Raw genomic sequence first — 144,179 nt, forward strand, 5'->3', positions numbered from 1 at the left:
CGGGTTTTTGATGAATATCCTATCTGGTATTTCAGGTGGTTCCTCTCTATTTTTGTTACATTTTTCTGTTCGTTTTTCTTTTTCCTCGATTATTTTCTTGTAAACGGCATCATTCAACGCTTGTATTTCTTTGAAGTATTGATTAGCAAGTTCTTCCGTGATTACTGCGGGATTATCCTGATCTTGATTTTTTGGTAAATAATTCTGAATTCCGAAAGTTAGTTCATTTGGGCTTAAGTTGAATTGATCTTTTATCGAATTGTTATAGGTTCGCAAAGCTAATCGAAGTTTTTGTTCAACACTATATTTTGGGAATTTAATTTCGAGTCCTTGTAGAATTTCAATAATTGTGGAGTGTGTTCTTTCTATTAGTCCTTGAGATTGGGGATGATAAGGTGTGGTGACGTAAGTTGAGTTGGGTTGAGTTGGAAGGAATGTGAGTGTCTGTTAATTTTGAGATAAGCTCATTACTGTTTTTTGAAGTGTGTCAAATCTTCTGGCGGCTGGGCACTTCTATTGGGAGAAAACATGTTAAATTCAGTTTTATTTGTTTGTTGAGTGTTCAAATGTGTTTGTTAAACACGACTTGAGCACTATTGAAAGACCTTGATTTGCAAAATGTTTCTTTCCAAGTTGAACCTGTGAAGATTAAAGCAGTATCACCAGAAAATGTAAGGCAATACCGTTTGGAATTTTCATAATGGGAAATGAATTCTGTCAATAATCCAGCAAATCAGAAGAAGTAGAGGTGACAGAATCGTTCCTTGTGATAGTCCAAATTGTTTGATACTTTGCATATCTGTTTTATTGTTTAATTTTAGAATGTGAATTCGACCTGTTTAATAACTTGCAAAATGTTGTTGATTCTTTTTTTTCACTCAATTCCAGCTTTTTCAATAGGATAGAGAGAGGGATAGTATCAAAAGCTTTTGATCTCTGCACTAGAAACTGTAGATTTGGAACGTTTGAATAAGCTGAACGGTTGGATATCATTGAATATACCCTTTCCATAAAAGGGAAAAAGACATGGACCGAAAAAGGGTCGAAACTGAAAGACAAAATTCAGAACGCTACCTATTGTCAGGTTTGTATTGTCTAATCTTTATGTGTATAATTTCTATTATTTCTCAATTTCAACTTATATTTTATCATCATGTTAACCCTGCACCTGTGAATTTAGTTTCATCATTATACTTGTGCGTGTTCAATATGACCCCATTTGATATAATTATGTTCTAGCATTTCTGAAATAATTTTCTTTGCATAATACTACACTGTTATTATTGGAATAAAATGATTCCAGTTAAGAAAAAATATGTATCACAATTACATTGTGCATTATTATCGAAATTATATCTATTGTAACGTGACCTTATATAAATAAAACGAATAAAATATCATTCATATGATCTTTCATATTTTCTAATTGTTCAGAAATGTAAAGTTCAAATATTATTTCAATTCCAATATCTATTGAAGAACAGTAAATGACTACAGCCAAAAAATTATTTATCACAAAAAACCGTTACAGGCAGTAAAGATTTCAAAGTGCATGTTTGTCAAATAGAAACTGAAACAGGAAGCTAGAGGGTAGCATAAAATGTAGATGCAGTACACAAAAAAAAATTCTGTGGGGTCATATTTACCCCGCGTGAGTAATGAAGCGTTAAATAGTGAGATTATTGTGATATTATTGCTTGTCTTTGTGACTTTGAATCTGTTTGAATAAATAACATTTAATTTTTTAATTTAGAATGATATGATTATTAATACGGTATTCTCATTACTGTTGATATTTCTAAGGACAGCTTTTAAGTGTCATATCTAGATGATGTTATTTCACTCATTCAAATCCAATTCGATTTATTTATATTTGAAGAGATGTTGCGTTGGCCTAGGGGGTGGTTTCATGTGGAAACAAAGTTGTTGCCTTGACCGACTTGCCTCAACTTTTTCATTTGGAGACAATGTTATTTTCACTTGGCATGCATTCCTGCTCTATCCGAGAAAAGCACATTGGGTGACGGATAAGGGCAAATCGATAGGGAAAGAAAATTCGTGAATAGAAGTTTAGCAGGGCCAGTGAGCCAATCAAACAGCCGTGTCAGGAAGAAAGAGCACTGCAGTGCCGTTAGCCGTGGCGTGTCCGCTAACCAGAACCTATTTGCGTGTCTCAAAGGAGACATTGACAATAAATAAATCTAGGTTGTGAGAGGTTGTGAGACTCCCGAGCAGGGTCGACCTATCGACTTCTTTGCCCACAACCTGAGTAACACCAGTCTGTCGGCACCGATCCCCGAAGCAGGTTAGTAACCACCACTATCCAACCTCACAAGTTTTATCTATCTCCAATAAACAACTGAGTACTAACTACATAAGCTAATTCCATCAACAGATTACAGTTCTGATAAAACTAATCCTTCATTATAACATATACCTTGAGATAAGATGGGTTGAAAGTTGACTGTAATACTCTTATTTCTATTCATCCCATAATGATTGAGATATTGTGGGTTTAATTTATAATGCGTTTTCGTTTTATTTTTATGCACATCGAGTTTTAAGATTTTCTATTGAATTTTTTTTTTAATTTGTACAAGTGGAATAAAATACACCACTTTATAGTTTAGATATTAATCACTGGCATGCAGTACACATAATATGAATTCAATATTATTATAATAACTCTTGCAGTATTAGGAAAATTGGAAATGATATCTTATAATGATGAATCATTTGATCCGTTATGGGAGAAAGCAGCCACCTAATATATACACAATGTTGGGCAATATAAAATAGTCGTTCGTAGATTATTATTAGGAATATTTTTTAATGCCAGATTATAGCTAGATACTGCAATCAGTAATAATTGCTGGCAAGCAGTGAAAATTATAAAAATATGTCACATGTACAGTATGAACAAAAATTATAAAAAATCAAATAACTGAACTTTTATATAGAAAAAATACTTCCATTAAGTTATTATGATTTTCTATTCCAAGAAAGTGCGTGCTTATGAGCGTGTAAATATGTGCATAATAAAATGACAGTGACTGACTTGAATATAGATATATGTAGTGATGTGTTCCCACACAGTTACTTCTAAAGGAACCATTCGTTTAAAAATGAATCTATTTATTAAAAAAGTCTATTCAATTAAAAATAAATCGATTTATTAATTATTCAGCACTGTGTAGAAGGACTTATTGTTACATGGGTTTTCAAATTACATATACAATAACTGACAATGATTCTGTGTGCATTGAAACTAATGTTTTGTTTCTGAATAAACTATATGCAAGCAGACCGAGAGAGCATATCGTGTTATTCTTCATTATATTGATTCAAGTCGGATTCCCAAGAATGAATAATTTGCAAGCCTAGCCTACCCAAGCCTAATACGAATATTTTTGTAACTGCTCTAAGGACTATAAAAATGAACTGCTGAAATTCAGGACTAACTTTTAACTCACATATTTGTTGTAAGAACATCAGAATTCAACTTTATTCAAATTCAAATTATTTATTAAAAAAAACAAGTATTACAATCACTTCAATAATCGCCCATATGGACCTCTAGGGTCTGTATTTGGGTCGATGTTACAGTAGGTAGCCAATCATAAAGTAATAGATGTTATTGTATATGTTATTGATGTTATTGGTAGCCAATAGTTATTGTAATAGATGTTATGTTTTATTAAATTTTGAAAATTCATCCATGAAAGCTCGACTGTGGTGACACTGTAGGGTGAAGCGTTATCAAATTATTGTTAATAACTGGTCAACTGGTTTCAGTCCGCCACTATACGCGCATGTACTTGTTTGATCTACATAAATAGCATTACCAAAGTGAAGGCTTATGATGTGGGCATTATCTAACAATAAAAAATATTTGTTAATCACATTTATTTGGAATAGTTCTTAATCGGTTGAATAAGATACACGCTTCTCCTAATATTTGTGATGGATATTTGAAGAAATATGAAATTAATGTCCAAATAAGATCAGGTTCTGAAGAGCACAATTCACTCTTGGAATATTGATCATATTACCGTATAATTGCAATTCACTATTAGTTACCTAATTGAAACAGATCAAAGTATACAGTAAACAGTATCGGATGAGCTCATTAAATTGATACGATAACAGTCGTGAGGCCCATTGACGGCTTGAATTATATATTCTGGCGAGGTGGGAGGGACTCCCCACCAACAAAAGTAAGACTATTATTATTTTTTGATTCACTTGAAAATGGCTTCAAATTCGAAACATGTTGTGAAAAATGAAAATATATATTTCGAAGTTGACATACAGTAACATTGATTTATACACACTTTTTTATGTATTTGAACATGCCATGCAGTCAATTATTAAGTAAATGATAAAAAAACTGTTACTTACTGACTGAAGTACTTTCAATCGTCTAGCGATCATTTTCAACTGTTCAATCACTAGACAATTTGAAAGTACTTCAGTGAGTAAGTAAAAGTTTTTTATCATTTACTTAATAATTGACTGCATGTCATGTTCAAATACATAAAAAAGTGTGTTAAAACAAAGCAGCTCGGAATGGATCAAGAAACCATCATCATTAATTTATATTTTGGCACTTGGAGAATAATAATTTTCTATTAATAAGTTTTATGTTTTGGACCAGGTTGCCATAGAATAATTGAAATTTCCATACAAAGGAAAAGAAAGAACTCAATCTTGGAATATATTGAATGTTATTTGAAGCTACTGTAGGTTAACCGAAAATCTAAATATATCTCAGAGTCAGTTATTATTGCTAATCAATAAAAGTTTGAATGTATTTCTTAGACTCTTAGAAAAATGAGGTCTGTAAAATCCTATCATATTAAGCGAGCAATTTCTGTATTTTTTATATTTGGTTATTTATGTCTAACGGATCTTGAGAACGGCTCTAACGATTTTCACAAAATTTGGAACATAGTAGGCTTATGATATAAAAATTCGATTGCACTAGGTCTCACTGGGAAAACTCGCTGAACGACATTAAAAGGATAATTCATCCTTGGAAAAACAGCTGAGACTTTCGTCATCCTGTGGATAATAAAAAAGTGCGTCTGTGGAAAATCAAAATATCGCATCCCCGAAATTCATAAGCTGACGTATAGCCAGCTGTAAAATATGAACACGATCATTTTAGAGGATTGTGTTTTGTTTATCAATAAATAAAAATAACGAGCGAAGCTCGGTGCCCCGATACTAGGGTATAAAGGCTTATAAATAAATAACTCAGTATTATAAATCTCCAAAACAATGTGTGAACACACAAAATAATTTTATTTGTGATCATCAAATATTCGAATTTATCAAATTCATAACATTCCTCAGAAACATTACCCAAGTTCATTACTACATGCCCTCTTGGCTCCTCTTCAGACTCACTAATAACTAGATACCTATGAAATTATAAATTTGTGTTCTTATATTGTAAGCTAGAGGAGAGGAGCCTCCACCAAATATGTAACGATGGGAGAGAAAGACTATACCGTATGTAATAATTTTGGAGGTTGTAATGATAAATCAAAGGTGAACAGTATTTCTATATTATTTAACGAAACGTTATCGTCATATTTATACATTTAAGATTTTCAATATAATACAAACAATCAAGTTACTGGTTCAAGGGAATAATTATTTGAGATGATATGAATCTATTATATAATGAACAAGATTTCTGATTAGAATAAACAATAATAAGGGCCACTCGCTTTGCTGCAATGTTTTCAATTTTTGTGGTAATGAAATTAAAAAGAATCTTAACAAAAGAAAACACTTAGCTTTTCGAGATGAATTCCAGCTTTGTATTCACTGAATATTTCGCAACGTTACAATTGATATTTAAAAATCAAGTTAACTGAACTAATAAATCGGGTTGAGAACCTGTCTCATTGACCAATACAATTCTGTTTAGACTGCTCAAACTGTGACAGACTGTATTATAAAACAAAACAAGTCTACCCTCTTCACCAGATCAGCCGGACTTACTGACAGTCCTATATCAAACGAGCTCTCCCCCAAAAGATGATTTTGAGGTATAAATAAACTATCAGTTAATACCAAACATGAAAGTCACCTTGAGTACATAATAATATTTTTCTATCTATCGCACGAGCGCACGTTTGCTATTAAAATAGAGAAAAGCTACAGTCAATATCACGTAACAAACAAATAAACAATCTTTCTGTCAATGATAGATGACTGTTCAATGAATTTAAATTTAAAACTCTAAAATCCTGATCATATGAGATAAATAAATAAATAAATAAATATATATATATATATATTATATATATATATATATATATATATATATAATATATATATATATATATATATGCAAATCCCTTTGTAGAACAATTGTCTATAACATTTTAACGCTTCCTATTACACTTCTCAACAATCGATTAACGAGTACTAAATGATCATCTTTCAATTAAACATTTACATTGAAGATGTAAATAATTTCCAAACATTCAATCCAAATTCAAAATGAAATACTATGCTGTAGCCTACAATAACATTTCAGTAAATATAAAAATCAACTTCCAATATTATGCGCATTAATATACATCGCAACCTAGTGTGAATATTTAATGTCATCTTGAAAATAAGTAGATAAATTCAACTTATGGAAAGAAATTCTCAATTAACAATTATACATTATATATGTGTAAATCAACGTTGAACGACTTCAAAAGCTGACAATAAAAAATGAAAAATTATAAGTACATAAATGACTTTATAGTCAAGAAAGAAAAAAAAATTTAATCCATCAAGAAGCAATCAGATAAATTAACTATTAATTATGTGTATCTTTTAGGTTGTGCTACCGTTACAGCAGATAATTTTACACATACAATTTGATGCCTAGATATGCACAGAATAAAGTTAAAACCCCTAACCAGCCAAATAATATATAACTAGAAACTAGACGAATTCATAACATCACCCCAAGAATTGGGTAGATCAACTTTCTGAAATATATCTGACGATAGCACATTTTGAACCGACAATTCCGGAATCTTTATATCGATATCATCTTTTAAAATCTCACTAAAATTAACAAACTTTGGATTCAAATGCGGCTTCAAAACATAAATTTTTAACGAATTAAACTTAACCCAATGCAAAGGTGAGTAATGAAGTACCTGAGGCTGTTTATCAACATTTGTGTCACACGGAAAAGTCTTTCTCACCAATATCCTCCCACCGACCGAAAGCTCGCAATGACAAGGCAAAACCACATATATTGCTCCCGGAATAGGTTAAAGTTGATGAAAAGAACCTCCATATGACTGTCATGTTGTCCTGTATATTCGCGACAATATACTCCGAAGGTGAAAATTCGACGATCTTCAACTCCTGATTAGCTGGACTACAGCTCAAACTGCAATATTGGTGGATGTCCTTCAGTTCTGTCGCCGAAAAGAAGTAATGAATACATCTCGATTACATTTATGCCTTCCGCGGGCATAGCACAAGAATATGCGTGGACATATTACACCTGCCGCGTAAGATAGCACAATAAATCGTTACGTGGCTGACAAGAAGAGAGATGATCTCCCGAGATGACCGAAATCTCAGCGTCCTCCTGTCTCTGCGCCCTGCGCCAAGACGAAATCCTGCTGCTGAAGCTGACAAATCTGGCCGTCGAAATACATAGGTCTTCTCACATACTTGTGTAATTGGAACGGTACTTTTAAACTAAGCACCATGGAGTTCTCCTTCACCACACAAGTCGTAAGTGGAAGAAATATCGCTGCAAATCCGATAGAGGTATATAGCTAACTGGTGTCATTTCGACTTATACCCCTTCTCCAATCTGAAGAGATATGAACTTGATAAATTGGTATGTACCAGCGAAAAGAGTAGAAGCTTTTTATCCGGTATTCATAATATTAATACGTAGATGAGGACAATTCCAATCAGCTTATAAATACTTTTAACATATATTATACAAATAATAATAATAAGAGACCTATAGGACTGGTTCAACTCAAATTACAAGAGATAATTATAACATTTTATGATAAGCTTATTCACTTCTGGAGTGAATGGTGCAAGCCAAAAGTAAGGAGGGTGAATTATCAAATTTTTTGTCATCTAGAAAAATATTTTTTTGTTAATAATTATCAAAATGTTTAATATGGTCAGATCGCATTGTAAGCAAGAATATGAATAATTGTGACGTGTACTCCATCAAATAAATTACAAAAACCAGAGTGGTATAATTTTATAAAAAAAGAACAAAAATTTTTTTGTTGAGAAGTAGGTGAAGTAGCCAGGCCTAGAAACCCTTACAACTAGTAAGGGGTCTCTCCATGTGCACCCATATACTATTCTGTGCACGAATAGGCTACATTGGTGATGACTGACATCCAATTACCCCAATAATTGCTTCATGCAACAATTGCAACTTCCACAAGAAGTTTCTAAACGTGGGCTTATCAGAGGAAATGGTGTGAACTGTGAAGGCTTACATCACGGAAAATGTTCGTTTTGCCGTACAGTAACGATATCTGGTAGTGAAGTCGTTGTATATTGCATTGTTGTATATTACATTTAGGGTGAAGCTTGAAAACTAATTTTCATGCTGTCCACTACTCTGTTATGAAATGGACTTGGGGTTCATTTTCTATGAAAATAATATATGGGTTCTATGCTCACATAATCAAAACTCTCACAAATATAAATTTATAGGTACATGGTGTTCACAGGCCAATCATAATAAATATGCTCGACGTGTAGATGCACACTATATAATATTGACTATTTTACTCTCCTTGTAAAAAAAATCCATTAGAAAAACAAAATGTTGATAATATCAACACTAGAAATTCCTATTCAATATTGTAAACCTAGTTTGCAATATACGGTTGAAGTTCTATTGAGTTTAGATGAAAATAAAATTGTAAAGTACTCGTATATCCAGCAGAAAGGAATCCCTCTATCTATTATAGTAGGCCATAACTAGGATTTATAGTGGAATACTGTGTAGCCTTTATGGAAAGTGACTGATAAAATTTTTCACATTCAGTTTTGTTATTACATGCAAGCTGCAAGCCTACGTTCGATATAAGTTGCTGTAGGATTGACCTTTTACACTGCACAACAAAGATCAATTATTTATTTTCAGTTCTCCGAATCATAGAATGAACAAAAGGTAAAACCTAATAATTAGATATTGAAATCCTAATTAGCTGCGTGAAATTATAGTCGGTTCCAAATATGCTTATTAAATGTCAATTCGCTCACTCCTGGTGAAACCCACTCAGTAATAGGCCTAGTAGAGTATTTCAGTCACGCTACTTCAATTCTAATTGGTCTCTCATTTATAATTCATTGCCACTATACCATATGATTGAGTTGTTGCTCTATGAGATCTGTTGACTATAAAACCAACCGAAAGAAGGAGGCTGTGAAATTGATGAAATGTGTGACTTTTAGCACAGTTTTTTTTAAACGCTTTTGAAGATGGAGTCAAGGTCATACAAATCAATGATTATTTCCCTATGCTGGCTACCGCTCATGCAGGCAGTATATTATACAGGCGTGATAATACGTTTTGTATTACTTTGAATGAATAAAATACTGTATCCAAGTCGAAAACATGATCTATTGCATCATCTTCAACCACAAATGAATTAAGTACAAGCACAGTTTTCACGAAACCGAAAATTCAATGTTCAATATTTGTAATATTGATACTATGGGGAATTCTTGAATAATCAACCACAAAAGTCAAGTGCATGGCATTTCTTCTGTTATTCTGGACAGAATGCAATGTTAAACATATATAGAATCATTTCTGATATGGAATGAATTTTGTACAAGCACAGTTTTCACGAAAAAAAAACCCCAAAGTTTAATACCAGTTATAGGTATCCTCTTGGGAATTCTTGAATAATAAACCACAAAAGTCAAGTGCATGGCATTTCTTCTGTTATTATAGACTGAATGCGATGATAAACATATACAGAATCATTCCTGATCACGAATGAATTTCGTACAAGCACAGTTTTAACGAAAAAAATATCAAAAATCAATATTTGTAATAATGATACTACAGTAGAACCCCTCATATCCGGTCGCTATGGGACTGGACCCCTGGCCGGATAACGATTTGGCCGGATAAACCAACTGCTGTGCTACCAATTTCTCCTAAATAGGTTGGATAGCATTTCACACCTATTAACCTACAGGAAGTTATCGGCTTCAAAGTGGTAGATTCTTGATAAACTATGAATGGATCTATCGCCTATGAATGAGATTTCCAGTTTTCAGAGCAAACCAACTTATAATCTTCTGAAGAATTTTGGCAATATACAACACAAATCCACAATACAATACCTTACACACTTAAACATCCTAGCATCATTACAAGCTAAAATACTTATCCAGTTTATATAGTTGAAAACAATGACTATAGGCTTGTATACACACGAAACAATTTTATATAAAATTAGAACACCATAAAACTGTTCAAAACTCAATTTAAAACATTAAAATTTCAATTAAACAGAAAAATATTCAGAGAGCACAAAACACTTTCCATAGCCAGCCACCATTTTTCTAGAGAAGAACAAGCACAAAGTACAGAGCAAAGACCACACCTCAAAATCAGTGTCAACGTTATGGACACGTCATTGATATTAAATTCCAAAAAAATATAAATTACAAGTTTAGAATTTACATTTTATATTTGTTCTCAATAAAACTTTATTTCGAAACTGTTATTTTAAATTTATATATCATCTGTATTTAAATAATCTATTAATTCTGTTTCTCTGTTTCGGTGATACCATGGAATGCAACACAATTATTTACGATAAATTTTCAGTTAAAAAGTTGTCCGCATATCGATTACTCTGATATTTACTATCAAGTTTTATAGATCTCGAATTGAAGATTCGATTCCAATCGAGAAAAAATGTAATATTACAAATACCCCCCTCTTGACATAAAAAATTTTACTGTTTGAGAATTTAAAGAAAAAAATTACATTGAAACAAATGGAAATTGTTGAAATTAAATTTGAGAACAGTAACAATTTTTTCTATAAAAACATTACATGTCAACTATAATTGAAAATTATTATAAAAATTCATCAATAGCATTTGTTATACGTTTCCAAACAATATTTCAAAGTATAGAATATCAAAATTACTTTTGATTTAGCTTCATAGTTTAAGGAAAATATCTCAATGGAAAGTTTAATATATATAAAGAATAGTTTTTGAAAGTGCACATAAATTTAATAGATAGAAAAATTCAATTTTTATTGCATGAAAATTTAGTATGTTGAACAAAAAAAAATTTTTTTTTAATGAATTGATGAATTGTTACATTAAATTTTCACATAAAATTTCAATAAATCAAAAAATGTTCATTTCTTTCACTATTGACGCGGTTGATTTTATCAATGCAAATTTTGGAAAACAGTCCGTTAAGGCACTCAGTATGAATTTCAGTTAAGTGTGACTCCAGTGTGATGACATCAGTGTTGGGCTGATCCAAATACTTGTAGTGTTGGGCTGATCTGGATGCACGTAGTGTTGGGCTGATACTTGTAGTCGACTGATGCATACCAAACTTGATACAGGTGAAATCTCAGTTAGCATCGCCTCATGCTTGTAGTGGACGGCTGCATACCAAACTCGATACAGGTGACATCTCAGTTAGCATTGCATCATGCTTTTAGTAGACGGCTGCATACCAAACTCGATACAGAGTCACGTAAATTTTGTATCATATAATTATACAATGTACATTTCAGGCTTGAAATGACAATGTAATTCATTTTTTGGAAAAGAGATAGACGCTGCATACAGGATTAACTTAGGTGAGAATTAATTTAGGTAAGGTTTGGTTTTTTGATATTTTCAGCTTTCAAGGCTTAGAGTTCTGCATACAGGAATAATTTAGGAGAGGATTTTTTGAATCAATTTCTTTCATGATACTGTTCTGAATTCAAAGTTGTGAATGTGAACATGGATGGCAATTACCTCCAGGTAATGTGGTAGTGTTGAAGTTTGAGTTACATGGTCAGCAATAGGCATTGGCATTGTCATTGGCGTATGCTTTGGTGTCGGCATTGGCGTTGGCATTGTCGTAGGCATTGGCATCAACATTGGCGCAGGCATTGGCATCGGCGCAGGCATCGGCATAGACATCAACATAGATATTGGCATTGGCATCGGCACAGGCATCGGCGTAGACATTGGCGTAGATATCAGCGTTGGCATTGGCGTAAGCATCAGCGTAGATATTGGCGTAGTTATTGGTGTAGATATTGGTGTAGATATTGGCGTAGATATCGGCGTAGTTATTGGTGTAGATATTGGCGTTGGCATTGGCATAGACATTGGCATCAACATTGGCGCAGGCATTGGCAGAGACATCGGTGTAGTTATTGGCATTGACATTGGCATCGACATTGGCGCTGATAGTCAATTAATGAGTCACACTAGTTCGAAAATCACCCAAATGTTCTTAACACTCTTCATAGCGTTCACTTGTTGCTGATTTCGAGATTCACGTGATAATTATTCCGATGTTAATGTCCACGCTGTACCTGTTATCTTAAAATGTTATAAACTAAAAAGAAAATTTTTATTAGGCTACCAATACAATCTAATACACATGAAAATTATTTCTAAGTATATAATCAATATAAAAATGAAATTTGTTAACATCTTATTATACAGTCAGCAATACATAAATTGTGAAATTTGGAGACATCAATTACAAAATTTTAATAAAAAAAATTTCATTTCCATTTATTCACTGTTCAAATAACAAAATTTAATCCATTCTTCAAAATTTAGAACATAAACAAATACATGTTACATAAATTTCATTACACCCTGTATCATTATCAAAATTGTAAAAAACATCAGATCATCACAACAAAAATAATTTCAATACATATTTCAATAATATTTCAGACAATTGGTCTTCTATTCACAATCATTCCATAATACAATATATCTGCATTTCATTATCATTTAGTATAACATTTCATTTATAGCATTTATAGCAAATTCATTTCACATTTATGATTTATCATTCAGGGATTCAAAATTATTTATGTGGACACATTTATAAGTTTTCATTTTGATTTTTTGTTCAAATATTGTATAAAAAGCAAATTATTTAATATTATTAATCATCGTTTGTTGGATACTATAGTTTATTTCGACTTTTCAATGTTCTAAACACAAACTACATTTCATGACAAAACTTTACTATCAATCATTAAACAAGAAATCACTCAAAACATCAATAATATTTTGCTTCAAAGGCAATCAATATTCATAAGTAATCATCTGCATCTATGGCAATCAACATTATTAATCATTATTTTGCATCTATGGCAATCAACATAAGTAATCAACACAAAAAGTATTATCTCATTACTGCCTCTCTAAGTCATAACCTCTGTTATTCCTTCTTTAGGCAATAATGGGTTTCCATCTCAAAAAACAATCACATACCAGCAAAATTCTAATCAACAAACCCCACTAAAAATTCTACATACACTCCACCATCCATTTCAAACGATAATCAATCATATCAAAATTTATAGAACAGACAGTTTTTAAAATTTAGAAAAAGACATCAATTACAAAAACTTTAGAGAAATTTTAACCTTTAACTTGATAAATATACTCCTAATATCTATCAAAATAACTTTTCTGGTAGCAAAATTAATAGAGGACCAGGTAGGCTGAGTCCTGAATACAACTTGTCCTACCAAAACAATAGGTAATGTGAATAATTGCAAAATCAAATAGTGAATAATTGTTATTTTTATTGTTGAATTAATTGTGATGTAAGTTTCAAAATACATAAGTTGAATGTGATGCTTGCTAATTGTAAAGACTTTTAAAAATGTGAAAAAAAACAAATTCAAAAAATAAAATGATTTGGTATTCAAAATTTTGAATATTATTCAATGTCCTGAAATGACAAACTCTTTGATTGCCTTTGTAGGCACAGCTATAAGTAAGATAAATCTATATAAGTAAATGAACAATAGCAGTATGAATGAATAAGAATGGATGATATTACAAATTTATGATGAATGTACAATTACTCAACCTGAATGTCTTGAGGATGTCGAAAGCTGTCGAAGATTGTAGGCATTTGTAAGAAATGCTCCGGAAATGGAAATCATCATCACCATACCGGCCAGAGAGTGGGAGGGTATACGTAACCCCAAAGTGGAATGCTAAATTGCACAGTCGACCAAGTGAGTGGGAGGGTATATGGAACCCCAAAGTGGATGCAATTTCGACTGTCAATAGAGACTGCAGACCTTTATCGGTAGATTCGATCGTAGGTAGAATTGTAGAACAGATTCGGTAGCAGATTGATTCGAGAGATGTAGAGAGAGATTGATTGAGTTTCTCAAAATCCAAACTGTGGACAGAGGAAAAGAAAATACCCTACGGTAAGAAAATATGTTGACTGTAGCAACAGCGCTCTGAACTACACAGAGTTCAGAGTACAAAGAGTTTGAAAACAAGAATATGAAATAAAGATTTGTAGAAACATCAAGCAATCTTGATGATCTTGGAATTTTGCAGAAATGCAATAGAATCAAAATTCTAAATTGACATCTTTTAAAAAAGATTGAAATAGATGAACAATGTAAAATTGGAAAGAGCTTCAAACTAAATTCTAAAAATTGAGTTCAGAAAGGCGTATCAAATTGAAAATGAGGTTACACCTACCAGAAATTTGAGATTCAAACACAATCCGTGAAGACATACAAGTTGTTTGATTGAATTAGGCCAATATTTATCGCAAATATGCCAATGAAAACTGAAAGTACTGAATATTCAGCTGGAATTAAATCAAATTCGACAATTGAAACAAAAGCTGGCCAAATTCCACATTCCGGAATCGAGTTGAAAACAAAGAAACAGCACACAAAGTGCCACGGCAAACCAAGTGGAGCAAAACCTACCTACAATGGTTTACGCAAGTGAGAAATGCAAGAATAAAGATACAAAACACAAATATTATTCAAAAGCAAGTGAAAAAGGACAAATTTGAAATTAATCAACTAATACTAGACAACAAATTGAAATTATTACAAAGATACAAATATTGAAAACAATGCAGACTAAATCTGCCAAACGTTGGCTATACTGGCAACGCGCTAAGTTCAAAGAACAGGCAATGCACTAAGTTCAAAGATCAAAGATGATGCAAATTGAGTTTTAACAAACTCATTTCAATTAATAATATGACAAGACGTTTTTATTTAATGAAATCATTATTATTCAAGTTAACTTTCATTTATATTCAACATCTCATATATATGGTGACACAATTCATTAATACTTTCAAATTTTGAAGTATTATTATTATAACAAAAGAATTTATACATAAGATTAAATTTCAGCATGTTCTAAATTGTACCATTTATTTTTTAAATAATTTCAGAATTTGAAGACTGTATAATAAGTAAAAACATTTCAAGATTACAATACAAAGACGATCAAGATGGATAATGGGTAAATAAATTCCCTAAAAAATACAAATAAGAGAAAAAGAAAAATTGAGTAAATAAATTTCCTAAATAATACAAGGAAGAGAAAGATTAATTAGAGCCTATCCTACATGTCAGTTCTAAACTTTCATAGGGAAGTATATTTAATAAAATATACTACTATGGAATTTTGTAGATTCCAAGTATGACTCTAATTTGTTATAACTGTGAGCTATCACTCCCACAAAAACAACTGGTGAAGGAAAAAATAATTTTGACTATTGTGACTGGGTGGAGAGTTCCTAGATGTCTGTAAGGCAATGTGATAGCAGACTCTAGTATCAGACCACAAAAACAAAAGTATGCAAAAGTTTTTACAAACATTTGATGTTGCAGTCTTAAGTTTTTATATCGCAAACAAGTAGGTCAGATAATCGAGTCCAGCCATATGTGGTTCACGCCCACACCTCTAAAAAAATCACACCTACTTGTCTACCAAAAATGCAAAGTATTGGACACCAAAAAAAATATAAAATGCAAAATGGGTTAAAAGCCCAGAAGAAAACTATAACCTAATTACATATGGCTTATGGCACGATATGCAATGAAAGATGAGAAAATGGGACATAATTTGCTCTGAAAAACCTAGTTACCTAATATAATACCTGACAAAAAATAGACATAATTAAATGTCTATTTTGTATATGTAATACATGATGAAAAAATATACCGCAAGCAAACAATTATTTACACTACAATGGATAGATTTTAGAAAAGTTAAGTTTTATCAACAATTTGAAGATTAGGAAAATAAGCTACTATTTTAACTTCCAAAATTATTTAAAAAAAAAATATACAAATTTAAATGACTATGGACAAGATTGGTTAAGATATGCATCATAGAAGAATTTTACTGAACATTACACAAAGACAGGAAAGAATCGAAATTTGAAAAGATTAAGGGCCAAGAAAAATAGGCTACAGGAAAGAAAAAAGACACAATAATGGACTCTTACCATACACTGCATAGCGATTATGCTATTCTGAATCCCGGCATAACACAGGATTCCTAATCATTGTGTGCTGGGGAATACCCTTTCATCATGTGATTCACAGTCATCATCTTGTAAGTAAGCAACTTGGAACAACCTTTGAATACTAACACATCAATGGTGACTTTGTGCTTTGTTTTCTTCAAGAACATGATTTTATTCATGGGTTCATTTGTTTCAACAAAGCCATTTTGCTTACAAAAGTCAGTCATGTTCACTAGATAATGCTTTGCATACACTTTTTCAATTTTCAATTGAAAGTTGAATTCATCAACTTGATTCAAAGCAAGATTCATTTTGTTTACATTGTTCCTAACCTCTACAGAAACCTGTCTCATGTAAACATTCACTTTATTTACTGTTTTCCTAACTTTCAATTTGGCAATACTACTTTCTTTACTGTTGACTTTCAATAAAGACAACTCCCTACCTACTACATTACTCAATTCTACTATCTCACTAGGATTTACATTTTTCAATAACATTAACTAGGCCTACATTATCTGAAACTTGAAATAATTGATCTTGTATCTCAACACTACTATCATCCTGCTTCAATTTGCCTTCATCTTCATGACTATCAATCAATGTCTCATGTGCATCTTTCAATAGAAGGTCTATACTAACCTGCTCTAGTCTAATGCTAGCAAATTCTTGCTTCATATCATCAAACCTAGCATTTTGATCTTGTTTCAAATGATCAATCTTAGCATTTTGCTCATCAAACCTTTGTGTTAAGAACGCTATAAGATTCAGATCATTTTTAATGTTTGCCATTTTGTAATATGCACTGATATCTATTCATTAAAACTTGACCACTCCAGAACTGACCTCCCATTCAGCAGTATACCATTCATAACCTATCAAGATATCTATCCTACCAGTAATTTTTTATAACCAGGGATATATTTTGTAGTTTGAGTCCCACACCAGGGCGTACCATTTGGGACAATTTGGAGATTCAGTCCCACACCAGGGGTAACATTTGCCGTGCTACCAATTTCTCCTAAATAGGTTGGATAGCATTTCACACCTATTAACCTACAGGAAGTTATCGGCTCCAAAGTGGTAGATTCTTGATAAACTATGAATGGATCTATCGCCTATGAATGAGAAATCCAGTTTTCAGAGCAAACCAACTTATAATCTTCAGAAGAATTTTGGCAATATACAACACAAATCCACAATACAATACCTTACACACTTAAACATCCTAGCATCATTACAAGCTAAAATACTTATCCAGTTTATATAGTTGAAAACAATGGCTATAGGCTTGTATACACACAAAACAATTTTATACAAAATTAGAACACCATAAAACTGTTCAAAACTCAATTTAAAACATTATAAATTTCAATTAAACAGAAAAATATTCAGAGAGCACAAAACACTTTCCATAGCCAGCCACCATTTTTTTAGAGAAGACCGAGCAAGTCCGAGCAAAAACCACACCTCAAAATCAGTGTCAACGTTATGGACACGTCATTGATATTAAATTCCAAAAAATTATAAATCACAAGTTTAGAATTTACATTTTATATTTGTTCTCAATGAAACTTTATTTCGAAACTGTTATTTTAAATTTATATATCATCTGTATTTAAATAATCTATTAATTATGTTTCTCTGTTTCGGTGATACCATGGAATGCAACACAATTATTTACGATAAATTCTCAGTTAAAAAGTTGTCCGCATATCGATTACTCTGATATTTACTATCAAGTTTTATAGATCTGGAATTGAAGATTCGATTTTAATCGAGAAAAAATGTAATATTACACAACCTAATATAAAAAACGAAAATTTAAACATAATACTACAGTAATAATCAGTACAGTACTGTGAATAAAATTTAAAAATTGTTTAGGTCTCTTTTGTGGTGTTTTAAATTAAGAATACAAGTTTTAAATCAATAAGAGAATTTATTTGAAAAATTACAACCACAGATATTTACAAATGTAACACCATGTATTTTTTCCATCAATCAAGCCAGCCATTGCTGGCTACAAATTCAGTGTTTCCTTCCATTTTTTTTTATGTAAAATCATGGCTTTTTCTTTCAAAACTGGACCTGATATTGGAGTGCCCCTCCTTCTTTCCTGCAAAAACCAAAGCCACAAGGCGTCATCAACCATCTCATTGGAAGGTTTTCTCAAGTACCGCCGTTCAGATAAAACCTTTTCACTCTCAATTTGTGTACAAAAGTCCATCAAAGTCCTTCGATTGCAACGCCAGTCATTAACCGTGCTTTTTTCTACTTTTAGTTTTGCACATATTTTTGCTACAGACTCGCCTTTGTCAATGCGTTCGATCGCATTCAGTTTTTGTTCCACTGTCACCATGTTACATTTTCGTTTTGATGCACTCATTTTTTTCATTTCACAAAACTAAACTTTAGATAAAAATACCAAATAAATTTTAAACACAACTCACAAAAATAAGTGTCGTAATAAAACAATTACAATACTGTATACTGTAATGAAAATCCGCACAGTAAAGATCGACCACCTGCTAAGAGATTACATACTCAACTGAGTTATTGGCAACAGTTAGGCCTAAATGTAAACAAACAGACCGGATGACCGCTTCCGTCGTGTCGTCGTCTGCCGCTGATACTTATCGTGTTGCTAAGCGTCTGCAAGCCGTGGGAAATACAATGTTATATTGATTCCGAGAAGCGACCGGATAAACCAAGGACCGGTAAATCAGAGGCCGGTTATGAGGGGTTCTACTGTATGGGGAATTCTTGAGGAATCAACCACAAAAGTCAAGTGCATGGGATTTCTTCTGATATTCTAGACTGAATGCAATGTTTAACATTGCATTTTTTCAATCTTCTACCTTCTCTGATAAAAAACTTATACAATAACTGCAATAGAATACAGCTAATTAAAGGAAACCTGAAAAAATCTCTCCTCTCCTTCAGCCCTGAGAGATTGGAAGATCTTTACAACGTCACTGTTTAAGTAAATACTTAATTGGAGCAAATACTTAAAATTGGATCCAGTACACATTTAATTCTTTTTACAAAAACAATTGAAGTATATTACCTTATAGAAGAATTGGTTATAAATTATCATCATAGATATAAGCATTGTTAATTATTAAATTTGTTAAATGATCAATGAAAATCATTAAGACCTATGAGTATACCTTATAAAATCATCTATATATCTCTAAAAGCAAATATACACTAAGATAATCATTCATTCATTGAAGATCCTCAATTTGATTAATTTAATCAAATGGCTAAATGATGTAAGCCTAATTCATTTGCCTTTGCTTTAATCTGTTTATATTATTGTTATATTTAAACTATTGGTTAACTTGGCCTGACTACCTCAATTTTTATCAGTACTTTTGTTCTTTGAATTATATTCAGGATAGATTTTTTTTGTATTTTTTAGTTCTTATTATATTTTATTGTATTTATTTTCTCAACTTTAATATATTTTATCTATTGTCATTATTATTTATTAATTTAAGTTTTGCTTGTTTTGAACTGTCCTTTAGTTCTGTTCAGTGATGCTCCTGCAATGCGAACGTGACCTTGTTATCAAGGTCTTTGCATGCAGTATTTAATTTCGTGCATTAATTATGGTGTATTTTTGTAAAACAGTGTAGCTGTGCTAGATTACATTCCATCATCCTATAATGAGAATTAATACAATTAGTATTATCAGCAAGTTTCATATTTATTCGGTTGAAAAAGTTCTCTTAAGTATTGTTTTTTTATTATTCTTATTTGCTATCTTTTTTTTAGTTTTGTGCGCTGTACTGTTGTTGTAAATTGGTTGCGAAATAAAGAATCTTATCTTATCTTATCTTATATATAAAATCATTCTTGAACACGAATGAATATCGTACAAGCACAGTTTTCAGGAAAAAAATTGGAAATGATCATTATTAGTAATGGAGAAACTATATGTAATTCTTGAATAATCAACCACAAAAGACAAGTGCATCGCATTTCTTTTGATATTATGGACTGAATGCAATGTTGGACATTTATAGAAAAATGTCTGATCTTGAATGAATTTTGTACAATCACAGTTTTCACTAAGAAAAATTCCAAAGTTTAATACCAGTTATAGGTATTCTCTTGGGAATTCTTGAATAATCAACCACAAAAGTCAGGTGCATGGCATTTCTTTTGTTATTCTGGACTGAATGTAATGTTGAACATAAATAGAATCATTCCTGATCACAAATGAATATTGTACAAACACTGTTTTCATGAAAAAAATTCAAAGTTCAATATAAGTAATAATGCTCCATATATCAATATATGGAGTGCATTTAATGGATGATTCTCATAGAACATAATCTCACGAACTTATGTCATTGTGCGAAATATCAATGTTAGGATAATGTAGTTGGTGATGATGGTTGAAATTTCCTACGTTTAATACCAGTTATAGTGATACTATGGAGAATTCTTGAAAAAAACCACAAAAGTCAAGTTCATGGCATTTCTCATGTTATTCCGGACTAAATGTAATGTTTAACATTAATAGAATCATTCCTTATCAAAAATGAATTTTGTACAAGCACAGTTTTCTTGAAAAAAATCCAAAGTTTAATACCAGTTATAGGTATCCTCTTGGGAATTCTTGAATAATCAACCACAAAAGTCAAGTGCATGGCATTTCTTCTGTTATTATGAACTGAATGCCATGATTAACATATACAGAATCATTCCTGATCACGAATGAATTTTGTACAAGCACGGTTTTCACGAAAAAAAATATCAAAGTTCAATACCAGTTATAGGTATCCTCTTGGGAATTCTTGAATAATCAACCACAAAAGTCAAGTGCATGGCATTTCTTCTGTTATTATGGATTGAATGCAATGGTAAACATAAACATCAAAATCATTCCTGATCACAAATGAATTTTGTACAAGCACAGTTTTCACGAAAAAAAATTCAAAGTTCAATATAAGTAATAATGCTCCATATATCAATCAATATATGGAGTGCATCTAATGGATGATTCTCATAGAACATAATCTCATGAACTTATGTCATTGTGCGAAATATCAATGTTAGGATAATGTAGTTGGTGATGATGGTTGAAGCTGAAAATTAGGTGTTTTTCACAATACAAGGAGCATTGTTGTAGGGTGTACCTGGAAATCTATATGAGATAGAGCGCTCTACCTGACCTCAGATTGTAGAACACAAAAATATGCCTGGAGGGATTTTGAATCATACATCTAAATGGTAACAACCGGGAGATATTGTTGATGAAAATCTAAAATTCTACAAAATTGATTTCTCCTTCAAATTTCACTCATTTTTGAAAAATCATAACTCAGTGATCATTTGAGATAGAGAGTTTCGAATGATCTCATTCTATTAAGAATTTTATAATCTGAAAAAAGGCAGAACCAATTTTTCTGTCCGATTACGAGATTTGGCAGAAATAGCTGAAAATTGGAAAATGAGCCGAAAATACGAGGTTTTTGGGTCATCCTGTATGTAGCACAAGGGAATTTTGCATGAAGAAATTGGTTCTGGACTTCTCTTATGTACCCAAATAATATATTAAAAAATAATATAAATTGAAAAAAAAATAAATAATAAAACAATATAAATTGCATGCACCAATGTATATAGTGACTGGACTAATAAACTTTGCAAGAATTCCATGTTGCACCAAGAGCTACAGAATAGCCTATGGACTGTCTAATAGTTGGAAATTATAACTTTGTTGGAGCTGTACAGACCATGGAAATTGAAATCCCCGAGTAAAACTCCAAGTGTGAAATGACGTTACGAAACATAACAGGATGGTTGCACAAGGGTTGGAAATATGCTAAATACACCTGCCAAAAGGTCTCGCAGTTTTATTTTTCTCCCTTGACCGTACCATGCCCCCATTTGGATAGGTTTTACCCGAAAATGTTCTTCGTGAAAACTGTGCTTGAACAAAATTCATTCGTGATGAGGAATGATTCTATATAAGTTTAGCATTGTATTCAGTCCATAATAACAAAAGAAATGCCATGCACTTGACTTTTGTGGTTGATTCAGTTGATGCTATCAGAAAGCCGAGGCGAAAGGTTGTTCTTGTCGAGAGTCTAGAGTGATTGCCGGTGCGCGATAACGGTCGTCTGTGAGATACTGTGAAATACTGTCAATTGCTGTAGTATTGTATTTGGAATGCAAAAATGCGAGTGTTCATGTGATAAATTCTATGATCTCAAGAATTTGCTCAAGTCTTTGTTTTGTGAGCTAGTCTACCACTTTGCACTTTGCGTGCGTTAAATTGAAGGAGGTGAACTTCAAGAAACTGTACAAGGAGTCTTTGAAACGTTGGAAGTGTCTAAATTGTGAATTTACTGAATCAAGAATGCCCGACAATGAATTTTCTCAAATTTTGAACGACTTCAAAAAAGAATTATTGAATGAAGTGCGGCAAACTATCAGCCAGGAACTTTCGATAATAACTTCGGAGCTCAAGAAAACCAATGAAAGTGTATCGAAGCTACGTAAGTCCATAGAATTCTTCTCAGCCAAGATTGACGATTTTTCTAAGACGGTAGAGGAAATGAAGAGGGATAAAAGTGCACTTGAAAAGGAAAATACGATTTTTAAATCAAATATCAGTGACTTGGAGATTCAGCTGAATGAACTGCAACAATATTCAAGAGCTAATAATATCGAAATACAGGGTATACAATCTACTGCTAATGAGGATGTGTACGAAATAATAAAACAGACTTCAAATCTTTTGAATATAGATAATTACAATATATCTGAAATAAATGTCACTCACCGTTTGCCGCCATCAAAACAGAAAATACCATCAATTAAAGTTTCCTTCAACTCAACGAATCAATAAGAATCTACCGGACGGACCTGTTTATATTGTGGATAATCTTTCTCCAACAAACCGAAAACTTTTGTTTGAGGCCAAACAGTTTTGTAAAAATCATGATTACAAGTTCGTGTGGGTATCAAACAATAAAATTCTTATTAGGAAGAACGAGCAGGTTAGAGCAATCAAGATTAACAGCATTTCTCAGCTTCAAAGTCTTGCCAGGCAGTCCAAATAGGATCAATGATATATTTTATCACTTGTTATTTGGTAATATGGACAATAATGTACTGGTTTTTGACGGATTTTCTCCTATGGCGCATGCAATTACTTTTTCCTACAGTTACGTTGAAAAGTGGCCATTGCTGCACTGATTACAGAACGCAAAGAATCACTTTTCCACTCTAGTGCGGGAAAAATCTTTTCTGCACTCCAGATTTGCAACATGGCAACGCAAAATACTTAGTAGGTTATATGGAGCAACAGTGCAGTAAAATCAAAATGAAGTTGGTAACAGTGACTGCTGTGGCTGCTATAGTGAGCAGAGGTGCAACGAAGCACAACGCGCTAATTATTACTATTATATATTATAACGAGGACAGCAACAGCACAGTGCCACCACAGCACACACCACACAGCCGCCTCACCATTCAAACACTACTAAGTTATTTGATGGATTTCAGGCAATTTTACCCATAATTACCCACTTTTCATATTCAATGGTAACTGTAGGAAAAACTTAATGTGAAATACGTGCGCAAAGTTCCTCTGCTGCACTCAAGAAACCATTCCGCCCTCGCCTATGGCTCGGGCGTAAACGTTTCTTTCGGTGCAGCAAACTGTCACTTTGCGCACTAGTTGCACAAATAACTATTTTCACTGATATTCCTCTACTTTCTGCGGACGCTGTCTGTAGTGGACTGTTCGTAAATATGATTATGATAGATAGGTGTAATCACTTGGAAGATAAGAAGAGCACCGCTGGTCGATGCTTTTTCAGAAATTCATTCTCTCTTTCAGCTACTTCGAACAATTTCACTATCTGCTCCTTGATTATTAGAACGTTTGATAATAACATTTTGGGTTTCGATAAACACCGAATTAATCATTGAGGTGGCTATTTTAAAAATTATAATAGTAATAACAATTGTTTCAAGGCCCATATAAGGCTGAATATCATTCTTAAAGAGATCTCTGATCTTGGAGATAATGCATTGTATCAGTTTCATACTAATTATGGAAATAGAGGAACTTTTTGAATTGTAGATACTGTACCGATAACCATTCAACTGAAGAAATATATGACTATCTTAACTATGTACCCTCTTGCAATATTGCAGATGTAACTTTCTATAATATATTTGTTATGAACATACTTAGTGTAAATAAAAATTTTGATGAATTGCTATATGCTGCCTTCAAGACAGCAAAACTATGTATGACATAATCGTACTTACAGAAACATGGATTAGTGAGGATGCACTCTTTTGTTTCAATATTCCAGGATACAAATCGATAAATAAATGCTCTAAAGTGAATAAATGCAATAGCCTATGTATATATGTTAAGGAAAATAGTAATTTTAATGTGGTAAATTGTGATATCAATGAATGTAATTCTGTTTGTCTCGATGTTAAAACTATAAGTGGGAAGTTTCTAAGATTGTTGGGAGTTTATCGTTCACCAAATAGTCAGGTTTCTGAATTCTTGGCAAGCTTGGATGAATACATGAGTAGCATTCCAAATAATACTGATGTCTGTCTGGCAGGTGACATCAACTTGAACTTATCACTTTGACAAATTTATTGCTGAGTATATCTATATTTTAAGTAAAAATGGTTTGAAGTCCCTTTTCAATAGTAATACGAGGATCACGGAGTTCACAGCATCTTGTATAGATCACATTTTTCTAAGAACTAATGACAGATTGGTGGTGGATATGAAGGCCAATGTTTTGGAAACTAATATCACAGATCGTCACTTTTCGATTTTCTTCACATTGGCTATCAGATTAACATTGTCAGAGAAGAGATAGTGGCGAGAAAAATTAGAAAAATCGATTATATCAAGCTGAGAGAGAGCCTCAGCACAGAAACTTGGTCCCAGATTTTAAATAATAACTTTATATGAATAAATAAAATATAGATAATGTGGTTGGAAATTTCGTTAATACTCTTAACAACCACATTCAATTGTCAAGTTATGAGATTTCTATATCCCACAAAAAAGACCTTTGAATCCATGGATTATACCGGGACTTATAGAATAAATAAATGCAAAAGATAAAATGTATAAGAAACTAAAAAGAGAATCTTTTAACTCAAAACTCAAGCAGGATCTGAAAGATTATAGGAAGATATTGGACGAATCAATCAAGAAGGCGAAAGAAATATATTATAGAAACCAAATAAATAATTGCAAAAAGGAAACCCAAAAAAATTTGGAAAAGCATAAGTATTTTTTTTCTTGTCATCAACTCGATTTTGTATTGTAAATTGTAATTTGTTTTTTAGTTTTTATTTTAAATCAGACTTTTTGTAACTCCCACAAGCGGTCAAAAACTTTTCTTTTTGCTGGTGGTGCCTGAGAAAATTTTTAGTTCTCGGAGGTTAATTTTATTCTATTTTCTTATAATAAGTGTTGATTTATTAACCTTGATTTGTTGCATTGTTAAATTCTGGCAATAAAGAATTGAATTGATTATTCAAGAATTCCCAAGAGGACACCTATAAAAATGGTATTGAACTTTGAAATCTTTTTTCGTGAAAACTGTGCTTGTAAAAAATTAATTTGTTATCAGGAATGATTCTATATTTGTTTAGCATTGCAATCAGTCCCGAATAACAGAAGAAATGCCATGCACTTGACTTTTGTGGTTGATTATTCAAGAATTCCCAAGAGGATACCCATAACTTTGATATTTTTTTCGTGAAAACTGTGCTTGTACAAAATTCATTCGTGATCAGGAATGATCCTCTATATGTTCAACATTGCATTTTGTCCATAATAACACAAGAAATGCAATGCACTTGACGTTTGTGGATGATTATTCAAGAATTCCCCATACTATCACTATTACAAATATTGAACTTTGATATTTTTTTCGTGAAAACTGTGCTTGTACAAAATTCATTTGTGATCAGGAATGAACCTATATATGTTCAACATTGCATTCAATCTATAATTATACAAGAAATGCCATGCACTTGACATTTGTTGTTGATTATTCAAGAATTCCCAAGAGGATAACTATAACTGCTATTCAACTTTGGAATTTTTTCATGAAAATTATGCTTGTACAGAATTCATTCGTGTTTATGAATGATTCTATATACGTTTAAAATTGCATTCAGTCTAGAATATCAGAAGAAATGCCATGCACTGTACTTATGTGGTTGAATTTTCAAGAATTCCCTATAAACTGGTATTGGACTTCAATATTTCTTTTTGTGAAAACTGTGCATGTACAAAATTCATTTGTGATCAGGAATGATTCTGTATATGTTTATCATCGCATTCTGTTTATAATAACAGAAGAAATGCCATGCACTTGACTTTTGTGGTTGATTATTCAAGAATTCCCAAGAGGGAATTACTGGTATTTAATATTGAAATTTTTTTCGTGAAAATTGTGCTTGTAGAAAATTCATTCGTGATCAGCAATGATTCTATATATGTTTAACATTGCATTCAGTCCAGAATAACAGAAGAAAAGCCATGCACTTGACTTTTGATGTTGATTATTCAAGAATTCCCAAGAGGATAACTATAACTGGTATTAAACTTTGGATTTTTTTCGTGAAAACTGTGCTTGTACAAAATTTATTTGTGATCAGGAATGATTCTATATATGTTCAACATTGCATTTAGTCCAGAATAACAAAAGAAATGCCATGCACTTGACTTTTGTGGTTTATTTGCCAGAAATTCTCGATAGTATCACAATAACTGGTATTAAACTTTGGAATTTTCTTTCGTGAAAACTGTGCTTGTACAAAATTCATTCGTGATCAGGAATGATTAAGTATATGTTCATCATTGCATTAAGTCCATAATAAAAAAGAAATGCCATGCAATTTACTTTTGTGATATCTGATTGATTTTTCAAGAATTCCCCATTCCCCATCACTATTACAAATATTGAACTTTGATTTTTTTTTTTGTGAAAACTGTTCATGTAAAAAATTCATTCGTGATCAAGAATGATTCTATATATGTTTATCATTGCATGCAGTACAGAATGAAAGTAGAAATGCCATGTTCTTGACTTTTGCGGTTGATTATCCAAGAATTCCCAAGATAGGATACTTATAACTAGTATTAAACTTTGGATTTTTTTCGTGAAAACTGTGCTTGTACAATATTCATTCTTTTTCAAGAATGATACTATATATGTTAAACATTGCATTCAGTCTAGAATATTACGAGAAATGTCATGCACTGTACTTTTGTGGTTGATTTCTCAAGAATTCCCAAGAGGGTACCTATAAACTGGTATTGAACTTTGATATTTTTTTCGTGAAAATTGTGCTTGTACAAAATTCATTCGTGATCAGAAATGATTCTATATATGTTTCACATTGCATTTAGTCAAGAATAACAAAGAAATGCCATTCACTTGACTTTTGTGGTTGATTATTCAAGAATTCCCAAGAGGTTACTTATAACTGGTAATAAACTTTGGAATTTTTTTCGTGAAAACTGTGTTTGTACAAAATTCATTCGTGTTCAAGAATGATTCTATATATGTTAAACATTGCATTCAGTCTAGAATATCGGAAGAAATCCCATGCACTTGACTTTTGTGGTTGATTTCTCAAGAATTCCCCATTGTATCATTATTAAAAGTATTGATTTTTATTTTTTTTCCACGAAAACTGTGCTTGTACAAAATTCATTCGTGATCAGGAATGATTCTGTATATGTTTATCATCGCATTCAGTCCATAATAGCAGAAGAAATGCCATGCACTTGACTTTTGTGGTTGATTATTCAAGAATTCCCAAGAGTATATAAACCTATAGGCTAACTGGTATTAAACTTTGGATTTCTTTTTCGTGAAAACTGTGCTTATTCAAAATTAATTCGTGATTAGGAATGATTAAGTATATGTTTATCATTGCATTAAGTCCATAATAAAAAAAGAAATGCCATGCACTTGACTTTTGTGATTGATTATTCAAAAATTCCCCATAGTATCACTATTACAAATATCGAACTTCGAATTTTCTCTTTCGTGAAAACTGTGCTTGTACTTAATTCATTTGTGGTTGAAGATGATTCAATAGATCATGTTTTCGACTTGGATACAGTATTTTATTCATTCAAAGTAATACAAAACGTATTATCTCGCCTGCATAATATACTGCCTGCATGAGCGGTAGCGTAGCTGGCTGGTAGCCAGCATAGGGAAATAATCATTGATATGTATGACCTTGACTCCATCTTCAAAAGCGTCTAAAAAAACGGTGCTTGTACAAAATTCGATTTTTGCATATTCAGACGATACAAAATTCGTAGTTTATTGTCAATTTTTTCGGATTTTTCTGACATGTGCACTACAAGTTCACACTTCCAGCATAGGGAAATTAGCATTGGAAAATTACCTTGACCGCGACTTCAAATGCGTGTAAAAAAACCGGTGCTTGTACAAAATTTAATTTTTGGTTATTCTGCCGACACAAAATTCGTAGCTTATTGTCAATTATTTTCAATTTTTTTCGGGCTTGTGCACTACAAGTTCACGGAGCCCTGTTTAGAGTAGTAAGGAGGTAAACATATTATCTAAAGTGTCCACCCCTATGGAAGAAGAATGTTCTCCTACTTTGTGGAGTGATTTGTGTTTGTGTTTGTGTGTCGATATAGGCCTACTCGATACGAGATGAGTGTTAACTTATTAAATATTCAAATAAAATAGAGGTTATGTTTGTTGTCGTATTGTCGAGTGTTATGTGGTATGTGATGGTTGATGTCGTATGCCGTTAAGCCGTTTACAAAAACAGAGTTATATTCCGCAGATGATTTCTATTTTCTAGTTTTTTTTTAAATGATTCATCAGATAAATAACATGATGCAATCCGCAAATGTTAAAGACTCTCCTAACAGCGATTTTTCATCAAAAGAAAATCAGGAAGCTTTCCTTCGTAAAATATTTCTTCGCGTGGTGTCTTCAGTTAAAGGAAAGCCGTGTCAGCTTCGTATGGTAGAGAACACAGTTTTGAGTGGCGAATTCCAGGGATGTGACAAAGACGTTGAAAAATTTTCGATAACATAAATCTTAAAACCCCAGTTTATCAGCTTCCACATGCTCTTTGTCAGAGCTATAAGGACATAACGACTATCACTTTCCCTAGCGCTTTGAAGCTCGCAACTCCTGATTTTTGAATAATCTTTATAATGAATTAAACGTTCATAATTGAGCATCTTTTTGTGAATTATTGTAATATGTTAGTATCCTTTTCTTATTAATGGTGTATCTTGCTTCTGATTAATGGGTTGCAGTCCTTGTCTGTCAATAGACAAAGCAGATAACTCCACCCTTTTCTGCACCATTGCCAAATTTCGTAGAACTTTTGTAGTTTATCTAGAAATATTATTGACTTCCAGAATGTTTATGTTAATGATAACTGGGTTGGGGACTTCTGATAATTATGTTTACCTCCTAACTACCCTTAACAGAACTGCGGGGTCAAAAATTGTCTTCCAAACATTTCCCTCTATAACCTTTCTTTGACTGGACTAAAGCCAGTACGGTACGTGTTCCAGTTCTTTCCTTTATTGTATTATGGATTAGTCACTCTTATGTCGTATCGAAAGATGGTGAGTCAAATTCAAAGTTCAAATAAACCTTAATTTTTATAATGAACATATTGGTCTACAACATTGCAGTAGAAATTATACATTATAGTACTGCAATATTGCGAAAGATTACTGGTATACCAATCATTTGAATAAGGAAGCAGATTATTGTGGAACGGGACATTTTTTTAGGATTTGCCAGTTTAACGATTTTGTATAGCAAAATCGCGTGAGTAATCCAAACAAAACTGAATAGTAAGATAATGTCCTGTCATGAAAAATTCCTTCAAATCGATCACCAGAAAAATTTACTCTCACACACTACAATAGTCATCATCATCATCATCATCATCATCACTTATTCGCTACTGATATGGAACATGTATATTGTCTAATTACTAAACTTATCCAATTTATTTTATAAAATCTGATCATTAGGACAGTTCAGATTAGTATTGCTATGTTTGACCTTTTTTAGATAATATGACTTAATTTTTTTTTCAAGGCACAGGAAAGATTATAACAAAATATCTATTGAGAATTATTATTGAATGCAAATATACTCTTGTATATTCAAACCTAGATAACAACACTTTCAATCCAGAAAATGGCATTCACCATACCAGATGATGTTCTATGAATAAATAATTACGGAATTGATATTTAATTGATAAACTTTTAAATCTTTTTATATCGATGTTTTTGTTGAAAGTGGCGGTTTTTGTCTCAAATTAACAGATTATTGCATTCAACGAAATTTAATAGAATTGGATATTTGATTTGTATTCAACCTCATTAAAACAAATCATCGAATTTCGTTTTGAATGAAAATAGCCTACTACCGGATGATATAATATAAATATGACTGCCCCTAGCTAGTATTCAAATTAGAAATACAATTATTATTAAATAATGCATTTTTCAGCTGCCACTGAGCTACATGGGTGATTGATGGCATTTCGTGATTGCATATTCAAGCTTTGAGGGTTTGAACGCTTCCTCTACCAGCACAGGTACCTAAACATCAACATTTAAACTTCTAGAAAATAAAATTATAACTTAATCAAATACTAATTTAACTATAATATAATACTTAGGCTATGATAATAAGAAATATATATAGGGTATTTTTGTTGATTTTTGCAAAATAATAAACCCTAAACCCTTGAAGTAGCTATTAGAGAGGAACAGGAATTTATCTTCACCCATTGCAGAATCGAAAGGAGATTATACATTATAGGAAGCGAGAAACCTAATTTTACAAACCGTTGGAAAAGCCCGATTTGGAACCAACTGAGGATACCACAGAACGTGATAGATATACATGAATAACAATAATGTGGTATCTAGAGAGACATTAGGCTCCACTAAAAATGATAATATCAGATGAGTGGAAACGACACCAGGCCTACAAAGAGGAGTTTTGACTCTCCAATAATTCCATGTCTGGAAATTTTTATGGAAGCTCTAGTCAACCTACACCCGCTCCCAACCACCTTTTTTTTCTCCTTCTGAGATCAATTATTTATTTATTTTTTATTTCATTTACATCAATAGAAAAATTACAACATTACAAACACTAATTGAAGATTGAGCAATTATTCAACTGAATCAGATTTTCAAAAATGAACCTTGTATTTATAATCACCTAGAATTCAATTTGTCTCGTGTAGAGGTAAATATATTCAAGCAATAGTTAAAAAATGTTATTTCTAATTTTCTCAATCATGTGAATATCAATTTATCAGACAAAGCGTTGATTCTACGCCTGTGCGGTCGACGTCGACACCGTCGGTCATAGAGTCTGGACTCTGGTACCACTATGAACGATTTCGGTAGATCATTAAACTGTAGATCGGTAGATCGAGAACTGTCAGTTGCTTCTCAAGCAAAATGAAGTCATTTCAAAACTAACTTCAAGAAACTATTTCCGCTTTAGAAACTGAAAATAAGGGTTTAAAGAATTAAATAAGTGAACTCCAGATTAGGTTAGAGGACAATGAACAATATTTTCGTGCTAATACACTCGAGATATACACTCTGGTACACAATTGGTGTACCAGAAACCCCGAACGAGAACACTCTAGACAAGGTGATAGAAGTTGGTAAGGCATTAGATATTGAAGTTCGTGCTGAGATGATTGATGTGTGCCATCGATTAAAGAAACAGTACAATCGGGCAACTCCTGGTATAATAGTGCGGTTTGTACGAAGAACTGATAAGGAGTTAATGTTACAGAGAAGACGTGTGAAACGCACACTGTCAACACGTCATATCTGGGACTTCCATCTGATGAACCCATCTACTTAAATCAATTTTTGTCCCGAGCAAGAAGGATTCTGTTCGCGAAAGCATGGCAAATAAAAATCGATAAAAAGTACAAGTTTCTGTGGGTCGATAAAGGAGGCAATATAACGAGAGGAAGGCAGCAAAGCAATTCTTATCTCTAGTGATGTCGATTTACAGAGACTTTAGATTTCAACAACTTCTAGTTTGCTATCAAAATGTTGGTGGAATGAGAACTAAACTTCATGAGTTATAATTGATGAGTTATGATTGTATAATTCCTAGAGATTCAAATCATCCTTGGCAACAAAAAAAATTATTAGCATTTGATAAGGTTGACCACAAAATCCTTCTGCAGAAAATGTTTGCCTTCGGTTTCACATCCGAAATGGTTGCCTTCTTCCACTCTCACCTTAGTCAGTGTTTATTCTTTGTGTATTTCAATAATATTAGATCAAAATGTTTTACTAGTGGCTGGTGTGCCCCAGGGAAGTAATCTTTGGCCTCTTTTGTTCGTTCCTTTTACTTATAAATGACATTCCAGAGTGTATTAAAAACAGTAATTGTCTTATTTATGCAGATGATGTTAAAATTTATCGGACTATACAGGTTGATCAGGACTATCAGATGTTACAGGAGGATTTGGGCAGGTTGAATGATTGGAGTGGAAGAAACAATCTGGCACTAAATGTGAAGAAATGTAAATTTATTGTCTTCACTAGACAGCAGCAGATTTACTACAAATTATTAGATGAACATCTTGAGAGAGTTTATGTGATTAAGGACTTGGGTGTCTACATAGACTCCACTCTCACCTTTAGAGATCACATCAATTACATCCTTAATAATTCAAATAAGATGCTAGGCTTTATTATCATGAGAGATGTTAGACACTTCACAGACATTGATTCAATCAAGATGCTGTATCTGGCTTTGGTGAGAAGTAGACTCGAGTATTGTACAGTTATTTGGAGTCCTTATCAAGAGATATATATTAATAGTATCGAACGCATTCAAAATAAATTCCTCAGATTCATGTATATTACAAGCAGTATGGACATTCATGCCCGTATGCTATGAGGTGTCTGAGAGTCAGTTTTCAAATTATGTCATTGAAGAACAGGCGAGATTTCTTATAATTGATTGTTCTATTTAAAATATTGAATAATTATTTAGACATTCCGAACATTATCGAACTCTTTAGTATCTTTGTTCCGTTGAATAGACCTAGATTAAATATGTTTTTTGCTTTGGATAGAATATACTCCGTACATCATGCAAATTGCTTATTACAAAAAACTATAAGATTGTACAATTCTTTGAATACGATTCTACATATATTCTCTGATAGTTTGCGCAATTTTAGTGAAAAATGTTATCAAGCTCTTAAATTATATATGCTTAATCAATTATGCAGACCATAAATATTTAAATTTTAAATTCTTCTTAAAATAGGCTTGCTACCTAATCTATTTTTTTCAGTTAGTCTATTTTGTTTTTCTTTCTTTTTTCTTCAGTCTATTTTCTATTGTGTCTTGTGTTGTTTTCTATTTATAATGTTTGTTCCCAACTATTTTATTGCTATTTCTCATTCATTTTTCCTTCTTATTAATTTAGTTTCTGTTTGTGTAAACAATTGATTTTCAATGAGGCTTGTTTTGGCATAAAGCCTCTATATGTTTAAAAACAAATGCTGTAAATAGCAGATAGATAATTGACTGATCTGTTCAATCTAAACTAATCTGATTAAATGCAGTTGAATTTATAATTGGAGAAAGTTAAAGATGAATGAGATACAACAACCAAGCTTCTATAGGATCAAATTTTCCAATTTTTATCATCTCTTCATCTTGTATTAATTAATCTTTATTTAGAGTCAGTTGATTATGATGAATTATTATGGAAAATAAAAAAATGATGTTTCAATTGGGTGTATCTTATAACCTTTTAGTCGTGACCCTACATTTATCTGATTTTAACCATGTAATAGTTTAGAGGGAATCTGAGAGGATACATTTTTCAGAATAGGAAATTCGAAATTGTTGGGTAGAGAACTCTCTACTTTGATCAGCACCAATGGACGAATCCAGGGAAGACCTCGCCAATCAGACTCACACCCAATCCCAGAACTTAAAATGAAAAGAAAACTTTGAAGTGCCTAAAATAAATATTTTTTTAGAAACTGAAAGAACTGAAACTGAAACATTACTTTTATGCCATGCTATAAAAATTGAAAATATCTATCTGCAATTTCATTGTTTTTTTAAGAAATCTTACATGAAAATTGATCGGTGGATCATGCATCCTACCTCTACGGATTTAACAAACTTATATTAAATCATCATCAGTTCAACATTTACTATGTTTCTGGGACAGTTAAAACAGAAAAATTCATGTTGTGGCATCAGATTTAGTCTTTTTCATCCATAGTGCTCAATTCATCCTCATGATCATGTGAGAAAGGTACCCAATAAAGTCTTGATTATTACATCTGTATTATGTGTGAATGTCTGTTTTTATGTGTTGAAGATATTGGACAAGATGTTGATTTTATATATATTTTGACAATAAAATAAATTGAAACAAATGAATTAATAGAATCTTACAATTTTTTTATCTACCTTTTTGCTTTTGATTTTTACTCAACAAAATTGTATGTACTCCTTATTCATCACATTTCAATTCCTATGATTCCAACTTCTCCACTGTAATGAATTGTTTGGTATTTGAAGAAGGAAGAGAGAGTCTAGAATTTGAAAATAACAAGCATTTCTAAACCGATCCATGTATATTCAAAGTTTTTTTCATATTAAGTCCAAGAAGACAAACATAACAAAATTAAGTACGCCTTTTCAACCATCTGATTTAAGTCACACATTAGTCAAAGACACAACTAAAGAATATGTTTGTTATTGTTCTAATGCATAGTAACAATGTTGCAGAAAGGAATGCGCAGACAGTTGGAAGAAGATCCAGCAATGTGCCTACGAGATAAAGACTGTGCCCGCTACGTTTTCTGTGGCGAGAAAGGACGTTTGTGTAGATGCCAGGTATGGGGCGAATGTGAGGTGAAAAGGGACTATGGATCTTTCTGTCATGCTAGCATACAATGCGATAAGGGACTAGTGTGCATACAACGAACGTGCAGATGCGAATGGCATGAGAGATACGATTATGCAATGGCCGTCTGCAAGCCACAGTATGAGATGGATGACCTTCCAAGATTCGCAGATCTACCAGACCCTGACAGGGAGGCTCCTGAGGATATCCCAGCTACTTACAGCGGTCCTCTTCTTGTGGCAGCTATCAGTCTGTCACTGGTCATCCTGTGCCTAGCTCTGGCTGCTTGGTGTCGTTTGACCACGCCCCCTCCGCCAAGACCTCAAGCGCACCACTGCCCTGGTCATCACATCCTCTCACACTGCCCGGCTGTCAACACCTATGCAACTTTCACAAACCTTCAGTCCTGCTCTAAACAACCGTCATCTCTCTATTCCATAGAATTGACTTCCAAATCAAGCGCTCAAATTAAATAAGTTGAATTACAATACGTCTCTAATAATGTTTAATGAGTATTAAAAGGTTGCCATTTATGGTTGATTAACACACTGTTCTTTGATATGAGGAATTCATTCAGGTATTTTACAGAATGTAGGATTTGTGACTAGGATAGTGTGAGATTGCTGTTTCTCAGACATCTAACAAAAACCTGCAACCGCAACCTCAACCTGCCATTCCTCAGTATAAATCCGTTCTGAATTATGATACTTCACACTGGGCAGCACTTATTGACATTAATGCTTACATCTCTTACATTAATGCATTGACATCTCTTACATTTTCTCTCAACCTCAATTTGACCATGTTACAAGCTAATATATTTTTGGTGATGCAAACCAGCGCGAGACAGAATATTGACCCAGTAATGAAACAAAGGATAAATATAGAAAAATATTTCAATGCTTTGTTAATTCTACTAAAAATTAATTAAACGTTCGAAATTTTTCAATGAGACACATTGTAATCAATTTTACCGGCTTTGACTATCAGCCGCTGATGAGATATCACTCTCTGAATCGTGATATTAACCATTCCTGCAGATGCTAATGCCCAAATGAATCCTAGGTGTGTGTCAGAGTAAAACAATACTTCGTGAAGTTCATACCAGCAAACCTGGCCTCAAGAGTAAACATCTAACTGGATCTAACGAGAGAACTGAGTAGCCGGCACTTCAAATCTGAAGTTTGAAGCCATTCTGCGTAAGAGGACATCCACTCTACAATCGATATTAATGCCCTGATGAAGAACAATACAATTTTTGAAATCTTTCATCTCTTGAATGCCTTCTGCAGCCTGATATTTTTTTGTCACCAGAGTGAAATTTCGTTGTATCTTTAACATTGTGGGCTTGCTCATTTTCCATGAGTGGAATAATGTAAGGCGGCTGGTAGTACATGCGAATATCTACCACAATTGTGTGTTTTATAGAATTTATTCATTATTTATTTATTTGCTGCAAATTATTGTACCACAAACATTTTAGCGAGTACTTTGGGAAGTACAAAATCTATTGAGTTATGACATAATTTACCAGTAATTATAATTGATCTGCAATATTATCCACCTGCCAAGATACATTTTAATTATAATATTAAAGATTTTTCTTCCCCTTCATTCGTATTAAAATAGAATATTTGAGTAGAATTGGCAAAATTTTTAATACTCATCCAAGAACATTACGAAAACTTTACAAAAATGGTGATGTACAATAAAATAGAAATGAGAATGAAGCTCACTCATTAATAAAATGACCTTGAATTCATCCATTGTACAAATAAACTAGATTGGAATATTCATAACTATTCATTATAGGTATCGTTATTATTAGAATATGTATAACACCAAAACTTTGATTATAAAAACCCTAAAATTCAATTGTATTCGTGAAAATGTACTGGATAAATAGCGAGTAGTAATATTAGATACATAATAAATTTTGAAAGATCTTATCCAAGTATTAAACATACTGTAAGTTGAACTTGATAATAAATATTCTATTAATGGATACATTATGGCTTGTTATAGGCCATGCTTCTTTAGAATCCTTCTCCATTCAATTTTATTTCAACTGATTATTCCAAATAATTTCGCTCACTCAAAATAAATTAATTAACTGTAACGTTGGTTTACAGAAGGCTCGTCAATGCGGTCCAGAATGCATCATAAGTCAAATTCGGTCGAAAAATGAAAAATTTATTGTTGAGTGTACTTAAGCCCATATTCCAATACACAAAAAAATGGCCGATTTCTTTATTCATAACTATGTATAAAAGCTAACCCCTCATTATAAAAATCAATACTTGATCTTGAAATGTGGAATAGCATTTTTTCTTTCATCTTCTGTAAACGATTCATGAAAAATATGTTTGTAAAGTGAGATTTGATTGTTGAAAAAGAGCCGGAATTTGTAGATATTTTTCTCATATCAACAGTTTTGGCAGTTCTATAATATGCCACAGTGGTCCAAGATGGATTTTAGGCAGCTAAGCTCGTAGAGGACGAATTTATCTACAATTTGGAAACAATCGTGAGTTTCTATGATGTATCAGACTCGTTTTAGAAACTTTTGATGAACAGTAAAATCACGAAAAAAATGTAAAAACTGAAATCGCCATTTTTAAAATCTTCTGTAACTTTCGAATTATATTGGAATCGAAAGTATTATTTATTGTAGTGGGTAGAGGGGGACAATTTTTACATCCTCATTCGATTTGGAAATTTTATCAGAAGTATTTCACAAGACATGCAGCTTTGAATATAGAAATTGGCCATTTTTTGTGTATTGGAATATGGGCTTAAGTACACTCAACAATAATTTTTTCGACCGAATTGACTTGAATTTCGCCTTGAAGAGCCGAGAAGAATGAAGTGTAGTACGATGGAATCTGAGCATTGTGTCAGTTGGAATGTGAGCAAGTTATAAGTGTTTGAAATTTTGATCCTTGAGGTGTCCTTAAGCGCGCCTCTTCACTAGGAAATACTGAAATGAAGTGCATCTAGCAGGTGATTCTCATAGAACATGATCTCATGAACTTATGTCATTGTGCGATATATCAATGTGAGGACAATGTAGTTGGTGATGATGGTTGAAGCTGAAAATTAGGTGTTTTTCACAATACAAGGAGCATTGTTGTCAGGTGTACCAGAAAATCTATTCGAGATAGAGCGCTCTCCCTGATCTCAGATTGTAGAGCACAAAAATACGCCCAGAGGGATTTTGAATTAAACATCTAAATGTTCACAATCGGAAGATATTGTTGATCAAAAACTAAAAATCAGCTAAATTTATTTTTCCTTAAAATTTCACTCATTTTTGAAAAATCATAACTCAGTACTCATTGTAGATAGAAAGTTCCAAATGATCTTATTTTATTCTTAATTTTATGATCTAAAAAAAGGCATGAGCAATTTTTTTTTGTCTGATTACGAGATTTGGCAGAAATAGCTGAAAACTGAAAAATGAGCCGAAAATACGAGGTTTTTGGGCCATTCTGTATCTAGCACAAGGAAATTTTGCATGAAGAAATTGGTTCTGAACTTCTTTTATGTACCCAAATAATGTATTAAAAAATCAGAACTACAATATAAATTACAAGCACACCCCCTTTTTTATGTCTATATTGACTGGAATGGAATGCGAATTAGGAAGGAAATAAGAAACACTCAAATTCACCAATAATGAAATATTTATTTCACACAAAAAGCTTTTATCATTAAATCGTACATTCAAAACTAACATCACAATTAAAGAGATTATGTGATGATAATTTGTTCCAACAATTCTTCAGTGCACAATGAATTATCATTCATTAAAAGATGTATCAATAAAATAAACTAATTTTAAATCATTATAATTTAAAATAATGATTGAAGAGTCAATATTTAGTTGTCACAAAAATTATTTAATACAAAGTTTGAAAACAACGCAGTGGGATTTTGAATTAATTATTATAAGATTAATTATTATTAATCCTGAGTAATCAGAATAAAACAATGTTTCCAAATAAAACAAATAATTGTGCACTGCAGTATGCAGTAAATAATTGAACCTTCTTAAATGACAATAAACCTGGCATCAAAATAATATCTATCAGTATCATACAGTTCAAAAGTCATTTGCTACGGTAAATATAGTGAAAGAACTCAAAAAATAAAAACGTGAATATATACTTTATAATGCGCAATGTTGATGCGTGAATATAAATGGTTATAAACTATTATTAATAATGTCACTAAAATAAAAATAGCTAATTATTGGTTTGAATGATTAGGCAGCCTTAGAATCAAGCCAGATAAAAACAAGGTTTTGGTACCGATTTACCATAAAGTAACTGAAAAAAAAATAAATATAAGCACAAGACAAAACATACCTCCGTGCGGTAAAAACTAATAATTAGGTAGAGCCCCCGTCCTTTAGCTTTGCCTGCCGGCGGAGGACCGCTTGAGTTCAATACTACCCTTTCCAAATCATTTTTCAACCCTTTACAATATTACAAACTCAATTCCATAAAACTAATGATTACGCATTTTTTGTCCTTTGAACTTTTAACATGAATCTGAACATTTAGAAGATGAATAGAATTTAATAAGAATCAGACTATATTTTAAATAGTTCCCTTTTCGTTTCAAACACAGTTTTTTCAAACTAACATCATAAATCGATAAAACTTATATCATGCGAATTGTGGGAGGAATGCAATTGAGTCGGAAATTGGCCAATGATCTCTCTTAAACGAGGTACTTGAGTCGAGAAATTTTCAACTTGAAATCTTCATTACTTGAAAAAGTTAGTAATGTGGAAAATTGTTGTTTTTAATACTTCGTATATATAAAAATTTTGTATGAAATGTAGAGAAATGAGTTTTTTTTTCAAGAAAAAACATTATAATAGGTCCTGCTGAAATTCTGCAAAGAGATGAACATACGCGTGCATCTACCATGCTAAGCAGATGCATATTATGATCTTGATAGGCCAGTAGGAGGGAGTCAAGAATGAAGGAAGCTCTGCAGGGAGCTTCCTTCATCTATAGGGACTATCGAGTCTAAGGTATGGATGTCACCCCGCGAACCATATGCATCTTCAAGGGCAGGTAGGCAAAGCTAGAGAACGAGTACTGTACAACGCCACTTCTATGTATGACAGCCACAACACTCTAAGGATAAACTGTTGGTGGATTCAAATAATATGAAAAGATTCAGAAAAAGAAAAAAATATTAATCGGTGATATTGATGTAGGCTTTTCTAAATAGTAGGCTACATACAAACAGAAGAATGCACTTCAAATCAATTTCCATATTAAAGATCTGGTTAAAACGGACTATGATTAACAAAACAAAGACTACGATATTCATGTATTTGACATATGTGAATAGATTTCATGTTGTCTACAATTCAAAGAAAAATAATGAACATAAGTTAACACATTTATATATATATTTTTTATATCTATATAAATTATCTTCATTAATATTACTCGACAATAGTGACAGATTACATAGAGTCGAGAAACAAACTATGTAAGTGAAGGCTGGTAATGTGTTAATACATCAAAAGGATTATATTAATAATAAAGTGGTAATTTTCGATCACTGGAAAATACAGGGTATTGTGATACACAAACGAATGTCCCTATTTTTTATACTATATTAGCATAGCTCAGAAACAGGTTTTATATTGAAGCAGTGCATTTTGAAATCGCATGGATAATTGAAGGTTCTTAAAAATTTTTTCAAAGTAATCATCACCTAAAATTTATACGGGTGATATTTTCTCATATGAATCAGTGGAGATTTGTTTAAGAACTCAACAGACTAACATGTTTCAACAGATTAAGGTTTGCATGTCGTTGAGACGTAGGAGTTGGTAGGATACAAACAACATTTGCACAACGCCAATTCGGACAAGAAAGTGAACCCCCCTATGTATTTAAAATGTTATGGCCTCCATCTCGAATTAAATGAGAGATAGGAATCTGCTCGTTAAAAGACCCCACACATTTAATAGAATCATTTATTTATGCTACTGAGAAATTAATGGAGAGTAATAACCGGTACTGATTTACTGATAATATCGTTTTTGGTAAATTATGGGGAAATTAGAAAATATCTGTTACATAATTAAGTTGATTTGCGGTAACATAAGAATGTAATACAATTATTGATAATATCAGGTGTGAAACAATAGAAAAATATAATAATGAACAAATAATATTAGAATGTAATATAATGAATAATAATATAAGAATGTGTGAAACAATTAAGAAAATATAAGAATGGACAAAATAATCATTGTTATAAAAGAATGTAGAATAATTGAACCTTTTTGAAAAATAATTTTAAAATGAGTGGAATAATATTTGAATAATAAATTGACGGCCAGGATAGAATTAGCCGAGATGACCAAGGTATTGCACCCTTCTTTCTGATAGCGCTACCTGGTCGTGGGTAGAATGCCGTCGGTAGGCAAGGACGTCTGATCATCTCATCATTTCTCCCCATTGCCCTCTCACAAGCTAGAAGCTCATGAGCTGAGGCATTTAAACGAGTGAGGCATTACTGAGGCGAGGTGCTACTTCCGCCAAGGAGTCGTAAAAAGCCATACTAATATTATTATAACAATAACGTTGTTGTGATAGGATTCACACTCAACATGAATGATACGTATTATCATTTATCATACGTATGATTAAGTTTTTGTAAGTATTCGTAATCATGAATAAATACAATTGAAATAAAATGACAAGTTATTTCATCACCAAACATAATAATATCAATTTCTTAATACTAAGTAATGAACTTGAGCTGAGGACATAAACAACTTTGGAGGTTCAATATATAGACCACAGAAAACGCATTCATATTGGAGCAATACTTACTGAATCGAATTGAAGAAACTGTCACTCAACAAAACGTCAACTTCAAGATTTTAAACTCAAAGAAATAAAAACTAAAAGTACTTAATGTATCATTCCTTCAAATTCAATTCCATCAAGGTAAAGCATCCAATCTCAATTTTCCATCATTCTCTGTGAGGTATAATAAATCTGCCATAGTCTGCTCGCAAATAGCTTCCTCTGCTTTTTCCCACATCTGAAAAATAATTCTCATTTTTAGCAGTCCGCTACTGTAGAATCAAATCACAAATATTACACAGCATATGAACTTCTAGTAACTGAGCATACTTATTGGTATTTTTTACACTATACTAAAGATTATTAAAAGTTGATGAAATAAATCTTGTGAAATGCTATGCAATGATAAATCATTGGTAACCCTGTTGAAAATGGCTGAAGACTGCTATTGCATGACGTCTGCGTCTCGAGGAAATGATAACATCCGGTTTTGCCTAGTTTCCTACCCTCTCCTATTCTCAGTTAAGACAAATAAATGACAAGCAGATCCCGCATTGACGGCTAAGTCAGCGACCAACCTCTTGTTGATGGCTGTTTTGGCTGCCAGTCAGCTCTAGGGAGCGCGGAAGCTACCAACTCTCCTATTGGTCAAATTATAGTGAAGCGGCAAAGGTGAAGTGTAGCAAAGAAGATAGAGTGTAGCAAAGAAGGTAGAGTGTAGCAAAGAAGGTAGAATGTAGCAAAGAAGGTAGAGTGTAGCAAAGAAGGTGGCTGTGAGTGTTGAAAATAATGCATGTTTCTAAATGTGTCGGAACATAGTGGAGCGACTAAGGTAGGTGAGACATTTGGATCCATGCGCATTATTTGAACACTTTCAGCTATCTTCTCTGAAACACTCCACCTTCGCCGCTCCTCTGTGTTTTGACTCTGAACCTAGCGCCGCAGTGCAAGCTGGTTTCGCACAGCTTGGCTGAGATGTCATTTGAGATGCCTGTCTGAACGGGAAGGGTTTCGGCCGCATTGCAGAATGACTGTTAACGGTTGCCGGATGATCAGCAGCTGGGGTTATCGTTATTTTTCAAAATAGAGAAATTCTGATTGCAGATTCGTTTTCAGATACACCAAGTTCAGAATAAGGTTCAGAACATAAGAACATAAGGTTCAGAATGTCAAAAAACAATTGAAAAATCAATTTTAAAAATCATCATGCAAAAAGTCAATTTAAGGTCTTGCGGATGTGTTTTTGGAAACGTTTTACTGGTGACGTACTTGAAAGTTTATAGATTTGGATACTGTTGATATATTTAGAAGTGGTGGCAGAAAAATTGATGAAATTTCGAGGATACATTTTCACGAATTCGATTTTTCAATTTCAGAAAATATTATTCTAGTTAAAAAAAAAACTTTAATTATGTTATTGGATCAAAATCAGGTATATTTTATTAGTGAATAGCTTACATTAGACAATTTTTTTTATTTCGGGCAGGGCCGCCCCGAGGTTAATAGGCGCCCGGGGCGAGATTTCGCTATGCGCCCCCCCCCCCAATTATAGCGCGGTGAGGTAGTATTTAAAAGTAAAGCTACATTGCTCTTCCAGGAGGAGAACTTTTATTATATGCTGCATCCTCTCCTTGATAATCATGCTATAGATTTTGTAAGCAGTGTTTAGCAAGCTGATTTCTCTATAGTTGTCACAGGAACTTCTTAGTCCAGTCAATATAGACATAAAAAAGGAGGTGTGCTTGCAATTTATATTGTAGTTCTGATTTTTAAATATATTTTTTGGATACATGAGAGAAGACCGGAACAAATAGTCCAGAACTTCGTATTTTCAGTTCATTTTCCAGTTTTCAGATTTTTCTGCCAAATCCAATAATCTTACGGAAAAATTTGCTCCAGCCTTTGTTTTAGATTATAAAATTCTGAATAAAATGAGATCATTCGCAACTATCTATCTCCAATAAGTACTGAGTTATGATTTAAAAAAAAATGAGTGAAATTGAAAGAAAAAAATCAATTATGATGAATTTTAGTTTTTGACCAACAATATCTTCCGATTGTTACCATTTAGTTAGATGTATAATTGAAAGTCCCTCTAGGTGTATTTTTGTGCTCTACAAAAGTACCATCATCACCAACTACATTGTCCTCACATTGATATATTGCACAATGACATAAGTTCATGAGATATTCTCTATGAGAATCACCCGTTAGATGCACTTCATTTCAGTATTTCCTAGTGGAGAGGCGCGCATAAGGACACTTCAAGGATCAAAATTTCAAACACTATTATTACTCTTGACACAATGCTCGTATCTCATCGTACTACACTTCATTCTTCTCGGCTCGTCAAGGCGGTCAAAAATCATGCATTATGAGTCGAAAAGTTGAAAATTTATTGTTGAGTGTAATCAAGCCCATATTCCAATACACAAAAAATGGCCAATTTCTAGTAGTGGTGATAATGTTTGAAGCCGAAAATTATATGTTTTTCACAATACAAGGAGCATTATTGTCAGTTGTATCTGGAAATCTATATGAGATAGAGCGCTCTTCCTGATCATAGATTGTAGAGCACAAAAATACGCCCAGAGGGACTTTGAATTATACATTTAACTAATTGGTAAAAATCGGAAGATATTGTCGATAAAAATTAAAACTCATCAGAATTAATTTTGTCTTTAAATTTTACTCATTTTTGAAAAATCATAACTCAGTACTTATTGGAGATGGAGATAGATAGCTGCGAATGATTTCATTTTATTCAGAATTTTATAACCTAAAACAAAGGCTGGAGCAAATTTTTCCATCCGATTACTGGATTTGGCAGAAATAGCTGAAAACTGGAAAATGGACTGAAAATACGAGGTTTTTGGGCCACTCTGTATTTAGCAAAAGAAAATTGGTTCTGGATTTTTCTCATGTATCCAAATAATATATTAAAAAATCAGAACTACAATATAAATTGCAAGCACCACTGTATATAGTGACTGGACTATATCTCCCTTCTTGGAAAGAGATTTTACTGTAGCCACTTTCCAAACTTCCGGGATTCTCAATTATTGTCTCCAGCACATATTTATCAAATGGAGGAAGCGAAGTTTTAAGAAGAGTTCCCTATGCTTGAACAGCTCCATATTTTTTAAAAAATATACCCCTATGCTATGCGTAGAGTGACTTTACCAAAGTTTTTATTGTTTATGCCACAATTAACACCACACATATAAGTAATGAGTTATACATAGAAATGGATTGATAAGAAAATGGTTCAAGACTTTTAACGTGAAGGTGAAATAAAGCTACTTGAACCGATAATGTCGGGGCGCTAATCATTATACGACCGCGGCGCCCTGGGCGACCGCCCCGGTCGCCCTGTCCTTTGGGCGGTCCTGATTTCGGGTATTGAATCAAGTATTAAACCTGATAGACTTAGCAAACTTGAAAAAGTAATAATTCAATAGCAGAATACTATTTATAGACTGAAGGCTGCAAGTATTAGAATGAAAACTGCTTGCACATCAAGCATGGCTTCATATTACACTCACCTTTTGATTATTAACAATTGGATTTGTAGCTTATAAAGAATTACATTCTATACTAACTGAGCTTATTGAATTTCATTATCATATTCTTTGATGTCTTATATAAAGGAGGGGATACTTAAGATTCATTGCCCACTCTCCTCGAATATAAGAGACGTTTTATTTTTGTTTCATTTCAAAGGTAAAACATGTAGGCTAGCTCTCCAAAAAAAATTACTTTTGAGTGAGTGCAGACCATATGTACGTAATGAATTCATGTCTAATGCTAGGTCTATATGTGAGTACATGAGTATTACAGAGATAGAGAGTGTGATGGTGAATACTTTACTGTCTGTAAAAAAATAAGGAGTTATCCTGATCAATTTTTCAACTATGCAAGGATGAGCATAGAATCATTCCATATTTTACTTCAAAAAATCAAACCTGTACTGGAAAGAACCTCAACTAACTTCAGGGAAGCTATTTCTGCTAATTGATAATTTTTCCCATTGAAAATTATTATATTTGTTTATAATTGAAAATGCAGGAACAATGAGTTTATCATACTTGTTCTTGGAAAACTGAGTTTATAGAACCATGCCGACAAAAGCCGATACTAATACTTTAAATTCCAATTAATTCCCAGCTTACAACTTCAATTGAATAGAACAGTTCCATTAACATTGAAATTTGAAGAAGGAATAGTTGAGACTAAGCTTAGTTTTTATCTTTCGGATGATATAATCTATTATTATAGATCATTGTAATAATTTTATATTCATAAATAAAAGTTTGATTGATTGTCCACCCAAACTTGTTTTCTAGTTAGAGCTCAACTCCATTAACTAGAAGTATGCGTGAGACAAGCAGATTATAATCCAACTTTTGTATTGAAAACTCTGAAAATTTATGCTGTTCCAATATAAAGGAATATATATGGGAAAAAAGGTACTAATTATAATAATTGAAATACATAATATTACATTGAAACACGAGTAAATGAAACATACACCAAATATAGTACATAATAAAACTGGTATGAAACTGAAACTGATGAATACGAATGAAGCTAAATTGCCGCTCCGCTCGGCAAAGACATGTCTGAGGAATAAAATTAGCCGACTGGTTAGTTCTTGAATCTGTCCGCTAGGCGGAACTGCGCCGATCATTGCTGGGTGGAAGAACTTACTGCGGCCGCTCGCATTCCCACCAACGCTGCTATTACTTGCTGTCTCAGCGCCTAGTCCGAGTCAGCCAAGCAACCAGCCTGCACTGCGGAGCTAGGTTAAGGCCGGTTACAGAGCTCGACTGACCTTCAGTGCGTATGTAACATCCTGACCGTATGCATCCATGAATCAGATATACACATTCAGAGCTCTCCTGACGAACGAACCGATGCGTGCGGTCAGTCCTACTCTGTACGGATACATGGAACATCTATGGAAAAGACAAGCGCGACTGATGTACGCACTGCCGGTCGGTCGAGCTCTGTAACCGGCCTAAGCCAATACCACTAGCTATGGTCAGGTAAAGTTCCATCCATTGCAGCCAGAGGATGTGATCCTGGCCCTTCCTTTTCACCTAAAACTACCTGCAGAACCAATCCAGGCTGAAGCAGCACTCAGCCCCAGAACTCAACTAACATTGTAAATTGGTTAATTCAAAAGTTACACGGTTTGTCAAAAGTATTTTGATATATAAACATAAAAAAATAAATGAATAATTTATGCCATAAGTTTAGCTTCAATAAATGCAGTAAGTAATCCCTGTCCGAACCCGAAATTCAGTACAAGGCTCAAGCAGTGCTATTGACAAGAAATGCCAATAAATTCAACAAAAAGTTCAAACTTTATTTTAGTCGATGAAGGTTGAACGTCATGTCTGGCAGGGCAAGAATAGCCCTGTAAATATATATTATATATTTACTATTTACTAGTATTGGGAAGGAGTAGTTCTGCTTCTAAGAGCTACGAATTTTATTATTTGAGCTAACTGTTAGGCCTACAAGAGAAAAAGCACATACGCTTCCTTAGACTAGATTGCAATACGCCAACAATGAAGAGAAAAATTATCCTCTATCTTCAATTAATCGTTTTATTGTTAACAATGACTACACAAAAAAATATTAAAATATATAAAAAGGAAATCACAAGAATAACAAATAGGCTACCTAGTCAACAAAACCAACGCATACTAGTAAAATAAACTTTGCAGTTCTGAATCAATGGTAAGATCTGTTTGATTGGAATAAATACTATGACTTACGCCTCTGTAGTTGTATTCCGAAGTAGATGGAAGATTCTTGAAGTTTGGTCCGAAATTCACTGAAACTGTTGCACTCTTATGGATTGAAATGGTTGGATAGTAAGCTCCAGCATAGATGTCGACAAATGCTTCCCCTTGATACTCTCCATTTATGAAGAAGATTATTTTACTTCCAGGCAACGGTTTCAAATTCTTCAAGCACTCTGTTACTCGGTCTTTTTCTTCGTAGTAGAGATGGCTCTTGAACTTCACAAGCGGCTGGAATATAGACGAGGCCAGAAATTAGTTCTCTCAAATAAAAATTGATTAGTATAAACATTATTGTAAAGCTACCAATAAATTGATGGAATAGAACATTCACGAGTTTAAAAAAAATATCCTTATCCCCTCAATACAAAATACGAGTATGTAACATTCATATTCAATTCTTACAGAAATTCTTTATTGTAAATAAAATAAACCAGACTCCTAATTAAAATGTTGTTGTTATTCCAAAATAATCATTTAGCTGGTAAATTAATAAAACCAACTGCTTACGCTACCAACAAATGCTGCGCAACAACAAATTTAAAGTGTTTCCGTCTGGGAACTGGTGGATCACCCCTTTTTTTTCAAAAGTTTTCAATGTAGTAATCGAAACGTAATTGATTTCTCTATGTTAGCTCAATCAGTTGTATCATTCGAGTGGTAAGTAGAGATGTTGCAACTAACTGCTAGTACGCATGAGTCATTACTTGTTTCAAATCCTTCCTTATACATTTTTGAACATGCTTTTAAATAATCACAATTTGCAAAAACAGGTCGTCAAACAATAATATAACAAATGGTGGATGCACCTAAATCATAATGTTACACTATTGATGACTCTTTCACAGATCATTCATCATCATTATGTGGCACTACAACCCGATAGTCGAGTTTTGGCCTGCTCTACAATCAGTCTCCACCTCTCTCTATCCAGTGCAGTCGTCTTCCATCGACGTATTCCCAGCTCTCTAAAGTCCTTCTCCAGTTCATCCAGCCATCTGAGTTTTGGGCGTCCCACTTTCCTTTTTCCTTGTACTGTGCAGTACAGTACTTTTTTGGTGCCCATTTCTGGACATGTCCTGCCCATCTTATTCTATTTCCTTTAATTACACCAATAATGTCAGGTTCCCTGAAAATGGCATAGAGTTCGTGATTGTATCTCCTTCTATAACCATCTTCTTCTCTAACTGGTCCCAGTATCCTACGTAGGATACTCTTTCACAGATATTCACATTAAATTAGTTGCACGTTAACTTCCAATTGAATACAAAAACTTTCTAATCTTTAAAATATTACTTCTTGGCAAAACTTTACTAATATTTGCGATAAGTGGACGATTCCACACTTAGAAGGCCCGAAGCCACCTTCAGATTTTTAAAGATCTATAAAATAGAGAAATTCTATTTCATAAATTAGTTTCGCGGTTTGAAGGGAACTGCTACTCCCAAGCAAATTATGTTCCCTCTCTAACAGCAAGATGTGTCATTAACAACATCTTCACACTACACTTTTTTTAATAAACCTAATCAATAAATTAAAAGATAACAAAGAAAACACAACTCAATAAAAAATACTTCGTCTCAATATTACCATTCCATATAAATTCTGGTGAGTCTTGATCAAAATGTTGGTTTACAACTGATGATTGATAATGATGATTGGTGTGACGACTGAAACTGGGCTTTTCTTTAATATTACCCACAATATTCGATAACTACGACACAAAATTCAGTACTTGAGAAGAAAATTTGAAAATGTTGTACCTAGAATTGATGTGTAATAATTAGATGTACTAATCTGTACAACTTATTTCAATTTTTTTGTTATGAAATACCACTCTTTCATTTCCGTTATTTGAACTACTTGCTCGTCATAAGTAGCTTGGTTGTTGACAGAAGCAAGAACTCCCCATCATAGATTTATGAATGTATAAGTTAATTTATTATAAAAATATGAGAGTAGAATCTTATGAACCGTGAGGTTTCCATTTAATGCCTTGTCAGACCCACTTCTCTACGACGAGGGAGCGAAGTTTTAAAAATCTGGTCATCGGGTATATCCAGGTCAAACAGGCTCGCTTAGAAAGCGGAAGTACCGCATAGTACCGACCACTACCGCTTGCTGGGAGATTCCTGTTAGCGCTCGGAGCGGATGCCAAGCGAGCTGGTCTGTCTTGGTCATATCTGAATTTACGGAAAGAGACTTTCATAATTCATAGCAAGCGCATACGTACGACTGCGTTTGCCGAGTCATCGCTAGTCGCTACGTACAGCCAGTCAGACAGTGGATGTTGTTGTTGTCAATTACTTGTCAATACATTCGCCATCAATTATTATTCTAATTAGTTTACTTCATTAATCTCAATTCATTTCTTTCTAATTAACTAATAACTTCGTGAGGCATATCAATAATTTTGTGTGTGTGTCTGTGAACACGATAACTCCATTCCTAATTAACCGATTGACTTGAAATCTTAAACTTAAGGTCCTTATACCATGAGGATCCGACAATAAGAAATTCAATTTAAGATGGCGGAAAAAACCATGTTTTTCACGGTTTTCTCGAAACGGCTCTAACGATTTTCTTCAAATTTATACCCTGGATAAATAGCTATTTATAAGCCCTATCAACTGACATGAGTCTCATTTCTGGGAAAATTGCAGGAGCTCCATAATATTCTTTAGAAAAAAGGATCTTGTTGAATTTCTATCACGATTTTCTCAAAAATGACTTGACAGATTTTTTTCTAATTCATACTCTGTATAGGCCTAGTTATTCATCAGCTCTATCAACTGGTATGAATATCCTTCCTGGGAAACTAACAGGGGGTCCACCCCATCCTTGAGAAATTGACTTTGTTGCCTCCTTCTCGTGCATGAGATAGGTAGGTAGCAGTTTATTCAGAAGACATGATCGAGATATTTATCTATAGAACAGCTGTTTTGACGACTTTTAAAAAATCATCGAATTCACAATAATTTACTCAATATTATATACAATAGTATGATCGTAGTTTTAAATATGTATAGCCGCCAATCGTCATTATGTTATACCCCTAAATTATTCTCGTTTAAGAATTGGAGTTGGAGATTAGCCGTGGTGCCGGATGGTCGTGTTTGATTGAGCTCCGTTCAGATAAGATTAACTGCTTGTTTTCGCTTCGGAAATCGAGTTGATTCCTTAACCTAACCTATTTTATAATTCTAATCCTAACTTGAATATCAATCAAATTACACATTAGCTACTAATAATTAACAGATTAATCATTCATAGTACTAATTATTCATACTCTCTTAAAGTTTGTTTGTTTTATATAATAAATATTACAACTAATAAGGCGTCTTTTGATGACTGTTATATTGTAGACTTCTGTAACAGCTAATAATTCAATAGTGTAGCTTATTACTAATTCAGTTTAAAACCAAACCTCTCGTTATTAAAAATAATTCTCATCGATCTTATTTGAACACAAACTAATTTTCATAAACATTTAAATAGTTATTATCTCATTTAGACTGCACATATTAGGTAATTCATGGTTAATTAATACTATAATTGTTACATAGATAATTCATAAACACTCTCAATTTAATAATCGTAATATTATTCAATATAATGTGTTTCTAAAATATATATTAATTTGTAAACAGAATCCCACTTGAAATCAAATACTGAATACTAAATTAATTATATAATATACTCCCTAGTTTCTTAAACCTAGCCAATTTAGTTTCTGAATATCATATTCCTATATCCTTCTAAAAATTCTGAGAGGAAATCTAATCCGGGATTATAGATGATAATAGTTGTTGACACAGGTTGAAATAGATCTGCAAGATCAGCAGGCTGCTCTGTAGAGTTTGTAAACATTGCATTGCTCTTGGCCCGGATCCAGACGGGGTACGAGCGATTTGAGGACAGACTATTTCTTTGTATCAAATTTTCATCTGTTTCCTTTCAAATTCATCTCTGACTTGAGTTACTTTTTAATTAATTACTCGTATCAGGACTGACTTAAATATAAAACCGCTTGTAACTATCACAAAATTTATATTAAAAAAATAATTCGTAGTCAAGTTTTAGATTTCACATATAATATTTGAAGGTGTCTGATATAATTTCATTTCCAAGGATATTCCACTATAAATATTTCGATAAGTTAGGGAACGGTTATCATGGAATCATAACAAGCTAGTTGTACTGTCTACGTGATTTCTCAACTGTTCTAGGTAGTTCATAGATGCATGTGAAATAACAATAGATTTTAATTATTGAACGAAATATTTTTCATTCGTAGTATAACTATAACTGATCAGTAGAGTAATATTCTAGTATTATAATTCAATTGACGAGGATCTGTTAGTCTCCTTATTTTATCAAACATGAGTGAAATAAAAAATCATAACCCAACAAAAAAGACCTGGCATTCTGTTCAACGGTTTCAAATATAGAAGGGACGGCATACGCAGTGACAACCGAGTGGATTGGCGATGTTTGACGAGTGCCTGTTCGGCATCTATTGGGACTGACTCCGAGGAGGCCAAGGTGTTGACTGTTGAGGGTGAACATAATCACTCTTCTGTTATGAGTCCATCCCCATCCCCTTCAAAGTCATCCGGCTTATTCGACAGCTCTTTACTCCCAAATAGAACTCCGTTGAAAACACCGTATAAAGCTAAAAAGATCGAGTCAGTGGGCCCAGTTGATGTGACACCTAGTGAATTATCCTCTCCCTCAATACAGAATGCGAGTGAGTCGAAAAAATTGCCATTGTCGATTCAAAACACCCCCATTGCCTCTAGAATTGAAACGAAGAATGCATCTGTGAATACACCTTCCCACCCGAATATTCTTTCAGACTCAGGTGATTCACTCCTTAAAGAAATAGATCTACTGCGCCAAAGAGATGATTTAATATCCCACATAATGGACCTGCAAACTGACTTAGATTCCTCTAGGAAAGCAAGCGAATCCAATATAAATCAACTACAGCAGCGTATCAATGAACTCGAGAATGACACAAGAGATAGGATCGAATTGGAGAGTGAGAATAGGGCTCTTTCCTTGAATATAGCTGAATTAAGAATCACAATTGAAGTATTGGAAGCTGATTTGCTAAGAAATAAATATGAAACACTAGAATTGGAAAGGGAGGAGCTTCGAAATTTTTATTCTCCTGGCGAATCAATGACACACAAATCCTTATACCCCTTTCACAGGAGGTCACAGGATGAAATAAACTAAAATAAACTAAAATGAGGCTTACAGTTCAATGAGCAAGGAAAGTTGTGTGTGTGTGTACCACATCTGATTTTTTTACTAATCACTAATAGAGAGTAAGGCAACGGGCACTAGCTCAGTGTGACATGGCTTGCTAAGAAACATCCGGTAGCTCGCTACCGCCAGCGATGTTGGCGGTAGTCGGCCTGACAAGGCATTTAGTGCCAATTTCAAGTGGTTAATTCTTATTTAACCAACTGTATTTGTGTGATTAAGACATTTCAGCATTCTTTTTCAAATACAGAGACCAGTACTTACTCAAATACCCCCGCTGTAGCACCCCATTCAGTCACCAAATTACTTCTTCATTCAATGCATTTAGCATTTTATTTGTAGTGAATGCAAAATTAGGATCGTGATAATCATATAATGATTACTCTATAATAAGAGGTGAAAAATGTCAATTCTCTTCGATATTTCTTAAGATTATTCAATAAAAGAATATTCAATACTAGCAGGTAACACGTGCTTCGCAAGGGTCTATTTTAAAACTTAACGTAATGAAATGTAGAAGAATTTAAAATAGGCCTATAAGAGTCCTCGGTTGATTAAGAATTTATATGCAACATTTCAAGTAAATCAGTCCAGTAGTTCAGATGTGATGATGCGTCAAACATGATTTTCCTATCCTTTACACGTGTATAAGTGTTTAAGCCAGTTCTATACTATAATAAAGGAAATGAATGAGAATAAATTTTGAAAGGTTTGAGATATCGATGTGCTGTTTTCACCATACCTTTTCTCTGGAAATCCTGTATCGGAATTATGTATCATATGCCCACCTTTCAATTAAAAAAAAGAAGTTGGATTCAAAATTGGGGTTCCAAATAGCGGAAAAAATTTGGGTGCGACGGAAAACCTGTTTTTATCATTCGAAGAGGATCCCCAATCATACCTATCTTCTAATTTCCCTTTTAAGATAAATGTTCAGCTGCTTCCATACAACAACTGGAAGCATGACAAATAATTGAAAACTTGACAAACTGAAAACTTGATGTAATCAAATCTTGAAGAATTGAAAATAGGTCCATAACCATCCTCGGTTAACCAAGAATCTATATGCAAAATTTCAAGTTAATCAGTCCAGTAGTTAAAGCCCAGGCCACACCAGACTCGCTCCCGCGGCGGTAGCAAAGTTAAAAAACTCCTTAATGTGTCAAACATAATCTTATCATAATCATATATACTTTACACGTGTATACGTGCATAATCCAGTTCTTTCCTTTATTACAGTTTAGAAGAGGATAGATGGATGGATGATCATTGTTATTTTACTAAAAGATAAAATAAGTTTAATAGTTTCCCTTTTAGAGGGAGTTTTGACAACCCACAAAACTCATTTTCCATTTGAAGATATAACGAAAAGGTGCATAGGACCTTTTTTTGCTCAGCTTGCCAAAATACCCTCATTCCAATATTAAAATTTTCGACTGACTGTACAGTGAGTCAGTCATTCTATCAGGGCTCGAATAATTTTGAAATTTGAATTAAATAATCATGGAATGGAATAATTTCTTTATGTAAATATCAAATCCTTTATTCAAAGACATATTAACTGCATGCGTCTTCATATTCAAATTCAAATTTATTTCTCAAAAAACATACACAATTATAATAATCTAATATTATAACATATAAAAATAATACAAGAAAAATACTATTAAATATATAAAATGATCCCAAAACTGCAGTATATTTGTTTTATGTCCATCTATGTTTAAGGAGTAGCCTACAAGGTAAAACCTGTGCGTAGACCTAAGTTGCAGTAATATATTTATTCAATATAAACTAAGAAATTAAACCAAAATAAGAACAAAGATTAGTGGAACTTACACACAAATATAAATTTGTAGATTAAACTAGATAAAAGTTAGTAAAACACAATAATTATTATTCTATGATAAAAAAAACAAGAAACGGTGCTTAGAAGATTTTTTCTTCAGTTTTATTTGATCTTATCCATTCCTAAATCTCGCAATTTTGTTTTTTGCTCCGGCTTGTATTGGCAACAAAATGAGTAGGAACAAGATTTATTATCCTCTGTGATAAGTAAGTGAATTGTCTTCTACATACATTCAAATCCATCCTCTCTTGATGGAATGTTTCTCTAATAGGACGTAAATTTAAATTCAAGTTTCTTTCACGAGGAAGAAATTTATTTTTATTCCTCTTAATATCAATTTTTTTATGTACAGCTGTAGATCGCTTGTAGGATAAAGTCTGAGTTTGCCTAGAATTGTTTTAATAATATATTTTTGAATTATGAAAAGTTTTTCAAAATGTGTGTTCAAGGCTCCACCCCAAGCTCTTATTCCATATTGTAAGACAGCTTGTGCATAAGAGAAGTAGATTAATCGAGCTATTTTCAAGTTATTTAGTTCTCTAATTTGATGAAATTTATATATTAGAAATTTTATTTTTAAACACATGCTGTTTAGCCTATATGAATATTCCATCTCAGATATGGATCCAACAGTATTCCCAGGTATTTTACTCGGTCCTTTTTTCGAATTTCAGGACAAAAGCAGTGATTTGTTGATTGTTGACAATTGCAGTTTACTTGGTGTATTTTAATACTTTCTATTTCATGAGGTTGTGTTTGGGCATTGTGTGAGAAAGTCATGAATACGCTTTTAGAAGCATTTAAAGTAAGCAGATGTTCATCGAGCCATGATTGTGCTACTCTGAGACCATTTTCTGCGCTAAAGCGCACGTCCTCCCAGGAATTGCCAGTGAAAGTGAGAGCGGTATCATCAGCAAAGGATACGATTGAGCAGTTCCCAATGTCAACTTTAAGAAAATCATTAATATAAATTTGGAAAAGTATTGGTGATAAAACAGTGCCTTGAGGCAGACCATATTCAGTAAGTTTCTTATTACTTGATAAAGTATTCAGCGTAAGTAGTTGATACCGTTCAGTTAGATAACTATTGAATAGTTTGAGAGGTGAGCCTCTGATTCCAAGGTGTTCCATCTTCTCTAATAATCTTGACTGGGATACAGTGTCAAAAGCCTTTGCCAAGTCTAAGAAAGTTGTTAAAGTTTTCTTTTTACTGTTGAGGTTTTCAATTATTCTTTCCAAAAAGTCGGATATTGCATCTTCTGTTGATATGCCACTCTTAAATCCATACTGATTTCTATTGATAATTCTATGTTTATTCAAATAACTTACTAGTCTCTTCTTTATAATTTTCTCCATTATTTTAGCTAAATTATTTATTAAACTTATTGGGCGATAATTTGAGGGGTTTGATTTATCACCTGATTTATAAAGAGGAACAACTTTAGCAACTTTAAATAGTTTAGGAAAATAACCTACCAAAAAACATTTATTTATTATCATTTTAAGAGGCTCTACAATATAGGAAGCTATTTTTTTCAGACAGGCAGAACTCAAATTGTCTACTCCAGGAGAAGAGTTACTTCTGAGAGAACTGATTGTGTCTATTATTTCATCATTGTTTGTATCAGCCAAATAAAATGAATTGAATGAGGGGATTGACGAATCGGCATGAGTACGTTGACTAGGGCTGTTATTTATTATTTTATTAGCATATAATTGACCTACATGCGTGAAATGGTGGTTTAGAACTTCGGGATCTATATTGGGTATTTTTTTATCTCGTTTTATATTCAATAGATCATTGATACACTCCTATGTCTTTTTCGAATTGCCTCTGCTTTGGAGTAGTATATTATTATAGTAGTCATACTTAGATTTTTTATCATGTTGTTTAATGTGTTTCTGTAGTTTTTATATAGTGATTTGAGAAAGTTGTTTTGAGGCTGTTTTTTTAATTTCTGATGCATTTTATCTCGTTTTCTTATTGACGTTATTAATCCTGCAGTTATCCAAGGCTTGAGAGGCTTTAGTTTGTGTGGTACGATTTTTATTTGGGTTGCATTTCCAATCTCAGTGGATAATGCATCAACGAATAATTCAACAGCATTTTCAATATTTAAATCAAGTTGTGATGCAACCTCGGACCAATTGTACTTCTTAAGATTATTTATCAAATCATGGTAGTTTATAGATTTTCTAGTGTTAACACTTGGTTCAGTTCTACCAGTATTTTCTCCAAGACCAATGTTTATACAAGTCAGATAGTGGTCAGTAATACTTGTTTTCATTATTGATCCAATAATAGACTCACAAACATCGTTTGTTTTTCTGTAAAATATGTGATCAATACATGATTGGCATCCGTTTATTTCTCGAGTAGGTTTATTAATGTAAGATTTAAAACCATTTGATGACAAAAGATTGAAATATTCATTAACAAAGTTTGTGTTACTGTTTATATCTATGTTTGTATCACCGATGATTATTATGTTTTGACTATTTTCATGTTTCAAGTAATCAATGCAATCATTCAGACTATTGAGAAAAATTTGCAAATTAGAAGAAGGTGAACGGTAAATAGTAACTATTGTTAATTTAATATTTTCATCAGGTATACTGACACTCAGTATTAGAGAATTACATTCGAGTATAAGAAAATTTATGTTTTCAACATTGAATGTGTTCCTAGTAAAAATACAAACTCCATCGCATTTATTCAGTCTACCTGGTACACTATGAATTGAATAATCATTCAAACTGTAATTAATTGTGCTATCGTTAATCCAAGTTTCACTAAGTGCTATAAAATCAAATTTAGTATCACAATTCCCTAGAATATATGCTAAGTTATCAAAGTTTCTATTCATACTTCTTATATTCATGTGACAAATATTCACAAATCTACATGGCTCAGTGGTATAATTTTGCGGTTTGAAATTGAAAATATCATCTACTTGAATTGTATTGTATGACTCAACTGAGATTTCATTTTCAAAATTATTTATTAAATCATTCGTCATATTCATAGAGTAAAAATAAATTTATCACAATAAGGTAAAAGGCTCCAAAAACTAATCTGTTAAACAGTAGTGAAAAATGAGAGTCAATTGTTTTTGATATGTGATGAGCCAGCAAAATGTTAAGGTTTTCGTATTTCTGTTTGAATGACACAATTTCGAGTTGGCTCTTAATAAGTGTAGTGATATAAAAGGTTTTCGACCTCTGCTCTAAATACAATATTTTATTGGCCATAGTCTGTTTTTGAATTGCTCTAATATAGCAGGGACAAGTTGTATCATTTACTAGATGTTTATCATACTTTTTAATGTTCTTGCAATTGGCACATATAGGCGCCTGTGATTTGTTAGGGCAAGTTTTGTATTCGTGATTTTCTTGAGCACAGAAACCACAGATTGTGGTTTCTGCTTTACAAAATTTTGAGGTGTGGCCAAATTTCAAGCATTTGAAGCAACGAGTTACTGATGTGTAATCTTTGACTCGACAAGAGGTCCAATCTACATAGATTCGTCCCTTATTAATTATTTCTCGTCGAATATCAGGAGAACATTCGATTACCCAATGGGTGTACTCTCTCTCTCTTTCTTACCTACTTTAAATAATGGATTGAATTCTTTATCAAATTTTTCTTTATTTATTGTGTTTGAGAAATTCCTGTTGAATATTTCTATACTTAAATCACTCTGGCTCAATTCTTTAGATACATTATATATAATTACTCTAGGTTTTTTCAACGAAGGAGTACAATTTCTAAATCTTTATCATTAATTAGTTTGTTTCCTAGAACTTTTACCTTGTCCTCGGATGGGTCCATCACCAATAACACTCCACCTCCACGTACATTTACCGCTTTTTTTATTTTCAGTGATATTTCTTTCGGAATTGTTTTTTTAAAGTTTCTCTGACTTTTGCACTGCTTTCACTATCACTTCCTGTTACCACTGCAGGCTTCACTATCACGATGTTCTTCTTCTCGGTTATCTTGCGCACTAATTTTTTTCCAGTCAATTGTTGCTGCTGTTGCTGCTGCTGTTTATTTATTTCAATTGGAACTTGCACTACTTCTGCAAATGATCTTGTAGCAGTAGTAGTGGGTGGCTGTCCTCTCTTGAAGTCCGATGGGAGCTGGTTTATGCTTTTTTCCAATGTGTCCAGTCTGCAGAGAACATTGTTCTTTTCTTTCTCCTGGGTTTTTTCCTCGTTTCAACTCTGGTTATGATCAATGCCAGCTTTTTGCACAGAGCACTGTATTGACCAAAATCCGCTCGAGATAGCTTTTTTTCAAATGTCTCACTGCCCCATTTAATGAGATCGGAGTAAAGATCGTGAAGAGTTCCCACGTCTTCCAGTAAACTCTGGCCCATGATTCTGCTCGCATTTTGATCCTCCAAGTTGATGAAGCTGCATCTCTCCGAATATTCATCTTCCTCCTCAAACTCTGGAGCTAGAAGAGGCGGCAATTTCACCGGTGTACGGAATTGAGATCCCGAACTACACTTCATAACACTACGAATACTTTTCAACTGTTATAGTTTAAAGACAATAATTTTATTATTGCTGACGGCTAGAATACTGTTTGCTAATTCTACAGTAAGACTACGCTGGCACTACGATGTCTACTCTACCGCGTTCGGCTAACGACTCAATATTGCCGATACAGCATTGATGAAACTGTAGACGTTTATTTAGCACTTTGTCTCAAAACTGTTATAGCTAAAAAATTAATAATCCATGCCACGTGTAGGCCTATACATTGCATAAGGAAAAAAGTTTCAAAACCATCCCCCAGTTGCACGTACGTCGGTTAACGTTTAATCACGATAAAATGCTATACTTTAACAAAACAGAAATTTCAAGCGATAACGCTGATTAAACTAACCGGTGTAAAAAAATTTAATTTCTGATTAGTTGTCACCATTTTAACGGCGATTAGCTGGAATGAAGAAAATTTGGTTGCACAAAGGTAAAAATAAAAAAATAACGCCGGTTAAATTAATCGACGTAAAAAATTTTAACAGGTCATTCACGAGGAATTAAATCCAACTAACGCCGATTAGGTACCTACTAATAGTTGTCTTCCAATTAGTTTTTGGTAAAAAAACTACAGAATTCAAAGAATAAGCTAAATATATGAATGAATTTCATCCGTTAATAAAATAGAGAAGTGTATTTAGCTAATATTAGCATTCGAAATTAGATTCTGATTTTTGAGGTTAGTTTTTGATCTGGTTCGTCTGCAGATATAATAGCTCTACACAGGCGACAGACAGAACATTTTTATGGCGCATGCGTAATGAATAGTCACCGCTTCAATAACATAACCTCACTTTTGTGTCATTTGTTCAGAACTTGCACCAGTTATAGAATAATAATATAAAATATAGAATAAGTTATAGAATAATAATATAAAATATAGAATACTAATTCTATAACTGGTCTAAGGTTCAGAATAATAACATCTGTCGGTTAAACTACAGAGTTGCTGGATTGTGAAACCGTTAAAATATTGGTTAGTTAACGAGAAAACTTAATCGGGATTAAAAACTAACCTATCTTTACCTTTATACCTTCTTCTTCATCCATTACCCACAATTGTAGGATCGATGGCGACATCTTTGTAGAACAGAAATGAATCCGTGAATAGAAAAAACGAAACGCTTCATTTTAAAATGAAACGAATAGAAAAAACTAACGCTGATTTGTTAATCGGCGTTAATGTCCATATTTAACAGACCTACGTACAACTGGCCATATGTTTTTTTCTAAACAGATGTTTTTGAAATAAATTCTTTGATGCAGCTGCTTCACATTCACCATATTATTATTCAGAGTTTGTGAAAATGTAAATATTTATTAATTATCAAAACAATACTATTATTATATTTATAATAAAAATATTATCATAATTATTAAAAATATTTATCAATTATCAAAAAAATATTATTGAGGTAGAGTGGTATCAGGTAGAAAGCAATAATATAATAGAAAATATGTTCCTTTTTTAATTTCGATCATATGATTTGGTTATTTTTTATGGAATCGTATGTACAATTAATGAAATTTGACCATTAATTCTGAAAAATCTAGAGGGAAAATTGAAATTTGGGCTTCGAGGTGCACGAGATTGATATTTTTAGAATCTATGTGCAAAATTTGGAGATCTAAATAATTCCCGTCTTTCCGGTATGCAATCCTCAAGTTGACATGTTTTGATGCGAACAAACGAACACACGAGCAAACGAACAAACACAACCCTACTCTCTCTTATTATATAGACGACATCTGTAACAACTCACCCTGTCTTTGTAAGTCTGTGGAATGTGAGAGCGACTGTTATCCGTAGGAAGCACTATCAGACATCCCAGAGTATCTCCTTCGCCAAAGCCTCGGCTGAAGTGCTTTCCTCTGCATTCATGAAAACGAGTTCCTTTCCTATTTTTCAGCAAAAAACCAGCTCATATATTTGAAGTATAATTCAACTTTGAAATTTCATACATTACGTCAGTATGTTCAACAAAACTAGATGTGATTATGAATTTAAAAGCATATTAAATTCTAATTAATTCTATTCTTCCATATAAAATTCTATACGTTGTCAAATAAAATTTCATTTTTTGCAGTATTAATCACATTTAGTCGTGTTGAACATACAGATGTCATACATGGATAAATTTGAAAAAAAAATTAAATATGATAGAAAATCTATTCAAAATAAATAATTTTGGTCGTGTCATAGAAGAAAATGGGGTACTGATCATATGATTTAATTTATTTTCAAATTTATCCATCTATGACATCTGTATGTTCACCAAGACTAAATGTGATTAAAACTGCAAAAAATGAAACTTTATTTGACAACGTAAAGAATTAAGGAATTTTATATGAAAGAATAGAATTAATTCATCTATGAAGTCGGTATATTCAAGACTTTTTGTGACTACAAAAAAGTAGAGCAATAGACAGAGAATAAATTGCATTTTTGGGAGTGAAAAATATAACTTTAAAAGTCATGGATGATTGATATCCAAATCTGTTCGATGAATAAGGAAGTACAAGGTGCGCCAGAGAAAATTACTTATTTTAAAGGTCAATAAAAACAAAAGTACTTTGGATATTGTTTCCATCTTTTTTATATGAGAATAAAAAATCCCAATTATTTTCCATGTAGTCTTGAAAATGACATCAGACCAATGGCGACCCCCTTGCGCATATACTGATAGTCGATTTTTGAAATTCTGTTGCAGTATATCAGGCATGTTGGCAACGGCGTCGCGAATGTTGTTCTTAAAGTATGCTATGGTCTGTGGTCAATCGACATAAACCAGGGATTTCACAATACCTCATAAAAAATCGCATTGAGGAAACGACTCTTGTCAAATGACCGCGACTTCAGGCTGGTTGTCAATCAGCATATCACATGCATTTTGACGGGCAACAAAATCGCGTTCAGTCAATTCTTGAACAACAGCCAATTTATAGGGATGAAGTTGAAGGTCTTCATGGAAAATTCGTCGAACAGTGGAGTCAGAAATTGCCATAGCAGCTGCGTGTTTGCGAGCCAAACGCCGGGGAAAACGCACAACTGACTGCTTCACTCTTTAGATATTTTCTGGAGTTCTGATGGTTCGTTGAAGTCCATTTCTGGGTTCAGCGACACTTCCACACTCCTGAAATGAGTTAACCCAAGACAGAATCAAATTATGGCCAGGAACGAGTCTGTGGGGAGGAATTTCAAATCGAGCGCGGAAGGTGATCGACCATTAGAAAAGAAGCTCTCAACTGCGAAGGTCCACTGCTCTCTAGACCGGAGCATGATGGCTATTTACTTGAGGGAGGATAAATTTGAGAAATTCCTCCTCCAGATGCGACCCCTCCTGCCCCTCTACACGACCAATTCCCCGCGTGGGATTTTTTTCAAATAAGTAAGTTTCTTAAAAGATGCCAAATGATTGACAGGAGGCAATAGTTGTCCCCATACACAAAAAAGGATAGAAAGAGGAATGAAGCTTTAGAAGAATTTCTCTCCTCAGCATTCCCAACAAAGTCTTATCTAAAATAGTCCTCAATCGAATTGAGAAATACTCAAGTGAAATAATCCGAGAACATCAATTCATGAAAGGCAGGTCTACAACAAATCAAATATTTATTCTTGTCGAAGATTTATTCTTCTTCAAATATTTAAGAAGTTGTCGAAGGAATGGGAATTCAACAAAGAGTTTCTTGCTTTATTTATCGACTTTCTAAAAGCGTATGATAGTATAAACAGATAGAAACTGTGGAATCAACACACTAGCGTTTGCTGATGACGTGGTAATTTTTTCAGAAAAAATAGATGACCTAAGTCAATTAGCAAAAGTGTTCATGGAGGAATTAGGGAAAATTGGACTGATAGTAAATAATACAAAAAAGAAATCTGTACACTTCACAAGAAATTGAGATAACATAGACCAAGGTTCTCTCCAAGTGAACGGTCAGTACTTTGAAAAAGTAGACATTCTCAAATATTTAGGCGTTGTCATTTCTGAAGAAAACACAGAAGTAACAGAATAGGCTAAACCTTGCGAACAGATGTTTCTATGCATGCAACAAACTTATGTCCTCAAAATTGTTATCACAAACTACGAAAATTAAAATATATAAAACCATTATCAGTCCAATATTGCTCTATGGTGCTGAGACATGGAAGTTAGATAGAAGGGAGGAAAGGAGATTGATTGTATTTGAGAACAAGGTCCTTAGAAAAATCTATGGATCTATAAATGAGGGAGAAGAGTGGAGGAAAAGACACAACAGAGAACTTCGAGACCTTTATAGGGAGCCAGATGTAGTATGCGAGTTCAAGTGTAGAAGGATCACATGATCTGGGCATATTTTGAGAAGACCATGTTGGGCATGTTTTGACTGAGCATGTTTATCTCAATCAAGTGTTGAAAAGAAATCCAAAAGGACGACGACCGAGTCAAGTGAAGGCCGATATGGAGAGAATTGGAGCAACCGAGGAGGACGCGGAGAATCGAGAGAGGTGGAGGGGCTTCGTTGGTGCGGCTAAATATCTACTTAGATATGTATGGCCATGGCAGTAAGTAAGTTTTTCTGGCGCACCTTGTATTTTTTCAAGTGTCAGTAGTTGGTAGGTGGGATAAAATTTTGCAATAGTCAAGAGCAAATTTAAATCATCGTCTGTCATTGCTGGATGGAACCAAGGATAGTGTAAAGCAGGTTGCCTCGATCGCGTTTACGTACGCGCATGAGATGGCATGAGCCTACGTCAAACTCCGACCTCTCAGCCGGCTTCCCATAAGAATTACATACAAAACACCGCGTCAAATATCAATTCCTCACATAAAAACCGCTGTATTGATAAAAATATGAATATGCGTTTCAATTCAGAAAGAAACAAGCTTCACATCAATGTGTATTTTGAAAACATTAATTTATTTCGAAAAGTGCAGAAAGTCCTTGAATCTATCACTATATTCAATCGGTAAAACCGATTCATATTTGTGAAAGGGCTGGTAACTTATTTGTTTTGGACTTATTTTAAACAATAATACGACAAAATAAAGTGAACAGATTTAATTTTATGCTGGTTGTCCAATTATATTTTAAAATGATTGTTTCTTATTTGACAATCGTTTGTGAAAGCTGATAGTGTCGTCCCCGGAATGCTAGTTGCAAACATCTGTATTAATGACTATTTGTTCAAGACTTTATTTATTGACAAATACCTAGAACCAATTTAGCGAATTCATGGAACTGTTCACCATGGTTATTTTTAGAACGTTGAACTGTCTGGTTACTAATAATTATTTCAGTTGTCTACTAGAAAGCGTAGTGCCAACACGTTGCTCTTGTATTGTGTTTTTGTTTCTGCTCAGTGCAGTATTATTATTATTGACAATTATTAGTATATTTTATTGATTATTTTCAAGGGACATAAATTTACAAAAGAAATATCATATTATTCACGGTAGAACTTTTTTTATTGTTTCAATGTGTCCATGGGATACTTATGAATGCAAAGAACACTTGTGTAGAGCAAGAATAGATCTTAATTATAATTTAAATACTTCAACTAATTATAACTTTGAATAACATAACATCAATTAATTATTCATGAAATGTTTCAACTACCTCACAGTACGGTAGTGTAATGCGCTTTATTTCTTGATAAAATAACAGCATTAAAGTAATTGAAAGTCGTGATTATCTTTTTTTTGTTCATAATTAGGATAAATAAAAATCTTTATAATGTTTAAATGATGTTCATACATTCTTAGGGCTTATCTAGACTGTTTATTTTTGTGATAATGCTAGGCAACCGTTGATGGGTTCGCATTGTTTCAGGAGTTGTTGATAAAATAACGTTAATATCCTGAAATTCCTAAAGAAGCTGTTAGTTCTTTCCACAGACCTCCATAAGGATGAATTTCTAAATGAGAATAGAATCTGCATAAGAGAAAGAACTAAAACGATGCAGAAAAAACTAGAAAAAGTACAAAAACGTATTTGAAAAGGTATTATCAAATCGAATCGTGTGCTAAAACGATTTGTTTTAGACTCGCCAGTAACATTTATAGGATTTTTACTGAAAATTGGTTTTGATATTGTTTCAAAGGGGATAAAATGCTGAACATTTTGATGTCATTTACTTCTATGTAGTGTTCATGGTTAATTTGCTATAAGGGCTCAAAGATAGGCATTTTTACGTTTGAATGAATGTTAAGCCGGGCCGAGAGGTCGCAGCATGACGTCACACCATAGCCGGCTGCGTTCTCCACGCGTCTTATGGGATCAAGGCAACCTACTATACACTATTCTTGGGATGGAACATGATATCATACATGAGACCATTCTCTACATCGGTTCAATTTAAATAAAAACTAAAACTACATATTAAGATAAGACTGTCTTATCAAAGAAGTCAAGAACAAAATTTGGCCCAAATGAATGAAACAAATCAATTATACCCACTTATTATGAGAAACTTGCTTGGTCAGATTTTCAAAAATAATTCTACTTAGATTCTCGAAATAGGGGGAGCATTGCTATCTAATTGAATTTCCGGCCATAAACTATGACAAAATGATAAAGTCTATTTACCTTGACCTCCACGAGTAACCAAACTTGTCATATCCAAGTGGAGCTTGCAGATTAGCGTACTCCTGAGCCCATCCCAACCTAGCTGCAGAGCCGTCAGGCATTTCTTCAATGACTGCCTCATAATACCAGCAGCCTCTACTAACAGCTACGAAAAAAGTAGAAAATCACAAACTAGAAAAGTTATACGTACGATGACACTGTTTGATAGCAATTCACATATTATTTGAATAAGATACCGGGAAATCGTGAGTAAAATAAGACAAAAACACTCGACGATAAAACACAAGTATTCAGTTATCAAAATAGCTCCGTAAAAACATTCTGAAAATCTAGTGCTTGAAGTGTGATTTTTTCACGTGTTTAAAGTTAAACTTCCCTATACATTGTCACCACTAATCGTGGATTTTGATTGAAGATCATGATTTTAAATATCTATGAGCTTAAATACATGCTAGTGAATCAAATCTCAGGTAATGCTATCACAAAAATAAGGGTATCGTGCAGAATATGATAAATGCAAATATTTTACAAGAATGCCATATTGGGAGACACCTGTTTCATAACGATTATTGTACACAAGTAATATTAGTATTGAATATTAATGAATTATCAGAAATTTGATGGTATCGTGAAGTTAAAGGCTTATGAATTAAACAATTGTTTTCTCTGTCCAATAACACACCAAATCGGAAAGCACATTCTCTTTCTAGAGACTGAGAAGCAATTTATGAGTTTTCAATTAAGCTCCAGAATACAGTATTATTAAATTTCTAAGAAAGGGTGACAATAGATTACAAAATTTAATAGCTCTATAAATTATCAAGAATTATTGCTTTTGGCACAGGGAATGGTAACAAAAGTGTACAATAGGAACTTGGATTTTTCATAATGTTGATAGGAAGCATGAAATGACTGGTAACATACAGCAAGCTAAAAAGTAAAAGTTCGAAGTTTCAAGTAAAAAGTAAGTTACAGTAACATAAAAAGTTACTGGGCAGGGTGAATGAAAAATTCAAGTACGGTCTTACAGCAAGTGCAAAGAAGGCACATTACCACCCTCATTATGTCTCAAATGTCTTAATATGTCAGCCTGGGAAGATGCAGATATGCGATTGAATTGAATGAACTTACATTCTGTAAAGCGGGCGATGAAGGCAATATTTAGTTCAATACATTTGAATTTCAAGCCACAGATAGGGAATAGAAACATGCTGTGTTTGTTGTGCAATAAATGTGGAAATGAGGATAGTATTATTGATTTTTCACAGTATGCTGTCAACTGGTCATATGAGCCCATACTGTCTAAATGTAGACGTGGACATATGAGATCTATAGAGCTGAGTATAGTGAGTATAGAACTGAATACGGATATTTCATTGAAGCCGTATGAACAAAGTATTTCAGGGAAAATTCAATAGCAAATTTCCTCCAAATAAATTTGTTTTTCTCTGACACCTAGAAAATACCTCCTCCGGTGGATTTCCTTGAAACTTATCTATACTGTACTAATTTTACTTGTTCGCAATTCAAAATTCAACTGAGTAGGTCTAAAATTGTTAGAAAATGACTAATAATAGCATTAATTTTAAAATAAAAATATGAGAATGAGTGACATTTTATTTATTTTCGTCTTGAAGTCATTAAAAGATGCTCTTTTTGATGTTATTTAATAAGATATTCTTATTGCCACTGTCTCTTGGTCCGCTACTGTTCTTGAGTAGATTACTTTGAAATAATTTATTTTCAATGTACAATTGAATCAAAATTTTAAATGAAAATTTATTTTTATTTTAATTACGATCATGTAGAATACTAGCAGGAACCCGTGCTCCGCAAGGATCTATTTTGAAACTTTACAAACTGAAAACTTGACGTAATGAAATTTTGAAGAATTGAAAATAGGCCTTTAACCATCCTTGGTTAATTAAGAATCTATATGCAAAATTTCAAGTTGACTAGTCCAGAAGTTCAGACGTGATGATGCGTCAAACATAATTTTCCTATCTCTTACGTGTAGGCTATAAGCCAGCTATTCACTTTATCTATATAAGTAAAAGTCGATCCTCAAATTTTGACATCCAATATCTTTTTTTGTGTCACTGAATTTGATGATTTCTTTTAGTTGTGTTTGTTATGCTCAGGAGCAGGTTTATGGCCTATCAAATCTATGATCCGACTTCAGGACTCTTTCCTACGGTCCTTCAAAGTTTACATGTAATCCTTATGGGAGAAGATTTGTGAGCCGGCCGCACACAGAAAAAAAATCATCATTGCGTCATCCAACAGCCGTCGGTAGATCTGTTTTTCTATTTTCTTTCTACTGATTCACAAAACTTTAATTCTAATCATAATGCCGCGGTACGAACGACGTCCAAACTTGGGTGGTAGAACTCGAAATGCTGTAAATTTAGAATATGCACGGGAAAATCAGCAGCAAGGAGATATGCCCTTGCATATCTCCTGCATTCAACTATATCTAAAAATACAAACTGCTGCACAACTGACTAAGCACATAGAAGTCCATATTGAGATAGGAATGTAAATACTGATTGTTGGTTAATTTTTATAAAAATATAGTGCATCAGATTAAGCTAAGGTGTGCTTAACCTGAGGAGGCGCGGCTTGGAGTTACTAAGTGTTGATCTTATGGAGATTGCCTTATCACACCGTTCCACGCCATGCCCGATTCAGTGTGTGTGTGAGTTCTTTCATTTAAACCAATAAGCAAGAAGCACATGGATGCAGAATGCCGCATCGCGCCTCCTCAGGTGAGCATCCAGCTAAAGTTTGTCATGAGATGCATTAACTATTTGGCGGTAGGAAGTTCGCCGGGCCAGCTAGTTATAGATATAGACCATATCTATACGTTAATTGTTAACGACTGCAAGAGATAGAACTGTGGAACAGAATAGTGGTGAAACAATGATATCGCCAGAAGTGTCTCAAACACAATAGTAGGTACTCCATGAATTTTTTGAAAGTGATTTAAAAAAAAATGTTAAAGCAACAGAACTGAAAGTTGTCAACCTATCATTACCTCCATTAATTTAGAGAGGCTAATGTTTGAGCCGAATGTGAAGAATGTCTGTTTGTTTGTTTGTATGTTCCCTATAGACTTGAAAACTACTTGACACATCGGCATGAAACTTTTGGAATATGATGTTGTGTGAATATTGGGGATGGTTTCTAAACAGAAATTTTAATATGGGGGGGGGGTAATAATAATAATTTATAAATCTATTTTAAAGACCTATGTTTTCGAAATTGGCTACCGAAGAACGAAAAGATGATCATGATTCAAGATCATATTGTGACAATATGATTTAGCATTTAAAGTTACCAGCTGTAATATACACACGTCACCCTGTGATAAATTGTGTAATAGTATTAAAATGGTAGTTTGGAGTTGAAGTGTAGTTGATTGGTACCAGCTGTAGATAATGTTTCCTTAGAAGACCTATACAAATAATTATCACTCCCCATCATTGAGAAAGTGGAAAATGTTGGGAAAAAATTATTCACCTCATAAAAGAGAATTGTTCATATTGTAGCCTATTCATTAATAAAAATACTAAAGAATGACAGAATAATTTACAATTTTTTTTGGAATTTAGCTTAGCTTATATTCATCCTAAAATGGAAGATGGAAAGAATATGGAATTCTGTGTGATTCATCGTACATAGAATATTTCCTGGACCATCAATTAGTTGACAATTAACAACTATGAAAACAATAAATTCATCTGATTTAACCTATCTATTTTTTTTTTAATTTACACTTTACTGATAGATATCACTACTAATGAATGCTGCATGACTAAGCACATAGGAAGTCCGTATTGAGATGTAAATGAAAATATTGTTTGTCAGATGAATTTCATGATTCACCAAATAAATTCAAGTGTGACATGAGATATATTGACTTTTTGGCGGTATCAAGTTCGCCGGGTAAGCTAGTTGTAAATAGAGCTTCATTATTAAGTCAACGCTGAAAAAAGACAGGCTCAATCACCAATAATACTATAAATTCTCTGAGGGACCAGTAAACCATTAGTTCAATCACTTCCACTACAAGAGTAGTTCAATCACTTCCATTATGGACAATCAATACGTATGAAATTTATTAGCTACAGAATAAAAAACCTTTGATTGAAGTATCCCCGACTACTACAATATGAATAACCATTTGGATCAAATATAAGGAATTACTTACATCTTTCACCAACTCGTTCTTTTTATTCACAAAATATTATCGAAAAATATAAATATAAGATATTGAATGAACTCACGGCTAGTACTCAAGTTTGTCTTTTTCTGGCCGTGCTACAAATAAATCAATAAATGTAGGTATATGTTTGACATTTTGTTTTTGTAATCTTGTAGTTTATTAAGAAAGTTTTCAATAAGATTTTTGATGCAAATAAAATTTGAATTTTAAATGGAATTATCAACAAACTTCTAACCAAAGAAAATCTCTGTGCTCTGTTCTAATCGGAATGTATGAGAATCCATATACAGCTGATAGGAGCAAACCGAACTGGCCAAGCATACAACAACACACGTGGCAAGCTCGCGCTTTCGATCAATGCAAATTTAATTCGATCAGCTGATTGATAAGATTATTTCAAGCTTTCCAATGATGACAACATATGTTAGAATATCATGTGTCAATTTTCTCAGTTCCATATGGCGATCACCTTCCCATGTTCATAACCTTACTTAATAGGATCCTTTTTCATCCTTTAAAACTTTAGAGACAAAATATCTCAAAATCCGTTATTAGTGCGCGTCTAGCATGTTTGAAGAATATTTGTGCAAATTTTTAAGTCTGTAGGCCAATTAGTTTGAGCTGTAGTGTGATTTTACATAAAAATTTTCGAAAAATGCCCTCTCCTGAACCCCCCCTGTGCTCCTGATCGGAATTTTTCTGCATAAATCTAATTTTTTTTCGTAGCTGAACAAAAAAGTTCCTCGTGACTCTGCTGTGCAATGAGCGGTTGAAAAGTACAAAATTTTTGGGGGGCCCCAGCTCCCTCAGGGGGGCAAATTTCTGAAAATACTTTCTTGGTGGATGTCTTGAGGCTGCCATAAACAAATGTGCAAAATTTCAAGTTTTTAGGCTCAGTAGTTTGGGCTGTGGTGTGATTTCAGTCTGTCGGGACTTAGCCTTTTATAGATATAGATTAAATTAGAATATGACTTGACCTTATCTACTGCATCAATAAACTTTTGAATAACTAACCGTGTGTGGCTCTAACCATACAGTAGCCTTTATCTCCAGTTACAGTCAGCCTATCTTCGGAAATTCTCAACTGAGGGGCTCTGTCGTGAAGTGCCAGTAGCACTGAAGCTGGGCTGAGGGTACGATACAGCCATCCAGGAATTGGCTTGCCGGCCCAATCACTGCTCTCATCAAATTCCTGGCAACCACACACACAAAATATACTATTATCAAAAGGTTTTCTCCAATATTTGAGAATATGATTCACACTATCAGTAGCAAAGAAAACAATAAAGAAATTCTTCAACTGTCTGTGATGTTCAGTAAACAACTTACTGATGTTTACAAGAGATGACCATCAAATTTTTTATCTTGCCATCAAATTACAAATCAAGCAGACAAGTAAGACAATGATGTGGTCAGAAATGGATGTTACGGTGAAATAGTTGTTATTAAAATATTATATTTCTAGATCAGAGTAAACTATTTCTTGGATCCCTTTATCAATTTCCTTGGCTACGTTCCCAGTGATTTTGATAATGAATCCTGTAGGTAATTCCATTGTTGATAATTAGGTAACAAACGAAACTAGCATCTCAAATTATTGTTTGTTACCAGTATCTTGAATCAAAATAAATTGGTGGTTTTCACATAGTCATTTTCTTTCAAATAAAAAAATCTAGTAACGTTACACCACACAGAAAACAGCTGTTCTATATTGAGGTTTGTAGACTCAAAAGACAGTCTTCCTTATGACATAACTTTGACTGGATTCATATTTTGCTTTGGCTGGACAGTCTTCCATTTAAAGATGTAGTCTGAGTGCCTTCGAAACTGTCGCTGTTTCACTACTAGCCACTTGAGTGCTGTTGTGAAACTGGATTTGATACTTCAATATAATACTGATCCTAACATATTTATGTCAAAATACCGTATGTAGTAATATTAGGCTATATACAGGGTGGTTCTTAATTATGGTAAAATAATTTAATTTAATACGTGAAAGTAGAGGTAAAAATAGGAAAAAAAACGTTCTAATAAACATATATCCATAAACGCTTCATTAGCGAGCTATACAGAGTGAAAGATTTCGCCCGGAATTCAGTACCTCTGGTGAAATACACCGATGCTGAATTGTTTGGGGACTAGTTTTTGAAAAACTTATGCTGGATTCATATGGAAAAATATCTGAAAAATTGAATAAAACTAGTCTGGAAGCTGTAGTGTGAGTAGTTTTTGAGAAAAAAGTTGAAAACCTGTATATTATATGATCAGTAAATCTAAAGGTAGTGAAAGAGTGACATATTTTATACACAAGGCCAAGTATAGCGTCTTTATATTTCATGAACTCAACTGAATCATTGAAGTCCTACATGTAATCTAGTCAATGGCCATGTTTCAATAATGTGGTCTTAGTACTGTAACACGCTCACCAATATACGAGGGTAGGCTGATAAGTGATGCACATAGGCTTGTAGAAGGCAAACAAAAGCAAATAGCAAGATTCGGTAAAAAATAAATTAAAGTACAAACCTTCAACTTCAAAATCATATATTTATTTTTCTACATAGTCACTGTTAAGCATTACACATCTCTCCCAACGTGTTACAAGTTTTTTTATTCCGTCACTGAAAAATTCTTCCGACTTTTCTTGAACCCACGACGCGACAGCTGCCTTCACTTCACTGTCTGAGCTGTAATGATTTCCCTTGAGGTCTCTCTTGAGTAGAGGAAAAAAATAAAAATCACAAGTTGCAAGGTCGGGAGAATACGGAGGGTGGGGAATCGGTTCAAACTTCAGGTTTCTCAGAGCCTCTTCAGTTGCACGCGAAGTGTGTGGCCGAGCGTTGTCATGTTGCAAGATTATTGGCGCCAGGCTGCCTCTAACACGACAAACTCGACGTCGGAGGTGTTTCAGAGTCTTTATATACTGAGCAGAATTTACCGTTGCCCCTCTTTCCAGATAATCAGTCATATAAACTCTGCGAGCATCCCAAAACACAGTCAAAAGATTTTTTTTGCGGACGGTTGTGTTTTGAACTTTTTCACAACAGGAGAATGTGGATGACGATATTCAGCGCTCTGCCTATACGGTAGACCTATCAACAGTATCGTCACAATAAACAGCCTTTAAATGAATCTCACTAGGATTCACTTTCTCAGCAGTTAAAAATTCGATAACAGCGCGTTGTTTAATTCGCGTTGACATAACACCAGAACACGACGCCATACTTTCACTAACAAAACCAAACTGGATGAACACAACGCCTTCAAACTGTGCAGCCGTGTAGAGGAGAAATAGTACTTCCACATGCCACCAGATGCGCTTCTAAAGTTTATTTAGTTTGTGCTCTACAAGCATGTGTGCATTAGTTATCAGCCTACCCTCGTATTACTACAATGAAGCTACACGATTGTACATTCGAAAGACTACTTATGGTATCGAACCTGTCTAAAGGGAGCATTTGGATCGGGTTCCGCAAGGATATAACGATAACCGTCTTTGTTGTAGGGGTGCTCGAGAGGATATCCATGGGCAGGCAGCTTGGGCGCTGATAAGTCACCTGCCCCTCTCCCCTTCTTGCCTGCTCCGGTACCTCCCTCGCCCGGTACTTTTCTTTTCGCATTCCTTCCTTTCAAGCCAGTTCCACCACCTACAAAAACACACACATTCTATTGTCAATACCCATTGCAGCATAGAAGCATTGCATTACCATATAAGTTGAGATTTCATTTTCGATACTCTTTACTATAGACAAGGTTGCATAATGATATAAGTTGTATTAGTATTGTTCTTAGTGCAATAAGAATCGATTAAACCAAATACGTCCTCACAGTTCAACAAAAACGCCAATAAACCTACAAACAGCAAATTGACACAAATCATTAAGAAGTGGTAGAGTGGAAAATGTTACTTTCTAGTATATTATTTATTTACATTCTAGCATATTTCCCCGAGGCATGGTTCTATCTTCCTTCTATTCATTAACGATCTCCCTGCTGTCTTTGATGGTTCATCCTGTCTGATGTATGCAGATGATGTGAAGCTGTACAAAGCGATTTTGAGCCCTGATGACTGCCTTAGCCTTCAAATGGATGTTGATAAACTAAGTGTATGGTGTATGAATAATGGCCTTAGAATAAATATAGCTAAATGCAAAACTTTATCATTTTCCCGGCAGGTAGCTTCACACAGATGCATCTATAGTATTGATGGTATACCGTTGGAGGAGGTAGAGTCTTTTAAGGACCTGGGTGTGACTTACAGCTCTGATTTTACATTCAATAAACATATAGACCTTTTGTGTAGTAGGGCCAATCAGCAGATGGGGTTTATCCTGAGAACATGTTCACCTTTCAATGATGTCTCACCCATAATATTTCTGTATAAATCTCTTGTCCGAAGTATTCTTGAGTATGCGTCTGAAATTTGGAACCCTTATTGTAATGATCAAGTGCTACTTTTGGAGCGTTTACAAAATAAATTTTTAAGGTACATTTACTTCAGGAAATTCAATTTCAATTGTCCGTTTGACTTTCCCTCTGACACTCTGAGAAATATGTTTCAATTGAAATCATTAAAAACAAGACGAGATGTTAAGTCTTTAATTTTCCTTCATAGCTTATTAAATAATAAAATAGATTCCCCATATTTGCTTTCATATGTAAATATTTATATATCTACCATATCACGTCGCTCCACTTTCTCTTTTTTTGTGCCCCGGTCCAGAACTGTGAGTCACTATAATTCTCCAGTCAACAGAATTCAAAGACTTTTCAACTGTTTCTCTGGGCAACTGGACATCTTCTGGTTCTCTCGTGAAAAATTTTATAGAATATTAAACAGTCTATTGTGAGATATCCTTGCTCAGTCGTGTTGTCGATTATTTGTTGCTGTATATAGGTGTGTATCTATTTCGTACTACTCGTACTTCTTACGCATTCTGTTGCTTCATTGGCAGGTATCAGTCCTCTGACATTCATTTGTTAGTTTTATCCATTCTTTGTAACATTTTTATTTTCATTTTAGAACCTTTTCATTTCTATATTCCGTTTTATAATTGTATTTCTGTATATTTCTGTATATATCTTGTATTTCTATAGTTTTTTTTTCTTTTAACAATATTGCAATTGTAAGTTACTTTGTTCATTGGTTTTTTCATTGTATTGTTGTATTTCACGTATTGTATCTTGTATTGTTGTATTTGTGAAGGAGACACATTAGGGGTAACCTGTTGTCTCCATAAATAAATAAATAAATAAATAAATAAATATATATATTCTGAAGAACTCGCTCATGAACTATCATTCTGATTTAGGAATCCGCAGCTTGTAGGCTTTTCTGTAAGAGATTTCTGAAGAAGTTTGCTACCTAATGAAAAAATTATACCGGTAATGGAAAAAGAGATTATAATCGGTACTCTACAGTCTACATTCAGTATAAAACAACATATATTACACTAGAATATTAGTTGATATGCCATCTACTATCAATACTGCTCTACTAATATCTGAGTACACACTTCTTGAAGTCATCATGTAGTATTCACAACTATGTAAGTAGTATTTACTCAAGAATCATTATTCAAATAAGTAAATTTGATTTTTATTCTTTTATCAGTTGCTTACTAAATTTGAACTGAATTTATATTCAAACTCCATAATTATGATTTTCTCATCATCAATGAGGAAGACATCACAATAATTGATGTGGAGAGAGAAATTGACAACTCAGAGAATTTGCGGCGAGCTGTTTCGAATGTGGTTAGAAGAGAGACTTCCGAATCAGTGGCTAATAAAGGTGCATCTTCTTTTTTAAAAAATGATACTGTCATCAAGTCAACAAATTTCATTGCCAACATATTAAATAAGTATTTTATAAAATCAGGAAAATTCATGAACAATAACAAACAATGTAGGAATTGGAGTACCCAAGGGCCCCCGAATTCAAACACAGTTTTACCATCCTTTTGTAAATTATGACGATGTTGTCAAGGCTATTTTATCACTTAAACCAAAAAAGTCATATGGAATTGATGGAATATCAGCCTGGCTGCTACATCGATCCTATTCAAATATTATTGAACCATTAACCTATTTAATTAATGAGTCTTTCAGTCAAGGTCATTTCCCTGTATTTTTAAAGCATTCAAGGATTATTCCGGTTTTCAAAGGGGTTGACAGATGTAGTGAAGAAAATTATCGTCCTGTAGCACTTATACCTACCCTATCAAAGATTCTTGAGAGGATTGTTCATTCCAGGTTGCTATTTCATCTGAATCGTCACAACTTTTTTTTTAAATCAGCAATTTGGATTTAGGCCAAAACGATGTTCCACAGATGCCATTCTATCTTTTTAAGCTCCTTCATTTATCAACTTGAACGTCGAGAACCAGCCATAGGATTATTTTGTGATTTATCAAAAGCCTTTGATAGAGTGAATCATAAAACACTCTTGCTTAAGCTTGAAATGTGTGGTGTACGTGGTTTATCACTTGCATGGTTCAAATCGTATCTTGAGGACCAGTCTCAGGTTGTTGAGGTGCAGGGAATCAAATCAAAAACCTCCAAGGTCAGCTCAGGGGTGCCCCAAGGGTCAATATTTGGCCCTCTACTCTTCTCATTTATATCAATGACCTGGAATTTGAATTACCGCTTTGCAAGGCTCTGTTCTATGCAGACGACACAACTCTGCTTTTTGGTGGTCAGGGACAGAGTATTCAGTTGAGGGTGAATAGAGCAATGTTATCTATGAATGATTGGCTATCTGGAAATAGTCTATCATTAAATGTGGTCAAAACTAAATTTCTCCAGTTTCTAACGAAAAATAAGTCACCTCTTCCAATATCCATATTTGTAATTGGTAGACACATTAGTGAATCGGCTACGTCTAAATTTCTGGGAGTTACTATTGATAAGCATTTCTCTTGGATTCCTCACATCACTAAAGTGTGCAGTAGACTTAGTAGAGTGTGCTTCTCACTGAGAATATTAAAGTCACTGTTAAATAAAGAATATTTACTTAATGATTTATCATGCCTGTTTTGCATCGGTGATGACATATGCAATGGAAGTTTGGGGGTTCTAATCCCATTCCAATGAGGTGTTCAAGTTACAAAAGCGTGCTGGCTGACTTTTTCTGACCTTTTATTATGTTAATAAAATTATAAAAACATGTTACCTATGTGTATATATTTGTACTTATGACGACTGCGATATACAGACATTTTCTTGTTATTGTATTTATGAAAAAATTAAGAATTTTTTTTTATTCAACGATACATTGCTATCTAGTCTAGGGACTAATGAGCAACTTTTTTCTGTCCTATAATACTATTAAATACTTCATACAAGAGAATTCTCCATAGGGTCTCCTATTCAAATTCTAATATTATTAGTACACTGCTTATGCCTGTACTACACAGGTGGATTTCACTCATTTCCACTGCTCTGCTTTTCACTGGACACAAGACACTTGAATCAGCACTAGACCAGTTCAAATGGCTTCTTCCTTTTCAGCCTCCTCACCAATCCTTCATTTTCCAGCAGCTGGATTGCTTCGATGTTGTGTTGGTGGAGTCGAGCCTCGTGTTTCTCTGCATGCCTCTGGATTTCGCTGCATACCAGGTCGACTTGCAGGTCTCTGTGAAGGTCGCTGTTTCTGACGTACCAAGGAGCATCAGCAATGTTTCTCAGCACCTTGTTTTGGAAGCGTTGTATGACTTTGATGTTACTGTCTTTGGTACACCCCCAAAGTTGTATACCATACGTCCATACTGGCTTTAGAATCTGCTTATACAGGAGTACTTTGTTTGGAATTGACAGGATGGAGTTCCTTCCAATCAGCCACCAGAGTCTCTTGTATTTTATTCCCAGCTCTTCTCTCTTCTTCTTAACATGGACCTTCCAGCGAAGCTTTGCATCTAAAGTCATACCTAGGTACCTGGCATCATTGGAGAATGGTACTAATTGATTGTTGATGGTTATTGGTATGGGTTGAGCCTCTTGTTGGTGAAATTGATATGAACTGATTTTGCTTCATTGAGTTTAATCTTCCATTTTGTTGTCCAGTCTTCAATTTTTCTGAGAGATCTTTGAAGTTTTGCTGTGGCACTTTCAATCTTGTCATCTATAGCTAATATTGCTGTGTCGTCGGCAAATGTTGCTATTGTATTATTCTCGATACATGGTAGATCACTTGTAAACAGAAGATAGAGAATCGGCCCCAAAACACTCCCTTGTGGTACTCCTGCTTTTATTTCTCCTAGTCCAGAATAAGCATCTACATGGTTCACTCTGAAGTATCGTCCAGTTAAATATGAATTTAAGATGTCTGTGAATTGTTTTGGAAGTAACTTTTTCAACTTATTGATTAGTCCTTCATGCCAGACTCTATCAAAAGCTTGACTGGGGCTGGTTGGTTTTAAACACTAATTTTCGTTTAAATCTCAAACTTTTTTTAAGAAAAGAACCATAATAAATTGGGATAACATATTTAGATTTATGCCGGCTCCAGGATTGTCACACCATGACCTTATTTACTGTATCTATGCTATCAAAGTTCCCAAGCCTGAGCCAAGATTGATTCATTATCAAGATTTCAAGAATATTAACTATCCTGAACTTTTTAGAGAGGCGTCTGGTCTGCCCTGGTACTATTTCTACTTTACAAATTATGTTAATGTAATGCTGACAATGTTTTATGAGTATACACATTACCTCTTCAACAAGTTTGTTCCTGCTAAGCTGAGGCGCGTACAAGAGTACCAGCGCCATGGATTAGTCCTGAGATCAGGCGGCTGATGAAGGAGCGAGACAGATTATGTAGACTTTCCTCGGAGTTGGCAAGGATAGGAACAGGTTGAAACTGAATCACAGCCCTGATGAATTGAATGATTTCTTTGTGGATATTCCAGGGACATTGAATATGGCACAAGAGTATACAGACTAGTACAGGACAGCTCGAAGGCAGAATGAGTTCTACTTTACTGCGAACACTGAAGCCAAAGTACTGAATGCAATCTTGTCTATCAAGAGTGAAGCTGTTGGTGCTGATTTGCTTCCAATGAAATTTATCAAAATTATTTTGCCTATTGCCCTACATACATCACTCATCTCTATAACACTTCACTCATTTCTTCTGTTTTCCCCACTGAATTAAAAACCTCCAAAATCATCCCTCTCAATAAAACTTCCAATCCTTCCTCTCCATCTGATTATAGTCCAGTTGCAGTGCTGTCTGTCATGTCCAAGGGGTTAGAAAAATATGCACATGAGCAAATTAATGATCATGTTTCAACTTTCAACCTTCTCAATAAATTCCAATCAGGCTTCAGGAAGTGATACAGTACTATGAGTGCCCTTTTATGTGTTACAGATGATATACGCTTGGCTATGGATAATGGACAGCTTACTCTGATGGTACTGATTGATATGAGCAATGCCTTTAATTCAATATACCATCCTCTTCTTCTTAAAAAATGGATTAATGTGGGATTTTGAGCCAGCAGCATTGCCTGGATTAGATGATATCTAGCAGATAGGCAGCGGTGTGTACTGGCAAATGGAGGACAATGTGGGTGGCGTGGCGAGTGGTGAATATGGGTGTGCCACAGGGATCGGTGCTGGGCCCTCTGTTATTCAGCTTACACATTAATGACTTACCTGACAGACTGACCAATACTAAATATAACATGTATGCTGACGACCTGCAAATTTACTTGCATTTTGACATTGACGACTTTGACAACGCTGTTAACAAAATGAACTTTGACTTACTCAGCATCACGGAATAGACATCACAACATGGTTTAAACATTAATGAAAACAAATCAAAAGCAATAGTGACAGGACATAATAGACGCTTACCTAACCTTGACTATGCCAAGGGACCCTATGTGAAAATAAATGACCAACAGTTGGAGTACTGCAATACAGTGAAAAACTTTAATGAACAGATATCTCGACTGGACCGAACACATTACTAGCACTTGTAATAGGGTCTTTGCTGGCATACATTCTCTGAAGAAGATCAGCCCTTTTCTACCTTTTCAGGTAAGATTGCTGCTGGTAAATACCCTAATCTTTCCGACCTTTCCCTACTGTGACGCTGTTACCCATGACATGACTGTGGCACTGTCTGATGGGCTTCAGAGAGCTCCAAATTATTAATATAGAGAGTTAAGTGTAAGAGAGGGCCGACTGCGCCCTAACTTCGCTCTCTAGGAAAATAAAGGTTTAATCATAATAATAAGAAAGCAGCACAAATGAGGGCGACGTTTGTGGAAGTCATTCAACAGTAACATAACACACAACGGAACTAAAATATGTTCATTTTTCATCACAATATCTGGGAAATTTGAAGTCTCTGCTCATTTTTATTTAAAATTCAGTTTTTTGTTTTGAACAAAAACGTTCTTAATAAAAAGTTCATATTACAAGGAAGCTTGAAATTATACTAAAATATTGATTCATACTCATTATTATAGAACTGTTCGTGATTAAGCTACACTCTTTAAATTATGTTTCCAAACGTTAATTCAAAACTAATTCGAAATTCATAAAATCAATTAGGCCTACATTGAATTAAATAGAATATGGTAATGCACAGAAATCAAATGAGCCATAATACATTTTCTTCATTTGATAACTGACGTTTACTTAACTAACTAAAACTTCACGAAACTCACAAATTACTTATGCATAATACTTATTCTAAGATGGTAAACTAAAAGAGATAATGTGTTCACCGTGCTGTATTCCCATTTCGGTGACCTTGAGATGACCACCCTTTATCATTGCTTCATAGTTGGGCTTGATTTGTGTCACATCTGGAGCCATTAAACTGTACAAAGGTCCATTCGGAGCTGATTCATTGCACGCGAATATGATATTTGTCTCCTTTATCAGTGCTCTCAGAACCTGAAAGTGGACAACAATAATTATATAGGACTCAAGCAAAGTGTTCTTGAATCAGTATTTAATTTCAATTGGTTCAAAAAATACTCAAAAGGATGTTTTGGTTATTCTTAAAAATAAATAGAAACAATAAAAAGGTGTTTCCCCTTTCAGACACAGATTAAATTATATTGAAACTTTACATGGAACAAAACAAAATTAACAGAGAAATAATTGACCTAGAAGACTAAGCATAATCGCAAGCGACTCTCAGCATTACTTCAGCATTACTTGATAAACACTGTAGTTATGATAAAGAGCAGAATGAGGAAGGACCAACTATTGAAAATAAAGAAATATAATGAGAAAAGTTTATTACTGATTAAAATAATAATGTGGATAAACTGACAGTGGAATGCCAAGACTGGGTCACTCTTCTTGGTGTTGTAGTCATACTATCCCAGTGACAGTCTATGAAAGGTATGATGTGCTTGTCTTTTGAGAACTCAGTTTGAGAAGCTCCTTCTTTGATTGTCTGCTGCATTAAATTACCCAGGGCTGTCACACACATCTGAGGGAACACTGAAACAATCACAATCCTTAGAATATTCATCAAATATTAATCTGATTCAAATAATATGATCCAATCATTAAGGATTCTAAACTGTACATTGTTGCACATCAACAAGAGAACATTCTTTCTTTAAATTCAATAAATTGATATATAATAATATCAACCATATATACTACCTTCGAACAATTTCTGATTTCACTTTGTTGATATATCTAATGTCAATTTAATGAAAGAGTTACAAGAAAAATCGAGATGTCGAAATTCTGAGATTTGCATTTTTCTTTCATTAAGTTCCGCCTGTTGAAAAAATTTCACAAAAAAAAACAACTTTGAAAATCAGTGAGCACAGCAATCCCTGTAATCATTATTGGTCCTATGCGGGAGTATAATACTCGAACAATTTACATTCAATATTGATTTAAACGCTATGCAATTGATGAAATTTATTGGTACTCACGAGCTTGAGTTTTCTTGAAGCTCTCTAAACCCGTTGGCGAGCAATTCTTGCAGACAAATATGTAATTCATCATGAATGGAACAAGTTTGCCCAGCTGATATCCAATACATGATTCATGGAACCAGCGGTTACAATTGGCGCAGAGTAGTTCGACTATGTTCAAATTTCTCTCTTTCCCACTAAAAAAGAAAAAATACCGTATATATTAATTCAAATTTTGGTTGGAAAAATATAATATGACCTTAGTTATGAAAGTAAAATTAAATAAGACTCCAAAGCAGCAACGTTGCATAAAGTTGGTGGAATATTATCAGGGCGGTCATGCCCGGCGGTTATGAATGGGGTACTGCCTTGGGCCTGTATTACATGACGGCAGGCTGGAACACCGAGTATCTGAACGAGTCGCGAGGAATTAGTTCTTTTTGCTTTTATTACAGTAGATGCTAAACGGGACACCAGATTTTGGTGTAACTCTGGTGTCTGTAAGACGGGCCGTATTCTGCTGATACCTATGCGTTTCAGAGTTTGGTCACCATATTATATGCCTTTCTTACTCGGTTTACTGCCTCATACCAAGCCATGCTTGGTATCATATCCTAGTAGCGCTAAAGAAGCGGTTTACAGAAGTGCATCTCCTGCCACTCAGCCCATAAAAACTATCCTCTTTTCATTCATAAACATATTATCTAAATTGGAAAAATATACAGGGTTGGGCAATGAAGTAAATAGATGGATAGAATCCTACTATCCCATATTAGTATGGAGGATTTGGAATAACTGTTACATACTAATTTTCGAATGAAACTAGTAATTTTTTTCCAATTGCCATAACAGTCAATTGTTGTGACAGAATCCAAGGGCAGGGCAGTGGACTGTGGATGATAGTTGGTATAAATACCTACAAATAAATCTTTGAATTCTGTACATAAAAATACTGATAGCTTGAAGTGTGGTAAGTACGCCAATAAAAGACTAAATGAATCAATCAACAATATAAGATTTAATAATAATAAGATGATAATAGTAGGCAGATGGCCACATACAAAAACAATTGTATCAAGTATCTTGGGATCAATAAAATAATGATAGGCAGATGGCCACATACAAACTTGAATCAAATATTTTGAGAACAATAAATTAATAATAGGCAGATGGCCACATACAAAGGCAATTGTAAGTAGGTTAAGTCTTTGAATCCATAAATAATAATAGGCAGATGGCCACATACAAAAACAATGAGTCAAATCTTGGGAAAATTACAACATGTGAAATAATGTAGAGAACTACAAAATTTAAAGAAATTAGGTCAATGACATTAATGACCATTGAGGTCTGACAATAACTGCAAAGGTATTAATGATATTAAATTATAAATGATATTGGTATTAATGATATTGCAACAAATGCAAAGGTAATAATAATGATACCTGAAATGAATATAATTGAGTGCAATAATGAAAGTTATTACTAAGGTACAATATTAATGATTATAAGAGGGATAATAATAATATTATTATTAATAAAAATATGACAATGATCTGCAGATAGTGTTCAACAAATAGAGTACATAACAATATGCGGCATAAGCCTTCAGTAATTAGAATGTCAAGATAGACCTTGACCAAATAATTAATAGGCGCTACTGGCCTTAAAATATCACTTAAGAGCTAAGGGTAGCTAATAAATACAATGAAGATTATCCAGGTAAATATAGGCGACATGGGCCTTCAATGAATTGAATGTCAAGACAGACATCAATTAGAATGAGTAATAGGCGACAGTGGCCTTCAATGAATCACTTATAAAGCCAAGGGTAGCTGTCGCTGTCAAATCCAATAAATAAATAGGCGTCGATGGCCTCAGTGAAATGAATGTCAAGATAGACAATAATCAAATAATAAGTAGGCGTCAGTGGCCTCAATGAGTTGAATGTCAAGATAGACATTAATAAAATAATAAGTAGGCGTCAGTGGCCTCAAAAAAAAAAATCACTTGTGAAGTCAAGGGTAACTGTTAAATACAATGAATTAATAGGCGTCGGTGGCCTCAATGAGTTGAATGTCAAGATAGACATTAATAAAACAATAAGTAGGCGTCAGTGGCCTCAATGAATCACTTATGAAGTCAAGGGTAACTGCTAAATACAATGAATTAATAGGCGTCGGTGGCCTCAATGAGTTAAATGTCAAGATAGACATTAATAAAACAATAATGATGTATATGTAAATGAAAATTGAAAAGAACGATTTACATAACCTGAATAAAATTTTGAAGAGGAGATGCGGCCAGGCAGACAGGCAACGACTCCGCAATACCAACAGGAACAGGACATCAGCAAGCGATGAAGTGATTAGGCCATGCGATGACAAGCATGGAAACGTCCATTACAGTAGGCGAATCCCCCAATGGAAAAGTAGGCTGGAGCGAGTAGAATTCCAAACAAATAATCCGATCTTCAAATTGTGGAATTTTTGGATTGATTTCCAAACAGTAGAGATGATGCACTTGAAAGTTTGAAGTTTACGAGGTGAAGCCAATTGTAGAAAAAATGGCAACTGAAGCTTACATGAGGTTGCAATTTTTAGACAAAGTTTATCCAATTTTAACAGAGTAATTGAGTGAAGAACTCGATGAATAATTGAATCACACTGAAGAATAGAACAAACGAATTAATTTGAAGAATAATTCACACTTTAAAAAGGTTTTGTAGATCAAATGAATAGCGATGAAAAACGCTCACACGCGGTTGCAATTTTAGACAAAGTTTATCCAATTTTAACAGAGTAATTGAGTGAAGAACTCGATGAATAATTGAATCACACTGAAGAATGGAACAAACGAATTAATTTGAAGAATAATTCACACTTTAAAAAGGTTCTGTAGATCAAATGAATAGCGATGAAACGCTCACACGCGGTTGCAATTTTAGACAAAGTTTATCCAATTTTAACAGAGTAATTGAGTGAAGAACTCGATGAATAATTGAATCACACTGTAGAATGGAACAAACGAATTAATTTGAAGAATAATTCACACTTTAAAACGGTTTTGTAAGTCCGATGAATTCAGATGAAAGGTTTAGACCGAAGGCGTAAATGCACCATCGACTATCCCCATTGAACGACAAACAGCAAAAAAACAAAGACGCTAGTAAGAAAAAGGGGAAAGCGGAAATGTAGCCACGTACGAAAACGTTTGGAAACGTATGTTGAAAAAGTGGCAAATATCAAAAAGGTAAGATGCCAAAAGACAAGATTAAATTCTAAAAAATCGAATAGCACAAATATTAAAATTGCAACGGCAAAAAATCCGACGAGAAAATACGAATAAAAGCATAGAAAACCAGCTGATGGAGCAGTGGCAAAAAACCGCGATTGAGACGTCACTGAACAGCGCAGACGCACAAAAGACACAGCGCGCAGACAGACAGACATGATGACGACATGATGTCTACGTAGTAGCAGAACGAAAAACAAGTGGAACCGTTCCAAAGATGCTTTGTCAGATTTTACATAAACTGGGCCCCTTGTGTCATACGGGGGTATGGCACAATAAGAAAAAGTAAGAAATATGTAAAATCTGGCAAGGCAATTGGAAATTGAAAACTGGGCCCCATGTGAGAACCAGGGGAAAAAAAACAATGAAACCTGAAAATACAACATGAACCAAGAGCAAGGGGATTAACTAGAATCCTCATCAATGGGAAGAGGTGCTAAACTCGAAATAGCCCTCTTAAAGGTGCCGGAGGGAGTGAGAACAGTGACAACTCGAACCTTGTCGTCCTTACCGGGATGAACTTCAGTAATGCGCGCCAGCTTCCAAGTGGACTGCGCGGAACCCGGATCCTTCAAGATGACAACTGTACCGACCTTCAAATTTTCACAACTGTTTAACCATTTGCCTTTTTTCTGAAGAGTGGTTAAATATTCACGAGACCACCTATCCCAGAGCTCCTGAATAGAAACAGCAAGTTGATACCAACGTGAACGATGGTCAATGTGTTTGGTGTTAGGCGGCAAGAAGGGTAATGACGTAAGTGGACGTCCAATCAAAAAATGACCTGGAGATAAGTAGGCAAGATCATGTGGATCTTCCGACAAGGGAACAAGAGGGCGCGAATTCAAGATGGCCTCGACCTGAGCAGCAAGAGTACAGGTTTCTTCAAAGTTAAATACCTTGTTGAAAGTGACTACACGGAATATGCATTTGAAATTTTTTACCGCATTCTCCCAGAGTCCACCGAAGTGTGGAGCCCGAGGGGGAATGAAGTGCCATTGGATGTTGAGTACAGACATAGTGTCATGAATATCTGATTTGAGACGATCAGAGGACAAAAATTCGTGGAGCTCATGCAGCTCATTGTTGGCACCAACGAAAGTTGTGGCGTTGTCCGAAAAAATGGAATGCGGGATGCCACGACGAGCAGAAAAACGAATCAGAGCGGCAATAAATGCCTTGGAAGTAAGTTCCGAGACAGTTTCAATATGAACGGCACGAGTTACCATACACACAAACAGCGACAAGTATGCCTTAGAAAAAGTACGAGATTTGGGGCCGCCTACACGGATGGAAATAGGACCGGCGTAATCCAAACCACAATTATAAAAGGGAAAGTTAGCCTGAACGCGGGCCGCTGGTAAACTACCCATGATTTGCTCAGAGCGAAGAGCCGAAAAGCGAAAACACAATATGCAATGCCGCAATACACTTTTGATGGTGCGACGGGTGGAGGGAAACCAAAATCGTTGTCTTACACTGGCCATGGTGGCCTGCACCCCAGCATGACTTATACGACGATGGTGAGCAACAATCAATGCACGAGTGAATTTATGATTGCTAGGCAACAATATTTGATGTTTGTAATCAAAGGAAGCATTTGCATTTTGTAAACGTCCACCAACTCTGAGCAGAGAATCTGAATGAATGAATGGTGACAAGGCTTTAATAGAACTATTAGGCAATAGCTCCTGATTTTGACGCAATGCTTTAAACCTAGCTCCGCAGTGCAGGCTGGTTGCTTGGCTGAATCGGACTAGGCGCTGAGACAGCAAATAATAGCAGCGTTGGTGGGAATGCGAGCGGCCGCAGTAACACCTCCCACCCAGCAATGGTCGGCGTAGTTACGCCTAGCGGACAGACGAAAGAACAAACCAGTCGGTTATTTGATCCCTCCAGCCAGGCTCAGCCAAGCAGCCGAGACAATAGAACAATGGAGTGACGGTCTTATTCGCGTTCATCAGCAGTTTTCTTTCTCACGACTATTTTTATTTTTGTGAGTCAATAATAACTCCAGTCACCAGTAAAAAGTTTCCAGAAACGTGGTGTACTACCATATTAATGACTTTTCATGATGATTTTTAATTATTTAAAAACATTGTTGACATTCTGAGCCTTTAGGCTAAACTTGGGGTCGCTGAGAACGAATCTGCAATCAGAATTTCTCTATCACCAAAAATAACGAAAAAAATCCAGCTGTTGATCTTCCGGCAACCGTTAACAGTCATCCTGCAATGCGGCCGAAACACTTCCAAGCCAGACACCCATCTCGAATGACAACAACGCCAAGCTGTAAGAAACCATCCTGCACTGCGGCGCTAGGTTAAGTTCAGCAGAGAAAGCTTCTTCTTGAATAGATTTGAAGATACAATTTTCAGCTTCTGAAATTTCAGAGATAGTTAATTGACCAAAACGCGGAGTGACTGAATTTTGTTTTTTACAATTATGAATGAACCGTAGAACATATGCTGTTGTACGAACAATTTTGTGATAAGTTGAGCAACTATTGATTATACCTGAAATAACATCATTACGAGACGAGGTAGTAGCTAATACCTGAACTGAATGAGAACTGATTTCCTGAACTGATTTCTCTAACTGATGAGAGACATCATTTGAAGTTAGAAAATTCGACGTGACCCTACGGGGAGCGGCCACAGGTGAAGCGGGGAGGCACGAACGAGGTGCTGCAATAGGACGAATAGCCTTACAAGGACCAAATATGACCCAACCTAGACTGGTTTTCTGAAGGATGGGAGCGTTTTGAGCTAGATATAATTTACCAGGCTGAAGAATAGATGCGAATATACCAGCACCAAGTAACAAATCTACAGGCTTAGGCTGATCAAACAATGGATCCGCTAATTTGAGTTCAACAGGAATTGAAATTTTGGAAAGATCAATGTTCACACTAGGAACATTAGATGATATGCTATCAACTACAATACAATTTTCTTCAACCGACCACGAACGATCAGATGAGGACAAGCAAACTGAATGAGAAATAGATTATTTGGTCTTATTCTCACCTACACTATGAATCAAAGTGTCAGAATACAAAGTAACAAGTGACAATTTTTCAGCCAACCTAGTTGACATCAAATTACAATCAGAGCAAGAGTCTAAAAGCGCGGTTGCTTTAATAAATTCCCCACTAGAAGATTGAACCAAAACCTCGGCAGTAGGTAACAAAGCGACAGTTGATTGCTGTTGCAAACACAGAGACGAAGTGGAGCTCATTGTGACATGAGAGTTCTTCTGAGGCTGTTCTGCATGAGAAACAGCTTGCTTAGTTGTTTCCACATTCTGAACCATGACGGAATTCAAAACAGCATTCTTGCCCCTGGAGGGAGCAAAGGATTGAGAATGAATAACATTTGAAGTTACCTTATCCTTAGAAGTAGGCTGAGTGTCCCGTGATTGAGGATACGACCTGTGAAGAACAGTGTGGTGACTCTTGCCACAAAGTGTACACGATTTGTCCGAACAAACATGATTGGGTGCGAAAGGCTTGAGGCAATTATAACATAACCTTTTGTCACGGACAGCATTCCAACGATCAGTAACCTGTAACTTCAATAATTCATTACAACGATTTGGAAAATGACCAACAGAATTACAAAAACTACAAGGTGACATAGAAGAGGTAGTAACCTGCATCCTAGCTTGAACATTTGATTGACTTTGATTGAACTTCGGCTTGCTATGAGCACCAACCGAGTTGGATGTACTTTGCTGTACATTTCCTTGATGATGGTTAGCTGAGCTTGAAGCAACAGCTTCCATGATTTTGCATTGTGATTCCAAAAAATTCCAGAATTTATCAATGGTGGGAATGTCGTGTATACCAACACTCTTTTCCCATTCTCGAACAGTAGCAGTATCCAACTGCAACAACATTTTGTGCATATACAACAAGTCCTTGATTTGGACTCCAAGTTGAAGCGCTTCGAGCGCGGTAATGTGGGACTTGCAAAAGTCAATGAATGCCCGTAATGATTGCGGACAGTTACGCTTTATGGTAGGCGGAGATTCAATTGCCGTGACGTGCCTGGCTGCAATTAATCTCTTGTTGTCATACCTCTCCCTTAAGAGGTTCCATGCAAGCTGAAAACCATTTTCGTCAGCTTCAATGTGTTCCACTCTAGCAAGAGCTTCACCACTGAGTGATTGACGAAGATAGAAAAATTTCAATGAATCATTAATGTTATCTTGATTACCAATAATATTAGTAAAAGCACTTGAGAATGCTTGCCATTTTGAAAGCTCCCCATTGAAGCGTGGAAGCGGTATCTGAGGCAACTGAAAATTTGCCAAAGGTGCGTTTTGAGATGTTGGCCGCTGGGAAGCACCAGCAGTGGCCTCATTGTTGCGTTGTCTGCTTTCAAAGGCAGTTAATGCAGCGTTTGCCTTAGAGGTAATGGAGATAAACTTATTGAGTATCTCAAAATGAGTTGAAGTGTCCTGCACTTGCAACTCTGAATTCGATAATTGTTGATGTATCTTATCATACTTAATTCTAAGTGAACCTAGTTCGTTTTTTACAGTCAATAGTTGATAATAAGTGGCTTCAGTGTCCACAACATAATCGTTATAGCTGGTTATGAACCAATCTATTTCAACTGAGTTGTGGTCGATGTTGTAGAAACGTTCCATGATGAAATAAAAACACATAGATGTTGTCAGTTTTCTACACTTTAATTTGGTACACGACCATGGTTTCGTGACCACACAGGTCACATTTTCAAGCTGACTAAAACTAAAACGGACATATTGGGCTGTTCAAAATAATACATGGTAGCCAACTTAACCTAAAGAAATAAAATAGCCTACTAAATAATTTGATGCATTGAGACAATAATAAATGGTGAGTTTCATAATCTAATAATGTTTAAAAATTCCAAAATATATTTTAGTAGAATTGAATAAATATATTAATCTATGAAACTAATCAGAAAGAAAGAATAATCATGTAGCCTAAGTAAGTTTGAAAGTTGGGAAACAGCTGAGAGGAGTGAATGTAGTCTGTTTACCATTGAATTTAGGATCGAAGTTAAAGAATTCCCACAGTTAGATTAATGGAAAACACAAAGAACTTGAAAATTAAAAGAACTAACCCTATAAATAATTAAGTAGAATTGAATAAATATATTAATCTATGAAACTAATCAGAAAGAATAATCATGTAGCCTAAGTAAGTTGGAAGTTAGGGAACAGCTGAGAGGGGTGAATGTAGTCTGTTTACCATTCCAATTAAAATTGTAAGAACTAAAAAATTAAAAGAACTAATCCTATAAATAATTTTAATCTCAAGATAAGTCAAAAAGATAAGTCATATTAAAAACTGTGAAGCTGATATTTTAGGAAATGTGGTTTGATGGTCTAATTGAATAAATTGAATGGATGGCAAATGAATGAATGATTATGCTAGCTCTAATCACACTATAACCTGAATGACTAAGAAGTACATAAATTTTCCAACTACAAGTACAATATTTATTCTACAGCAGATCTTAAATTATCAGAAAAAATCTCTAATCCTACTATTGTGTGTTGTACAGTTATTGTTGTGAGGTGACTATTGTGTTTGTTTAGTTACTTCTTAAAACCATTTTACCAATGTAGCAGTTAACAAATTCCAACTGTTCGTTTATTTCTGAAAGGAAACATTGGTTCAAAGTTAGAGACTCTCTTAGTTTTTACTTGTATGTGCTTCATTCACAACTCACTTGGAAACTACACAAAATAGAATGGGATCACTTAGATAGTAAAGTGCGGGACTATTGCTTTATAAATCTCAACAAAAAGACCAGGATTCAAGAAAAGAAACTGTTCAATCTTGGGAAAAAAGAACCTCCACAAACCATAGTGCCAGTGTACAACAACTGTGATTTTCAATTTGCCGACAGAGTAGTCAATTTATCCAACACAAAATTCCACAAAAATGAAATAGAACTGTTAGGCAAAGGCAAAAAGTTTTGTGTGGAAAAAACTAACAGGGACAACCTACAGATACTTGCTGCTCACCTGGACAAAAGTGAAGAAGTCAACCACAACAAACTTTTGAGTAACCAGTGCATCGAAATTCTCAGTAAAACCAAAACCAACACACCACACAAAAAGAACAATAATTGTAGTGTCATCATCAAGAAAATTGAAGATAAAGTGAAAGAGTCTAACCTAGTTCTTACAAAATCAGACAAAGGAAACACAACTGCCATTTTGAAAAAAGAGGACTATGTGGAGAAAGTTGAAAACTTTATATCAGAAAACAACTTTGAGAATCTAGACAGAGACCCAACTGAAAAATACAACACAACAGTAAGATCCAAAGTGAATGGAAGCAGAATTTTAGGCAATACATGGGACAGAAGAAAACTAATCAACATGAACCCCCTGACACCTCGACTATTTGGTCTTCCCAAGTTACACAAGGCAGGAGCTCCTATAAGACCTGTGGTTTCCTTCATAGGTTCACCTACCCACAAACTCTCATTCAAGATAAACAGTCTGTTCCGAAACTACACAGCATTCAAACCACAATATAGTGTTAAAAACTCAGTTGAACTTACAGAAAAACTATCCAAGTTGAATTTCCCACCGAATTCCACCATAGTCTCATTTGATGTAAAGAATTTATTTACTAGTGTCCCTGTACAGGAAAGCATTGAACAGGCCAAGACTATCCTAGAAAACTCACCTATCAACCCAGATCAGATCCACGAATTAGTGACACTCATGGAAGTTTGCACCAACCAAAATTTTTTCAAGTTCAATGGCCATATTTATCAACAAAAACATGGACTAGCTATGGGCTCACCTCTTTCACCACTGTTAGCGGAAATATTCATGGACAAATTTGAAAAAGAAATCCTCAATGCTCCACGTTTCAGAAACTACATAGGGTACTGGTTTCGGTATGTAGATGATGTTCTTTGCTTATGGAATGGATCAAATAGACAACTAGATCTATTCCACAACTTTATCAACAACATCCACCAAAACATCAAGTTTACAAAAGAAGTGGGTGTCAACAACTCCATCAACTACCTGGACTTAACTATTAGTGAACAAGAAGGAAAACACAAATTTGCAATATTCAGAAAACCTACGAGCACGGACACAGTTATACCAAACTCATCTTGCCATCCACAATCACATAAATCAGCAGCATTCCATTCAATGCTAGACAGACTAATACACATCCCATTAGATCACACAGATTTCAAAACAGAACTGGACACCATCCTAAAAATTGCAGAGAACAATGGATACAACAATAGGTTCATAATTAGATTACTCCAAAAGAAGAAAAACCAGAAGATACTGAAAGAAATATACACAAGTTCAAACCCACAGGATGAAGTAAAATGGATCACAATACCATATTTAGGATTAGTTTCAGAGAAGATAGGAAGGCTACTTAGAAGGAATGGTTTTAGAGTGGCCTTCAAAACCATTCCAACTCTACACAAACTGTTGAACATGTCAAAAGACAAAATTGAAAAATGGGATAAAAGTGGAGTGTATCTGTTGAAGTGTGGGGAGTGCAATGCCCAATATGTAGGTCAGACAGGAAGAAAATTCAGAATCAGGATCTTAGAGCACAAAACAGCATGGGAGCACAAGAAGGACACATCCAAATTTGCAGAGCACTTAATCACGGCAGGACACAGCTTTGATCACACCAAAGATGTGAACATTCTACATGTATGCGAAAAAGGAAGGCTTTTGAATATTTTAGAAGCAATGGAAATCCAAAAAATCATTGGATGTCCAAACAGTGACAACCTTAACGAACAGTTGGAATTTGTTAACTGCTACATTGGTAAAATGGTTTTAAGAAGTAACTAAACAAACACAATAGTCACCTCACAACAATAACTGTACAACACACAATAGTAGGATTAGAGATTTTTTCTGATAATTTAAGATCTGCTGTAGAATAAATATTGTACTTGTAGTTGGAAAATTTATGTACTTCTTAGTCATTCAGGTTATAGTGTGATTAGAGCTAGCATAATCATTCATTCATTTGCCATCCATTCAATTTATTCAATTAGACCATCAAACCACATTTCCTAAAATATCAGCTTCACAGTTTTTAATATGACTTATCTTTTTGACTTATCTTGAGATTAAAATTATTTATAGGATTAGTTCTTTTAATTTTTTAGTTCTTACAATTTTAATTGGAATGGTAAACAGACTACATTCACCCCTCTCAGCTGTTCCCTAACTTCCAACTTACTTAGGCTACATGATTATTCTTTCTGATTAGTTTCATAGATTAATATATTTATTCAATTCTACTAAAATATATTTTGGAATTTTTAAACATTATTAGATTATGAAACTCACCATTTATTATTGTCTCAATGCATCAAATTATTTAGTAGGCTATTTTATTTCTTTAGGTTAAGTTGGCTACCATGTATTATTTTGAACAGCCCAATATGTCCGTTTTAGTTTTAGTCAGCTTGAAAATGTGACCTGTGTGGTCACGAAACCATGGTCGTGTACCAAATTAAAGTGTAGAAAACTGACAACATCTATGTGTTTTTATTTCATAACCAATCTATTTCCTGGTGCAAATTGTCTCTTGTATTGAAAAGAGCAGAAGGCTCAGGAAGTGAATCTTCCTCACGATCAGACATGCTTAAAAATTAACAGAAAAACCTGAGTGAATGACAAGTAGGCACTGTAGCAATGCGATTGCTGCGCCAATAAGCAACCTTGGGCGCTGGTCCAGTACGCAGAGAGGCACGCCTGTGCGTTTGAGGCAAGTTGTATCAAGCTTGCTGTGCGGCGAGTCAAGTAGCGAGCTCGCAAGGCGGTGTGGTATGCCGTGTGTTGTTTTCTCAATGCGCAATAGCCGTCTGTGACCAGTTCAGTGCGGTTCAGTCTCTCAGGGTACAAGATAGTTGATAGCTGGTGCATACACGTCGCAGCGTGCTTTGAGTTGCAGCCAGTACTGAAAATTTGAAACAAGTGTGTGAATGCTTAATATTAAACAATATAAACATACAAAGGTACAATGAAATAAAATATACACTAGAGTGGGACCTAATCATTGGCGTCAGGCTAGACTATTAGGCACACGGTCACTGAAACCCCAAGGTTCAATGGACCAAGAAATGGGTAATAAAAATTAACAATTATCCTAAGTGAAGACTGGCTCAAAAATGAACGGCTTGGAGGACCAATTTTTATGACAGAATCCAAGGGCAGGGCAGTGGACTGTGGATGATAGTTGGTATAAATACCTACAAATAAATCTTTGAATTCTGTACATAAAAATACTGATAGCTTGAAGTGTGGTAAGTACGCCAATAAAAGACTAAATGAATCAACAATATAAGATTTAATAATAATAAGATGATAATAGTAGGCAGATGGCCACATACAAAAACAATTGTATCAAGTATCTTGGGATCAATAAAATAATGATAGGCAGATGGCCACATACAAACTTGAATCAAATATTTTGAGATCAATAAATTAATAATAGGCAGATGGCCACATACAAAGGCAATTGTAAGTAGGTTAAGTCTTTGAATCCATAAATAATAATAGGTAGATGGCCACATACAAAAACAATGAGTCAAATCTTGGGAAAATTACAACATGTGAAATAATGTAGAGAACTACAAAATTTAAAGAAATTAGGTCAATGACATTAATGACCATTGAGGTCTGACAATAACTGCAAAGGTATTAATGATATTAAATTATTAATGATATTGGTATTAATGATATTGCAACAAATGCAAAGGTAATAATAATGATACCTGAAATGAATATAATTGAGTGCAATAATGAAAGTTATTACTAAGGTACAATATTAATGATTATAAGAGGGATAATAATAATATTATTATTAATAAAAATATGACAATGATCTGCAGATAGTGTTCAACAAATAGAGTACATAACAATATGCGGCATAAGCCTTCAGTAATTAGAATGTCAAGATAGACCTTGACCAAATAATTAATAGGCGCTACTGGCCTTAAAATATCACTTAAGAGCTAAGGGTAGCTAATAAATACAATGAAGATTATCCAGGTAAATATAGGCGACATGGGCCTTCAATGAATTGAATGTCAAGACAGACATCAATTAGAATGAGTAATAGGCGACAGTGGCCTTCAATGAATCACTTATAAAGCCAAGGGTAGCTGTCAAATCCAATAAATAGATAGGCGTCGATGGCCTAAGTGAAATGAATGTCAAGATAGACAATAATCAAATAATAAGTAGGCGTCAGTGGCCTCAATGAGTTGAATGTCAAGATAGACATTAATAAAATAATAAGTAGGCGTCAGTGGCCTCAAAAAAAAATCACTTGTGAAGTCAAGGGTAACTGTAAAATACAAAGAATAATTGCTACAATTGAATACAATTATATAGGCGTCAGTGGCCTCAATGAGTTGAATGTCAAGATAGACATCAATAAAATAATAAGTAGGCGTCAGTGGCCTCAAAAAAATCACTTGTGAAGTCAAGGGTAACTGTCAAATCCAATGAATAAATAGGCGTCGATGGCCTTAGTGAATTGCATGTCAAGATAGACATTGATCAAATAATAAGTAGGCGTCAGTGGCCTCAATGAGTTGAATGTCAAGATAGACATTAATCAAATAATAAGTAGGCGTCAGTGGCCTCAATGAGTTGAATGTCAAGATAGACATTAATAAAATAATAAGTAGGCGTCAGTGGCCTCAAAAAAAAATCACTTGTGAAGTCAAGGGTAACTGTTAAATACAATGAATTAATAGGCGTCGGTGGCCTCAATGAGTTGAATGTCAAGATAGACATTAATAAAACAATAAGTAGGCGTCAGTGGCCTCAATGAATCACTTATGAAGTCAAGGGTAACTGTTAAATACAATGAATTAATAGGCGTCGGTGGCCTCAATGAGTTAAATGTCAAGATAGACATTAATAAAACAATAATGATGTATATGTAAATGAAAATTGAAAAGAACGATTTACATAACCTGAATAAAATTTTGAAGAGGAGATGCGGCCAGGCAGACAGGCAACGACTCCGCAATACCAACAGGAACAGGACATCAGCAAGCGATGAAGTGATTAGGCCATGCGATGACAAGCATGGAAACGTCCATTACAGTAGGCGAATCCCCCAATGGAAAAGTAGGCTGGAGCGAGTAGAATTCCAAACGAATAATCCGATCTTCAAATTGTGGAATTTTTGGATTGATTTCCAAACAGTAGAGATGATGCACTTGAAAGTTTGAAGTTTACGAGGTGAAGCCAATTGTAGAAAAAATGGCAACTGAAGCTTACATGAGGTTGCAATTTTTAGACAAAGTTTATCCAATTTTAACAGAATAATTGAGTGAAGAACTCGATGAATAATTGAATCACACTGAAGAATGGAACAAACGAATTAATTTGAAGAATAATTCACACTTTAAAAAGGTTCTGTAGATCAAATGAATAGCGATGAAATGCTCACACGCGGTTGCAATTTTAGACAAAGTTTATCCAATTTTAACAGAGTAATTGAGTGAAGAACTCGATGAATAATTGAATCACACTGAAGAATGGAACAAACGAATTAATTTGAAGAATAATTCACACTTTAAAAAGGTTTTGTAAGTCCGATGAATTCAGATGAAAGGTTTAGACCGAAGGCGTAAATGCACCATCGACTATCCCCATTGAACGACAAACAGCAAAAAAACAAAGACGCTAGTAAGAAAAAGGGGAAAGCGGAAATGTAGCCACGTACGAAAACGTTTGGAAACGTATGTTGAAAAAGTGGCAAATATCAAAAAGGTAAGATGCCAAAAGACAAGATTAAATTCTAAAAAATCGAATAGCACAAATATTAAAATTGCAACGGCAAAAAATCCGACGAGAAAATACGAATAAAAGCATAGAAAACCAGCTGATGGAGCAGTGGCAAAAAACCGCGATTGAGACGTCACTGAACAGCGCAGACGCACAAAAGACACAGCGCGCAGACAGACAGACATGATGACGACATGATGTCTACGTAGTAGCGGAACGAAAAACAAGTGGAACCGTTCCAAAGATGCTTTGTCAGATTTTACAGTTGCCATTGATAGAAAAACAGAAAACCTCAATATTCATCCACCAACGCAAATTCAAAGGTATCCATTTGTTTTCCATGGCAAATAAGGTGAATTTATCTCTTCCTTGCACAGCACTTTATCATCAATTTCTCACGTCTCCAGTAGAGTTTGATCAAAAAAGGGCGCCATTTTCAAATGATGTTTTCCATAGTAATGTTTTATTTTTTTCCACCCTCTCCAAGTATGAAAATGGCAACATCCATGGTGATGTGAATATTGGGAAAAAATTGAGTTTCGTTCAAAAACGAGTATGTAACAGCTATCCTATCCCAAATTCACATTGGAAATACTTCATTGCCCAATCCTGTAAATTAAATAATGAAAGAGGATCTTATAGGCCCAGAACCTTCTATCAAGAGACATAAAATGGAGAATATACTTACCAATAGCAGTTCCCTTCTCTTTCAGATGGTTTATTATTGGAAATAGTGCCAGAATTTTTTGATTCGGATGAGATTTTGGATGCATTGTTATCTAATCCATTCTCAAGTATTTTCAAAGTGTCGGGTTCCGATGAATCTGGCGAGAGTTTAGAAACTACTTCTACCGGTTCCTTACTTTTTGTAGGTATGTTTGATATCGAAGATGGACTACCACTATCTGTTAAACCTTTTACTGCTGCATTTGATAAGTCCCGCATTTCTGATTCCAATCTATCAGACCTAAAAAAACAAACATTCTAAGATGAGATTAGGACAATGAATATTATCATAAAATAAGAATAGAAAGAACTAAAACATTGTTATCGGTGTTTTCTCTATGATGTAATAATATTATTATAGTCTCTGATTATACTAAAAAGCTGTAGAATATCCAAAGATTAAATTCATTTTATTTGTCGACTGATAAGCTTAAAGACTTCTATTTATGTTTTTTTTTTAGAATGAAATGGGTGTTGGGTTACCTCACTATATTTTATTCATCCCACAATTCGTAAGAAACTCGTTTTTGATGAATTAGATAAGCGAATTGAAAATTCATAAACTCATAACCTGGTCAAAATATTCTAACGGGAACAAATTCTGAGGTAACAAGTAATTTCAATACTTATCCCAAAGTCAAGTGATGCTTGTCAGAATAATTTACTGTCAAAATAAAATATAGACTACAAATGATAAAAAAGGAAATAAATCAGGATTGACACATGTCACATACATAACTAATCTCAATAAAATAATATTTGAGGAATAACAGAGAAAAGTAAGATAATGTATTTATGGCTTCAGATAGGCCGATTAGACCTGCATATCAAGTGATAAGGTTTCCAATAATGGGTCGATTGAATAAGAGCTAGCGATTACTTATTCTAAGTCATTTTCAAGCAAATGAGTCAGCTACATAATTTTATCCGCTGATGGAACCTGCCATTAATTTGGTTATAGAATTCAACGGAAATATCTAGCTAGAACTAATGACTATATTATATGGACTAGAACTAATGACGTCCATGTTATAATAGCCGAATTTAATTAACATGGTTTTGCTATCATTCGACAAAGCAGATAGCGCTATCCTTCTCTAGCTCCGCAACGGTGAAAGACCGATTTTTAAAATTTTAGAGATATAATTAATTAACAAAGTATTTATTTCTCAATGTATTATTTTATATGAAATAATTGAAAAAAATTTACGAACAAAATATAATTGATTATTTTCAACAAGAATGAACAAACAGTTAATCAAATATACCGGTATCAGCTATATTCTATAGAAGGCAGTAACAAGGTAGAGAATCGGCAAAGCTGATCTCCTATCTTTTCCACTGGACCCCACTTTAGTCACTAGATTATATCTATCGTTTATTCAATCAACCCATCAAGTCAGCTCTTGCATGCGATCGCACATATGCCTAATGTGCGGCTAGCTTTCCAATTAATATGAGTCTATCTGTTGAAAATTGAAGAATTTGATTTTTATGTTTATCCTCTTTTGAAATACTGTATTACACTTATTTTCTCCAAGCAACCTACACATAAAATTGAATACAAACTATAAATTGAATAGATTACATAAATAAATTATTATTTTTTCCACGGTTCATCAGTGAAAGTGGTGGATTCAGTGAATTACATATCAGGTTTTTTCTCATATTATTACATGCATTGAATAGATATTTATCTGCAAGTCCGCATATATTGAACAATTTGATCGATGAAGCTGGATTCGCACACTACAGTGAAAATATAATTTATTCCAACGAGTTCTTATTGGTAAATTCCAACTCAGCTCCGCCGAGTGAGTATGAATAATAGGCCTAACCTTAAAACATATGTTCACTGTCACTGTTGTGAGCGGAATGCGTAGGCTATATCACTAACCTTAACACAAAATAAAGCTGGATTCGCACACAACAGTGACAGTGACAGTGACAGTAAAAATATAATTAGCATAAGTTCCAATGATATTATCCGTACTCACTCAGCCGGGCTGAGTGGGAATAGTCCATCCTTATTTAAAGGAGTGTGTTTCACACGATATTCTCCTCAAGAAACTGGCTGCTTATGGAGTACGCGGTCCAGTCCTTGCCACCTTCAGAGCCTACCTTTCTGATAAAAGGCAGGTTCTTACCCTTGATGGAGCGAACTCAGGTCCACTACGGGTTCGTCACGGAGTGCCACAAGGTTCAGTGATTGGTCCTGTTCTGTTCCTGGTAATGATAAATGACCTTGGATTTATGGGCAACATCCTCATGTTTGCTGACGATGCCACTATTTTCGCAAGGGGTAGAGCACCAGATTTGTCCAAGAGGTTGGCAGCAGATATTTTTGAGCAGGCGAAGCAGTGGTTCACCAGCAACGAGCTGATTCTTAATGAAAGCAAAACCCAGGAGACAACATGCACTCTTGTTCGGGAGCAGCTTGACGATCTCACAGAAGTGAAGCTACTGGGTTTTACACTGGATGCTAAACTTGGCTGGAGTAGCCACATTGATAACATCTGATGAACCTACTGAGACGTCTGAAGCCATTAATCTCCAGGTCAAGCCATTAATCTGGTGGAGGTGTATTTTGCTATGTTTCATAGCCATATCAACTATGGACTTCAGTTATGGGGGCACGCTCCAGGCTGTAAAGATGTACTGCTCCAGCAGAAGAAGGCTCTAAGGATCCTAGATTCGGCGGGATACTTGGACCACTGCCGACCCATCTTTATCAAGCTGAGAATACTCACGGTATACAATCAATATATCTGGCTCTCCCTGTTGCACGCAAGGGATAATTTCCACTTGCTCACAAGAAGAGAAGACAGACACTCCTACAACACCAGAGGAAAAGCGAAAATAGACATCCCTTTCTGCAGGCTGAGTAAGAAGAAGGATTGTTTCCCAATACTAGCCCTGAGGATTTACAACGCCTTATCTGACAGTGTGAAGAACTTGGACAACAGGAGCTTCAGAACAAAAATAAAAAACTGGTTGATAGAGTCTCCATTCTATTCAGTGGAGGAATACTTTGAGGCCACTAGTAACATCAGCTAACGTCGAGTGATAATTAATGTAATGCATACAGGCAAGGCCATCTTGAAAAAGTTTAAATATTACTATTCTTAAATGTTTTTTTATATGTTTGACTAAGTTTATAAACGTAAATAAGTGTTTATTACGGACATAGTTTTATGTCAACTCTACGACAAGGACCAAGTCAGGTCCACTTTCTGACACAGTCAATCCAGTTATCTGGTCATGACTAAGGAGAGAAGTATGAAGTAAGTAAAGAGTTTGATAAATTCACGACAGAACTTTATTTTGTGGTTTAAGCCCGACTCAACATTAACACTGGTACCTTTTGAATTCTTGCTACCATCAGACTCTAATTGAATTGAATTGAATTTATTGCCAAAAATTACAAATACATATTTTTACAATACAATATAAATAACATTGATTGTAACTTAAGTGCATCAATAACATGACTGTAATACTTGGCACTGCCAACATAAGATTCCTTGTGTGTTGGCAGTGAGTTGCAGTTTATTTATTCTGTATCAATTCAGGTCAGTATATGAATTAATATACAATTGATAATGCTAACGAAGAAATTACAATGTAAGAAGTTCCTGTAATGTGACTTGGGACAATAAATTACAAGCCTGGTTCAAGAGTATACATGCCCATCGCTCACTGTTTTTAGTAACAATTATTTGTATACAACATTATACTTTATACCACTAGTTTAAAGAATAAATTTTTGTCAATCCAATATTCCAAACTTTTAATTGAATCGCGTGTGATTTTTTATCAATAAAGTCATTTGGAATTTTGTTTATAATGTAGTTACAATAATATTGAAATTGATGCCTGCATATGGTTAGCTTGATGAGTTCGTGTTAAATCTGTTGTTAGGACGTGTATTATGGGGTGAAATGTGTGTAGCAAAATTAGTTTTATTTTTATTGATATGGAGTATAATGTTTTTCATATAATTCTGTCTTATTGTCGTAACCTTAAATTCAAGAAAGATTTCCCTACTAGGATAGAGTCGTGGCCTTCCTAATGCTGCTCTTATAATATGTTTTTGTAGGATAAATAACTTTTTTAAATGCGTGTCATATGCACCTCCCCATACTTCAATAATGTATTGAAATAGTGATTGAGCATATGCAAAGTAAATTTTTCGTATTATGTCTATGTTTTTTATTTTGTAAAAATGTAAATTAGGTATTTCAGCTTTGAGCATAAATAATCAATGTGCTTGTTCCATTTAATACTTTGATCTAATAGTATACCCATATATTTAATTTCAATTTTAATATTTGCACCCTTTCTAATGTTTTATTATAAACTTCTGTATTATCTGTAGTGTTTTCATTGCGATTATTTGCTGTTTCTATTGTAAGACTTAAATCAGTTGCTGGTTGTCCAGTTATATTGGGTGAAAAATTGATGTACTTAGTTTTATCAGCATTTAAAGTCAATATATGGTCTAATAGCCATTTTTTAACTGTAATTAGGTTTCTATTTGAAGGTTTCTTCCCAGCTTTTGCAACTGAAGATCAAAACAGTATCATCTGCAAAAGACAGAGTACCGTAGTGCAATCTTGTAGGTTTATTTTGAGTAGGTCATTCACATACAACAGAAACAGAATTGGTGATAACACCGAACCTTGAGGCAAGCCGAAACCTGATCAATATTTAATATCAGTTTGACCATGTAGATGTAGGTATTGTTTACGTTCAGTTAAGTATGAGGCAAATAAATCATTCGCTACGCCTCTAATTCCAGTCCCATCTAATTTGTTTAATAGTATATTGTGAGGTATGGTATCAAAAGCCTTTGATAGATCCATGAATACTGCAAGAGTTTTTCTATTGCTATTGAAGTTGTCAAAAATTATTTTATTCAAGTGGATGACTGCATCTTTGGTAGACTTATTTTTTTGGAAGTCAAATTGTTTTTTATCTATTATATTTTCTTTTTCCAAAAAGCTCATAATTCTGTTTTTTTAGTATTTTTTCCAATATTTTAGAAAGGTTACTTATTAAGCTTATAGGTCTATAATTTTCTGGCTTTTTCAAATATCCGGTATTAATTAGAGTACTATGAATTATACTTTCCTACAGATACCTTGAAAATTGACCATTTCTGCACTGATTGCAGGCCGCAAAGAATTACTTTTCCGCACTAGTGCGCAAAGTACTTTGCGTACTCCAGATTTGCAGCATGACAACACAAAATAGTTGATAGGTTATATAGAGGACCAGAGCGGTAAAATCGAAATTAAGTTGGTAACACTGACTGTGGTAGTCATTTCAATGCTTACATAACATGAACCCCCTTCAAGCATTCAATTATCAGAGAGTGGCTCAGTAGCTCAGTTGAGAGCAAACTGGACTGGTGGATGAAATATTGACAAGGATGATGAGGTTGGGGGTAGAATCCATCCAAAATCTCTTTTATTGGCTGGGAATTTTCAACTTCAATGAGAACGATTAAATGTAATTTTGACAAAATAAATATTTAAAACTAATTAATAAATTATTAAAATAAGAATTTTAAGAATAACTTATACAAATTTAAAAAGTTAAAAATTTGAAACTAAAATGTCTAAAGTTTGAACATTTTAAAATTTAAAAATGAAAAAAATTGAAAATTCAAAAATTTCAACATTTTGAAATTTAGAAATAAAACAATTTTTATAGAATTATAATTTAAAAATTAATTAAATTTGTTATTAATTACAAAATCATACATGCATCAAAATCATTTGATGGTTTTCAGGACATTCCACCTAAAATACTCACTTTTCATATTCGATGGTAACTCGTGCGAAAAAAATTCTTTCGGTTCAGCACAAAGGTTTTTGACACAGTTAAGTGTCACTTTGCGCACTAGTTGCACAAATAGCTATTTCACTATCACTGTTGTGTCATTGTGTGCGAATCCAGCTTAATTTTATGCAGGTCTAATGTGGCACTTACCAAACCATGTTCACTAGAGAATGGTATTAAAATAATTATAAATAAAAGTTAAAAATAATAAGTCATGTTGACAAATTTTTAAAACATAAATTAACAAATTCAACTTAAGAGTATATAATGAACATACCTGGGCTAATTTCATAAGAAAACCGTGAGTTTATTTTCAAATTTTCAACCCCTACTAAATCCTGAAAAAAGCAAGGTTAGGTTTAGCTAGTTTATTCAGATTATTTAGGTAATATTAGATTTACACGTTTATATCAAAGCAATGTTTACTGCTCGCTTTCGGGATCATGAATGTTTCAAGTGCATTAAGGCTTAAGTGCAATAGCTGACAGAAATTGTTTACATGTTGCATATAAGTTTTATTGAGTTTGTTTGATACTAACCAAACTCTCAGAATACGAGAACACCACCCCAAACTCCCAACATTTTGGCAGTCAATATTATGCTTAGAGTACCTACACAACATCAAAAGTTGGCACATAAAACTATTTTCAATTCAATTTAATCAATCGTGAACGGTCTATGCTGGATATATTTTGTTAATTAGTAACCTACAGAATTTAAAATATAATTATAGGCCTATGGTTAGGCTACATTACTTACCAGAATAACGGTTTTTGTATCTTAATCAGAAAAATGGACGTCGATTTCGAAATATGATCAGTCAAATGAAATTGGTCAGCTGCATATTTTCACAATAACAATCCAATGTTAACAAAATAATATAACCGTAAAAAACAACTGAAATAATAAACTGATTGAAATTGAAACAATACCCTACCCTACCAACAGCGAATCACTACAGACTAAAAATCATCACCACAGCACAACCAAAACTATCTTTATCCTATTTGTATCCTCATTTTATATACTTACATGCTAGCCTACACGATGCATAATAATCATTCAATAAAAATACGTTATTTAACGTAATGTATGAATTAACTATTTAACTCTATTATTAATTAATTATTACTTGAAAGATACACAACACAGTCATGATGCGTTAGTAAATTATTATTGATTGAGTTCGTGGGAGGTGCATGCACCGCTTCGATCAAGTGACAAGTAACCAGAAACCATGTGACTGGTGCACCACAACTTGCTTCCACAGAACGAAAATAATGGAAATGGTTTCCAGTTTTTGGCACGCACTTTTGAAATTAATAGTAGGACAGAGCCCATTGTAAGGTGTCCACTGCAATACAAGCTTGTCCAAACCAATATTATTTTTATATACAGCATGTTTAAGAACTCCCTACCAATACTCTAGGACATTGTTCCTGGGTAAAAAACATAATATCTAAATATCATATTTAAATTGTCCGCAAGTCTTCAGTTACTCACACAGCAGCCATTTTGCTTTTTTCACTTATTATTTTTTTACTAAATAATGATTGAACATACGAAATTGAAAGTTTGCATGATCATTTATAACAACTGGACAAAGCTAGAAAAAAATTATAATAATTTTTCAAATTCATAAAACGAATAGCGTCCATTTAAAATTTTGTTTCTTGAATAACTAGAGCCTTTTGGTTTTACAAAAACTTTACAAGAATAACGGTTTTTAGTAAATTTAACTGCCTATCGATCAGTACCAAAGTTTTAGAGATTGGACCAATATTAACTGAGATATGGCAGCTTTAGTGGTTGGTGACCACTGAAAGTTTGTTGCATTACAAACCAAGGCATGCTGATAGAGTCACCTCAATGATGCAAAAATCTCTATTTGCATTGCATGTTAAATGTGAGAGATTTTAGGTCATTTCGAACAATAAAATAAAGTTACATAACCTTCCAATGTTGCTTCACCAACCACTAAAGCTGCAATATCTCAGTTAATATTGATCCAATCTCTAAAACTCTGGTACCAATCGATAGGCAATTGAATTTACTAAAAATCGTTATTCCTGTAAAGTTTTTGTAAAACCAACGGGTTCTGAGTTATTAAAGAAACAACATTTTTAATGGCCGCCATTTTGTTTTATGAATTTGAAAAATAATCATAAAATTTTTTTAGTTTTCTCCAGTTGTTATGGATGATCATGCAAAGTTTCAATTTTGTATGTTCAACCCATCGATATAGAGAATAAGATTAAGAAGAGCGAAGTCCGCTATGATGCCACTGTGCTAGTGTAGCTACCAGAAATTTCGGGCAAGAAGTTGGGTATTTGTATTATGCTGTGTAGAAAAAGAGCCTTTTTCAAATGATAATATTTTTTTATTGAAGCAATAAAAAATATTCAAAGTATGGTAGTTTCATGCAGTGCTGCATGTACGAATCTGCACGTGCCAGATAAAAATATTTCTTTTCATACATAAGTATTTTTATATTTTCATTGGTCATGTTTCATGCAGGCTAAGCCTAGTGCCAAATGATCGTTTCAAGGAATATTGTGCTTAGGTTGATTCATAATCATTATTTGCCAAGTAATAAAATATAAGTTTCGGTAATATTATATTATAATATTTTATTTCCATAGATTCAATATGGGTATCCATATTCCATTCCATTAATTTGTCTTATATTGTAATATTTTGTAAACTATAAAAATATTGTATTCTAAATTTGTATTATAAAAAATATTATTTGCTAAAATTGTCTATAAATTCTTCATCATTGCTATTGTTTCATTTTTTCCGTTCTTATAATATGTAGTTATTTATTATCTTATATCAAATATAGGAGTATAGAGTATAGTTAGGTACCTATACTTAAGTTGCAAAACGAATGAGAAACAGTTTCACGAAATATTGTGATAATAGTTAATTTATTATTATTTGCCATCTAATACAAATATACGGTAATATTAGTGATCTATAATTTTTGTTTCATTTTTCCCGTTCTTATAATATGTAGTTATTTATTATCTTATATTAAATATGGGAGTATAGAGTATAGTTAGGTATCTATACTTGAGTTGCAAAACGAATGGAAACAGTTTCACGAAATATTGTGATAACAGTTAATTTATTATTATTTGCCATCTAATAAAATATATGGTAATATTAGCGATCTATAATAAATGTTTTATTTTCCATATCCTAAATACATGGTAATAGGAAAATATTGTAAAAATGAGATTCATTTGCTAATAGAATGGATCAAAATCTGTAGTGAGGTAGGTCCACTAAATTAGATGTTTGGTCGAATTAAAAATAATGTTCAATCAACAAAGAGGAGCAGAGTGGCTTTAGGAAAGATAGAGGATGTGTGGATAACATATTTGTGCTAAGCTCAGCACTGAACATTGCAACTCGATTGAAGGAAAGAACTGTTTACACCATGTTTGTGGATTTCAGAAAAGCCTTTGATAGTTTGGATTATTCAAAATTGTGGCCCAAGCTCTACAACCTTGGAATATCTGCAAAGATGATAAAGTCAATAAAGTCTCTATATGATTCTGCTCAAATTCAGCTAAGCGATAACAATGAATTGGGAATTGAAATTTCAAAAGGTGTCCTGCAGGGCAATTCCCTGAGTCCTTTGCTTTTCTCTCTGTTCATCGGTGACATTGTGACATTTTTTGAGAGTCAGGGTTGTAGAGGAGTGAATTTGAGTGCCAGTCAAGATCTAGTGGCTTTGCTTTATGCGGATGATCTTGTGATTTTGGACATGACTTGGGTTGGCATAGTGAGAGCATCGCGTCTCCTGGAGGAATACTGTGTGCGGAACGGCCTTGAGGTGAATGTTCTGAAGACGAAGGTAGTACCGGTCAGAAGAGGAGGTAGCGGAGTTAAGAAGAATGTTACTTACCAGAATCAGGAGATTGAGACTTCAAGCAGATACTGCTATTTGGGAACAGTCTTTTCATCATCTGGACTTTTCTGCACTAATGTACAAGAAGCAAGTAAAAAAGCAAGGGTGGCATCTGCAAAAGTTAAGGAAATCCTGACCACCACAAAGACAAGCAGATTTTGGACAGTCTTCAGGCTATATCTGTCAGTCCATTGTTGCCTCCACTCTCCTGTATGCAGCTGAAATCTGGGCTCCATCATACTGTGAGAAACTTGAATCGACTGAAAAACAGTTTTTCAAGTCTTTGTACTTCCTGAGGAAATATTCTCCTATGCATTTTGTGCGTCTTGAGATGGGATTGGACCACATCGAGTGCAGAGTATTGAAGGGAATGTTAGCATGGTATTTAAAGGTTAAGAGAATGAGAGGTGACCGCTTGCCAAAAATATGTCTTGAAAGACTGACGGAATTAGATGCACAGCCCAACAATAAAGAAAAGTACAACTGGATGACGCAACTTAATCGGAAGCTCGACAGTGCCAATCTTGGTGAGAGTTTGATCGCACTAGAATCCAAGAGAGATATAGATGCCCTAATAACCAAATTTAAGGAGCACAAATTAAAAACGGATGTCGATAGGGTGATGATTTCTCACTACAATCCGCTTTATCGTTGTATTAGTGGTTTGGATGCTGAGGAGGAGTACTTGAACTTCGGGAAAAGCATATGGAAGATGCGTCTCATCAGCCAGCTGAGACTTGCTCAGCCAAACTTTGCAAGAATTCATCACAAGGGGTACACGGCATCTTTCTCAAGTGAGGAAATCTGCTTGCTGTGCAACCAGCGGGCTGATAACAGCTTATGTCACGCTCTCTTTGGATGTCCGACTTTTGATGACAACAGAAGAAAGTACTTGGCGGAGTATCTGCGGGGGAGCCAGGAACTCGACGAACAGTATAAAGAACTATTACACATAGAGACACCAGCCAAGATGGATAAGATTTGTTTTTACTTTTTCAGCTACATAAGATTCAGGAGATTCGTCGACGAGTTGGACTGATATCTGATCTGTTTTTTTGTGGCAAGACTGATTAAGGACAAATATGTTTTCAGTTTTCCTATTTTCAAATGATATTTTGTATTTTATATAATATGTAAACAAACTCAACTCCATTTGTATGTTTAAAAAAAAACGAAAGCAAATAAAATATTCTATTCTATTCTATTCTAAATGTGAACGTTTTGGAGACAACATAACTGGCCTAACAGCAGATGACCAATGCTCTAACTCTTGACCAATAGGAGCGCTTTGATCCTGGTTACCAGTTTGTGGAACTACTTTTTGAGCAGTGCATGTGATCATGCACCACTCCACTCTGATCCAAGATGTCGACCAGCTACTGGCAAAAGGTCCACCAAACGCATTCCACTGTCCTTGGTCGAAGTGATGCATGCAGCGCAACCTCCCATGAACGCACACATTCTTTCCAAGCTAGCTGACAAAACACTCTCGATCACAGTCAGCAACGTATCGCGCATGCGTTAGTAACGGCTTTTCCCCGTTCCACTCACTCAGTTCTTTGGGTGTAACGTTCTTTGTGATGATGGTTACCGAGCACTGTAACTGGAGCCAATCGTCATTCTATTTTGATGATAATAATATTATCTAATGATGATTTATCATTAAATTCAATATAATAATCAATATAATTATTATTATTTTATTCAATAGAAGAAAGAGTACTTTTGAATAATATAATTAATAAATATAACGGTTGTTATTTAACAAATGTTAAAAAACACTATAACTAAGTCAGCGTATTGTCATTCCAAAGTAGGGATGGGTATCGAAAGACAAAACATCGATGTTTTGAACATCGATGTTTTTTTCATCCTACCATCGATAAGTGAAAAACATCGAACAGTAAACATCGATGTTTTTGAACATCGATGTTTTTAAACATCACTTATCGCCCTACGTTTTTATGGATGATACTATTAGTCCAGTCAATATAGACATAAAAAAGGGGGTGTGCTTGCAATTATTTATATTGTAGTTCTGATTTTTTAATATATTATTTGGGTACATAAGAGAAGTCCAGAACCAATTTCTTCATGCAAGATTTCCTTGTGCTAGATACAAGATAGCCCAAAAACCTCGTATTTTCGGCTCATTTTCCAGTTTTCAGATATATCTACCAAATCTCTCCCAGATTATATAATTCTGAAAAAAATGAGATCACTCGGAACTCTCTAGCTCCAAAGAGTACTTTGTTATAATTTTTCAGAAATGAGTAAAATTTGAAGAAAAAATCAATTTTGATGAATTTTAGTTTTTAATCAACAATATCTTCCGATTGTTACAATTTAGATGTATATTTCAAAATCTCTCTAGGCGTATTTTTGTGCTATACAATCTGAGATCAGGTAGATCGCTCTATGTCATATAGATTTCCAGGTACACCTGACAACAATGCTCCTTGTATTGTGGAAAACACCTAATTTTGAGCTTCAACCATCATCACCATCTACTTTGTCCTCACATTGATATTTCGCACAATGACATAAGTTCATGGGTAAGAATCACCCGTTAGATGCACTTAATTTCAGTATTTCCTAGTAGAGGCACGCTTAAGGACACCTCAAGGATCAAAATTTCAAACACTTATAATTTTCTTTTGACACAATGCTCAGATTTCATCGTACTACACTTCATTCTTCTCGGCTCGCCAAGGCGGTTTAAAATCATGCATCAACAGTCAAATTCGGTCAAAAAATAGAAAATTTATTGTTGAGTGTACGTACTTATTCATATCCAATACATAAGAAATGGCCAAATTCTATATTCAAAGCTATGTATCTCGATAACCCCTTATTATAAAAATTATTACATGATCTTGAAATGTACAATAGAATTGTCTATTTCATCTGCTGTACCATAAACAATTCATGAAAAAATATGTCCGTAAAGTGAGATTTGATTGTTGAAAAAATCCGGAAATTTTAGATATTTTTCTCATATTAACGGTTTTGGCAGTTCTATGATAGCGAAAAGTGATTCAAGATGGATTTTAGGCAACTGAGCTCGTAGAGGATGAATTTATCTACAATTTGTAATCAATTGTAAGTTTCTATGATGTATCAGACTCGTTTTAGAAACTCTTGATCAACAGTAAAATTACGAAAAAAATGTAAAAACTGAAATTGCCATTTTTAAAATCTTAACTTCCAAATTGTTTTGGAATCGAAAGTATTATTTATTGGAGTGGGTAGAGGGGGACAATTTCCACATTCTCACTACTCACTAGATTTGGAAATTTTATCAGAAGTATTTCACAAGACATGCAACTTTGAATATAGAAATTGGTCATTTTCTGTGTATTGGAATATGGGCTTAAGTACACTCAACAATAAATTTTCCATTTTTCGTCCGAATTTGACTTATTATTCATGATTTTGAACCGCCGTGACGAACCGAGAAGGATGAAGTGTAGTACGATGAAATCTGATCATTGTGTCAAATGTTATGTGTTTGAAATTTTGATCCTAGGTGTCCTTAAGCGCGCCTCTCCACTAGGAAATACTGAAATGAAGTGTATCTTACGGGTGATTCTCATAGAACATAATCTCAAGAACTTATGTCGTTGTGCGAAATATCAATGTGAGGACAATGTAGTTGGTGATGATGCTTGAAGCTGAAAATTAGGTGTTTTTCACAATACAAGGAGCATTGTTGTCAGGTGTACCTGGAATATGAGGTAGATTGCTATACCTGATCTCAGATTGTAGAGCACAAAAAGAGCTTCTAAAGTGACTACAATTTTATCTGGAGCTATTGTTCCAATATTTCAACAGTTACTAACTGGAATCACAGCAATTTTGGACTTGTGGTATTCAAGTAACAGTCTTTCGAATAATTGAAGTCAGGTTGTGACTAGAAAGATACATCAACTCTAGTACACAAGATTTGTCATCTTCATGGTTTAGTCTGAAACCTCTCGGGATATCCTTGAGGATTCGGTCTTGAAATTTCACCCTAAGCTAATTTTAGCAATCATTGATACTCATATTGTATTCATTCAATACCTGATAGATTTTTTAGGAAATGAAAATGGATTAAGTTTTTTTATATGGATATCTGCACTCCTTACAATACGAGGACCTCTTTTCCAGAGCTAGATTAATTAGTGTTAAACACATGTTGAGGAAATAATTGTAGTAAGAAAAAACTCTTTCTTCCTAAGAAAAGAAGAATCCGACCTCTTATTCAATTCTAAATAACTAACTATCTAACCTTGACACGGGCCACAGAGGTAATGTAAATCTTCAAGAGTATCCAACAGTCTCACATAAAAATACAGAGAGCCTGATTGAAAAATAAAGATAGCAATCTGCAGGAAATCAAAACTTATGCGAGATCTCTCACAAGAGTGATCTATATTCACAAATAACACTAAACAGAATACTACACTAAATATGATAGAGATAATGATTGTAATTCTGTTACTATTGCTTATTGCTCTCAAGATAATACTCTTCAAACAAAAAAATAGAAAAAAATTGTATCAAATTAAAAAATTAGAATTGTTTTTACTTTTTAGTTGGGAAAAACATCGGATGACCGATGTCTAGGTAAAACCATCAATAAGTGAAAAACATCGAACAGTTGATGTTGAAACAACGATGTTTTTAAACATCGATATATCGATACCCATCCCTATTCCAAAGCAATAACCTAACCCCCTAACCTCCTAACTCTTTGTAAAAAGACCTCCTCCTAAAACATAACTCTTTGTAAAAGCCTCCAATTCCTTCCAGCATATTGCAATTTCAAAGCAAAATCCTAACCCCCAACCTATATTTTCAGCTTTGAAATATCCAAAAGCATGATCCTACCTGGACCCTAGCCCCTTCCAGCATATTGCAATTTCAAAGCAAAAACCTAGCCTACCTTTTATGACTTGTGATATATTTATGTTTAATTTGTTTCAATTGACTGCTTAACTTACAGTTTGAAATACTTAATAATGTGATGTTATTCTATGACCTGTGATATATTGATAAATTTGTACGTGTTTGTATATTTTTTGACGATGTCTTGCATCATTTCTAAAGTTTCTAATGTTCTGACAATAAACAAATCTTGAATATATGGAACATTATTGAATATAGCCTGAAAAAACCTAACCCCTAATCATTTCATGTTATTTAATACTTTTCATTTCAAAGCAAAATCCTAACCCCTCAACCTATCCTTCCACCTTTGAAACATCAAAAAACATAACTCCACTTGGACCCCAGCTCCTTGTAGCATATTGCAATTTCAAAGCAAAAAGCTAACCTATCATTATGAAACATTATTAAATATAACCTAAATAAAACCTGACCCTCTATCCTTTCACATTTGATACTTTAGATTAATAATCATATTCTATTTTTCAAGAAAATACTTTTTTTAAGATGTAATAATAAGTTTTCATAATTTAGATAAAATATTTTGTCAATTAGTTGAATTTCTACATTGTTGATAAAAGATGTGGTAACATCGCAATTCCTGAAAGAGATAGCGCCATCTGCTTTATTGAACATTGAACATTGCAAATCACACATGGACATTATAATGTGATAACTTTGGTCGTTGCTGGCTGTTACTCTGTATCTGAGCCAAAGAGAAGCAGCTTCGGTCTCAGTCAGCACCGTATCGCGCATGCGTTTGTAACAGTTTTTTCCTGTTCCATTCAGTCAGTTCTTTGAATGTAACGTTCTTTGTGATGATGGTTACCGAGTACTGTAACTGCAGCCAATCGTCATTCTATTTTGATGATGATATTATTATCCAATGATGATTTATCATTAAATTCAATATAATTATCAATATATTATTATTTTATTCAATAAAAGAAAGAGTACTTTTGAATAATATTATTGATAAATATAACAGTTGTTATTCAACAAATGTTAAAAAACACTATAAATAAGTCAGCATTTCAAAGCAAAAACCTAACCCCCTAACTTTCCTTTTACATTTAAAACATAACTCTTGGTGAAAACCTCCAATTCCTTCTAGCATATTGCAATTTCAAAGCAAAATCCCAACCCCCTAACCTATACTTCCACCTTTGAAATATCAAAAAGCATAATTCTACCTGAACCCTAGCCCTTTCTAGCATATTGCAATTTCAAAGCAAAAACCTAACCTCTTCTTATGAAACATTATCAAATATAACCTAAAAAAACCCAACACTCAACCCTTTCACATTCAATACTTTAGATTTCAAAGCAAAATCCTAACCCCCTCACCAATCCTTCCACATTTTAAACATCAAAAAACATAACTACACCTGGACCCTAGCCCCCTCCAGCATATTGCAATTTCAAAGCAAAAACCTAACCTACCCCTATGAAACATTATTAAATAAAACCCAACCTCTAACCCTTCCACATATAATACTTAAGATTCATTCGTCATATTCAGAACAAAACATAAACATGTGGTTCATTTTCTAGAACTAAACATATCCATTCTATGATGTGCAAGTTTGATCTTGTTGGCATGCAATCAGCTGGTATAAAGATACTCAAAGAATACTTTTGAATAACTATGTGATAGCTGTGACCGTTGCTGGCCGATACTGTGTATATGTGACAAAGAGAAGCTGCTGATATGAGATGAGTTGATCGGGAGCTTGGACCAGTTATAGAATAGACATGACCTATTGTACATTCATACTGAAAGTCGATGAAGCCAACATCTACTGCCATATCTCCAAATCGTGACATCAGCATCAGATAGAAAACTTTTCTGTAGAGTTTGTTTACATATTCTTTTCCATAGCAGATTGTGTCTATTTCAGCGGGAGCGCAGCTGGAGTTTACCATTTTAATAAATGATAATTCACATTCTTCTGAAATAGACAAAATCTGAAAGTTTTCTATCCGATGATGACGTCACGATTTGGCGATATGGCAGTAGATGTGTGCTCAGAGGCTAGACTTCCCAGCGTGTCTATTCTATAACTGGTCTATGATCGGGGGCCAACCAACAGACTCAATTTATTTTTCACACAATCTACAATTTCAATTGATCAAGATGTGAGAGATTGTGTGTATTTTTGGCTTCATAATTTCATAAAATAGCTTGATTAATTCAATATGCGGTTTTAATTAAGTGTTATATTATTTAAATACAGTTTGGTATTTTAATTCTTCCTAATTCAAAATTCCTAGCAAAATTTCTGGACGAAAATTGAACTTGAACGTTTTACTTGAAAATAACCCATCTTTTTGGACATGCTATTAATTATCGAAATTTCAGAATGGAATAGTTTGGGTCAAGCCTGTTGTTCCTTCCTAATTATATTTTTATGATTTGTAATATTTCTTCTTCACCCAATACTTTGGAATCGTGAAAAAGACGTGAAACCACTTCACCCAATCGACACTTCATCTAATAGCCTTTATACCCAAATACCAACTCACCCTATACGACCAATTCATCGACCAAACTGTGCTGCACTCTAGCGGCTTAGTTCATGGAGTGACAGACGGGATGTTCCAAAGTGGGTCGACGACAAAGTGGGTCGATACACATTTGGGACCGCCGATAAACTGGGCTAACGACAAATGCGGTCAGCGACAGAGTGGGTCACATTCCTGAGCTGACCGCAATTGTCGTGTCATGAGGCGTCAAATGCGGTCGATTTTCATTCCTGCACCTCCCGACAAATGCGATCAGCGACAGAGTGGGTCACATTCCTGAGCTGACCGCATCTGTTGTGTCAAGAGGTGACAAATGCATCGATTTTCATTCCTACACCTCCCGACAGATGCAGTCAGCGACAGAGTGGGTCATTTTTTATCGATATATCAAAATGTTCGATTTTCACTTCTTCCTATCGATTTCAAAATGTCCTTACATTCATTTTTAGGATTGGCAACCCTGTTTCTAATGATTCCTTACCAAGTTGTTTGTTGTGAACAAATGTGAATAAGTCCACCACAGTTGATGTGTAAAGACAGTAAAAACAGGGGTTTACCTCAGTTGATGAATGGGTCAAATGAACGGGTTTTTTGAATAAATGTGATCCGGATCACTCATTTACCTTAATGACCCGTTCAATTCAAACAGGTCATGACCGAACGACACATCTCTAGATTCAATGACTTTGTTTTCTAGTGAGCTGAATTCTGTGTAGGCTCATTTATTTATTAAAAAATTATCAATAATTTGTTATTGTTAATGTGTAACATTACATGCAAGTCAATTCAAATGTCTCAAAAATGTATTCAACTTTAGTGGGAATTTAGCCTTAATTTTCAAATTGTAGGTTATGAATTGGGTAGGTTGTTCAATACAAAACACCAAATTTTTATTAATTAACAATAAATATAATGGTATTTGTACTCAATTGATATCAATGAATCTATAACCTTCATATTTGCTCACAGTTTTGTACAAACCTTTGTACAAATTGAGGAATAAACAATACAAATGAATGTAATTGGGGAATAGGAATTATTATGTTCAGAATGTCCTATTCCCTCATAACATTCATTTTCGCCATTGCCAATGGATAGAGAATTGAGGAATAAACAATAAAAATAAATGTAATTGGGGAATAGGAGTTCTTGTTCAGTTTTGTCCTATTCCCTCATTACATTCATTTTTGCAATTGCGGATGGATAGAGGAATAGATGATGAAGATGATTGAAATGAGGTTTCTTCTTTGTCTTTCTCTTCTTCTTCTTCTTCTTCTTCTTCTTCTTCTTCTTCTTCTTCTCCTTTTAAGCTGAGAATATTGTTATGTTTGAAGGTGGGTTTTCGTTTGTGCATAAATGCCGTCATCAGACCGTCGACCATAAGGCTAGTTTCACACTCATTCGGTTTGTTTCATTTTCGGCAAATTCTGATAAGTGTGAAACGGTAATTCGGTAACGAATAGAGACCACATAGAACCAAACGCCCACTTGACTCTAATAAATTCCATCAGGTTTCAATTCGTTGCTAGCAAGAGGCTACTTTCACACACTTTCGGTTCAGTTCGTTTTGTTTTCGGCAAATTCCGATAAGTGTGAAATGATGATTCAGTTTGAATTTGGTACTGAATAGCTACCGCATAGCACTGAACGCCCCCTCGACACAAATAGGTTTCATTAAATTCGAATTCGTTGCTAGGGAAACAGGAAAAAACAAAGTCTTATACACACGCTTGCCTTTTTACTTTCCTTGCCCTATTACCATAGGTAAGGAAAGTATTGCTTTCCGAAAAAAATTAAGGTACCCAAATTTGTAAATTTCTATACGTTTCAAGTTCCCCTGAGTTCAAAAAAATTGGTTTTTGGGTATTGGTCTGTATGTGTGTGTGTGTGTGTGTGTGTGTGTGTGTGTGTGTGTGGTGTGTGTGTGTGTGTGTGTGTGTGTGTGTGTATGTGCATCTGTGTACACGATATCTCATCTCTCAATCAACGGAATGACTTAAAATTTGGAACTTAAGGTCCTTCCAATATAAGGATCTGACACGAACAATTTCGATCCAATTCAATTAAAGATGGCAGCTAAAATGGCGAAAATGTTGTCAAAAACAGGGTTTTTCGCGATTTTATCGAAAACGGCTCCAACAATTTTCATCAAATTCATACCTGAATTAGTCATTAATAAGCTCTATCAACTGCCATAAGTCCCATATCTGTAAAAATTTCAGGAGCTCCGCCCCCCATCCATGGAAAGTTTGATTTTAGATTCCCAATTATCAGCCTTCAGATACAATTTAAACGAAAAAATTCAAGTGGAAAAGATTGAGCATGAAAATCTCTGCAATTAATGTCCAGTAATATTTCCACCTAAAATTGAAAATGAGCTTGAAATCCGAGAAAAAGTAATTATTAAATTGTAAACTGTTGGCAACTGTTGGTTCTATTAAATCATTCACTACAAAGAGATAGCAGACCTCGTGAGTTTCCAGCGTTATTGACCTATCACCAGCTGTCTCATATCTTTGAATAGTAGACTTGAGATGCGTGAGTACACTAGCATCAGGTGATCAATTTTCATAACGGCAAGGAAAGTTGTGTGAGTGTGCCATACCAGATTTTTTGTTTTTATTTTAACCTGATATCGTGATTATCTGTTTCAAAATTTTCCTAGTCAAAATCATATGGTCAATTCATTTCTGTTAATTCACAGAAACATTTTTTCTCAATGAATAGTTTGCTAGAAAAATATGAAAGATATAAATTAAAATTTAGGGAGAATTTTTATTATTTTTATTTTTCCACGAATATTACATGATTGCATCAATGGAGAGAAGAGATGAAGTTTTTTATACCATGTGTCGAAACAAGGAACAAATTTTCAATTAAAAAAAAATAATCTCTCTGAACTTCCAAAATTAACATGATCAAAAAGAAACTATTCAAATAATTCAGAATTTTTGATTAACTTTAAAATTATGTTGTTTAAGAAATAACATCTTACAATTTAACACCAACTGTTATATTTAAATATACCAGCATGAACTGTAAAAATCCAAACACAGCTGTGTTTGAGGAGAAAATACCTAATTAGAACCGTACGAATTAAAACCTGACATGTATGAAAGCCTCATTCGTTTTCAGTAACAAGCCGAACCGAACCGAATGAAACCGAAAACGTGTGAAGCTAGCCTAACAGAGTGAGAATCTCAGATTGGGTAGATTTCGATTTGTCTAAATAACCTAAAAGATTATGTTAAATTATGTTTTGATGGGTGTGGTTGAGTTTATACTTTCAAATGGCAATATTATGTTGATACTATTACCATACAAATGTTTTTATTCTTGAATAATAAACACAAATGATGAAAAGTTATTTGGTCAGCTGTTTTAGCACACTTGAAATTTGGACAATATGAATGTCAACAATGCTTGTCGTCATCGACTGCGGAAGTTTAAGTACAAACGAAAATTCACCTTTAGGCTAGGGTCATACGAGCGCACAAAGTGCGTCCGTTGCAACTTACTGTTTTACGTCCATTGTAGAAATAAATAGAAGTGAATTGGTGACAACACACGAGGTACGTGATTTTTGAACTGCGCAGAAATGCTACAACGCACGTTGAGACATGCAAAAGTTATTGCTTCGTCTGGTTCAATTGCGTAAAGCCAACTGACGTTGACGCACCACACTCAACGCTCGTGTGGTGTCACTGGCGACGGCCGCAAAAAGTGAGTTGCAACGGACGTACTATGTTCCATCGGTCGACTGACGCGCTATTGAAACCAATAGAAGCTTTTGGAGCTGTACTGATCAGTAGCCCGTTCACAACATAACCAATGTGCTGACACCTCTGCCCGACAATCAGCTGATATTGAATTGATTAGCATAGTGAACATTAATGAGCATTAATAGTGTCATTATTTGAATTCAGAGTTTCTCTATACATTTCTTCAATCATTTCTAAATTTTTTATTGAAAAAATCATATATTATTAATATTACTATATTTATTTGATCCATAGCTTAAAGTGACTGCAAGTATTCCCAATGGTGATACAAGCTCGAAATAACTCATCCTAATTTCTGATGGACATTCTGAGGTAGTTGAAAAATGTATCTTCACCTCAAGCAATAATGTAAATAATGGTACTAAATTCCCTTTGAAATGCTCTTTGGGCAACCATCAGGTGAACTTGATATCTACGTCTTTTAATCTTTCATTTACGAAGATAATAAGCTGCAATTAAACAATCTGTAAAGGCGTCCATTTTGTGAGTCAGAAAGACTGATGTTTGGATGCGTATCGTCAGGATGGTGCATACGCACTGATGGTCGGTCGAGCTCTGAATGTGTAAAACTGATTCATCAATGCGTACGGTCAGGATGGTACATACGCACTGACCGGACGGTCGAGCTCTGTAACCGGCCTTACACGCAATCAGCAGATTGAAATAGATTGTATTTACTGGGTCATACAGCTGGAATAATAACATCTCACTTTTATAGTGGTACAACTGATTATGAAAATTGCAGTCTCGTATCAGCTGTTCCTAAAAGGATAGATTTCTCTTTTTCATGTCCTTCAGCTAGTTTTCCCAGGAATGAGACCCTGTGCAATAGATTTTTATATCAAGAACCTCCTATATTGAAAATTTATGTGATCTAGCTGCGGCGGCTCGAGTCGCCGCTAAAGAATTACTGTACACTTTTACAATGACAAATATGTATTTTGGCTGAAGGACATGGTTGTCTATTTTTGCTAGTATTCCCCCTCCTCCCTTTAATAAATTTAACAATTACTGAGAAATCATGTTCATAATTAATTATTGTGAATAAGTGAGTTCTCATCATTGCTTTATAATACTCCAAGTTGTATAATGAGGGTAGAATTATACAAGTGTAAGTTAGATATTTGGATTTTTTTTCATCTTGAATAAAAAACTTTTGAAAATCTCTAGCTCTAGATTATATTCATTGAACTCTTATCTTAATTCACTATCACAATAATACAATAAATTAGATTTTCAATTTTAAACTAATTACCTGTAGACACAGAAGATGAGAATCATAGTGCTGGTATATATTTCGGTGCATAAGAATACCACAATCAGTAATGTACCATAAATATATATCAGCAATAAAATTGTTATCTTCTGCCTTATCTAAACGTTATTAGTTTTAAATTTGAAATTTAAGACACAGTCACGTGTTCCTTCTTTTATACTTTTTGTTGTTCATTTTATTATATACTATATCATGTTTATTATACCTTTGGCTTAACTTATTATTTGGTTATACTTTTAATTTTGGTTTAACTTATTTTTCAATCATATTTATCATCTATTTAATCGTACAAAACTGGAAAATTCCAATAGAGAAAAATCTCTCCAATAGTTTTTCACTCTACCTATGTTAAACCCGCTGAACCGAAATAATCTTAGTACAAAATAGTCTTAGTATGCTATGTCATTTTGACGTCACCAGGCATGTGCAGAAGGCCGAAATAGAAATAGTAGTCATGCGCAGTGGTCGAAATGTTCTTAGCTTAAAGACGTCATCAATGACGTCATTGCGCATGCGCTATACAGTTCTACACTATCACAGTAACAAGTTAATGCTCACGCACGCGAGTCCGCGTGATCAGTGTTACCAACAATAGAAACTCTAAACTATAATTTCCCTATGGATTCCTACAGCAAGATTTCTTTCCTAGCAATAGCTTGGAAACATCAGATCATTACTGTAGTAACTCAAAAAAGCTGTTTTGTGGGAAAACAGCTCTTATGTTTCTACTCTAGGGGAATTATCTATTAGAAGTGAACTATAAACAATCAATATTCATTTGATGAATTAATAGATTACTACCCAGTCAGCAGTAAGGCTTGATTCAAGGCTTGAATTAGAAGCAGCCTTCACTTGTCAATCAAGGCTGAAGTTGAATCCAGCTGAAAACGATCTTGCTTGACATTCAACTCTAAGTCCCCTTGAATTTCCATACTAGAATCGAAAGCAGCATACCCTTGTTTTTCAAGGCTAACAAACTTGGTTGGAATCGAAATTTAATATGGCATGCTATGTATTCGTTCGAATTTAGCTTTTATTGCATGGGTCAAACAAGTCTTGACTTTGCCTTGAATTCCCCTTGTCAGTCAAAGCTAACAGTCTTGATTAGAATTGATCTTGAATATGGCTCGAAAGTATTCGTTCGAATTTAGCTTTTATTGCATGAGTCAAACAAGTCTTGACTCTGCCTTGAATAACCCTTGTCAGTTAAAGCAATACCTACTATTACTTCAGGCCCCACAACTAATTAATGACGTCATAACATAGATTGATTCTTCCTAGAACATAATTTCGACTTAGATTACATCATCATCAGTATTTTCAATGTCCTTTTAAATGATATTCTATTGATTTGGAATGTTTACTCAAAATCAAGAGGGAGAAGACTTTCAATGATATAAAATGAAACACATGTTTCAATCTATTATTATGACAATAATCCAAGGTTATGCTCCACGAAGTTCCATGATGATTTTGTAATTAAATATTCACAATTGCATTTCTTTTGTTATTCCAAACTCTCCAAAAACTCTTCAGTTGATTATCAATTAAAATATAATTATATGAGAGATTTTGAATATTAACATTAATAATTAGAGCTTACACATAATATTAAAATTCATATTTATAATCATATTATGAAGACTGCTGCAATAGATTAAAATATCAATATTTCGATATCTTTGTCTTTTCAAGTTTTCTTCAATTTTTAAATGAGAAAGTAAGACTTTTAAAGATATAGAGAAATTTTAAGACTTTCAAGATACAGAGTATTGAATACAGACTTTTGAAAACCGATTTCCATTCAAAATGATTCACTGAAGTTTATACTTTTGACTAAGCTTGTACTTGAAATCGTTTTGGATAGGGCCTATGAAATACTTAGGTTTCACTCCAATTGAAATTTCGTGGGGTACTAATCCCCCTCCCCCGTCTATGCGTTCTTGAAATTCTTGGGTTCTCTCTAAATCAATAAAATTCTTGTGTGGGGGTCCCAAAAAAGCAAGTGATGTAGTATGACTGACGATAATTTGTATATATGGGGGGGAGTGTGTGTAGAAGCTATTTTTTTCTGAATCAATGGGGTGGAGGGTAAGGGGTCAACCGAGTAAAGCAAGTTTGATATTGATCTTGATGTGTTGTGAAAATCATTACTTCAATACTCCAGTATCTTATCATTTAGAACACATTATAAAACTTTAATAGCCTACACTTGATAATACTTTAATATACTTAGCAATACACCAAAATTAATCATGACAGACGGCAATCATAAGTTTAGTGTGGTGATTTAAATTTCGACAATGTATAGGATGTATTGGGCCATCTATACATGGTCGAAGACTCAAGATAATACACTATAGCTCTCTAGAATCGATATCCACGAGAATAACATTCACAATTATTTAAAACAATCATAAACTAGAACTTCTCTTTGCTCTTTGAATAGGAAATAGAATTAGTGTTAAGAAGCCAATCTATAGTTGCATAGATTTTCAATAGTAGTATAATGTCAGTAAATTTTACAGGAGAGGAGAAACTCTCCGCCGTTTACATTGGTGCACAACGGTGGGATAGACTGCAAGAGTGTCTTTCGAACCTCATGTCTAAGAAGTAAGATAAGAAAGAAGTGAGAACTTTAGTTAGTTCTTATTTCTTGAAGACCTAAACTTTATTTTAGTTCTTTGTAATTAATAGTCCACGTTGTGCCATGAAGATTAACTAAGTCATGGTATAAAGAAATTCTCGGCGGCATAATTTGATATCCGGTCTAAGGTGAAGAGGTTTATAGAACACCTCCACCGGTTACAGATTGATATCCGGTGTGAGGTAAATTGGTTTATAAAACACCTCCACCGGTTCATTATAAAATACCTTTCTAGTATTCAATGTATTGATATCACTGCGACTTTGATGTTACATCTTCTTACAAAAATAAATACTTCCCTCTCAATGGAACACTTGAAGAAAATGTTTGCAAACTGGCTAGGGAAACAATAGTCCCATCTGTACTCTCAGAATTCGAAGAAACTATACTGTGAGGGTCAGCTGTTGTTGTAGATATTCTTATTGTTATGAATATTCGACACTTTCCTCCGAAAACTTCCAGATTGTAGACTGGACAGACAATAAGCCCTCTTGTGAGAAAATCACCATGTTCCTTCAGCTACAAAAAGGTTTTGTTATGGAATACGTTTGAACCTCCGATAACATCACCCTATGTTTTTGGCGACCCATTTCCCTCTTAGCAGGTCATTTTCGACTCATTTATGTAATTCGAACAAGAATGCAGCTTTCAAAGCCAAACAGCAATACAAACATGGATACAAAGAACTTCTTTCCTCTTCAAAGAAGATGAGTGAATATTTCAAGATGATAATACAATATTGTCCATACATGATTTGCTAATAATAAGGATTGAGAAGAGAATTACAATCATATTACTTTCTCTTATAATCATATTCATTCGCAAAGTTGAAATAGATCTTTCCTCTTGAATCTATGATAGAAAATGTGAATTATCTCGATTTCCAAGTTTCAAAAATGGCCATGAAAATTTTGTTGTGGAATCTATCGATTGGAACTCAACAGTTATGTAATCAGGGTGATTCCCCCTGCCTAGAACTGTGGTTCTCACCTCTCGAATTTTCAAATTCAGTATTCTTTTGGTGGAAACGTGAATTTTCTCGATTTACGAGTTTAAACTAGCCATAAATAATTCCGTATTTAATTTTTTCATTATAACTTACTGGTTCTGAATCTACGATGACCTCCTCTTCATAGAACTTTCATAATCGATGATCTATAAGCATATTTTTGTGCTCATCTGACCAAAATACATTTATTTTGTAGAACTTGAAGGGCATTATTTTTTTGAATCCTGTTGTTCCAAATATTTACATGGAACTATTGTCATAACTCATAAGGAACTGCAGAATTATTGATTCTACATCTAGAACAGTCAATTTTCGATGTAGTTCTGGATAATGTTCTTCCAACTTTACACTGGCGTTGATAATTAATAGTAAAGTCAAGCACTGGCTTATCTTGGAGCTCTATTATTAGTAGTTTTGCATGCATAAACTCTCAATAACTCGTATATTCTATATTTAATTCATACATCAAGAATCAAGGGAGAGAGAGATAATGATTACAGAGTGGGCTAATGGCTAACTAATTGAGTTGATTGAATATTTTTTTAATCAGCTTATAATTCTGAAATTCTTCATCTGCCATTTTAAAAATATGTCATTAGATATCTCATCTCCCAATTAACGGAATAGCTTGAAACTTGGAACTTAAGTTCCTTACACTATAATGATCTGACACGAACAATTTCGATCAAATGCAATACAAGATGGCGAAATACTCTTAGTACGAAATAGTCTTAGTATGCTACATCATTTTGACGTCACCGGGCATGCGCAGAAGGCTGAAATAAAAATAGTAGTCATGCGCACTGGTCGAAATAATCTTACTATAATGATGTCATCAATGACGTCATTGCGCATGCACTGTACAGTTCTACACTATCACAGCAACAAGTTGATGCACACGTACGCAAGTCCGCGTGATCAGTGTTACCAACAATAGAAACTCTAAACTATAATTTCCCTATGGATTCCTACAGCAGGATTTCTTTCCTAGCAAAAGCTTGGGGCAATATCAGATCATTACTGTAGTAACTCAAAAAAGCTGTTCTGTGGGAGAACAGATTTATGTTTTTACTCTAGGGGAATTATCTATTAGAAGTGAACTATAAACAATCAATATTCATTTGATGAATTAATAGATTACTATGGCATTTCTTCCCACCTTACCATTCATCAAATCGATTTTTAAGGCTAAATAATTTATTTAAAGGAAAATATCAACTTAGTTCAAGTTGATACTGTAATGCATAGGAAGTTGAGTTCAATTTTTCTACTTGATATCATCTGGTGAAATTTAAACAATATAACATTTTAATTTGGAGATTGATTAATTAGTTTATTGATCATATGAGCAATTATTAGTTTTATATTTCATTTCAAATTAAGGGTCATATTGAGGGTCTCAACCAACTTATTTTTTAATTCCTCACACTAACCTTTCAAATCAATGTGAAGTGACTGAATTCACACCATTCTTTTACAATGGATGATTATTATTTCCAAGGGTGCCCAGGGGATGCATATTACATGAAGGGGAGAGTTTCTTAATTCAGTGGGGGGAGGGTGCGTTCACCCTTTTTATCATAACAATAATTTCAATCTTTTAATTTGCTCCTTTCAATAGCTTCAATGCTTCACATTGAGTTGTTTGCCTATTGTAAATACCAACCAATATGTGGTATGCGAATAGATACTAAAGATATTATAGACTAACATGATACTGTAGAACATAATTTTGACTTAGATTACATCATCATCATCAGTATTTTCAATGTCCTTTTGAATGATATTCTATTGATTTGGAATGTTTACTCAAAATCAAGAGGAAGAAGACTTTCAATGATATAAAATGAAACACATGTTGCAATCTATTATTATGACAATAATCCAAGGTTATACTCCACAAAGTTCCATGATGATTTTGCAATTAAATATTTGCAATTGCATTTCTTTTGTTATTCCAAATTCTCCAACAACTCTTCAGTAATTTATTGATTAAAATATAATTATATGAGAGATTTTGAATATTAACATTAATAATTGGAGCTTACACATAATATTAAAATTCATATTCATAATCATATTATGATGACTGCTGCAATAGATTATAAAATATCAATATTTCGATATCTTTGTCTTTTCAAGTTTTCTTCAATTTTTAAATGAGAGAGTAAGACTTTTAAAGATATAGAGAAATTTTAAGACTTTCAAGATACAGAGTATTGAATACAGACTTTTGAAAACCGATTTCCATTCAAAATGATTCACTGAAGTTTATACTTTTGACTAAGCTTGTACTTGAAATCGTTTTGGATAGGGCCTATGAAATACTTAGGTTTCACTCCAATTGAAATTTCGTGGGGTACTAATCCCCCTCCCCCGTCTATGCGTTCTTGAAATTCTTGGGTTCTCTCTAAATCAATAAAATTCTTGTGTGGGGGTCCCAAAAAAGCAAGTGATGTAGTATGACTGACGATAATTTGTATAGATGGGGGGGAGTGTGTGTAGAAGCTATTTTTTTCTGAATCAATGGGGTGGAGGGTAAGGGGTCAACCGAGTAAAGCAAGTTTGATATTGATCTTGATGTGTTGTGAAAATCATTACTTCAATACTCCAGTATCTTATCATTTAGAACACATTATAAAACTTTAATAGCCTACACTTGATAATACTTTAATATACTTAGCAATACACAAAATTATGGTGGAGAGGCTACTGATCCATGACAGACAGCAATCATAAGTGTGGTGATTTAAATTTCGACAATGTATAGGATGTATTGGGCCATCTATACATGGTCGAAGACTCAAGATAATACACTATAGCTCTCTAGAATCTGATAAAGTTTTAGTTTTACTTTTAAAGAATAAAGAGTTGACAAGGGAAACTCACAAAGAAAACGATTTTACATACCGACTGCGTTTTAATCACCATGGCAGTGCTGCCACCATAGTTGTTCAAACACATAAATAATTTTGACATTACAATAGAAATAATACAAAATATAGTTTTACATGAATTATTATATTCCAACACTCCTCCTTAATGTCAAAATGTTTTAACAAAAAATCAGTTTACATCTAAATTGTTATTTCTTGAATGATAATAAAGATTTTAATCAGAATTACTTGTTAGAAAGTCATTACTTGTATTACTTGTTTTACATAGTCACCAACATATCTTTAAACTTCGAAAATTTGTTACTCAATAATGGTTTAGTAAATATGTCAGCTAGCTGTTTTTCTGAACAACAATATTTTATTTCAAACATGCCATTATGAAATTGTTCGCTTACAAAATGGTACCTGACATCAATGTGTTTACTTTTCCTGTTTATTTGACCTGATTTAATTAGCTTGATAGCACTTTGATTGACCACATTAAGTACTGTATTTATAGTTCTGTTAGTCAATTCTGAAAGAATAGTCTTCAAATATTTTAATTCTCTACAACACTCTGCAGCAGAAATATACACAGCTTCTGCTGTGGATAAGGCAATAATTGGTTGCTTTCTAGAGCTCCAAATAATTGGTGCTCCTCCCAACAATATAACATACCCACTTGTGCTTTTTCTATCATTTAGATCACCAGCATAATCTGAATCACAATATGCTTCAACTTTCAATACATTTGACTTACAACTGGGAAAAAATAAACCAACATCTTTTGATCCATTTAGATATCTTAGGGTTCTCTTAACATTTTGTACATCTTTAGCACTATGGTTATCTAAGTACCGGCTTTCATAGTTGACTGCACAAAACATGTCAGGTCTTGTTTTGTTAGTTAAGTATAGCAAACTACTTACCGCCTCTCTATATGGAAAATCTATTCTAAGCTTTTCAATTTGGTCATTTTTTACTATGGGTGTATTTTGATATTTACTGCCAGTCATACTAAAATTTTCAAGAACTTTCTTAGAATAGCTTGTCTGTGTTACAAAAATGCCTTCTTTGTTTTGTCTTATTTCCAAACCTAAATAACTAGCTGGATTCTCATTTACTGTCATTTCAAAATTTTTCATTAATTTTTTCAATAGATTATTCATCTTAGTTTCATCCTTGCTCATCAAAATTCCATCATCTACATGTATGGCTAAATAAAGTTCATTTGAACGGTCTTTGAAAATGCATTGATCAGATTTTAGTTGATGTAAACCTTCTTGCTTTAGAAAAGATGTTACTTTTTTATTCCATTGAGAAGGGGCTTGTTTTAATCCATGAAGGGCTTTCTTCAATGTACCTACCTTTCCTTCTTCATCACCAAATCCTTCTGGAATTCTCATAAAAATTTCATCATCTAATTCCCCATACAAAAAAGCAGTTTTTACATCAAATGTTTGGATTTTCAAATTATCCTGCGCTGCAATTGAAAACAAAATTCTTAATGATGCAATGTCTACAACAGGACTAGAAGTATCTTTAAAATCGATTGAACCTTCTTTCTGTTGACATCCTCTAACAACTAACCTAGCCTTGTATATCCCATTATCTTTTACTTTGAATACCCACTGTAATATTACATTTTTTCTCAAATTGGAATCGAATCTTCAATTCGAGATCTATGGAACTTTATAGTGAATATCAGAGTCATCGATAGACGGACAAACTTTTCGACTGAGAATTTTTTATCGTAAATGATTGTTGCATTGTTCCATGGTGTCACCGAGGCTGGGTTGACAGAACAGAATTAATAGATAATATAAAGGATATATAAAATTTAAAATAATCGATTCGAGTTAATACAGATTGAAAAGAAAAATGAAATATATACAATGAAATTGGATTCTTAAACAGTAATATTATAATGATCTTTTACTCACTTTTGATTGATTCATCCACTGGGTATTCTCGTTCAATCCGTTCTAACAGGAACTAGTTGAATGTATTCCTGCACGTAGATCCATAGCAACTGCAGTAAATACAGCATGCCACTCCCTTGCTGCTGCATTGGCATCCTTTAAAGCACTTTTTGCATTTGCAAGGTGGTATCAAGTTTTCTGGTATTGCCTGTTTTGTCGTCAATAATGGAAGAATAAAACCGGAATCATCTTTGTAATAACCGTAATCTTCCATATTCAATTCCTTCACATTACCGTCTAATGCATTATTCCATAAATAAGTTTGTGCCCAGGTACGACGAACGTGGAGTCTGAAGCTGTCAGATGTTGCTGGGAGAGTCGATATGTTTCTTAGAGAAGATGGATTAGAAGATATAATTCTATATCTGCTGTCATCACAGGTTTTACTTTCTTTCTTTAAAAGATTCAAATATAATCGCTCGCAATCAATGAAATCCTCTTCACACAGTTCTTCCTGACCCATTTTTTCTAGTACAGAATGTTTTTTGGACCTCATCTCAATGAGAATTGCTTTCTTAGTCCCTAATTTGCTCGTAGTATCACAACCTGAGAAAGCGTGAGCAGCTGTCAAAATATTACATGAGTCTTTTCCATATTCATTTGCAACCACGTGACATCCTAGATATTCTTATTTGTCGTGTTTCCGTTGATTATCCACAAACCGTTACAATTTAGTTTTTTCAGTTCCTCCCATACCCTGATCCCAATGATGAAAACGTCGGTGTCAGGAGAGTGTATGACTATAGTTGCTGGGAAATTCAATCTTTCAAGACCTACTCTAGCATTGAAGAATACTCTTGTATCAGCTTCTTCGTGGTTGCACTTCTAGTTGTAGAACGTTCTTCACAGGTTCTCGTACCTGTTGCAACATCTTCAGCAGCAACATTGATTGGTTCTTCGGTGGAATGATGCACCCTCGAAACATATCTTATCACATTAATTTTACTAGTATAACTACTGTAACATGCTCTATGCCATTTAAGAGAATATAGTTCGTTATTTACAATAGACGGGTTCAATCTCTCGGTCACTTCATCCTTCCTACTATTTAAAGCATCAAGAAATGTTTCAAAGCTTGTATGCTTGGGTCTTTCAACTAATAAGCAATCACTTTCCAACTGACATATAGCACATAATCTTTTGTCAAACACCTTCACTCTCTTTGTGATTGAGAAAGACATTGATAACTCACCTTGCACAACACAAACTTATTCACAGATCGGTCACAAAACTCTGAACTCTACGAATCACGAAATATTTAGAATAGAGGCGGCACCACTGTTCACATCAACGCTTGATTCAATACTGACTTACTGATTATTGTATAGTGAAATAGTAAATAGATTGAGACGGACAGACAGATACATGCGCGGACACGAGTCGTGTAGACAAAACAAGAAATGTGGCACCTATTATATTTGTCAAAAACAAGACAAGAAACTTGTTGACAAAACAAAAAATGTGGCGCCTATTAATTGTTTAACTTATTCATTCACTTCAAATTGACGATTCAGAAGTGATCAATTCAATGAATAAACAAAATATTCATTCTCGATTAGATATTCTACATATTCATCTTCTATGATTGAGAATCACATTATTCAACCAATCTGGTTAACATATGAGATGAACTTTGTAATTTTGACCATAATTTATAAAATATGATGAGAACATTGATTATGAGGCTTCAGAGTTGAAAAATCGTGTTCAGCGACCAAAAATACATAATATAACGTTCCTGAAATACATAATTTGGATGCATAGACTAATAGGAGCGATGCGATAGGTAGGCCGCTACGCGCACTGGTCATAGGGGTGGCCCGCGCTGCAGTGTAACAGTGCTACTAATCCCCCTCCCACAGCCGCATCTATGGTCGTAACCCCCAAACTATATACATCATTGGATTCAGAAAGAAACGGCCTACAACGTTTATTGAGAACTTTTTCCTCTCAGTCGGCTAACGACTGAAATATTCGGAAAATAAAAAAAACTCTATACTCAAAAAATACATTTTTTGAGATATTTTATTTTTTTACGGAAAAACTATGCGGTCTATCGTAAAAATGAAGAGGACCATTTTGAAAGCTTGTTATATTTAGATAATATTAGAAAAAGGGTCAAAGCTGTAATATGAATGGTTGCCGCAGGACAGGCGATTATATAAGCGCGCGTTTTTTACAACTTACCCCCCTCCCCCCCAATCACTCGACCACCCTGGGACGTGACGACATCGAGTTTCATATACACTAAAGACCCCCCAACAATAATCCGAAGTCAAATTCTCTGCCTCTCTCATGCATGCTCAATGTAAGCCAGCGCCTGGACTAAGAAGTATCTTTAAAATCGATTGAACCTTCTTTCTGTTGACATCCTCTAACAACTAACCTAGCCTTGTATATCCCATTATCTTTTACTTTGAATACCCACTGTAATATTACATTTTTTCTCAAATTGGAATCGAATCTTCAATTCGAGATCTATGGAACTTTATAGTGAATATCAGAGTCATCGATAGACGGACAAACTTTTCGACTGAGAATTTTTTATCGTAAATGATTGTTGCATTGTTCCATGGTGTCACCGAGGCTGGGTTGACAGAACAGAATTAATAGATAATATAAAGGATATATAAAATTTAAAATAATAGTTTCAAAATAAAGTTTTATTGAGAACAAATATAAAATGTGAATTCTAAACTTGTAATTTATAATTTTTTTTTGGTGACGTGTCTGTAACATCGACACTGAACAAGGCTTTGCTCTGTGACTTGTAACTTAGGCTTTTCCTGTTCTTTCTCTCTAAAACATGGCTGGCTGGTGTGTGTTGCAATTTGGTGCTCTCTAAATAATTGTCTGTTTAAGTGAATTTATTAATGTTTTAAATTGAGTTTTAAACAGTTTATAGTGTTCTATTTTGTCCATATAATTTGTTTTGTGTGTATACAAGCCAATAGCCACTGTTTTTTCAACTGTAAACTAGATAAGTATTTTAGTTCGTAGTAACTCTAGAACTTAGGCTTATAAGATATAATTCTTTGTCTATTTGTATAATATTTTGCAAAAATTCATCTGAAGATTATAAGTTCATTTGCTCTGAAAACTGGATTTCTCATTCATAGGCGATAGATCCATTCATAGTTTATCAAGAATCTATTACATTGGAGCCGACAACTATCCTTAGGTTAATAGGTGTTAAATGCTATCCAGCCGATTAAGGAAAAATTGGTAGCACGGCACCACCTACTTGTTAAAATTACCTTTCCTGTAGTTTCTTTTTCATCAACAATACTCCAAGTATTATTCTTTTCCAAAGATACTTTCTCTTTATTTATTGCTTCCTTCCATTTTTCTCTGTCCTCACTCTCCATGCATTCCATAAATGTTAACATTACTTGTTCATCATTGTATTTAGCAGGTAGTCTTATATTATTTCTTGGTCTCAAACTATAATGTTGATTCACTTCTTCTAATTGATCCTCATTCACCATCTCTGCTTCTTGTTCTCTTTCATTCATCTCATTCCTGATCTCTGCCTCTTGTTCTCTTTCATTCATCATCTCTGCTTCATGTACATTTTCTTGTTCTCTCTGATTTTCTAAATCATTTCTATTTTGTCTACATTTTACAAGCATTTCATTTTGGTCTTTTACAGTTTCATTTGAATAGAACATTTCTTCTTTTTCATTGAACAAAACATCTCTCGAGATAAAAATCTTTCTTTTTACTGGATTCCATAATCTATAACTATTTGGGGCATATCCTACAAAAATTGCCTCTTTGTTACGGCTTTCAAGTTTTTTAAGTGGACCTAATACTTTTGAATGTACTTTAGAACCAAATATGTTTAATTTACTCAAATCCCGTTTCCTACCATACCATTTTTCAGCAGGTGTATCAATACTAACAGTTGGACTACAATTTATAAGATAGGCAGATGTTAATACAGCCTCTCCCCACATACTTTTGGGTAAATTTGAATCAAAAATTAATGCTCTTGCTTTTTCCATTAATGTTCTGTTCATTCGTTCAGCAGTTCCATTTAGTTGAGGGTGAATGGGGTATAGTATAATCTAACACAATTCCCCGTGATTTACACCAATTTTTCAAGCAATTAGATATATCCTGTCTGAGATCGGTGAACGTGCAACAAGGCATGGCAACTTGCTGCTAGCTTTTCCCATTCATAGAACGACAACTTTTGAGAGATCATTCACTGTCACTGGTTTTAGGCTGTGGAATAATCTTCCTGCTTCTGTCCGGGCCATTGATGGGCGTGCTCGCTTTGGGGTGGAGGTCAAGCAGATTTTGTTGGCGGGTCTGCGGGGGTAGCGTGTGGTTGGCGCTTGGAACTGGTCTGGTGGGCTGTGTGAATGTTGTATGAATGATTATATTGATAATTCCTTTTTTTACTATTGTTTCTTGAATTATATCATTGATTTTTTTTCAGTCTAAATGCAGATTGACTGTTTTGTTCCAACTATGTTTCTATTTTGTAGCTATATTATTTAATGTATTTTTTTTATATATTAAGTTACACTGTATTTTTTTTTATTCAATTGCATTTGTTATGTTGAGGTTGAGTGGTAGAGAGGACTTAAAAGTCCTAACTCCGCCTAATAAAGAATTTTTTCATTTCATTTCATATATATCCCCCACCATTATCATACCTGATTTTAGCAACTTTGAGATTGAAATGAGCTTCAGCTTCATATACATATTCTTTCAAATAAGTAGCAGTTTCATTCTTAGATCTTAACAAATAGACTTTACAAAAATGACTGAAATCATCAACACATGTCAAAAAATAATTTTTACCATCATGAGTTTGTGGATCGATAGGACCACATAAATCTGAATTAATTACTTGCAAAAAATTTGATGATCTATTTCTTATGGAATTGAAAGGTTTTCTTACTTGTTTGGCTTTTGGACAAATATTACAAAATTCCTCTTCACAAATATTTAATACATTTGATGGAATTCCTACTGAAATTTTGGATAATTTTTCAAGATTCTTGAAACTAATATGACCTAGTTTCCTATGCCAATTCATTGCTTCTGAATGATTTAAGAAACTGGATTCAGAATCTTTGTCAATCTTCTTAGAAATATGATTCACTATAGCCTTGTCATGATTACCTATTTTACTGGCATATTCTGCAATAGTTACATTATTTTTAATTACTTCTTTTAATTGAACTTCATATAAACCTTGCTTATTTATATTCCCTTCCAAAATAACGATTTCGTTTTTCATGATTTGGACTTTACTTTTAGTAAACAAAACTTTTCCACCATTTTCTGTAATTGCATTTACTGACATTAAATTATTAGTGAGATCTGGGACATATGTAACATCTTTAAGTATACACTGTTCTGAGTTTACAACTCCTGAAGCTAATGCTACCATACTTTGATCTTTCTTGGCAACAGATATCGTTTGTTTACATGTTTTTACATTATCTAAAATACTGACATCATTAGTCATGTGGTTTGGTGTACAACCACAATCTATGATAAATACTTTATTGGAGACATCCTGACCCTCAGTTGTTTTTAGGCTATGACTTATTGAACTATTTACTTGAGTTAGAAAAGATGTTTTACTTTGAGCCTTATTACGAAAGTAACAGTCTTTTTCATTGTGATTAGTTTTTCTTACAGATTTTACATGACTTGTTATCACTGGACCTATTGTTTTTCAAAAAATAATCCTTTTCATAATGATTTGACTTTTTGCAATAAGTACAGGAGTAGCATTTTGTTGTCTTACTATTGGAAGTAGAAGCCTTGATCTTACCTCGTTCTTGTCTTACTGTTTTAAACGCCAGAGATTCGCTCTCACCTGCCCATTTAATTTCTTCTTGGAGAAGTCTAGCCTTTAGATTATCCAAAGTCTTTTCCGTGTTTACTGTAGAATCCCACGCACTTGAAAAATGTTTATACTGTTCTGGGAGTACACTCAGTATTTTAGTAATCACCATTGTTTCATCGATTATCTGGTCAAGTCTGTTCAATTTGTATGCGATGTTTTGAAAGTATGTTAGGTTACCCATCATGTCTTTATCTGTAGAGAACTTGCATGTATGAAAGTCTTGAAGAAGAGCACATTTTTGTTGAGTTGTGGCACGTTTAAATAAATTTTTCAATGTGTCATACATTTCCTTGGCACTATTACACGATATAATATGTATTTTTACATCATTGTCCAGCATCATCAAGATGTAATGTTGAGCTTTTGCATCTTTGTTTTTGAAAATCTTAATTTTATCAGCACTTTCACCCTGTTGTTCTGAAGTTTCAGTTCCATCTACCACATCCATCAGATCTTTAGCTGTAAGTAATATTTTAATTTCAAATTCCCACATAGTGAATGAATCTGCATCCTTCAGCTTATGCACATAATTTTCCCCGTCCATCATCGCCATTTTGAGGTTACCTTTTACTATTATTTTAAGAGAAAAACCAATAATCACTTTTCATGTTTTACTTGTTTTAAGATTAAACTTTTTACTTGTCTTTACGTTTTTGGCCATTATCTGGGCCCATAACCTGATAAAGTTTTAGTTTTACTTTCAAAGAATAAAGAGTTGATGAGGGAAACTCACAAAGAAAACGATTTTACATGCCAACTGCATTTTAATCACCATGACAGTGCTGCCACCATAGTTGTTCAAACACATAAATAATTTTGACATTACAATAGAAATAATACAAAATATAGTTTCACATGAATTATTATATTCCAACAGAATCGACATCCACGAGAATAACATTCACAATTATTTAAAAGTACCATAAACTAGAACTTCGCTTTGCTCTTTGAATAGGAAATAGAATTAGTGTTAAGAAGCCAATCTAATAAATGAATTTTATATAATAAGAAGCCAATCAATTGTGATAGTGTGAAATTGAGTGGGTATTATTGCATTTGTTTTTTGTGTATCAGGTTAAAACCTGAGCTTAAATTCTTAAAGTATTTTTCATTGAAGTTCCTGGCTCATAGTTATTAGTTGCTAAAATAGGGGACGATGCTGAGAATCTGTGCATTTGGATGAACGAATCCACTGTAAGCTCCCAACTAATCACAGAATCAAATAGATTTTTAATAGTAGTATAATGTCAGTAAATTTTACAGGAGAGGAGAAACTCTCCACCGTTTACATTTGTGCACAATGGTGGGATAGACTGCAAGAGTGTCTTTCGAACCTCATGTCTAAGAAGTAAGATGAGAAAGAAGTAAGGATAAGAAATAAGAACTTTAGTTCTAGACCTATACTTTATTTTAGTTCTTTGTAATTAATAGTCCACGTTATGCCATGAAGATTAACTAAGTCATGGTATAAAGAAATTCACGGCGACATAATTTGATATCCGGTGTAAGGTGAAGAGGTTTATAGAACACCTCCACCGGTTACAGATTGATATCCGGTGTGAGGTAAATTGGTTTATAAAACGCCTCCACAGGTTCATTATAAAAGACCTTTCTAGTATTCAATGTATTGATATCACTGCGACTTTGATGTTGCATCATCTTACAAAAATAAATACTTCCCTCTCAATGGAACACTTGAAGAAAATGTTTGCAAACTGACTAGGGAAACAATAGTCCCATCTGTTCTCTTAGAATTCATAGAAACTATACTGTGAGGGTCAGCTATTGTCGTAGATATTCTTATTGTTATGAATATTCGACACTTTCCTTCGAAAACTTCCAGATTGTAGACTGGACAGACAATAAGCCCTCTTGTGAGAAAAGCACCATGTTCCTTCCGAAAAGAGTTTCAGCTAGAAAAGGTTTTGTTATGGAATACGTTTGAACCTCCGATAACATCACCCTATGTTTTTGGCGACCCATTTCCCTCTTAGCAGGTCATTTTCGACTCATTTATGTAATTCGAACAAGAATGCAGCTTTCAAAGCCAAACAGCAATACAAACATGGATACAAAGAACTTCTTTCCTCTTCAAAGAAGATGAGTGAATATTTCAAGATGATAATACAATATTGTCCATACATGATTTGCTAATAATAAGGATTGAGAAGAGAATTACAATCATATTACTTTCTCTTATAATCATATTCATTCGCAAAGTTGAAATAGATCTTTCCTCTTGAATCTATGATAGAAAATGTGAATTATCTCGATTTCCAAGTTTCAAAAATGGCCATGAAAATTTTGTTGTGGAATCTATCGATTGGAACTCAACAGTTATGTAATCAGGGTGATTCCCCCTGCCTAGAACTGTGGTTCTCACCTCTCGAATTTTCAAATTCAGTATTCTCTTGGTGAAAACGTGAATTTTCTCGATTTACGAGTTTAAACTAGCCATAAATAATTCCGTATTTAATTTTTTCATTATTACTTACTGGTTCTGAATCTACGATGACCTCCTCTTCATAGAACTTTCATAATCGATTATCTATAAGCATATTTTTGTGCTCTTCTGACCAAAATACATTTATTTTGTAGAACGTGAAGGGCATTTTTTTTTTGAATCCTGTTGTTTCAAATATTTACATGAAACTATTGTCATAACTCATAAGGAACTGTAGAATTATTGATTCTACATCTAGAACAGTCAATTTTCGATGTAGTTCTGGATAATGTTCTTCCAACTTTACACTGGCGTTGATAATCAATAGTAAAGTCAAGCGCTGGCTTATCTTGGAGCTCTATTATTCATAGTTTTGAATGCATAAACTCTCAATAATTCGTATATTCTATATTCAATTCATACATCAAGAATCAAGGGAGAGAGAGATAATGATTACAGAGTGGGCTAATGGCTAACTAATTGAGTTGATTGAATATTTTTTTAATCAGCTTATAATTCTGAAAATTTTATCTGCCATTTTAAAAATATGTCAATAGTTTTTTCAATTTCAAATTTGCATTTTATAACTATTTTCATATTGTATTCGATTTTTTTTTACAATATCTGTGATTGATCATTGAATATATTTATTATTCTGCGATTTGAATGTTTTATTTATAACCATCCATAATAAGTATCATCCTCCTCCTACTCCTCTTCCTCCTTCCCCTCCTCCTCCTCCTCCTCCTCCTCCTACCCATCCTCCTCCTCCGTCTGCAGAGTATGATAGCTGATGGCAAATGCATTTGAATGCATCAATCAATTGACCACATCATGTAAGATTTACTGATCAACTAAGTTCATTTTCAATAAAGACGTGCAATCTATGAGCTCATTCCAGGAAATACAAGTATTAGATAGTTGTTTCCTCCTAAAGAATGTCTCCTTTTGTCAAATGTGGTGCATATATGTGAGTGGGTGAGTGTGCGTGTTCATTGAATCATAGTTATATGCTTAGTTTTCCCATGTGTATAAAAGGAATGTCAAAGTCAAGGACCAACTATTGTCGATGAGATGGCGGCCTAGTATTAGTCTTCAAAGGCAAAATGCAAAAACAACCCCTAAAAAGAAACTGGAAAATAGATTCTTTTCATACATGAAAGTAGTGTGATTCCGACTGTTCAGACGGGCTTTTTTGCTCGAAATCCCCTCCCCCCTCTCACCCCTCTCCCACCCCCTGTTCTAAAAATAGATTTCCCCTTCCCCTTGCCAAGTGAAGACGAGGGGAGCTCTCTGTTCTAAAAATAGATTTACCCTTCCACTGCTCCAGTGGTGATGAGGGGGATGAAGAGAGAGAAAGAGATATCTCTCTCTCACTCTCTTTAAAAATAGATTTACTCTTCCTCTGCTCAAGTGGTGATGAGGGGGATGAAGAGAGAGAAAGAGATATCTCTCTCTCACTCTCTTTAAAAATAGATTTACCCTTCCCCTGCTCCAGTGGTGATGAGGGGGATGAAGAGAGAGAAAGAGATATCCCTCTCTCACTCTCTCTTAAAATAGATTTACCCTTCCCCTGCTCCAGTGGAGATGATGGGGATGAAGAAAGTGGGGGAAAAAATAATTTCCCATTGAGGGGAAAAATTCCCTCTCTACATCTATACTGACAGATTAAAGTGAATTGAGAAATTTCCTATCACTCTCTACATCTATACTGACAGATTAAAGTGAATTGAGAAATTCCCTATCACTCTACATCTAATGCTATACTGACAGATTAAAGTGAATCCTTATCTATACAATAATCTAAGTTCTATAATAACCATATTATGCTTGGTTTCCAACTGACAGTCAAGAGATCAATCAAACTGTTTATGAATGTGTGAAAAATTGAGCTCTTTTGCTGTACAAAAATCCCAGTCGTTATTGTTAAAGTGTTTTCTCCAACAATATGTAAGTATAATTGGAATGAGCTAGCATATCTAAAAATACTTACATATTCTCAGACCTATTTCACTCGGGGGTGGGGGCTATCTTAATACTCAATGCCTATAGTTACCATGAAACTGTCTTAAGAATATACGATTTCCGCTCGCATTCAATTCCCATGAATGAGAATTAAAACTTCTGATGTTATCCTCATTCAAAACCACTGAATATTCTTTCGGCAACTTAATAGTGTGTTTAAAGTCACCCTCACTATCAATATCGATAATTTTAAGGTGAATTTCGCCATTTTCGGCAAATGTTACCTTCGTTACTACAAACCAATCATAAGGATGAAATTCAAAACCCAATCGGCTAGTGGATTTGCTTCTACAGAGAACTCATTGAAACTTCTCCAATCAAAATAGTTAGACATCATGTGAACTTGTTGGCTCTGCTGTTTAGACCGAAGTGACACATGCTCGCGCGCGCGCACGTGCTACACTCCCCCTTGTTGAATGTTTCTCCAGAGAAATGACACATGTGCTACACTGCTCCCTGTGAGGTGAATGTTTCCCCTTCCCAAATTCTATAGATAAGAGTGAGTTCATATAACTCCTACATTGAAAAAACCATTACATTCAATCATAGACATATGAAAAAAATGTATAGTCTGATTTATTATCTTGAAGCGGCATGTGTTAACAAGAAAACCGTTAAAGTTCACTGTGCTTCAAATTTCTCTCTCATATGCCAAGTGTTATCCTTTCACAAGATTTTATGTTTTCGGAGACAATACAAACCCTTTATACTGGGCTGAACCCATTTTGGTAGTTATAATTTCGGTAACCTGATTTTCTGAAAGGTTATATTGCTTAGCTTCTATCCAATTCATATTAAAGCTCACACATGCATATCTGCTCACAATATCGTAAGCTATCTTATGGATGAATAAATTAAGATAATCTATGAATGCAGCCGAACATTGCAGTCTCATAACAGACCCCTCTTCCAAATTTTCAATTGCCTCAGCTATTTCATCACGAATGCTTTTCACAGCGACTTCCATCTCGTTTTTCTTAATAGAATCTCCTATATCATTTTTAGTTGCATACTTTTCTGCAATTTGATTAATCAGAATAGCAATAGCATCTTTTGTAATGAATTGTTCAATACCATCCATGATATTAGCTTTTATTGCACTCGCCATTTCAGATAATCGTTTTTCAAACTCTTCCTTTGTTAATGTAGAACTAGTCAATTTCTGCAAAGTAGATTCTAAATATTGCTTATCAATTGGCGATGGGTGTGTTTCATTTACATTAGTAAAAATTTCTGTACTAAGCTGTTTTAATTTAGTATTGAGGTAGTTTCTGTCCAACACCTCCAAATTCTTAATTTTATCTGATATGGCTTTTAATTTCTCATCTAAATAACCTTTATCAACTTTATCGTTGTTAATACTGTCCAACTGGGATGAAAAGCTGTCTGTTAAAGTTTTCACTTCTCCTAGAGCAGATTCTAAAGTTGGAGTTCTCTCTACAATAGCTTTATCAATATTGGCACTAAAATTTTGTAATGAACTTAGAATATGTTCTCTTTCAATTATGCTCACACCGATATTCTTAGTATTTTCCGAAACGAGTTTGGTTATTTGTGAATCTAAATAAAATTTCACAGCTTTGCTGATTCCTTGTTGATTTATCGATTCAATTATTTTCTGTGTTATCGAGTCAATATCGCACGTAAGATTAGCACTACTAGGTGTATCAATCCGACCGAATCGATGCAAAGTCATCGTAACACTAAATAATTAGTTTTGCTTCTTTTAGCTCTTCAATTATAGACACAATCTCAACATCATGTCCAGTGTTGCCAGAAGCTTTTGAGGAATAGAGTAAATTTAATCTTTCCACTAATTCGTCAAAATTATCAAAGTATTGATAAATTCTATCATGAGAATTATTTTTTGCAAATTTCAATAAACCCCACCCCTTCTTTTTACTAATTTTTTTACTGGGAAATAACTTCTGAATCATTTGCGATTTAATTCCCTGATTTCATTTAACATACCCTCTTCGATCTAAATGTATGCCTGTAAGTGTTAAGATTTTTTTATACTTATCCAAATCTCTCTGATTTTAAAGATTCGAATTCGGTCTTGAACTGAATAATAACTCAAGTAGACCATGTGTTGAATGAAATCTTTCATTATAAATATCTATATAACCATTATCGAATATTACTTGCTGATTTCCAATATAATACACATCATCTTTAGAATTGTATGAAATTCCATAACTAATTGAATTATTCAATTTTTCTGCATGAAACGTTTTTAGGTATTGTGACAGCAGCTCATCATTTTCACTAGAACCAAGTAGACTGTTTTCAAATATAGTTGAGCTTAAAAGATTGCCTGTTGAACTCCCATAGCTTTTATCATAACTCAACTCATCATCATCAATACTCCATACTCTCTTCTTCCTCTTTTACTTCTTCCTTTTTTGGTTTTACACCATGATTAGAGTGAAAACTAGATTTGTTTTTTCCCAGTTCAATTATGGGCTCTATCAACGGTGAGAGCGTTTTCCTATTGTATTCCTCCGATCATTTTTCAAAATAAAGTAAGCTTTTATGCTTGTCGCTGATTACTTTTCTCAATTTCTTAATCTTATCGATTAAACCAACGTTCTTTCTATTCAGTTTTCTGCTGCGTGTTTTAGACAACATGACTGTACAAAGAATTAATCTCTACTGAACGGTAAGAAACGTATCGAGCGAATCTTGATACTTGCCGCTATTAATTCCACACTCGGTCATAATAGTTACAAAATTATGAGGTTTACAATTCCAAACTTTATGACAAAGTTTACTGAAATCTTTATAAGAAATATCTCCTCAAACATGATCTCTGTGAATTAATTTGAGACTCAATAAATCTATCTTGAAGATTATAATCATATTTGCATTGTCCCTAGTGAAATGTTTCTGTGTAGCTCCATAACTCTGAATTAAATATGCCGTGTCAATATTACGATGTCGGCCCATAGTAAAATATTCTCTTATTTGAGGTACATGATTAAGTTGTAAATCGTCAAATATAACTAAAGAATATTCTGATATTTTGTTTGGATGTGGTATAGATTCAGAATTGTTGTTCATATGAAATTCAATATCCTTCATTTTTGAAAAGACTTTTCTCAAAAACAAGTACTTATCTTGATACTCGCTCTTTGTATGCAAGTATATAATTCAAATCTCAACCCATTCTTTGAAAAAATTAAATTAAATAGCAAATTGGTCTTACCACAGCCTGAAGAGCCCATTATAAGGATCCTTGCATTATGAGGTAACAACTTACCATTTTTACACCATGTTGGGATTTCTTTCTGTCTTATAATATTGTCAAAATTCACTATCGGGATAGTACTCATGTTAGACATGTGTACAGCATGTGATCTGATAAGGAACTAATCATTTTTTGTAAGTTATCAAGGGGGAGGCTGTGTGCCACCCACCACATGGGTGTCTGAGTGTGTATGACTTATGACATCGGAATGCTGTCAACAGGTCTCTCTCTCCCCTTTCACAGCAATGCACTACCAAACTGATAGAAGTTTCTCCCTTCAATATATCGTTCCCCCTCTCTCCCGCACCCTCTTTACAAGAATGCATCTGCTGCTCCTCCTTATCTAAGCCTTAGCGAAAGCAAATTACGAAAATGAAACTACAGATTGAAATGAAACTGAGAAGCATTTTTTGATAAAGACGTATTATATTTACACCGAATCTTCGTCATATTTACACTGAATGGAATGTATTACAATATGATATTACAATAGATTATTTTTCATCTAATAGTTGACTTCTACTAATATAACTAGGTGTTGAAAATCCAATCCACTTAACAAGCAATCCTTTTTTGTCACGCTTTAATATTTTTTCAATCAGATATACTTGTCTCTCCGATTCGTTTAATTGTGTTCTTTTAATTTCTTCTCCGTAAAACCTACCACTAATCACTTCTCCATTTAGATCTCGCAAGCTGTACATTACAGGTTGAGAAGGGAATATAGAATGAATCACAAAATACTCTGTGCTCCAATTTATGTTATAAGATTTATCGAAAAAAACTCTTTTCTTTGAGATTCGTACAACATCTCCTAGCTTAAATTTTGGTTTTGAATTTTTCAATTTATATCGTCTATTGAATGCAGAATTCAAAGACATTAAAACATGATTACAATCTTTTTTCCTCACATCTTTAGGTTTCATTCTAATTGAAGTGTGCATTGTTGGATTATAATTGTGAACCAAACTGTCTAGTTGCAATATCCAGTTTTTGGTTCCACGTTCAGTTAAATATCTATAAATTATTGCTTTAATTGTTCTATTAAACCTTTCAACTATGGAAGCTTTCTTATCGCTAAAAACATGGTAATGTTTAATACTGTATCTATCTAAGAGCACTTTAACTTTTGAATTAAAGAATTCTGTTCCCTGATCTGATTGAAACAACTTAACTCCCTTATTTTTAAAAATAATTGGTTTGAGTGCATCAAATACAGATTGACTTGACTTGTCTTTTAATGGTACACAATATGCAAATTTTGAAAAACAATTAATAACAGCTAAGATATACCTATAACCTTTATTAAAACGTGATAAACTGCTCATCTCAATGAGATCGGCGTGA

At 34.0% G+C, this 144,179-nt stretch overlaps 2 protein-coding genes across 11 annotated transcripts; one reads left to right on the forward strand and one right to left on the reverse strand.

The window, feature by feature from the left end:
- Window positions 1–967: 967 nt before the first annotated feature.
- On the forward strand, window positions 968–37,564 carry LOC111056644. 6 transcript variants are annotated; one of them, XM_039441711.1, is made up of 4 exons: window positions 28,871–29,187; window positions 30,095–30,235; window positions 31,140–31,227; window positions 35,444–37,564. In XM_039441711.1, exon 4 carries the CDS (start codon window positions 35,450–35,452, stop codon window positions 36,035–36,037), a length of 588 nt encoding a protein of 195 aa, XP_039297645.1. In that variant the 5' UTR covers window positions 28,871–29,187; window positions 30,095–30,235; window positions 31,140–31,227; window positions 35,444–35,449; the 3' UTR covers window positions 36,038–37,564. The 6 variants fall into 6 exon arrangements, with proteins under 6 accessions (XP_039297648.1, XP_022199724.1, XP_039297645.1 ...); XM_039441712.1 differs by having other exon boundaries at window positions 30,182–30,235; XM_039441713.1 differs by having other exon boundaries at window positions 28,871–29,057; window positions 30,182–30,235.
- A 1,665-nt stretch (window positions 37,565–39,229) lies between these two features.
- LOC111056645 (set1/Ash2 histone methyltransferase complex subunit ASH2) lies at window positions 39,230–105,482 on the reverse strand. Of its 5 annotated transcripts, none has more exons than XM_039441693.1 (12): window positions 105,323–105,482; window positions 104,568–104,628; window positions 98,406–98,684; window positions 82,619–82,797; window positions 81,997–82,169; window positions 81,440–81,611; window positions 74,139–74,344; window positions 71,712–71,889; window positions 66,470–66,614; window positions 61,663–61,798; window positions 48,199–48,456; window positions 39,955–42,650 (listed from the first exon to the last, which is right to left on the reverse strand). In XM_039441693.1, exons 3-12 carry the CDS (start codon window positions 98,660–98,662, stop codon window positions 42,549–42,551), a joined length of 1,806 nt encoding a protein of 601 aa, XP_039297627.1. In that variant the 5' UTR covers window positions 98,663–98,684; window positions 104,568–104,628; window positions 105,323–105,482; the 3' UTR covers window positions 39,955–42,548. The 5 variants fall into 5 exon arrangements, with proteins under 5 accessions (XP_039297626.1, XP_039297630.1, XP_039297627.1 ...); XM_039441694.1 differs by lacking the exon at window positions 105,323–105,482 and adding an exon at window positions 105,050–105,281; XM_039441692.1 differs by lacking the exon at window positions 104,568–104,628 and having other exon boundaries at window positions 39,230–42,650.
- Between the last annotated feature and the right edge of the window lie 38,697 nt (window positions 105,483–144,179).

This window comes from Nilaparvata lugens, chromosome X (genome assembly GCF_014356525.2).
Source record: "Nilaparvata lugens isolate BPH chromosome X, ASM1435652v1, whole genome shotgun sequence".
Taxonomy (NCBI): Eukaryota; Metazoa; Arthropoda; class Insecta; order Hemiptera; family Delphacidae; genus Nilaparvata; species Nilaparvata lugens.

Excerpts from the sequence above, each read along its gene's own strand:
- LOC111056645 (XM_039441692.1), bottom strand. Across the intron at positions 81,612-81,996 it reads CCCAGTCTTGGCATTCCACT|GTTCTGAGAGCACTGATAAA; the intron begins GTCAGTTTATCC and ends GTCCACTTTCAG. Across the intron at positions 48,457-61,662 it reads CACAGACTTACAAAGACAGG|CCGCTTGTGAAGTTCAAGAG; the intron begins GTGAGTTGTTAC and ends TCTATATTCCAG.
- LOC111056644 (XM_039441714.1), top strand. The coding sequence starts at position 35,450 with ATGCGCAGACAGTTGGAAGAAGATCCAGCAATGTGCCTACGAGATAAA.